General features: G+C 35.7%; 3 protein-coding genes, 1 long non-coding RNA gene and 1 pseudogene across 4 annotated transcripts; all 5 read left to right on the forward strand.

Moving 5' to 3' along the window:
* Positions 1-18425: 18425 nt before the first annotated feature.
* LOC121416800 lies at positions 18426-23204 on the forward strand. The gene is made up of 3 exons (XM_041610299.1): positions 18426-18906; positions 19058-19570; positions 23182-23204. Exons 1-3 carry the CDS (start codon positions 18540-18542, stop codon positions 23202-23204), a joined length of 903 nt encoding a protein of 300 aa, XP_041466233.1. The 5' UTR covers positions 18426-18539.
* A 3209-nt stretch (positions 23205-26413) lies between these two features.
* Positions 26414-28113, forward strand: LOC121416498 (tripartite motif-containing protein 5-like). The gene is given in 4 exon segments (XM_041609990.1): positions 26414-26648; positions 26651-27718; positions 27721-27915; positions 27918-28113. Coding segments are annotated over 4 exon segments (1638 nt in total). The 3' UTR covers positions 28058-28113.
* A 13554-nt stretch (positions 28114-41667) lies between these two features.
* LOC121416500 lies at positions 41668-46102 on the forward strand. Its single transcript, XM_041609991.1, has 2 exons — positions 41668-41854; positions 43252-46102. The coding sequence occupies exon 2, from the start codon at positions 43282-43284 to the stop codon at positions 44953-44955; it is 1674 nt and encodes a 557-aa protein (XP_041465925.1). The 5' UTR covers positions 41668-41854; positions 43252-43281; the 3' UTR covers positions 44956-46102.
* A 15599-nt stretch (positions 46103-61701) lies between these two features.
* On the forward strand, positions 61702-72653 carry LOC121416802 (annotated as a pseudogene).
* An 18128-nt stretch (positions 72654-90781) lies between these two features.
* Positions 90782-91955, forward strand: LOC121416501. The gene is made up of 2 exons (XR_005970188.1): positions 90782-91149; positions 91578-91955. It is a non-coding gene; the product is annotated as an uncharacterized LOC121416501 (long non-coding RNA).
* The last annotated feature ends 52224 nt before the right edge of the window (positions 91956-144179 follow it).

Consider the following 144179-nt stretch of genomic DNA (forward strand, 5'->3'; position numbering starts at 1 on the left):
TTGGAGCGGATTTCTTTCTTCTTTTTTCTCGATAAGAAGAAAATGTTTTGCCTTGGAGCGGCTTTATTTGTTCTTTTTCTCAATGAGACAAAGATGCTATGCCTTGGAACGGAAATTTGAGTGTAAAAATGGGGGTCCCCTCCGCTGCACATTATTATATACTTAGTGCCCCCCCCCCGGGCGTGAACCATTATAATGGTCTGGGTCGGTGGCACAGGTTTTCAATATATTTTCTACTTTATCTTATGTTAATAACTTTCTCTCTTATATCGCTCTTTCTCCCTTTTTCTCTCTCCCTCTCTCTCATTTTCTTCTTTTTCATTTTTCTTCCTTTTCCGCCTTTTTTCTTTTTTTTTGTTTAGCAATGCCTTCGGCATCATGAAAAATGGGGGTGGGGGCTTGCGCTATATAGCTACGCATATGCACATCGGAAAACTGTGTAAACTGGCCCACATACTAAGTTTTCATAGAACAATTGAACATTCATGAAAAGACACGATTAGACATAATAATCACAAATGCCTAATATCTCTGATTCCAGTTGATCTGATTTTTTCTTGATTCATTTGGGCTTTAATTTCAGGAAAATAGATAAAACATTAAAAAGACACCTTCACAGGTAGAAATATTGAAAGTCGGTAACGCAAACCATCAACACTACTATTGACAAGAAGAACCTATAAACCTGTTATTTTAAAACAATTCATCTAACAAGAAGCTAAGAATTATGAAACAATTGGTGCACATTCCAGATTAAGATGTTTTAATACAGTAAGCAAAAAAAAATATGCAAAGATAATATACACAAGAACGCCTTGTAATTTTACTATTTAGGCCCTAACTCTGTGCACTCCCTTTGTCTAGGGGGTTATTGTCCCCGGGGCAGGGTAATTGTTCCCGTTGGTAATTGTCCTCTGGGGTAATTATCCGGGGGTAATTGTCCTCGGGGGGGGGTAATTTTCCTAAGGGGTAATATTATTGTCCGGGGTAGTTGTCCGGGGGTTATTGTCATCGGGGGGTAGTTGTCCGGGAGTAATTGTCATCGGGGGGTAGTTGTTCAGGGGGTAATTGTCCAGGGGGTAATTGTCCGGGGGGAAATTGCCCTAGGGGGTAGTTGTCCGGGGGGGGGGTAATTGTCCTCAGGTGGTAATCGTCCTCGGGGGTAGTTTTACAGGGGGTAGTTGTCCGGGAGTTATTGTCTAGGGGGGTAATTGTCCTCAGGGGGTAATTGTCCTCGGGGGGTAATTGTCCTCAGGAGTTAATTGTCCAGGGGGTAATTGTCCTCGGGTGGGTTTATTGTCAGGGATTAGTTGTCCGGAAGGGTTATTGTCCGTGGGGAGATTGTCCAAGAACCAATGATTGGACCTATTGGTGATTGGACCCGTGGCAACGATACCAAATGAGTATTAGCCGAAATGGATTTAGACAAAGTGATAGCGAACCATCTGAAGTTAGACCAAATGGAACATGGACGAAAATGAGGGTACACCAAGTGGTTATTAGACCAATTGGCTTTTAGACAAAAAGGTAATAGACGTAATGACATTGGACAAAATGGATATTGGACCAACTGAAAAAAATACAATTAGACTAAATGATAATAAACACAACGGTTATTAGACCAACTGGCTATTAGACAAGAAGGTAATTAGACGAAATGGTTATTGGACTATGTTGATAGTTGACTAACTAATGGTAGACGAAATGATATCAGACCATGCGATAGTGGGGAAAAGGCAGTAGACGAAATGGTAATAAAGCGACAAATATCCATACAAAGAGTAATCCTGATTTCAAAATAATTTCATTCTCTTTTCGTGTCTAAAAATACTAAGTAACAGCATGTTTTATATCTTATCTGTAGCTCGAGTCCTGAAGAAAATACCGCTGTGACATTATGCGTTGCGACATGTGACATTATGCGTTAACGATTTGCTGCGACATTATGCGTTGCGACATGTGACATTATGCGTTAGAAAAACTACGACATTATGCGTTGACTGCGACATTATGCGTCGGACGCTCTTGGCATAATGTCGCAGATTGCGACATTATGCGTTGCTGCGACATTATGCGTTGGTGCGACATTATCGGTTGTAACAGGGCTTGTTACAACCGATAATGTCGCACCAACGCATAATGTCGCAATCTGCGACATTATGCCAAGAGCGTCCGACGCATAATGTCGCAGTCAACGCATAATGTCGTAGCTTTTCTAACGCATAATGTCACATGTCGCAACGCATAATGTCGCAGCAAATCGTTAACGCATAATGTCACATGTCGCAACGCATAATGTCACAGCGGTATTTTCTTCAGGACTTGACCTACAGATAAGATATAAAACATGCTTTTACTTAGTATTTTGAGACACGAAAAAGAGAATGAAATTATTTTGAAATCAGGATTACTCTTTGTATGGATATTTGTCGCTTTATTGCCATTTCGTCTACTGCCTTTTCCCCACTATCGCATGGTCTGATATCATTTCGTCTACCATTAGTTAGTCAACTATCAACATAGTCCAATAACCATTTCTTCTAATTACCAACTCGTCTAATAGCCAGTTGGTCTAATAGCCGTTGTGTTTATTATCATTTAGTCTAATTGTATTTTTTTCAGTTGGTCCAATATCCATTTTGTCCAATATCATTACGTCTATTACCTTTTGGTCTAATAGCCGATTGGTCTAATAACCACTTGGTATACTCTCATTTTCGTCCATGTTCAATTTGGTCTAACTTCAGTTGGTTCGCTATCACTTTGTCTAAACCCATTTCGGCTAACAATCATTTGGGTATCGTTGCCATGGGTCCAATCACCATTAGGCCCTATCACCGGATCTAGGAAAATTACCCCCCAGAAAATCACCTTCCGGACAACCACCTCTTAACATTTAGCCTCCGAGGACAATAACCCCCCGGACAATAACCCCCGGACAATCATCCCCTGGACAATTATTTCACAGACAATTACCCCCCCCCCCAGCAAATGTCCCCGAGGACAATGATTCCCCAGACTGTTACCGCCAAACAATTACCCCCGGAAAATCCCCCCCCCCCCGCCTTCTCTCTGGCATCGAATCAAGCGTGACCCCCAGGGGGAAGGGGGCACTCGACCAAAAAAGTGGTAGGGGTGTGCCGCGGGCGAGACAAAAAACGGGGTCCTTGGAACGGATCGCGAGCGTGTCAGTGCTGATGCATCCCTGTGGAACGGAAATTTGAGAGTAAAATTGGGGTCCCCTCCGCTGCACATTATTATATACTGAGTGCCCCCCCCCCCCGGGCGTGAACCATTATAATGGTCTGGGTCGGTGGCACAGGTTTTCAATATATTTTCTACTTTATCTTATGTTAATAACTTTCTCTCTTATATCGCTCTTTCTCCCTTTTTCTCGCTCCCTCTCTCTCATTTTCTTCTTTTTCATTTTTTCTTCCTTTTCCGCCTTTTTTCTTTTTTTTTTGTTTGTTTAGCAATGCCTTCTGCATCATGAAAAATGGGGGTGGGGGCTTGCGCTATATAGGTACGCATAATTTATGTACATCAAAAAAATGTGTAAACTGGCCCACATACTAAATTTTCATAGAACAATTGAACATTCATGAAAAGACACGATTAGACATAATAATAACAAATGCCTATAATTTCTCTGATTCCAACTGATCTGATTTTTTCTTGATTCTTTTGGGTTTTAATTTCAGGAAAAAATCAGGAAAATAGATAAAACATTAAAAAGACACCTTCACAGGTAGAAATATTGAAAGTCGGTAACGCAAACCATCAACACTACTATTGACAAGAAGAACATATAAACCTGTTATTTTAAAACAATTCATCTAACAAGAAGCTAAGAATTATGAAACAATTGGTGCACATTCCAGATTAAGATGTGGCTTTAGTTTTAATACAGTAAGCAAAAAAAAATATATGCAAAGATAATATACACAAGAACGCCTTGTAATTTTACTATTTAGGCCCTAACTCTGTGCACTCCCTTTGTCTAGGGGGTTATTGTCCCCGGGGCAGGGTAATTGTTCCCGTTGGTAGTTGTCCTCTGGGGTAATTATCCGGGGGTAATTGTCCTCGGGGGAGGGTAATTTTCCTAAGGGGTAATTGTCCGGGGGTAGTTGTCCGGGGGTAGTTGTCATCGGGTGGTAGTTGTTCAGGGGGTAATTGTCCGGGGGTAATTGTCCAGGGGGTAATTGTCCGGAGGGAAATTGCCCTAGGGGGTAGTTGTCCGGGGGGGGGTAATTTCCTCAGGGGGTAATCGTCTTCTGGGTAGTTTTACAGGGGTAGTTGTCCCGGAGTAATTGTCTAGGGGGGTAATTGTCCGGGGTGTAATTGTCCTCAGGGGGTAATTGTCCTCAGGGGGTAATTGTCCAGGGGTAATTGTCCTCGGGTGGGTAAAATTGTCAGGGATTAGTTGTCCGGAAGGGTGATTGTCCGTGGGGTAATTGTCCTAGAGCCAATGATTGGACCTATTGGTGATTGGACCCATGGCAACGATACCAAATGATTGTTAGCCGAAATGGATTTAGACAAAGTGATAGCGAACCAACTGAAGTTAGACCGAATGGAACATGGACGAAAATGAGAGTACACCAAGTGGTTATTAGACCAATTGGCTATTAGACCAAAAGGTAATAGACGTAATGATATTGGACAAAATGGATATTGGACCAACTGAAAAAAATACAATTAGACTAAATGATAATAAACACAACGGCTATTAGACCAACTGGCTATTAGACGAGATGGTAATTAGACGAAATGGTTATTGGACTATGTTGATAGTTGACTAACTAATGGTAGACGAAATGATATCAGACCATGCGATAGTGGGAAAAAGGCAGTAGACCAAATGGCAATAAAGCGACAAATATCCATACAAAGAGTAATCCTGATTTCAAAATAATTTCATGTTTTATATCTTATCTGTAGCTCAAGTCCTGAATAAAATAACGCTGTGACATTATGCGTTGCGACATGTGACATTATGCGATAGAAAAACTACGACATTATGCGTTGACTGCGACATTATGCGTCGGACGCTCTTGGCATAATGTCGCAGATTGCGACATTATGCGTTGCTGCGACATTATCGGTTGTAACAGGGCTGAGCTATGGTTTATCTCAACCCAGACAAAATACACGAGAGGCGAGTAAATGCAGTTTCCGTGGAGTTTAATAAATTGTTTCTGAAAAGCATCTTCCAAATGATGTATACCGAAATGTAAAATGATGTGGCATTAAATAAAGCCAAAATAGTATAATGCAAGAATTAAAACATAATAATACATGTATAAACGTAAAGCCTCCTGAGATGTGTCATATGCGAAAAAATATAAGTTATTAAACCAATCTCCTCAATTGAAAATTAAAACAGTCCATCCACATTCATGACAAAGACACCAGTTTGTCATGTTGGCCAAATGTGGGAAACGTAAAAATCCATCTGCAAAGCTACGAAGCAAAGATTCCCGTTTGCAACACGAGCTTATGCAGGAAAACTTTTAAAACAGAAACTAGTGCTCAGAAGCCCCACCAACGTCCCCGAACTAGAATGTGAACGAGGCAACGTTAATGTTCGGTCCTAAATGGAATTCGCTGGTGGCCTCATCCAAATCGGGTGACGAATCACGCCCCGTTCACATTATAACCTGAGGAGTGGAATATACGAAATTGGTCTAAATAACTGAAAATTATTATCTCAGGAAGCCCATAATAAGTGAAGAATCATAATGTGTTGGGAAAAGGCCGAGCTCCAGCAAGGGCGAAAACACCCCCCTGAACACCTGATGATAAATGAACTAAACTAACTGGTAGACCAAAGTAAAAATCCAAAGTTATCTAAAAGTAGGTGAACAGGTTGGATGGAATTACCTTGCGGCCCACTTTGGGTGTGCGACCAGGCTTAAGGCCCGAAGCTCACATGCAGGTTAGAATGAATAACATGAAACAAAACATCTTGATGTTGAAAAATTAGTGGGGGTGACAAGGGGGTGGAGGAGGGAAAAATACAGGAAGTATGTGGCACAAAACAGGTGAATTGAGATAAAAGATGCTTTCCACTCGACTCCACGAAGAAGAATGCTAACTTGTTAGAAATTGGATTTTGCCCCCTCCCGAAATTACCACGTCAGCTAACGCGACGTAGAATCTTTAGCCACGCCTCCTTGTGATGTCCAAACTACCAAAATTCGCAATGCAATATTTTTTGGGCCACGCCTCCTCGTGAAGTCCGAACAATACCATATTTGGCATCGCAACATATCTCCACCCAGGCCAAAGGAATTCGCCTGACCAGCCCCTTCCTTGTAAACACCTGTTACGTACCGCTGGCGAGATATGTTGTTGTCCAGCTAGTCTGACCTGAGATAACCTCTCATTAACTCGCTTTGCGCGTTAAGAGGTATTATCTCAACCCAGACAAAATACACGAGAGGCGAGTAAATGCAGTTTCCGTGGAGTTTGATAAATTGTTTCTGAAAAGCATCTTCCAAATGATGTATACCGAAATGTAAAATGATGTGGCATTAAATAAAGCCAAAATAATATAATGCAAGAATTAAAACATAATAATACATGTATAAACGTAAAGCCTCCTGAGATGTGTCATATGCGAAAAAATATAAGTTATTAAACCAATCTCCTCAATTGAAAATTAAAACAGTCCATCCACATTCATGACAAAGACACCAGTTTGTCATGTTGGCCAAATGTGGGAAACGTAAAAATCCATCTGCAAAGCTACGAAGCAAAGATTCCCGTTTGCAACACGAGCTTATGCAGGAAAACTTTTAAAACAGAAACTAGTGCTCAGAAGCCCCACCAACGGCCCCGAACTAGAATGTGAACGAGGCAACGTTAATGTTCGGTCCTAAATGGAATTTGCTGGTGGCCTCATCCAAATCGGGTGACGAACCACGCCCCGTTCACATTATAACCTGAGGAGTGGAATATACGAAATTGGTCTAAATAACTGAAAATTATTATCTCAGGAAGCCCATAATAAGTGAAAAATCATAATGTGTTGTGGCAAAAAATGGAATGCCGCCAAACGGGATGACTCATCGTCAGCCCGCCGCCACAACACAATATGATGCAATAGTTCCAACCATGCTGTATGTACAAGGTCCACGCTAAGAAGCTGGGAAAGAGGGGGGGGGGGGGGGGGTGCATTAAACGAACGGGGACGCATTATACCATTATACCATCTAGCAGGAATATTGCTCATTCAGTTCACTGGCGAAGAGTCTAATGTTCTATGAAAGGGGGGGTGGGGCTTATCAACTAAATAGTGAAGTTGCGGTAACTTGAAATCTCATGAGTCCACGTGTGAGTTCTGGATAATGTATTCAGGTTCTGCCCATAAAAAAGGTCCAATCGTTCGCGACGTCCGAGCCAGCGATTGCTTGACGGAGGTAAAACAGCTGTTTGTCCAGTGATATCGCTCCGCGACAAAGAAATCAAGGGTCGATCCTCATGTTCGCGGATGTATTGAGCTTTAGGACTCGGGCACGCGCCGAGTTGTGAGGGCCCGCCCCCATTTAGAGCGGGTCTGACCACGTCAGCGAAAAGTGATTCGCCCCCTTCCTCTCGTACGATTCCATGGAAGGCTGACACGGCCCACGTTGAAACTCCAAATAACTGCACATGGAAGAGAGAAAAGGAAAGAAACAGCGGCACCAATTGTGCATTCTAAGGGGGGGGGGGGTTACATAATTACCATAAACATGATAAGAGTAGCAAAGCCCACAGTCTAATAAGAGAGGGCGAGCAAGTCTGTCTGCGCCCATGGAGCTATTATTGGGTAAAGTAACCATCGCCGTCACCATGGCAACAAGCGAGAGAGAGAGAGAGAGAGTAAAGATAATATATACTGCTTGTTAGAGGGTGTCAAAACAAATTCATAAAACATTAGGTCGATATTAAATTTTGCACGAACTGGTATTTAAAACAGAAAGGCGATAAACATACTGGCAAAAATTGCTTAAATTAAGGGGGGGGGGACAGGTTGTCGAATATACAATCTGTGTGTGTTGGAAGCCCAGCGCCCCATATTCTGAATGCAAACATCGGGAACACCCGCCATGGCTGCAGAAGTTGCAGCCCCAATACGGAAAGAATGGGAAGAGAAGTGAGCAACGGGTAAACCGCAAAAAGTAATGGCACGTCTTAAAACTTTGCCAAAATTGTGCCTCGTTAGGGGTGACGAGTCAAAATGACGGAAAAAGGCAGAGCCGCACGAGCTCCGTAGAGCGAGGTAATCATTTACAGCGCGAAGTGGGCATAAATACGAAACAACATTCTGTGGAATTAAAATCGAGCATCCACGTCTAGTTTGATCTGTTTTAGACTTCGCAATCATAATGCGCAATTTTGCTTGATTACCCATTCCTTGAATAATAACATCTTTTTCTGATAAAGGAACGGGTTCATGTCTAGATCGAGACGTGAACTCCCCTACTCGAAGAAAACCAAAGAAAGCGATTAAAAAGGCAGCCCGAAACAATGCCAAATCATACGTATTAACACATACGTGAGTCAATGAATTTAGGATGGATTTGAGAATAGGTAGAGTAATGGGACACCGGGTATCGCGGCGAGCGTTTTTCCGTCGGCACCCGTCTACCAGCCGCCGGATTACAAAAGCGTCAGTCACGTCAGGCCAACCCAATGTTTGCATCGTAAAAGCCAGGCCTGAAATATAAGTACTTATTGTTGCCCCCGCATACCCATTCCAAGAGACATAAGCAATAAATTGAGCAACCTGCTCAACGTCAGGAGCTATACTTATATCATAATGATATTGCAGCCGAAACTGCTTAAACACAGACCAAGCGTTCCTATAAGTATGATGAGTGCTGTGCGCCCGCGAAGAAAGCAACAGATGCTCTCTCTCTATACGAAGCTGCTCCAAAGATGGGCGGGAAGCTTGCTGCCAGCCAGATCTGCGCCTGGAGCTAACCTGCGAAACCTGTCCATCTGAAAACGAGAGAGGGCATCAGCCTTTTCATTGCGAGAGCCTGACGGTAACGTGCTTTGAACATAATATTATGTTCCAAACAGAGAACTACAAGCAAACGAACCAGTTTCATTACACTAGGACATTTCGAAGTTAAGGAATTAACAACATGAACAACTGTTTGATTATCTGACCAAAATAAGACCTTAGAATTAGCTAGCAGAGCCCCCCACATACGTATACCGACTACTATTGGGAAAAGCTCTAGAAAAGCAATGGAATAATTTTTCTCCAGTATTTCAGCTGGCCATCTCCCTTGAGCCCACTTATCCTGGAAGGACATACCAAAGCCAATGCTACCCGCAGCGTCAGTAAAGAACTGAAAATGAGCATTAGTTACCCATGTTGAGTGTGAAAACATAACCGTGCCATTGAAATCGGACAGAAACGTAAGCCAGGCCTGCATGTCCTCTTTCGCGCCGCGTGAAAGCCTTATCCGGAGGTTGGAGGTGCGGACCCCTTTAGTAAGATCGATAAGTCTCCTGAGGAAGCTACGTCGCGTTAGCTGACGTGGTAATTTCGGGAGGGGGCAAAATCACCCCCAACCTCCGGATAAGGCTTTTGGACCCCTAGTAAGATCGATAAGTCTCCTGAGGAAGGCTCTTCAAAATACAGGAAGTATGTGGCACAAAACAGGTGAATTGAGATAAAAGATGCTTTCCACTCGACTCCACGAAGAAGAATGCTAACTTGTTAGAAATTGGATTTTGCCCCCTCCCGAAATTACCACGTCAGCTAACGCGACGTAGCATCTTTAGCCACGCCTCCTTGTGATGTCCGAACTACCAAAATTCGCAATGCAATATTTTTTGGGCCACGCCTCCTCGTGAAGTCCGAACAATACCATATTTGGCATCGCAACATATCTCCACCAGGCCAAAGGAATTCGCCTGACCAGGCCCCTTCCTTGTAAACACCTGTTACGTACCGCTGGCGAGATATGTTGTTGTCCAGCTAGTCTGACCTGAGATAACCTCTCATTAACTCGCTTTGCGCGTTAAGAGGTATTATGTTTTATTTGAACTATCAATTCAATTGCTCGTTCTTGTCTAGGTTATTCAAAATTCGTTCCTAAAAACATAAAAAATGGAATGGAAGAGAGTGCTATATATCAATATTTTCTTCCAATATGTCGGATCTAACACACCTCAAAATATCTAAGACTTTAAATTGATCGGAATCTTTGCAGGGTGTATTTTGAGGTCATCATTATGGTGATGAGGAATGTGTTTTAATGCACAGATAATCATGTGCTTTTATAATCAAGTAATTTTGTCAGCATACACGAAATTGAATGTAAAACAAAAAAGACTTTACACGCAGTTCATATTTTAATATACAAATTAATGTATTGGACATGTAGGAATGGTTGAAAATAAAATATAAAACGTTGTTGACAGACGAAGGGGGGACGGGGGGGGGGGTAAAATGAAAAGAGGGAGGGGATGGGGAAAGTGATATATTTCATAATAAAATATATTTTCATTATGTTTTGTTGCGAAATACTAACACTAGCTGTTAAATAGAAAACAAATGTTTTGGGGTGTAAAGACTGTATTCAAGAGGAAATAATTCTAATATACTTGAGAGCAGAAAATAGTCATGTGAAAATAGAAAGTAAATATTTTTACTATGGGTTAAGGTATTTTGTACATATCGAGAAATGTTTGTCAATACACTGTCAGTTGTATACGAATTACTGAACTTAGCACCAATTATCAACATATCTGAATAAAATGTTTGATTTTTCAAATTATTCAGAATCTTTGCATGGTGCGAGGTCTTAATTTTGACGAGGGTGTTTCTATATATATGCACAATAACCATGCGATTTTATAATCAAGTAATTTTGTGAACATACATGGATTAAATGTGAAAAAAAATTATACAGTACATCTCATGTTTTAATGTACAAATGACTCTTATAAGACTGGTTCGAAATAAAAAAAAATGATGTTGAGAGACAAATGAGGGAAATAAGTAGGGAGAGAGAGAGAGGGAGAGAGACGAAGAGACTATGAATTAAGAGGGAGATTAATATAATAATACAGATAAAGAGAATAGGAGAAGAGGAGGGGGTGAGAGGGATGTGAGAGAAAGATAGAGAGAGACAGAAAAAGAAAGACATATGGGACATATAAAGGGAGATAAAGATTATAGTATAAAACGGAAAAAAAAGGAGTGAAAGGAAAAGGGAAAAGAAAGAGGGTGTGTTTTGTGTGTGTGTGAGAAAGAGAGAGGGAGGGGATATGAAGTATTACAGTAATATAGAGAGAAAAAAAAGAATGATATAATAGAAGAGTAGCAGTATTTTCTGTTCTCATAAACAGAGTAACCTAATCATTGTAAAGAGAAATATATCACAAAGCATGTCAATCATAGCAATTCATAACAAAATTAAAGAAAAATTGAATTTGAACTCCGTATATTGAAAATTAAGTAAAAGAAGACATAACTAGGAGGCTTGGAAAGATTAGGTTAAAGAGATAGAAGCATGGGGATAAGAGAGAAAGAGGATAGAGATAGCAAGCAAGAGTAAAAGAAGTAGAAAGGGAGGGAGAGAGAGGGGGGGTAGATCTAAACGCCCTTATGCTTTGTGTATAACCAGGGAATATCAGCACAGCTACATGCTCGTTGGACGGCATAAACTATTTAATTTCTCTCTTTTGGGAAACTCCTTTGTTATTCTTACCCATTCTACGTCGAAAGATGGCGCTCCATCAATCCTGTATTACACTCACATTGAAGCACTTCATGAAGAGATGGTTTCAGACATTAAATCATTTGAAATTAGCTGGTGAGTTTGTCAGCAACAAAATCAGAAGTGATAAGGATATAAAGGGAATTTGTGTTGGAGAAAAATCTAAAGAAATAAAGTTATGTCAGCTAGCTGACGACCTGACACTTTTTATGCAAAATAAAGCCATAGAGCATATAATAGATTTTGGAAAACTTTCAGGTGTTATCTTAAACAAGAAAAAAAAACACAAGTTATGTGGTTGGGGAAAGACAAACCTTTAGAAATGATAAGTAATATTCCATGGGCTGAGAATTATGTTAAAGCCCTTGGTATATTTTTTACCAGACATGAATCTATGAGCTGCGAACTTAATCAAAGGACAAAATTGATAAAATAGAAAGATTGCTTTTAACATTTGCAAACAACGAAATCTAACATATAAAGGTAAGAAAATTGTCTTAAAAACATTAATATTGTCTAAATTTTGATACACTGCTCAAATTATTTTTTGTCCTAACGACCTAGTTAGAAAATAGACAAATTAATGATGAACTTTATTTGGGGATCCAAAATTCACAAAGTAAAAAGAACTATGGTGATTAGTGATTTGTCAAATGGTGGATTAAATATGTTAGATCTAGGTATACATTGAAACAGTTTTAAGTTAAGATGGCTTTTCAAATATTTCGATGTTACTAAATCAAAATGGAAATGGATGTTCGATTATTGGTTTGATAAATTAGGTAGAAGCCTTATTTTGAGAAATTGTATGTAAGATCCACAATATATCCTGTCATTGAAAACGATTCCAAGGTTTTATCGTGAAATATTATATGTCTATTTTACTTTAAAAAAGAATATTGCTTAAGGATAAGAAAAAAATAATCTCAAGCGCAGAGATTTGCAAAAAATTGTTATGGTGTAACAACAATATCAGACATAATGGAAGGATGTTATTATTTAGGAACTGGATACGGTCAAATATTTTGTTCATTTGTGATCTGGTATTCTTAATGTAAATAAGGTAAAAGAAAAGTTAGTCAATCTTGATGGACAATGGTTGTCAGGATATGCAATTTGTAAAATGTCAATACCGAAAATTTGGAGAGAACAACTAAAAGAAAATAACTTTGCTTTTTTACAAAATTTAAAAATTCAATCTTGAATGACGAGTCACCTAAGGCCTCTGTAAATACATTACTTAATTGTAACTCTAGAGTAAAACAAATTGAAAGATCAAGGGCCTAATTATTTGAAGATACATTTTAGATGAAGAAAATAAGAATTCTTGGTTGTTTACATGGACACTGAAACTCAAAAGTATTCAAGATAATGCCATAGCCAATTCAATTTCAATTGTATGTATAATTTATTATCAACTCTCTGTAACTTAAAAAAATGGAATTTCAGAAACACTGATATTTGTAGTGAGTGCAATAAGTTGAGTGATTTATTTTATTTGTTTTGGTTGTGTATAGAGGTTGATACGTTTTGGAAATACGTTGAAGCACTCACAAGAAAATGTTTGATTCAAAATTTTCGTTTGAAGCCTCAACATATTATTAACGGTCTAAGAAAGGAAAAAGGAAAAGAACTTAATTCAATTTTGAATTATGCATTATATTATATTCACAAATGTTACAAGATAACATTCGTTACAATGAAAAATATGAAGTTTTATGATTTGAAAATTATGTTCATATGTGTTGTGGAAAAAAAGATATAGTGAGAAAGGTAAACCAAAGGAAAATTCGTATATGAATATGATCATATGGAATCTAATACTAAATAACTTGTAAAACTTTTGTTTGTGTACGTATATTTTTATTCAAATAAGAAGACCAGGGGGCGTTTCATTAATATTTTCGTCCGACAAGTTGTCAGGTCTGACAACTTTCCTGGATTCTGATTGGATGAGTAGCACAATTGCTATAGTAACTGTCGGATAACACAGGACTTGTCGGATAAAACGTCCGACAAGTCCTATCGTAAAATAATACAAAAGAAATGCCATAATTCACCTGTTATATTGAAAAATATGTCATTGCGTGTCAACCCACACCGTTCTATTATGTTGAATATATTTTATTGTGTGTCAACACAGACTGTTCTATTATGTTGATACTAAATGTACCGGCACCAGCTCGTACAGTAACTGACAAGCGAAAATACTAATAACAAAAAAGAGACATGCTTGATTTGGCAGGTTTTTTCATGAAGTTGTTCCCAAGTTACGAATGGCTTTACTCAAGACTGGTACATGTTCTAATCTGATAAAGTCAGCTGCATAGTGACCCGTTAACCAAAGAAAGGTTCACCAGTCTGTGTAAAGGCATTCGTCGTAACTCAAAAACAGTTTTATGATACACACAATAGATCGAGTTTCACATTGACTGATAACAAAAGATTACCAAAACCTTTGACCTCAATTATTGAAAGCAGTTTGGTTTATAGTTCGTATATGTACTGTTTGAATGTATGACGGAATAACTGTAAGCATAATATTCTATTCTCCGTGGATGAGACCCGCTATAGGAAATTTAGTATCTGAAATCAGTGGCGGACCGTGACCCGGAGGAGACAAAGCATTTGGGGGGCGGGCACTGCATTGTTTGTGAACAATGCTGTACCCCCATGCTTTGTCTCCTCCGGGTCACGGTCCGCCACTGATCTGAATATAAAAACGGTCCAATTGAGTTAGATATAGCAAATTGTCCTTATACAGTGACTCTTCTTGTGTATAAATGAAATTCTGAAATCATCTAAAAATGCCTTAAATAAAGGGGGAAAACCTCGTATGAATGTACGAAAAGTCCAGGTCCAGGGGGCCGTTTTACAAAGCTTTTCGTAAGTTAAGAGCGACTTTGAGAACGACTGGTGATCCTTTCTTTATACGCGCTAAACCATCGCCAATGAACGTGTTGGTATATACAATTTACCACAGGAATTGATCACCAGTCGTCCTTAAAGTCACTCCTAACTTGCGAACAGCTTTATGAAACACCACTTTTCATACCTTCATATCATTGCGCCCCCTATCACACTAACTGCATTATATTAGTTTTTGGTTGTTTGACAGAGATTTGGTTCAATGGTTGTGACGGAATAAAAGAGAAGTATTCACCTGAATCTTTAACTTTATTCAGTCGTAGATTATTATTATAAGATCTTTTTTACAAGAGGAGAGAGGTATTTTCAATATTGATCAGATGTGAAGTGGAATCTTGTTTTGTTTTGGACCTGGTCTAAAATGCTTAAAAAGTAATAGGTAATTGTAGATCACTTGCATATGTCTGTGATTCCGTGTTATTGGGGTATAATAATAATACCCTGCGTGTGTGTCAGAGGGTGTGTGAGGGGTGTTTGCGTGGGTGTGAGTAAAAATAAACAGCTCCTCAAAAAATAAACAAATAATAATTCACATGCTAATGAGCGGTTGTGGAAGTGGGGCATGCAGGACAGATTAAGGATTGATGTTTTCTTACAAAATTTGCCCACAACACAAACACAGTTTTATTTTTTGGAACATCCCCCAACCCCTCCCCGTTCAATGGCAAGCACTAAGATGGAAAATTCTGTCCATTTACAAAAGCATTTTACAATAAAATCTCTGGCAAGCATGAAATAAATGTCCTTGTCAAGGAAAAGTTCTCACTCTATTTACACTCCCTACCTGAACTTAAGTGGGGACGCCCTCTGTATTTCTTGTTTTTCTAAAAATAAACGGAAGAGCCATAACCATCCCCTCCTCCCTGTTGTTTGTGTACTTCATGATAATAATATTAATAATAATAATCAAATCTTAGATTAATAATGAATCAAATAGTAAATGGTTATAAAATGATTGTATTAAAATGATGATTGACTTGGCAATAACGTATGTATGTATTTACCTCAGGCATGTGATTTTTCTTTCACGTATTTTTGATTGTTTCTAATTCCCATTTTTCAATGTTGTAATTTTTATGTATATTTTTGTATTTGTCTGAAAATCTGTAATTCGGCCTTCGGGCCGCGAATGATTTCTTTTGTTCCAATAAACCATTTCTATTCTATTCTATTCATGGAAGGTGGAAGAGGGAACAGTAAAACATGTATGATTCGTCATTTTGCAAAGTCTTTATTTGTTTTCTTTGTTTTAGTATTTGCAACGCATACACATGTCCACACATTTAACACTCACACCCACACACCTACACCCACTCGCTCATACCAGAACACATCAGCTATGAAAACGTACTTTAATTTCCCTAATAAAAAATATATCCAGTTTTGCTTGATTTTCCTGAAATAACCTCCTGTGGACTTGTGTTTTTTATATTTATATATTCAATTATATCACGGTAATTACATGTATACAGTGCAAATATACAACATGTGGGTAATTTTTTCACATATAATTATGGGTTTGGGTCTCATCTATCCAATGACAGTAAAAAAATTGACAGAATGTTACACTTGAGTGAGCACTGTCCATTTTTGTAAAGATGGCAGAAATCTGTTTGCGCAGAAATGTTTGTTTTCACGCTGTGTCAAGGGGAAAGGGCGAAATCAAACTTACCCTGCGAAGCATTTCTCATAAATTTCCCTAGCACTTTTAGCCAATTGACATAAAACGGATACATTCAAGCATTTTGTAACAATTTTGCCGCCCAAATTTGAAATTTCAACACTTAGTAAGCACAACCTTTACCCTTTTTGTGCCAGCTGGATCTGAGGACATAACTAAATCTGAACAAAAGTTTATATCAGACATCTCCAGCATGTTTCACTAAGTTTTTATCATTTAAAGTTGGTTTACATTTGATTTTTCATATAATACTTGTTTCTCCACACTTTTCCCAAGCTTGGCAATGATTAACAAAATGAAAATCAAGCCTAAGCCATTTCATGTAAATCACAGCTCAGTGTAAAGCAAATATCGTCACGATGGACTCGGTGTGTGGGGGAGTGGGGTGGGGCGCAATGCACTCTTCGAAGTGATTGGGCAAGGAAACAAGTTTGAAAAGGTAAAAGATATCTTCAAATCAATTTTACTAACTAATTTCCACGTGTTCTTCATGATTAAGGTCTAATTTTATTCGCATAACTATTCCAAAGTTCTGCGCAAATCATTTTTCACCAACTTTTCAAAAGTAAGTGGTGTTCACTCAAGCGGAAATATTTTCTCGACAGTTATATCGCCATTTGCTTAAATGGATCTGTACCAATGCTAAAATATGGAAAAATCGTCAGGATATTACAAAGATATAATTTTACAGGATATTTTCTAAGTGTAAACTTTTTTTATACGCACTGTAGACCATAATATAAATGAAGATGAATGTTAAATAATAATGACAATGAATGTGCTTATTTAACCTGGAGATTTATATGTAACATCAGATATGAGTATCATTATTATTATTGTCATTATTATTATCATCATGTAAATAAACGTTGGGAAAAATGTTAATGTTCTAGCCCACCTCACATGAATGTTGATTTGAATTTATAACAAAAAATCAGACAAGCACAATACTGAGAATTTCATCAAAATTGGATGTAAAATAAGAAAGTTATGACATTTTAAAGTTTCGCTTATTTCTAACAAAATAGTTATATGAACGAGCCAGTTATATCCAACATGTCAAAATGAGAGAGTCAATAATGTCACTCACTCACTATTTCTTTTGTTTTTTTTATTGTTTGAATTTATACAAATCAACTTTTTGTTGGGGTGGACTAGTCCATTAAGTTTTCAAATTTTCTTAAGTGTATGATTAAATAATAAATACATCATAAGACCTTTTTGATATGAGAGATAATGGGTAGTTTATTTATTACAAAATATACGATTAAGATAAGACTTTCTTTACATTCATTTAGCTGACTCAATCAATCATTTTCAAGCAAACTATTATTCTTTTATTGTTGCCTGTTAATAAATATATTTTCTTTTCTTAGCAGAAGTATCCGATTTGCATAACAATGCTTGCGTGAGGAGTGTCTGAATTCCTAAACCATTCGGAATTCACTGACCGACTTCGACACAGCGCAGTACGGACGTCTTACTATCTACGTGTTAAGTCTATAGGCCTTGTCGCTTTACTCTACGAATGGATTCGATGTTATATTTTTAAAATAATGTCGAATCAAGAGGCAGGTTCCGAAAATTCTGCTCAACAATCTGGAGTTCTTTCGCCTTCTTTTGTAAGCAATGCAATAAAGGAGGCATTTGGCTCGTTTAAAGAATATTTTGACTCTTCCATTGCCCAGGTCAAGGAAGAGAATGAGAAAAAGCTTTCAGCTGCTTCTACGGAGCTTCAACAACTTAAAAGGGCTTCTGAGTTGTCTTTCAGATTTAAAGGTAATAAAGTCCAATACGAATTCAATTCGAACCTTCAGGAGAAGTTGGAGAAGGGAGTTGCCCTACTAGAGGAAGGCAAGCAAGTTACAGCCCTTGCTTTGCTGAAGGAAGGTATCGCAGATATTACAAAAAGGAAGAAGCATATCAGAATAGCTGATAAGTCTGAAGCAGGTTAGTGGGATAAATATAAATGAATGCCAGCCTTCTAAGCTGGGCCTATTGCTCGTGTGAATTTTATGAACGGTTGTGCGTATGTTTTCTTTCTTAATTGAAGCTATGCGTTTTTCTGTTGGAATTACTTCATTACTTCATTATAGGACATTAATCAAGTTAATAATAAAGATGTAGTAATCACATTCATCTTTTAGGTTGGTCTGCAGTAGATGAGTACTTGAGTGACGAACTAGCAAGCGACTCCGAAGATGAAAAGAGAATTAGGCAAGCTCAGGCTCGTGCAGCCAGAAAACGTAAGGCATCCCGTTCAACGAACAAGGGTAAATCAGCCAAGAATGTTGGAAGTTCTCAATGTCCTTCTACATCTACTACTTCTGACAACTTTTTTCGTGGCTTTGGGTCAAGAAATCGATTTCCGCTTGGGAGTGGCACCAACCCATCTACAAGCAGTTGGCGTGGGTATGCAAGTGGCCCCAGACCCACCGATTACTGTTTTGCCTGTGGTAAACAAGGGCATTGGAGGAGAGGTTGCCCAGGTGGCAGGAACCAAGGTTCATCCTTCAGAGATGGCCAACAGAGTTAAGGGATCCCTTGATCATAATCAAACTGAACAAGGTAAATCTCAGTTTTTGTTGTATACTCGATGAAGTATGGTGCATGAAAATGATCAAACAGTGTATCAAGGGATGTATATTTCAAGTAAAATTCTATGTTGAGGAAGAAGTATTTATGTAAAGAAAATATATGTTCTTTTGGTTAATTCCAGCTTTAATAACGAATGAACCTCAACAGGGAGATGTAACAGCCCAATCAAACCGGAATATATTGAATACTCCTGGTCCGTCTACTGCGGGTCCTCAATTAATTCACACAGAAACAGAGTCTCGTTGGGGTTGCGGCGAAACCGTGACATCTAGTAACGTCAGTGCTACTTCGACAGGATATTCCGGGTATGAGGAAGATTTTTATTTGAGAAATTATTATGAGTATGAACAAGGAAATTCAGAACCTTTGGTTAAAGGTAGATTGAAGGCATCCGTAAAATTTTGGAAATCAATTGATGCACCTCAATTTGTTATAGATGTCATTGAGCAAGGTTACAAGTTACCTTTTTTACATACACCCCCTAAAACAAAAATGAAAAATAATAAGTCGGCATTGAATTATCCAGAATTCGTTTCTGAAGCCATTAACGATTTACTTAAAAAGGGTTTGATTGTTGAATTCGCTAGTGCACCTTTTGTCGTTAATCCCCTTTCAGTTTCAATTCAGAGCTCAGGTAAAAAGAGGCTTATTCTTGATTTACGTTATGTCAACGAACACTTGTGGAAGGACAAAATTAAGTTTGAAGATTGGAATGTAGCATTGTCTTATTTCAAAAAAGGAGATTTTATGTTTTCCTTTGACCTGAAGTCAGGTTATCATCACTATGAGATCTTTCAAGAACATAAAAAATTCTTAGGCTTTAGTTGGGATTTCGGAAGTGGCACTAGGTTTTTCTCATTTCAGGTTTTGCCATTTGGATTGGCAACTGCTCCTTATGTTTTCACTAAATGCCTCAAGCCTATTGTTAATCATTGGCGTAGAAATGGTATTTTCATTGTTTTGTATTTAGATGATGGATGGGGTCGTGCACCTTCATTTGATTCATGTGATACTATGGCCAAGACAGTGAAAAATGACTTACTTGAAGCAGGTTTGGTACCAAACATTGAAAAATCTCAATGGACTCCTGTCCAGTCCTTGGATTGGTTAGGATTAACATGGGACAGTAGAGTAGCTTGTATAAAGATTACTGAAAGAAGGATGGAGGATCTTGAGTTATGTTTAAATTCATTTCAAGCAGAATTGCCTGAGGTTTCAGCGCGAAAGATCGCAGTTATAGCTGGAAAGATCAATTCACTATATCCAGTGTTTGGCACAGTTACTCAATTGAAAACCAGATTCTTGCATCACGAAATAATCCAGAGGGCACATTGGGATAAGGTATACATGATCAGTAGTGATAATGATCTTATATCCGAGTTGTTCTTCTGGAAGAAGAATTTAAATATTCTTAACATTAAAATCATTTCTACATATTCTGTTCCACAGACAATCATCTATTCTGATGCGAGTCAATCAGGCTGCGGGGCCTGGGTTTCTGAATGCGCAGGCATGAAAATGGTAAGAAATTGGACTGAGTTTGAAATGGTTAAAAGCTTCACTTGGAGAGAATTAAAGTCAGTAAGTATGGCACTTCAAACATTTGTGTCTCACTTGAGACATAAAACTGTCAAGGTCCTCTGTGACAATAAAGGAGTAGAATCGATCGTAAATAAAGGAAGTATGATTGTAGAATTACACGATATGAGTTTACACATCTTTGAGTTGTGTAAAAGAAATCATATTAATCTTCAAGTTCATTGGGTTCCCAGAGAGGAGAATCGTCTTGCAGATACACTGAGTCGCATCATAGATTTTGATGATTGGGGTGTGTCGGATGAATTTTTCGAATTTTTGGACAAAATCTGGGGCCCTCACACTGTCGACAGATTCGCGGACGATCATAATTTCAAAATTAAGAATTTCAATTCTAAATATTGGTGTCCCCTAACAAATCATGTTGATTCTTTCTCATGCGATTGGTCGGGCGAGAATAATTGGTTGGTTCCACCTATCGAATGTATAGGACAAGTACTTAAACATCTGAAGGTTTGTTCTGCTAGGGGGACTTTGGTTGTTCCCTTCTGGCCGTCAGCACCATTCTGGCCGATTCTTTTCTCTGAACAAAGTGAATTTCGTTCCTTAATCTCTGAATACTTTAAAATTGATAATCCCCAAGGAATTTTCGTTCAAGGCAGAAATAGAAAATCAATTTTTGGGACAAAGAAATTCCAAAGCCCAGTCTTATGTCTACGACTCAATGTTTTGTGAGAGATGGTTGACATTAATGTTGGTATGTAATAATTACCCCCTTGGGGGAGGTTGATTCAAAATTATACTGCTGGAATGCAACATGTAATTATTACATGGCCGCATGGCAGATAGCTGCATAGCTAGGATCCACTTATGCTGCAGAGCAAAGAAGTGGTGATGGAAATTGGAGAAAGTTTTGATTATGGAAAAGGATAATCATAGTAAAGGTTGATAAGGATTTGTTATGAGATTCATTCTCAAATCAGTTATTATTTATTGGCTGCGGAGCCCAGAATAAAGGAATTGAAGATGATAGAAAGCATTCAAAATTTTTCGAAAATGCAGAATTCTTGAGAATAAATTGTCTCATCAAGTTTTTCTGTTTCTACGACAGAAATAAATATTGTCGCAAAGGAAATGGATTCCAAAGCTGATTGCTGTGTTAAGCCTTCAGGACGATTGGAACGTATTCTGATATGGAACCGTGATACAGAACTTTCATATTAAAATTTAAGTTTACATATCAAAACACCTGGTTTGATTATAGCTGCATAGCTTTATTTGTGCTGTCATGGCTGTAAAACATATTGGAAGTGATGAAATTTTGAGAAGTTGATAAAGTGACTGAAATTGAGAATTTATCACAAATTAAATATGAAAATTTGTATTGAGATTAATATGTACATGCTTAATTTTTGTCAAATTTTTCTTAAATCCAGACATTCTCTACATGAAGGATATGATATAACTTTGAACAAGGTCTTGACAGCTTCGAGAGCTGATAACACTATGAGTAAATACAACAGAGCGTTGATTGCCTGGAATGATTGGTGTAAGCAAAATAAGGTAAATTCTGATACAGCAGAACCAGAGGACATTAGTCGCTATCTCATTCATTTGTATCAAAAAGAAGCTCCTTATTCTCGGATAGAGTCGGCTTTTTACGCCATTAAGTGGCATTTTGACTGCAAGCCAAGGATGAATGTTAATCCATGTGATCGCAAGTTCATACATATTGTTTTACAAGGTTTAAAGAAATTACTAAACAAACCGATCGTTAAGAAAGAAATTATAACTCCAGATATTTTGAAAGCAGTTGTTGAGAAATATGGGTCTTCAAACAGTCTGTTAGATATTCGATTATGTGCTATGATTTTGATTTCCTATGCAGGCTTTTTACGTTTTGATGAAATGATACATATTCGAAGATGTGATTTAGACTTGTATTTGTCTCATGTGAATATTTTCATCATGAAAAGTAAAACCGATATTTACAGGCAAGGAGCATGGGTTCTGATAGGTGCTACAAATTCCCCCACCTGCCCAGTATTAGCTTTGAGGAAATATTTGATTGCAGCGGGGCTTAACGATACCTCTGATGAACAATTTCTTTTTAGGCCCCTAAATTACTGTAAATCCAGTAATACTTACAAGTTAAGAGGTGGACAGTTGTCTTATACTAGATGTTTAGAATTATTGAGAGAGGCGTTGGCGAAAGTAGGGTTGAATCCCAAGAGTTTTGGCATGCATAGCCTCAGAAGTGGCGGAGCCACAGCAGCAGCGAACTTTGGTGTTCCGGACAGGTTGTTTAAGAAACACGGTAGATGGAGGTCGGAGACCGCTAAAGATGGATATATTAAGGACAATATGAAGGATCGTCTTTCAGTTTCTCTGAATTTGGGGCTTTAGAATTATTTCTTTGTAAATATACTGGGAAAATTAGCCTCAGTATGATTATACGTATAACTTTGTTAAAGATAGATTGTAGGTGTTCGATGAGATTATTGAACAAGACATGTTGTATTATCATTATACATTAAAAGTTGGTTAAATTGAAATAATTGCCTTGTTTAATGCATTTTCTTGTTTACCCGTTCTTTGATTGACTGAGAGGGGGAGCTGTATATTTAGCTTGTCTTGCCGTCGAAGCTTGGTGCTCCCCTCGAAACAGGTATGTTTTTGTGTAAAGTATATAAATGTTTTCAATTTCAGGTGAACTGGCCGGATATGCTTAAGGATAGTGAGGCGTGACTGAAAATAATGTATTCACGATTGAGGGTCGAATTAGGGAATAAATATATTTTCTTTTCTTAGCAGAAGTATCCGATTTGCATAACAATGCTTGCGTGAGGAGTGTCTGAATTCCTAAACCATTCGGAATTCACTGACCGAGTTCGACACAGCGCAGTACGGACGTCTTATTCGGGATCGATGTCGACGATAGACTGGATGGAAGTAGATAGAGCAAAGAGAATTCCGATGGATGGATAGGCCTTTTTGAGGAGTTCTTAGAGATCTGAACACAGAGGGAGGCTTTAGAGTGAGTGAATACGCACTTTCGTCAGTAAGTATCGTTCGTGCTGTCTTGCCGTCGAAGCTTGGTGCTCCCCTCGAAACAGGTATGTTTTTGTAAAGTATATAAATGTTTTCAATTTCAGGTGAACTGGCCGGATGTGCTTAAGGATAGTGAGGCGTGACTGAAAATAATTTATTCACGATTGAGGGTCGAATTAGGGAATAAGGTGACTGGAATTCTTCGGGGTATGGTCAAATTGTTCATTTTGGAAGAAGAGGCAGTTTACTTTAAACAACATCTGTATAGACAGAGACATGGCGTTTGATTGTTGGTTAAAATGGTTAATGTTCAAATTTAGCCACGAGGACAGACTTACACGTAATTGAAATAAATGTTGGATTCCTAGCACAATCTGCTAATTGTTATTTATATTTTGAGTGTAATTATCCTTAATACACTGTTAGAACTTAGAAACATTATTTAAAATCAGAGAAATTCCAGCAGCAGAGTCTAGAGAAGTCTTGCCGGATTGCGTAATCTTACGGGAAATTGGTATTGGTGTATGGAACCCAACAATTTTTTAAAGTAAAACATCCCTTTTCCCTTTTTAAACAGATCTGTTCTGTTAAATTGTAGAATAATTCAAGTTTTATGAATATACATAGTGATTCTGTTATTGCTTTCTGCAAAATATTCTTCTTTTTATCTGTGAATTAAGGGGGTGGGGGTTACAGTGCACAGAGACTTTGTACTTATTTTCTTGTTGGAAAATAGAGTTAAATACCCAGACCAGACCCGAAAATGAAAACTCAACATGACTTGATGAAATCTTCAGCTTTTGACTAGTTTCTTGTGATATCTAATTACACCTATTTAAAGCAGATTTCGAATGCTGCATTAAGATTATGTGTGTCAAACTCTCCTACCACAGCAATTTAGGTCCAATAAGAGTCAAATTAGACATTAACAAAAATCATTGTTTCACTATTAGTTTCATGTCTGGGTCTTTAAACTTGAATGTGAATTTGAATAATGTCTCGAGCATGGGTGCTGATCACCGTCTATGTTTAATGAGTGTGGGTAAGTGATTGTGTGTGTGTGTGAGGGTGTGTGAGAGAGAGAGAGAGTAGGCGTGTATGGGGTGTGTGTGAGGGGGTGATGGAAAATTGAAAAAAAAAAAATGCTAGATATCGTGTGTTTCCACAATGGGAAAGTGTTTCAGTTGCGAAGAGTTACTACGTTTGTACTGCTCAAACCATTTGCACATTTGCTAAACTGGAAACCACATTAGACTAGTTGTGAATAGATGTGAAATGTAATATGTATTATCCAACACTTAATATTCTATTTCATTTGTGCACTATGCCATGATGTGGAAAATCCCTAATGTTTCACAATACACACTGAATGTCTACTTAGTTGTACATTGTATACATTCATTCACACAGTGTATAGAGATTGTATGTTGTTAGATGGTGTGTAATTGAACTTATAGGTAAGTACGTAGCTTAAAGAATTGTGTTTTATTTGTGGGGATAGGAAAAAACATGATTTGATAACTTATTCTATGAATACATTTGATCCACGCCACTTTAACTTGGCTGTTGTTATGAACATGAGCTTCGAAAATAATTCTCTGCTGAATCTTTCTAATAAATTTCCTGACGCCATCCCTACAGCATGTATAATGTATGTTCTTGCTTTAAACACTTTTTGCTTATAAAGTTTGCCTCTCTATTTTCCCCATTAATATGTGCGTTTACATTGTATCTATGTCTTACACTAGCTGTTATAATAAGATTGTCTGTTGGTTATATGTCATTTAGGCCAGAGTACCTTTTTATGCATCCCGTGATTGGAGAAAATAGTACCATTACACAAAAAATACGTGTAAAGATGATATGTACATCATAACCTTGAAACGTCGGTCTTTTATTAATTTCAGGCTTTAACTGTAGTTGATTATGTTATGTTTTACCCGGTTGGTGTTGTATAGAATCTTTTTTATTTTATTGGCTCCTTTTGGGGTGGCAGCACTAAAGGTGCTTTTCTGCCTTCAGCTGTCCTGCTCATTTGTGAATTCTGTCTAGGTTTTGAGAGTGGCTGTATATAAAAATTGCCACGCATACATTTTAATCCATGAATGAAATAAATTCATATACATGAATGGGATTTCTTACTTTGTTTATGCAAGTATTGGTAGGGACTTATCTGTACTCTATACATAAGGAATTTTCATATGATATTTTTTATTATACATCATCAAACGAGCCTTTAGAATTTCTTCTCTTCAAACATTTAAATTTCGCTTTGAAACGCACTCATTGCAAATACGAAACGTAGGCCCTATATAGATTTGCTAGACATCATTTCGAAGTTCTTTGCAGTTTGTATCTGCGCACTATCATAATTTTATTCTTACATTCTTTGCAATTTGAGCATTGATCCATGGTTATCATGAACTAAAAATAAACACCATTCCTCCTAATAAATGTATACACTGCATGTATTTCTTTATCTTTTTATAATAATACATTATTCTACGATCTTATATAATTCAGCTAAAGAGAAAATTCGTAATAAATTAAGTGTTGTTTTATCGGTTCACAAAACAACGCAAGAAAAATTAAGATTAAGTCTGAGAAGACTTTCACTGTGAAGGTTTTTGAGAAAGCGAGAGACTTATAAAATGATATATACAGTTTGATCAGAGCTTATCAGTCAAGGGCGTTAATTAAGTGTGGATGTGTTTCTGTTTGTGCGTGAGGATGTCTATCTGTGTTTAGGTGTGTTTGTGGGAATTACCTGTATCGCTATATTAAAGGTGTTAAATAATGTTTATTATTTATGATAAGTTTCAATTGTTTCTTATTTCACTTTTACGTTTTTTTTTTCCAGGTACGCCACTGTCCCTACATTTTCTTCGTCATGGCGTCTAAGTTCCCAACAAAGAAGAGTCGAGAAGACGAGCTTCGTACAAGGAAAGGTCATGACATAACATGGTCATGTGACAAGCATGGTGAGCCAATCAAATTGTACTGTGTACAACATAACATTTCTATTTGTCATGTATGTGCTACTAAAAATCATCAGAAACCATGTAAGCTAGACGACATTGAGGATGTCATCTTTCAAAGGAGGGAGAATTTGGATGATAAAAACCAAAGATAGAAGAAACGAAGGAACATCTGAAAACTCTGGCCTCCAAAATAGAAACCGTTAAAACTGCTGCTAATAGGAGCATTGATGCAGTCGAGAACCAAGTGAAGAAGACATTTGAAGACAAGTTAAAGAATGTAAGAGACAAGAAATTGAGAATGCTTCGAGATATTAACGAGGAGGCAGATGAAGAAATTAGAATGATTAATGAAAAAAGGGACAAACGGATCAGGGATTGCAACACTGAGATAGAAAAGGAAGAAAATATCATCAAAGATAACGAAGCTAAATTGTTATCAGATACAAAGACAATCAGTGAGGTAGTTACTAAGAAGACACATAATCTCTTTTGTAAAAATAATCATGTAATAAACACTTTAATGAACATTGAATCAACCATCAAACGTATAAACCAACATGATGAAACATTGGTGAATGAAGCTCCTCAAGTACTTGCATCTATTGATGAAAATCTAAGTTTGAATATTCATCAAGATGTTAGCGACTCTCTTGACCGAATACAGAGTGAAGTTGAGAGAGTGAAGTTTGTAGAGGGGGAAGTAGGTGGAAAATACTATCGTAGAATTGATGGGTATATCGGTAAATGGGAACTTGTCAAGTCAATCCACATTCCATCAGTTGTTAATTACCCGTGGGTGCGTGGTTTGGTCAGTGAGAATGAGATATGTGTGAAAGACGGCAATAACAAAAACATGTATGTTACAAACATCAACACGCGACACACAGAGAAAGTCATCGATGGAGGTGCGTGGATTACATCATGCGCGCCCATAGACAGTAACGTAATAATATGTAATAAGATGGGATGGGATTTCACGGTCGACAGGTTGGATGGATGCATTACTCTCTATGACAGACAATGGAATGTGATTAGAGACATCAACATACCACGGAATGGAGGCAGTAATAGTGTGTATGTTGATGTTGCCAGGGATGGGATGATCATCGCTTCTCAGTACAATCAGTCTAATATCTACGACGTCATCAATCCTACTGATGGTAAGATAGTAAACACTATTACGATGCAGGTTAAGAATTTGTTCGGTGGGATACAAGCCTTTCATCAAGTAGTATCGTTGTGAAGACAGGTAATCAATACACTATCATCTCACGATCAGGAGAAGAGAAGGCTGTCATACACTGTGATGAGAGGGACGACTGGCGGTCAGAGTGTCGCGTTGACAAACTGACAGACACACTCTACATCGCGTACTGTGATGGAGATCTTAATACCTACGCAGTTGATCAGGTGTCCAGGCAAGGAGGATCGTGGAATACGTAAAATCAGATCGCCTTTACCTCATGAGCCCTTGTCTCGTTACTCCTTCTGGTAACCTTGTAGGATGTGATGGAGACAAACTTCTTATCTACAAGAAGACATTCATCTTGTAAATCATCTAGACTATCAAAGGGATGATATCGGATTTGTAAGAGAAATATAGACCAGAGATTTGTTTTCACTTTTACTTCCATTTCAATTAACGTCATTCTAGCTTGATATGTACGTGACTACATATTCATATACACATGATCATGGTGTGTATAATCCATATCAAATAGAAAACTGTCGCTCATATCCACTTCGTCTAGATTTAGGTCTGTAATGAATGCACTAAGATCCAAATGAATAGTTAACTCGTAACCTTAACAAAATAAATGCAAAATGTGTTAACGAATTGCCTACTTGAACCAGATGGTTATTGTAGAAAGTCTTTAAGAATGGCTGAATTCAGTATTGAACGTGTTAATAACTGACTTGTGTGAACTAAACCCGATCATTTACCAAACGACATTTCATTCAATTTCATTCGATGTTATTCACCTAATAGTGATCGGGTTATTACTCGATTGAAATTGCTCTCAACTTTTTTTGTGGTAAAAAAAAGAACGAGGAAGGGGATAAATGGTATGAAATGAAAGTTTCGTATTGTATACACCCCCCATGAATGTTAGAGAAACAAAAAAAAAAAACAGATGAAATCTCGTATAAATAGCGGTGACCAATAGGGTTCTTGCGTAGTCTGCATTCATATGACGGTATATATGATGAAAATACAGAGAAAGGGATAATTTTTCCTTTTTATTTTTTTCGCCGATCAAAATCTAGTGATGTTTGAAAATAGGTGAGATTTATCTCAATGTTATTTAGCACACGGCCATATTCACGAAAGTATTACATCATACACCTATTTCAATCAGTTAATTTTTCTTCGTTTGAACAGATTGTACAGCAATCACGCCTCTCGTACAGACAGTGACGTCATCAATTTCGAGTTAATTCAGAGACCGATGCGAGGCATATTTCGGAGAGGCATTTTAGCGTTTTTTAATCGGCGATTTTCACCTTTTGTATTATTTTTGGTATTTTTGAATGACCCACTGATAATCCCCACATCATTACCTTTCCATTGATATATAATAAGACCACATTCATAATCAATACTTTCTCCTTTAATTAATTTGTCAAATAACTGCACATAATGTAATTTTTGCTCATGGTTTCATGTTAATATGATATTTAATTCAATTCAGTTCATTTGTTTGTATTCTAAATTGTGTTTAGTGTGTAAACAGGAAGTCTATTCCAGAGGCATTAGCTAAAGTGAATATTCTAAAGATGAATATGATTGCATTCTTCTGATCATAATTGATCCGCATTGAAGTTATCCATATACATTTACCCCCCCCCCCCCCTTCTATCTCTCCGCTTAACCCCTACATTACCACTGTACTGTATAATACGACACGCGTATCAATGTTGTTACAATAAGTTGTATATACATCGTTATTGTCTATATTATAGGAGTATATTATTTATCGAAAATATTACTATCGAATTTCTTACAATAATCAACTTTGTACAGGTTGAGTTTAGCTAAGGTTATGCTTTATTTCAACTATCGATTCGATTGCTCGTTATTGTCAATATAGTATAGGTTATTAAAAGTCTGTTCCTAAAATGGAATGGGAGAAAGTGCAATAATTATATCAATATTTTCTTCCAGCAATATATCAGATTTAACGAATTTTCTTCATTTTGATTGTCTGAGCGCTATTACAATAATTACTATGGGAACTAGTATCGAATGAAACGCTCGACAATGCCAGCATGCTGTTGGATCTTAAACAGCTATAACAATTCGCTTTATACAATTTGAAAAAGGTACATAAAGAACTGTTCTATTATGATATAAAAAATATGATGATTTATAGTCAAGATCTACCGTTTTCAAGTGTATAGTGCGAGATAAATAGTAAGTATACGTTTCGTTTTTAGTACAATATATTTTCATTATGCTTTGTTTTGATTTACTAACACTGTTGAATAGAAAAAATGCCAATGTTTGTTGATGTATAGACTTTAATCAAGATGAAATATAGCATATAGAGGGAAAGGTTTGTCAATCCACTATCAGTTGTATACGAATTATTGACCTTAACGCTAATTATCAACAAATCTGAATCAATTTTTCATATTTCAAATTAATCAGAATCTTTGCATGGTGAGAGGTCATAATGGTCACGGCAAGAGTGTTTTTATATTTGTTTTTTTTATGAACAGAAATAATCATGTAATTGTATAATCAAGTAATGTGGTCAACATACATGTATTACATGTGAAAACAACTTTATATGCAGCTCATCTTTTAATGATACCATATAAGACTGGCTTTAGAAATGATAAAATGATGTTGAGAGACAAATGGGGGAAGAGATTATAAAAAGAAATAAAGAAGAATTGGAAGTAGGAAGAGAGAGAGAGAGAGAGAGAAACGAAGAGAAAAGGTATTAAGAGGGAGATTAATATATTTATAGAGATAAAGAGAATTATCGGAAAAGAAGAGGGGATGCGAGGGGAAGATAGGGAGAGAGAAAAAGACACAAGGGGAATATGGACAGAGAAAGAAAATAAAGATTAGTATAAAGCAGAAAATACAGTGAAACTGAGGAAACGGAAAAATTAAGAGTGAGTGTGTGTGAGAGGGAGAAAGAGAGAGAGGCGATATAAATATGGGAGAGACAAAAGACGAGACACAAGCTATAGTCCCCAACTAGACAAAAACGTTAAAATAACTATATGATCATGATTGCGATTTTGTGCATGGTCAGCCGAGCCCCCCCCCCCCCTCCTCTTTGAAAACCGTTCCGCGGCCCCTGGTTTGTGTGTGGTTGTGTGAGGGGGAAGAAGTATTGAAGAGATATTGAGAGGGTGATAAAGAATGATAATTATAGAAGTGTAGCAATGTTTTTTGTTCTCATGAACTAAGTAATATCATGATCATTGTCAAGTGAATCATAGCACAAGTTATGTCAATAATAGGAATTCTTAGCAAAACTGAAAAAAATGATGAATTTGAACTTCGTAGAATAATATTGTTTCGTGAAAATAAAGTAAAGGAAAACATATTTAGGAGGCTTGCCAGAAAAGTTTACGTATAGGAGATAGAAAATTCCCGGGGGCAATCAAAAATATTGCTGTACACACGCGGGACCAAACAAAAAAAACGCCTTAAAAGGAAGTGTTTTTCAGTTTAGGACGCGGTCCTCGCGTGGACTTGCTAAGTCTATAAAAAAACACCGATTTTCAAGAAAAAGGGTGGTTTGGAAAGATTGGTCAATGGTCAATCGCGGGGTCAAACGTATTTAGGGTATGGTTTTTCCCCATGCTTTTTTGTGTAAGACCAGCCAAACGTGTGTAGGGTATGTTTTTCCCAAGCATTTTCCCCCGAGGTCATATTTTGGTGACAACTTGTTTAACCCTTTGCGTGCGGGCCCGCAAAACCGGATACCTCTCCCCGCGGAGGAGCCGTTTTTGTACATTGCTGAGATTTGGATCTGTGGCGGTGTTTTCCTAATCTATTGCTAATTGCGCCAAACTGAAGTATCTTCAGGATTTTTAGTATATGTAAGGATGAAAGATCAGACATTTTTCTTTCTAGAATTAAAGGTCTCGCTTCTCAAATCAACAGAATACATAAGAAATTAACGAGGAAAAGTACTGGGGCCAATTGCACAAAAGGGTCTTTCCAAGGACCGTCTTTCGTGTCGCCCATCTTTTATGATACGCTATAAGCGGGGGTGTTTCTGAAATTTATGATAAAAAATAAGATTTGTTAGCTTGCTTTTAAATCAAATTTTATACAATTTTATGATATATCATATAATTTTATAAACAGATATATATTTTTTTTTAACGGACGAATGACATATGTTTGCAGACGATTTATTTAAAATGCGTTTTCCATGGCGCATCATAAAAGATGGGCGACACGAAAGATGGTCCTCACATAGACTCTTTCGTGCAATCGGCCCCTGTTATTTTGTCAAATCTTCCCTTTTTCCCAAGTCAATAGGCATCGTGTACAAAAATGCGTAAGGGCAATCAGCACGCGCGGACAAGTTGGGTTCGATCGATACCGTTTTGTTGTCTGCTCTGGTGCTTTTTTCATTGCCTATTGTCACGCTACTCATGAATGGTATCTTTACCCCCTTGTATACAATCATTTGCAAAGTATATAATTACGACGATAATCCGTTTTGGGTGAAATCGCAGTATACCAAATACCTTCATTTTCCAGAATGAATAAAAGGGGTGAATATTCCCTTGCAAGTACGATGACGATGCTGCGCAACGAAATTTGAAAAATGATGTTGAGAGACAAATGAGGGAAATAAGTAGGGAGAGGAGAGGGAGAGAGAGAGAGAGAGAGAGAGAGAGAGATGAAGAGACAATGAATTTAGAGGGAGGTTAATATAATAAAGATAAAGAGAATTATAGGAGAAGATGCGAGAGAAAGGTGTGGAAAGAGAAAAAAGAAAGGCACATGGAACATAGAAAGAGAGATAAAGATTAGCATAAAACGGAAAAAAGAGTGAAAGGAAAAGGGGAAAAGAAAGAGGGTGTGTTTGTTTGTGTGTGAGAAATAGAGAGGGAGGGGAGAGGAAGTATTACAATAATATAGAGAGAAAAGAAAGAATGATATAATAGAAGGTTAGCAATGTTTTTGTTCTCATAAACAAAGTAATATAAAGTAATGTAAAGAGAAATAAATCACAGGGCATGTCAATCATAGGAATTCATAACAAAATTAAAGAAAAGATGAATTGGAACTCAGTAGATAGATCTGGTTTCGTGATAATTCAGTAAAAGAAAAGTAAACTATAGGAGGCTTGCCAGGAAAGATTAAGTTTAGGAGATAGAAAAATGGGGATAAGAGAGAAAGAGAATAAAGAGGAGGGAGATATCAAGCAAGAGTAGAAATAAGCAGAAAGAGGGATAGAGAGAAGAGGGAGGGGGCATAGATCTCAACGCCCCTAAACTATGTGAATGTCAGCGCAATTGAAAGCTGGTTGGGCGGCATGAAATGATGCCATTTTTCTTCGACGGTCCATATTGGGGAAACCCCTTTCTTATTCCAATCCATTCTACTTCGAAGGATGGCGCTCACTCAAGCCTGAATACACTCACATTGAACAATGTTGAAGCACTTGTTAAACATGTGGTTTCAGACATAAAATCATTTAAAATCAGAAGCCATGGGAAGTCTACTTTACCTTCATTTAATAACTTCAATAAGCTAAATACAGACCCCCTTTATACAAAACACTAAAACGACATTATATTCGGATTCAGTTCAGTTCAGTTTGGTTTATTTCATTTCAACTCAAATCAATTTTAACAGCAAAATAAATCATTACAAAGATATAAATGAATATGCAAGTATATACAGTATGACAATGTGGCATATATAAGTAAATATATACAATAGACACGGAACAATATAATCATTATATAATCTTTACTATTTAAATAAATGTTGAGGAAATGGAGGGATCCACTAAAAAGCAGGGCTTGTTGAGTGTGGATTCCTCAAAGAATAAGTTAAAAGACAGGTTTGTAGGTATAAGTATAAATGCAAGAACGAGAAAAAAAATCGTAAGAAAGCTATTGTGATGGAATACAGAAATGATGGATGAAAGTGAAAAGATAGATAACCGAGAAGAAAGACTGGTGCACCTGTGTGGATGAAAGAGAATGAAGGGGGGGGGGGAATAAGGGTGATGGCAGATGAAAGATAAGGACATAGAGGAAAGAAGAGAGAGAGAAAGAGAGAAGTTGGGTCCTGAGCGCTCAATTTGGACTTACTCTATAAGATTCGAGAATGTGCTTTTTTAGCTTGATTTTAAAACAGTTCAGACTAACGGAGTTAATGATGTCGTGACTGAGTGTATTCCAGTATTTAGGACCGTAAAAGGAAATTGTTTTTTGTGCGAGTTGAGTGCGGGTACGGGGAAGGTGAAAACGGAGTGATTGTCTTGTTGGGTAATTGTGAATGGCGTTTTTTTTTTGAAAACATGTTAATTAATATGTTTGGGAGTTCGTTTGAATTCAATTTGTACATAAATTGCCCTGTTTGAAAAAGAAATAGATCTGGAAGTTTTAAAATATTGGACTTGTAAAATAAATTGTTAGTATGAAAACGAGGAGGAGCATTATGTATAATTCTTATAATGTTCTTTTGTAAGATGAGAATTTTGTCTGTAAGATATTTGTTGGCGTTACCCCATGTCATTATTCCATAATTCAGATAGGGAAGTATTAGGGAGGAATATAGTGTAAAAAGTGTTGATTTTGGAAAAAAGTGTCTTATTTTATTCATTATACCAATGTTCCTTGATATAGTTTTGGATATATTTTGAATATGAATGTTCCATTTCAATTTATCGTCAATCATGAGACCTAAAAATTTAGGTGAAGAGACCCTATTTAGAGCAGTATCGTCCAAAAGGATGTCTCCAAGTAGATTTTGTAAAGTGTTACTAAATAACATAAAGTTTGTCTTCAGGATGTTAAGGGATAATTTGTTTGCTTTAACCCATTCAACTACATGTCTCAGTTCACGATTTATAGTAGACAATAGTGTGTTTTGGTTCGCATGGGAATAAAATAAGGTCGAATCGTCTGCAAATAAAATGAAAGATAGAACATCTGAAGATTTATAGAAGTCATTTATGTATATTATAAATAACAAGGGACCTAGTATACTACCCTGTGGAACTCCACAATTTATTGGTCGCAATGCAGAACTGTGATTATCTATTTGTACAAATTGTTTTCTATTCGATAAATAATTCCTGAACCATTCCAAGGCTTTCCCTCTAACACCATAGTGTGACAACTTTACTAATAGGATATCATGGTTAATTGTATCGAAAGCCTTGGAAAAGTCCAGGAATATTGCAATTGTATGTAAATGTTGATCAACGGCATGTGATAATGTATCGATGCATTTCAATACCGCTTGAGTTGTATTGTGATTTGCTCGAAAGCCAAACTGTGATTCGCAAAAAACATTATGTTTGTTTAAGAAGTCTGTTACTCTAATAAATACGATCCTTTCCAAAACTTTGGATAAGGATGGTAACAGTGATATTGGTCTGTAGTTTTTTGTTTCAGATGTGTCTCCTTTTTTGAATATCGGGATTACTTTCGCAATTTTAATGTTATTTGGTACAATGCCACTAGTGAGTGATAGGTTAAAAATGTGGGCCAGCGGAGTCGCTATTGTTAAGATTATGGATTTGAGGATACAGTTATCAATTTCGTCGTGTCCTGAGCTTTTCTTTCCTTCTAACCTATTCACTATACCGATAATTTCCTCACGGTCAGTAGGGACAAAAAACAAAGAAGATTGGTTATTATTCCCCAGATAATTATCAAATTTACTGCCAGTTGTCGGAATATTTTCAGCAAGTTTTTCTCCAATTTGAGAGAAGTACGAGTTAAAAATCTCAGCTATCGCTTGAGGTTCTTCAATAAGATCGTTAGTCTCTGATTTAATTTTGATAATATTTTGCGTTTTACTGTTTCTGTTTAATGTTCTGTTAATTATTTTCCATGTGTTTCTCATGTTATTTTTATTAAGCTCAAATTGCATTGCATAATAATGTTTTTTCGCTTGTCGTAGTAAATTGGTCAAAATATTTTTATATCGAGTGTATTTTTCACGAGTCTTATTATTTGGATTAGTTTTGTATTTATAAGACAGATTATTTTTCCGGTTTATAGATCTTAAGATAGATTTAGTCACCCATGGAGATCTAGGGTATTTTTTATAGTTATTCACTCGTTCTCTAAATGGTATACAAATATCAAATTTATCCTTTAAGATATCAATAAAATTATTGTAAGCCTCATTCACGTCTTCAGAATCATAAATTTGTTGCCAGTTAACTGTACTTAAATTTTCATTCAGGCGCTCTAAATTTCTGGCATTTAAACATCGAGTTTTTATTTTAGAATTACGACTTTCATCTCGTGTGTTTAAAAGAGTAGTTCTACAGAAAATAGGGTAATGGTCAGATATATCAGAAATAACGATTTCTGAAATTCAGAAATAACGATTTCTGAAATTCAGAAATTCAGAAATAACGAAGTCCAAGATTTCTAGTCGAACAGACCGAAACCCATGTCGTCATCAGACTCCTCAGACTCTTCCTTCAAGATATGATCCTGAAATTTTGCATCTTTGCATAGAACAAACATGAATTCGAATGATTCCTCTTTCAAAAAAAGACATATCTGCCATATGCATGCTACTAACCTTCACGCTTCACGTTCACAATGTGTCCAAATATTCTGAAAGAAGATCAAATTAGATATTTCAAAAAATAATTTCGAGGCATCATGGCGATTGTGTGCCTGTGTATAAAAGCACTTCATTTCAATTACCCCGTCTCTCAGATATGACGCAAACTTAATGTCTCGTGTTGACTTAAAAAAACAAAGTACTTCACTAGAGAGGACTTCTGACACCATCAATAACTTTACAAATTGTTTATTATTGCAGAACGAAAATGATAAAAAAAAATAAAGGAAATAAATTTCGCGAACATTTTTTTTTTGGCTTCTTTCAGGGTTATTTATATATAAATGATTTTATGGAAATAGGAAGGATGAACATCATCTCTACTTTGGAGTTTTAAAGATGAAAGTATTTTAGTTAACTATAAACTTTTTTGCATATTTCTAGGGAGTATTTACCCTGTAACAATATATCTATCGTAGATGGTTGTTATATGTTTTGTATAATGAGGTATGTACGCCTTGCAATGAAGTGAAACCTTTTTATAGAAAGTTTAATGAGGTATATTGAACGCCTGATTTGCTAGGATACCATGTAATGCTTCAGATCTAATTTTAATGTAAATCACATCTTTAATGTACATTATGGTGCATCTGTAATGTACATTATGTTACAGCTTTAATGTACATTATGTTACATTTTTAATGTACATTATGTTACATCTTTAATGTATATCAATTTCCATTTTAATGTACATTAAGTTACATATTTAATTTGCATCAATTTACAATTTTAATGTACATCGATTAACAGAAATAACATTATTTACATCTTCAATGTACGTTAATTTACATTCTTAATGTATATCAATTACCATATTCAATATATATCAATATACACCTTTATGGCACATCAGTTAACATAACTAATGCACATCAATTTACATCGTTAATGTGCATCAGTTAACATCTTTAATTTATATCAATTTAGATCTTTAATGTATCAATCTACATATTGAATGAACATTTTTTTTTTTACATCTTTAATTGATTTACATCATTTGAAACTAGATTGCCTACCTTATTTATTTAACCATCTTCTTTTATTTTCCATTTTCATCACTAAACACCCCCAATTTCAAGTGTTTCAACCAAAATATCTTAATTTAGGAGTCAATAATGAACTTCGTTCAATTGACTTTTCCAATAAATGTATGCACTTGGTGAGTGCTTCTTTTTCTTCTATCTCAAGACATTCAGTTAATTTATCCGAAATATTTTCATTCATCTTTACTGCACAATGATAGCAAACGAACTTTATCTAAAGATCTCCAAACTCTGTTTTTTTTTTGTTGGATTAATCTGAGTATATTAGTTTTCTCATTAAGACATCCAAACTTGTCATTCAATCACCCCCCTTCCTTTACTCATCAATGCAAACCAAGGAGAGTCACTAAACTTCATTTTGATAACCCTATTGATTAGTAGAATTAGTTATTGTTTGAGATTCTGTTTTAAATTACATTATCTTTCCCTCCAACTTACCACAGTGTTGAATTGTTCCTCTATATATTCCATCAGAGTGTCCTTTACCTTTGATTACCTACTATACAAAGTTTACGCGTTCTTTACTCGGTATATTGTTATCAGCTTCTCTAATGATTTGTAATCTTGTACCTCTTAATTTTCGTTTAACTACTTGTAATTTGTTTTTCGTTATTTCACTGATTTAGTTCAAAATAAATACAACAAGTTTTTCTCTTATTGTCAGCTACTGATGGTTTGAAATATAAAGGTCGAAAATTTGAACCTCACGAATCATGATAATGTTTTCATAAATCTATAATAAATTCACCCCCGTTGAATACAAAAAAATGCCATAATTCACCTATTATATTGAAAATATGCCATTGCGTGTCAACCCACACCGTTCTATTATGTTGAAGATATTTAATTGCGTGTCAACACAGACTGTTCTATTATGTTGATACTAATATACCGGCACCCGCTGGAACGGTAACTAACATGCGAAAATAATAATAACAAAAAAGAGACATGCGTAATTTGGCAGGCTTTTTTTCATAAAGTTGTTCCCAAGTTACGAAAGGCTCTACTCAAGACTGGCGCATGTTCTAATCTGACAAAGTCAGCTACATAGGGATCCGTTTAATAACCAAAGAAATGTTCACCAGTCTGTGTGAAGGCATTCGTCATAACTGACAAACAGTTATATGATACACACAGCAGATAGATTTTCACATTCACATTGACTGATAACAAAAGATTACCAAAACGTTTGACTTCAATTATTGAAAGCATCTTGGTTTATCATGTTTATAGTTCGTGCATGTACGGTTTGAAGTTATGACAGAATGACTGTTGGCATGGAAAGCGGAGATAATATTTTAACCTCCGTGGAAGAGACCCGCTATAGAAAATTGAGTGTCTGAATATAAAAACGGTCAAGTCCAATTGAGTTAGATATGGGACATTGCTCATTATACAATGACTCTTCGTGTGTATAAATCATAGATCTTTGTGGAGGTATTCGTCATAACTCACAAACAGCGATATGATACACACAACAGATAGATTTTCACATTCACATTGACTGATAACAAAATATTACCAAAACGTTTAACCTCAATTATTGAAAGCATCTTCGTTTATCATGTTTATAGTTCGTGTATGTACGGTTTGAAGGTATGACAGAATAATTGTTAGCATGAAAAGCGGATATAATATTCTAACCTCCGTGGATGAGACCCGCTATAGAAAAATGACTATCTGAATATAAAAACGGCCAAATCAATTTGAGTTAGAAAGGAACACTGTTCCTTATACAATGACTTTTCCTCTGTATAAATGATGAATCTGAAATCATTAAAAATTGCCTTAAATAAAGGGTAAAGAACCTAATATACCTTCATATCATTGCGCCCTCTCTCATTACATTCAACTCTGTACATACACTAAATGCATTTTATCAGTTTTTTAAATTATTATTTGACAGAGATGTGGTTCAATGGTTGTGACGAAATAAATACATTCATCTGAATTTCTAATTTTATGCAGTTCTAGATTAATATTATGATTTTTTATTTTACAAGATGAGAGGGGTATTTTCATTATTGATCAGATGTAAAGTGAAATCTTGTTTTGTTTTGGACCTGGTCTAAAATGTTTAAAAAGTAATAGGTAATTGAAGACCACTTGCAGATGTCTGTGATTGTGTGTTACTTGGGTATAATAATACCCTTTGTGTGTGTGTGTGTCAGAGGATTGTGAGGGTGTTTGGGTGGGCGTGAGTAAATAAAAAAGTAGCTCCTCAAAAAAATAAGAATTGTTACACTAATGTGCGTGTGTGGAAGTGGGGCATGCAGGGACGGATTAAGTATTAATATTTTCATACAAAATTTGCTCACAACACAAATAAAGGTTTTTTTTGGAAGAATCACCCCCTCCCCCTTCACTCACTAGCAAGCAATAAAAAAGAAATTCTGCAAATTTACAAAGGCAGTTAGAAAAAAAAATATCTGGCAAGCATGAAATAAAGGCCTTTGCCAAGGAAAAATTCTCACTACTATATTTTCACCCCCAACCTGAACTTAAATGGGGACACCATCTGTATTTCTTGTTTTTTCTATTTAATTTAAAACATAAAAGGGGAATATCATACCCACCCCCCCCCTGATTCTTGAACTGTTGTTTGTGTGCTTAAGACTTCTTGGTGTCATGGATAGAGGAAGATAGAACTGTAAATTATGAATGATACGTCATTTTCCAGATTCTTTATTTTATTTTATGTTTTTATTTTGCAACACATACGATAGGCATGTCCTCACATTTAACACTCACACCAACGCACAAACACCCACTTGCTCATCTCAAACACATCAGGTATGAAAAAACCTAAAATACAAAAGGACAAGTGGCACTATTTCTATGATACATAAAACAAATCTCTTGGGTATCTTTTTTTAACATTCAGTAGTACAAAAATCTTGCATGCAAATGAATGTAAGAATGACCAAAGACCATATGATTCTAGAAACGATCCAAATCCACCAGACAAAAGGCCCCGCCCATAAGCAACGATAATATTAATATTCATAAAAATACAATTTGTTTACTGATGTTCTTTGATTTTGGCGAAATATACTTCAATTGCCTAAATAAAAAAAAATACCTTTTTTTCTTTTTTGTCGAAATACTTTCAGCACGCTTTGGTTTTTTTATATTCATATACTCAATTATATCATGGCAATTACATGTATAGACCATGGTAAAAATGAGATGAATGTTCAAATAATAGTGACAATGATTATGTCCCTCAAGCAAGTTTGGAGCTCCATATGTAACATCACATATGAGTATCCTTAATATTATCATCATGTAAATATAAGTTGGGGAAAATGTTAAGTTTTCAAATTTTCAAATGTTCTTAAGTGTAGGATGAAATAGTTAATACATCGTAAGAAGTTTTTGATGTGAGAGATAATGGGTAGTTTATTCAATAAAAAAAAATATACGATTAAGACAAGACTTTCTTTACATTTATTTAGCCGACTCCATTAGGGATTATCAATCAATTTCAAGCAAATTATTATTCTTTTATTGTTGCCTGTATATAACGTGATTGAAATTCTTCACGGCATGGTCAAATTGTTCATTTTGGAAGAAAAGGCAGTTCAATTTACCCAACAGTTGCATAGAAAGAGACAGGGTGTTTGATTGTTGGTTCATGTTCAAATTTAGCCACGTGGCCAGGTGTAGTTATAATAAATGTTGGATTCTTAGCACAACTTGCTAATTGTTATTCATATTTTTAGTGTAATTATCTATAATAGAGACTTCGTACTGAATTTTATGTTGGAAATAGAGTTAAATATCTTGACCGGACCGCAAAATGGAAACATGTCATAACATTTCTTACAAACATGACTTGATGAAATCTTCAGCTTTTGACGAAATCTTCAGTTTTGTGATATCTAATTACGCCTATCTGGCGCAGTTTTCCAATTCTGCATTAAAATCATATGTGTTAACTTCTTCTGACAAAACAATTTAGGTCAAATAAGAGCCAAATATTAAACACATCACAAAATACATCGTTTCACTATTAGTTCCTGTTTGGGTCTTTAAACTTGAATTTGAATATGAATAATGTCTCGAGCATGGGTACTAATCAGTGTATATGGTTGATAAGTGTCGATAAGTGTTGATAAAGGTGAGTGTGTGTATGTTTAGGGGGTGGGTGTGACGGAAAATTTAAAAGACGTCAGATATTGCATTTTTGGCAAGAAGACAGAGTTTCAGTTGCGAAGAGTTACTACGTTTCTACTTCGCAAACCATTGACAAATTTGCTAAACTGGAAACTACATTAGATATGTAGTGGTATAGTTGTGAAGAGATGTGAAATGTGATATATAATATCCAACATTGAGCATTTTATTTGATTTGTGCACTAATCCATGATGTGGAAAATCCCAAATGTTTCACAATACACACTGCACGTCTGCTCAGTTGTACATTGTATACATTCATTCACACAGTGTATAGAGATTGTAAGCTGATAGAGGGTGTACACTTGAATTTATAGGTAAGTGCAAAGCTTAAGAATTATATTTCATTTGTAAGGATAGGAAAAACATGATTTTGATAACTTATCATATGAACATATTTGATCCATGTTACTTTAACTTGGCTGTTTGTTACGAACATGAGCTTCGAAAAAAATGCCCTATTGAAACTTTCCAAAAATTTCCCTTTTAATGACGCCATGCCTACAGTACGTGTAATCTACAGTAACTCGTCTCATTTCCATGTTTTTGTTTCAAACATTTTTGCTTATATAGTTTGCCTCTGCATTTTCCCCATTAATTTGTGTGTTTACATTGTATTTATCTCTTACACTATTTTTTATCAAAAAAATGTAAGCTGGTTATATGTCATTTAAGCCAGATTATGTTTTATGCATCCCATGATTGGAAACAAAATAGAACCATTTCACGAAAAATATCATTTCACTTTTCAAATAAAGATGATATGTACATCATAACCATAAGTACTTATTTTATGTTTTTATGTTTTACCTTTAGGTGTTGTATAAAATCACCTTTTTATTAGTATTTGCTCCTTCTCGGATGGCAGCACTAATTATGCTTTTCTGACTTCAAGCTGTCTTGTTCATTTTTGAATTCTGTCTGGGTTTTGAGAGTGGGTTTATATAAACATTGTCACAAATGTATTTTAATCCATGAATGAAATATATACATATAAATGAATGATAATTCTTATTTGGTCTATGGAAGTATTAGAAGGGACTTATTCTTATTTTATAAAAGGAATTTTCATACAATATTTTATTTTCTTCCACCATGAAAAAGCTTTAGACTTTTTACTCTTCGAACATCTAAATATCGCTCATTGCATAAACGCAGGCCCTAGACTGTCTTGCTAAAATTGTTTGAAGTTGTTTGCGTTGCTATTTCGCACTATCGTATTTCATTCCCACATTCTTTGCAATTTGAGCACTGATCCATGTTTATCATGAACGAAAAATAAAATTTATACCTCCTAATATATTTATACTCTGCACCTCTTTGTTTATCTGTGTTACGAGGATCTTAATTCAGCTAAAGAGAAAAAATAGTATCAAATTAAGTGATGTTTAATTGGTTCGAAAAACAAGGTAAGAAAATTTAAGATTAAGTTTGATAACACTTTCCCTGTGAAGGTTTCTGAGAAAGCGAGAGACTTACGAAACGGCTTAAAACGTTTGATCAGAGGACGTTAATATACACGTTAATTTAGTATGACTGTGTTGATGTTTGTGCGTGGGTGTGTCTACTTGCGTTTACGTCTGTTTGTGAGAATTTTGTGAGAATTCTGTATTTAACGTTATTAAAGTTGTTAAATAATCTTTAATTTACCCTGGTAATATTTTTTTTTCAATTGTTTCTTGAGCTCATTTTAACTTTTTTTGCATTTTTTTAGGTAGGCTACTGCCCCTGTATTTTCTTCGTCATGGCGTCTAAGTTCCCAACAAAGAAGAGTGGAGAGGTCGATCTTCGTACAAGGAAAGGTCATGACATGACATGGTCTTGTGACAAGCATGGTGAGCCAATCAAATTTTTCTGTAAAAAACACAAAATTCCCATATGTCATCCATGCGCTACCAAAGATCACAGTCAGAAACCATGTGAGCTAGACGACATCGAGGATGTCATCTTCGAAAGGAGGAGACAGCTAGATGAAAAACGGCCAAAAGTTCAAGAACTTCACAAACAATTGGAAGTCCTCAGCACGAAAATAAAGACTGTATCAACGTCTGGAAGTACTCATCTTCGGACAATTAACAACAACATTCAAGCATCATATCACGACAAGATCAAATCTGTTGGAGAAAAGGAGAACAGGATAATTAGGGTTATTAACGAGGAGGCAGATGAGGAAATAAGACTAGTAAATGAGAAGAGAGAAAAACGGATAAAGGATTGCAACACCGAGAGAGAAAAGGAGCGACAAATAATCAAAGACAAAGAAGCGAACCTTTTATCAGATACGAAGACAATCAGTGGGGTACTTACTAAGAAGACAAATAATCTCTCTTGTAAAAATCAGCATGCAATAAAGACTTTGATGAGCATTGAATCAACCATCAAACGTATAAACCAACATGATGAAACATTGGTGAATGAAGCTCCTCAAGTACTTGCATCTATTGATGAAAATTTAAGTTTGAATGTTCATCAAGATGTTAGCGACTGTCTTGACCGAATACAGAGTGAAGTTGAGAGAGTGAAGTTTGTAGAGGGGGAAGTAGGTGGAGAATACTATGGTAGAATTGATGGGTATATCGGTAAATGGGAACTTGTCAAGTCAATCCACATTCCATGGGCTGTTGAAAAGCCGTGGGTGCGTGGTTTAGTCAGTGATGATGAGATATGTGTGCAAGACGTAGGTAACAATGACATGTATGTTACAAACATCAACACTCAACACACAGAGAGAGTCATTGATGAAGGTGTGTTGATTACATCATGTGCGCCCATAGACAGTAACGTAATAGTATGTGGTAAGATGAGATATGATTGCACGGGTGACAGGATGGATGGATGCATCATTCTCTATGACAGACAATGGAAGGTGATAAGAGACATCAGCATACCAATGTATGGAGACTCCAGCTATTGTAGTATGTATGTTGATGTTGACAGGGATGGGATGATCATCGCTGCTCAGTCCAATCAGTCTATTATCTACGTCATCAATCCTACTAATGATAAGATAGTAAACACTATTACGATGCAGGGTAAGAAGGTGATGTGTAGGATACAAGCCTTGTCATCAGGTGATATCGTTGTGGAGACAGATCATGATAAATTCACTGTCATCTCACGATCAGGAGAAGAGAAGGCTGTCATACACTGTGATGAGTGGGTCTGGCCACAGTGTCGCGTTGACAAACTGACAGACACACTCTACATTGCGTATTGGGATAGAGCGCGTAATATCTACGCAGTTGATCAGGTGTCACGTGATGGTATCATCCAGGCAAGGAGGATCGTGGAATCCGAGGGTTCATTTTCCACTCTCTTCACCATGTACATCAGCCCTTGTCTTTTTACTCCTTCTGGTAACCTCGTAGGATGTGACAGAAGCAAACTTCTTCTTTACAAGAAGGCTTTTATCTTGTGAATCATCCAGGCTATCTACTTTATTTTGTGAAAAGATATTAGATTACTCGTTGCATTGTTTGTGCTGGATATCGTTGTGTTTCCAATCCAATCATCGTGTAGATTTAATCTTGAGAAAAAAAGAAATGATTTTGTAATTAAATGGGAAACGGAACGTGATGGATAGTATGAATGTTAAAACCAAGAATAAAACCCTCATAAATATTGATGTTTAACATATTTAAGATAGAATGATTGTTATTAATTCATATAACGATATATAGACTTGAGGAAAATGGACAGAATTGATACCCTAAAGATCATCTCTACTAATCGATTCAGTATGCTTCCTAATCGTTTAAATTAAATTCATGTATTCTACTCAGTTATTAAACCGCCCTTACTTCTTTCATTTGTATATGTCACACTTTCATACCTGATCCAGAACACAGGTTACTAGTTTATATCAGTAAATGAAGTTATATTCATTCTATCATCATGCCACATTGTCTACATGATGATATCTAAAAGAGTCGATTGATTTGATAACAATCGATAGAAATGATAACAATTGGTAGAAATGATAACATTTGGTCGAACTGATATTATATTCTGTACAAAAATGATTACATTCAGCATGTTCAGTAAATACGATACCATTCTGTAGAAGTGATGACATTGTGTAAAAATGTGTTAAAATTCAAAGAACTGACAGCAGTCAGTAGAAATGATATCATGTGGTAGAAATGATAGCATTCGGTAGAACTGATAACATTTCGTATAAATGAAAACAATCATTATATATGATAACGTTCTGCTAAAATGATAAAATTGCGTAGAAATGTTTTAATATTCCCTACAAATGACATCATTCAGTACAGGCTCCCCTCTGAAAAACATCGTTGATATGTTATCAACACTAAGTAGGGCAATCCCTCCGTCCTTTTAATGATCATTTCTTTGTTATTGTGAATATATCTAGTGTTGTTGTAACTTTTTAATTGACGGAAAATAGATACAATACAATACAACATCCTGTACAAGTGATAACATTCGCTACACATTATTTATTTTCGATTTATTTGTTAGAACATATTTATTCAGGTACAAAAGATAAGCATAAAACTGTTTTTCATCAATGAATGAATGACCTGATGAAAATATAAAGAACAACATAAATCATCATATCATACATGAAAATAAAGTCAAAATCTAAGTCAAAGATATCAATACTTAGTAACATAAATAAACGATTGTTACTTAAATGATAATATGAATCAAACTAAAATATATTAAGTTATCAAAAGGGAACAGTTACTAATTATAAAACTACTCATTGTATAATTCATTCATTGATAAAACACTGAACAATGAAATATTTATGGCATTATAGAAAAATCAACATTCTATTAACATTCGGTAGCTCATTGGCGTCCTCTACATTAATTAATGTTTACATACATCATTAGTGAGGTCAATTTGATTACATCATCTTATCATTTTTCCCTGTCGGTCAATGGTATCTCAATTTAAGAACCTGCCTTGAAGGATATTAAAACCCTTAATATTCAATAACATACAAGATGTATGTTAATAAGACATGTTCATATTGTCGTGTTAGATAGAATTAGACATGACAAATATTTTGCGTTTGTGATTTAATAAGGTTTTATTATAATGTGTATCGTAAGTGATGATGATATCAGATAATACATTTTGTGTGTGTGCATTCTAAACTTGTGGATAAGCGAATGACACATGTTATGCTGTTGATAGTTATAAAAGCTTTTTTTCTATAAGACTGATACCAGATATAATTCTGTGAAGTATTTCATACTCCTCCCCCCCTCCTCCTCATATGTTTATACACACTCTCTATTATTTTCATATTTCCCCTTTTCTTTCTCTTCAACGTATATATATTTTGTACGATCACCATATTTTTTTCTCTATATATATATATTTTTTTTGTTTATAAAGTTTGGAGTTATATCTAAATTTCTGATAATGATTATCAAGTTCTCTAGATTCCAATCAGATTTATTGTAACAATCATCAATATTCTTTAGCTGTATTATTAATAATATGTAGATTGTTCTTTCAACTATCGCTCATTATATAGTGTACTCAAGAACCTTTGCTGAAAACAGCTTTGTATATGTGTCGTATTAATTCAGTGTTTCATATCCAGATAATCAAAATTTGCTTCATGAAATGTGCGCAACACAAATCCAATGAATTTATATTTGAGTTTGAGTTTGATGTTTTATTGTCCAAACAAAGTATACATGTATGCAATAAAACATTGCGAAATTTTAAGTTTTACAAAGGCATTAAAAGGATAAATGGGACCAGAAAATAGCATGAAATGCTAATCGTGTCTGAGAGCATTAATACATATAAGTAGGACAACAATGGGAATACAATATGATAGGACCTATATACATATGAATAAATGTTGAATATATACTTATGCTGCTAACTATACTATACCTTGCGTAGTATATATTTGGTGATTAAATGAAAAGTTTTGGTATCTTAACTAAATCAAATGATAAAGGATTATCAAACATAATGTTCACAAAAAAGGCAAGATCATTGGTTAACATTTCAAAACAATTATTTTCACTATTGTTTGAGATATCAAGAGTTTTACGAAACTAATGATAATACAATATAATGATTAAATATGAATAAACGTTGAATATATGCTTAATCTAATAAACAAGCTATTTTACATCTAGTACAAAATATATTTTGTGATTAAATGTAAATATAAATGCGTTACAGCTCAGAATCATTTTATAGTGCATACAGTGATGTATTTTAGAAGCGCTTTTAGATTTAGATATAAGTAGGAAATGTATATAATTTATTTCTAAAACTCTGTTTCCATATCTGTTTTATAATCTCTGATTTTATAATATGTGATACAAAAAATGCACTTGCTTGCTGGTAAATATGCACATATAACGGAGACCTTGTTGATGAAAAAAAGAAGAATATAGGTCAAAACTTCACCATGTTCATTCTCATGAAATAGATGCTTATTAGAATGCCTCCATGTAAAGTATTTGGAACTTTAGTGGATATTTTCAGTGAAGAAAAAAGGGGACTGTTATTTCACTGTTTAGGATTGTAAATACAGCTTTTGCCAACGTTGGCAGCGGCAGTGGCACCCAATGGCATGATGTGATGAACGTAGGGGCAATTTCAGTATATGTGCGCAAAACAATGAACATGTTGATATTACTTTGATTAGAAGAATAGATCGTACATTAAATATGTCTTGCTTCTAATGAAGTATATTATCATTACATTTTGTGTGAATTATACTAACACTTCTTGAATAGAAAAATCCCAATGTTTGTGGATGTATCATGGTCTTTAATCCAGACGAAATAATTCTAACCTACTTGGGAGCAGAAAATAGTCACGTGGAAATACAGAGGAAGTATTTTTTATTTCAAGAAAAGTTTGTCAATGCATTATATAGTTGTATACAAATTACTTTCAACCGTTCTGAATAAATATCTACGATTTTGAATTGGTTGAAATCTTTGCAGGGTGTATTTTGACGTCATCATCATGGTGATGAGGAGGGTGTTTTTAATGCACAAATAATCATGTACTTTTATAATCAAGTAATTTTGTCAGCATAAACGAAATTAAATGTAAAAAAAAAGAATCTATATGCAGTTCACATTTCTAATTTACAAATGAGTATATTGGATATGTAAGACTGGTAAAATAATAGGTAGAATGATGGTGACAGACGAAGGGGAAAAAGATAAAATAAAGAGAAGATAAAGAGAGAGGGGGAGAGAGGGCAGGGGTGGCAAAGTGGAGGGAAGTGAGAGAAAAAATGGAGAGACGATGAAAGTAAAGACAGAGAAAGAGATCGAGGAGAAAAATAACTATAAAAGGATAAATAGACGGAAAGGAGAGGGATAGAAAAGATGACCAATAGAGAGAGAGAGAGAGAGAAGAAAATAAAGATAGAATAGGAGGAGAGGGAAAATAGAGAGACACTAAGAATAGAGAAGAGAGAGAGAGGGAGAAGTGGAGGAGTGAGAGGGATAAATAGAGAGACAAGGGGAATAAGAGAGGGGGAGGCGGAGGAGAAAATTTAAAGGAAACCAAAACCCAAGACGAGAAGCAATATTATTGGAAAGGGTAAAATGAGAGGAACAATTTAAAAAAAAGTTTCATCAAAATTGGTTATGACACAAGCAAGTTATGCGAGTTTGAAAACTCTTGTTTTACTTTCTATGGGGACCCTCAAATTGGCAAACGTGCTTCAAAATGGCTGATTTTGTGGACAACGCTCCATTTGTTTTGTACGCAAATTTTTAGATTTTCCTCATTATCTTTCAAATTGCATCTTGCCTCCTTCTGAGCACAACATATGTCGTGGGGACATATAATTCACACCACATTATGTCAAGGTCAGGAGGACATAACGTGAAATATGTGAAATAATGGGGAAATATGTGTACAAATCAAATGGAGAGTTGTCCACAAAATCAGTCATTTTGAAGCACATTTGCCAATTTCAGGATCCCCATAGAAAGTACAACAAGACTTTTTAAGCGTCAATAACTTGCCTATTTCATAACCGATTTTGATGATTTTTTTTTAATTGTTCCTCTCATTTTACTCTTTCCAATATGATTGCTTCTTTTCATGGGTTTTGGTTTCCTTTTTTGAAGAACTACCGAGATGCAAGGAATGATAAAGAAGATAGGGTAGGGGTGAATAGAAGGGGAGAGGGAAAAAGAGAGACAGTGAGAATAGAGACTGGAAAAGAGGGTTAGAGGGAGAAATGGAGAGACAGGGTAATAAAGAAAGAATAAGGGAGAGAAAGAGAGAGAGAGAATATTTAAAGAATTACCGAGAATGATAGAGAGAGAGAGAGATGGGGGGGGGGGACGGGGTGAATTTGTAAATTGAGTTTGTATTTTCCTTTCTCGGGAAACAAAGTAACATTACATTACAAAGTTAAATATATCACAAAGCATGTCATTCATGTTAATTCATAACACAATTGAAGAGAGTGTGAATTTGAACTAGGTAGATAAAACTGGCTTCATCGAAATTAAGTGAAAGGAAACATAATGGAGGGACTTGCCAAGAAAGATTGAATTTTAAAGATATAAAAAAGGAAAGGAAGAGGAAAAAAGAGAGGAAAAGGAAAAGAATGATCCAAATGCTTTTTACTTTTGTATAAGTAGGAAATGTGGTACGATTACACAATAATACATTATAGTAAATGTGACCATCATGCTACTTCAATGTATTGAAATAAAAACGCCACTGTCATATTGAATTTATGTTCAATGCTTCAACAAAATATAATTTTGATTCATAATATCGCAATACAAAAAATACATTTGATTATATACAGAACATGCAGTATACAGAAGATTATGACATTGATAATTAATGAAAGTGAAATACATAAAATAACCTGCATAAAAAGCTAAGTTTGTAATGTATGGATACTGTCTCTGTTTTTATGGTACTTTCTCACGGGGGAAGGGGGCTTCAAGTATGTCTAACAAAATATAATATATGCATAGACATACTGAGCAACTCACCTGGCGTATTAAAATCCCATTGAAAGTGATTTTCTTCTTCATTAGAAGCCCCATTATTTTGGCCTCCATAAAGTGGCAGTGATCTATTGTCATCTATTGGTTACAAGGGCCTAATCACTAGTGGCAGGCCATAGATATTCATTCGAGCCAACCCATTGCTATTTTTTTATTTTGATATGGCTGATTGACAAAGTGTATGCATAGGATTGTCCATCTAACACTGATTCTATTTTTGGTAAGTACTGAACTTCCTTTTCCAACATTGGGAAGAAATATCACCAATTTTGGACTATATTTTCACTGCCGGAAGGATTAGGGCTATTTTGCTGTTTGAGGTGATGAATCTGCTCCTCCGAAGGTGTCTTCAAACACGCCAATTTGTTTTTAAAATGAGCCGGTCGAGGGACCCTTTTCTGATCAGATATGGATTGCCAGATATATATATCCTATCCTCTGGTAGTAAACATTCGACCCCCGAATTTCATCCTTATTTTTTATTAATTTTTTTAAAGTGCCAATTTAACACATGAGTCTATGGGGAATGAATTAGGCCTGTGATACCTGTAGGGGAAATTCCCTTTGTATGCTCCTTCCATTCTACGTCAAAAGATGTCGCTCTTTTAAGCCTACATTACACTCACATTGAAGCACTTGATGAAGTTGTGGTTTTGGACACTAAATCAGTTAAAATTAGAAGCTATATGCAGTCTACATTTAAATTGACATGAAACGATTAATTTCAAAGCTAGAGACAGAGAGGGTGAGAGGTTGCGATGTATTTCTTTTAAATTGTAAAATTACTGATCGAATAGGATATTCATTGATCATTGTAAGTGAATACAAGTGTAAATTACACAGGAATCTGATTTTATTCAGTCAAAATTAATGACATAAGTTTGCATTTAGAAATTATGACGTTCATAATTAAAGTGAAAACCCGATGATATCGTAATAGGTGACATCATTTTGTATGCAAATCAGTCCTGGAAATTATGATTAAGATACATGTAAGACGAGCTACAATACAATTTTTATCTTTCCCATTCCATGCCAACAAGGCTTATAATAATAGTGTCGTGTATATTGTTTTCAGTTTTGACAAAATGAATACTAAGATGTTTAAAGAAAATCAAGCCACTGAGGCTGGCCTTGACTTTTTTTTTTTCATTTTTACAACATTGTTTGCTATATGAACTTTAACGGATTCTGGAAAGTTGTTTAACAGATAAAACAAGTTTATAAATCTAAAATAAATTTGATATGCAATATAGGCGCATTGTGGTCTAGTGGTTCTGACTCTAGGGGTTCGAACCCCTAGCCATGGCGTGTTTTCTTTCAGAGAGGTAAATGGGTAACCGGCAGGATTGATTCCTTTAATGCACTGAACCCTGAACGTTCCTCGAGCTAAAGCGAGAGTAACAATAATAACAATGCGCCTCGAAATAGATTGTTTCTAGATAGATGGCGCTATATAATGGAATGTCTATCTTATTATTAGTAGTATTATTATCATTATTGTTATTATTATTATTATTGTTGTTATTAATATTATTAATTTTTCGTTATTATTATTATCACCATTGCTATTAATATTATTGTCATTACTATAGTTGTTATCATTTTAATTATTATTCAATAAATTAAAAATGGTTGTTTAAAATGTACTGTAAAGACAGATAAATAGAGTACAGTAAATATCGTTGTCTAAAAACTAAACAGCAATTTATTATGGCTATCTAATGCTTTTCTTGAACAAGAAATATTAGTTAGATCTGGGATATTAATTGTTTAATTATGAGCGAGAGTTACATATATAAATCAAACAAATGATTACCGAAAGAACCGAAAGAGTTCAATAAATATCCTAAGAAGCTATAAAATGAGGAGAGGGGTTGGAGGGAAAAGTTCCACCCCTCAGTTTTCTCAAATTTTGATGTGCAAGAATGTTTAACTGCATGTACGTTTTCTGCACTAGACAAAAACATCAGATTATCATTAGCGAAACATCATAAATTATCTTCTTTATTATTATTGGATATTTTTGGGGGGAGTTCACACCGAATGAAAAATGAAATCTAAACACAATCCGCCGGTATATCATGTTAATGATATTCCATTGCGTGTCAACAAACACTATCTTATTACGTTGATAATATTTACTGCGTGTCAAGAGAGACGGTACCATTATGTCGATAATAATGTACTGGCATTCACTGGAACGGTAACCAAAACACGAAACAATAATAAAATAGGACAATTTGATTTGTTGGGTGTTTTATAAAGCTGTTCGTGAGGTACGAATGACTTCACGCAAGACTGGTTCATGTTCTCAGGTGATAAAGTCAACTACAGAGGGATTCGTTAACCAAATAAATGTTCACCAGTCGTGTTACGTCATTCGTCATAACTCATGGGCAGCTTTATGAAAAACCCAGCAGAGATTTCCACATTGTCTGCTAACAAAGCATTGCCAAAACATTTGACTTCCATTATTGAAAGCAGCTCTATACGTTTACATGTATGGTTTGAAGGTATGAAGAAATGATTATTTACGCGAAAAGAAGGAGATAATATTTTAACTTCCGTTAATGAGAGCCGCTATAGAAAATTATATCACGGCAATTATAGACGATAGTAGATATAAATAAGTGACACTGATCATGCGTTTTGAGCACTCCAGAGGTGGATTTGGTGTTTTTTAAAACATTGATTTTATTAATATTATCATCATCTATTTAGTATGATATACGTTGAGAAAATATTAATTTTCAAATTATTCTTAATTGTATAATTAAAGTAAACTAGAGCAGAGAGGGTTTGTATGTGAATGATAATGGTAATTTATTTATTACAAAACTACACGACTAAGACCGGGCTTTCTTCAAATCTTAATTAGCCGAGTCCGTTAGGTATTATTGATCATTTTCAAGCAAACCATTTTTTTAAATTGGTGTTATTATAGATATTTCAATTTTTCGCTTGCATGGTCGTAGGCCTAGTAGTCATTTTTGAAGAAAAGGCACTTCACTTTAAACAGCAATTGTAGAGAAAGTGATAGGAATATAGGATTCTTGACCAAACTTCTAAAGTGTTTTATACTTAAGTCAACTTCTTTTATTTGACAATTTTTATTTATATTTATTGTGTACTGTGAAAGGCAACAAAAAAATCTACCTGCTATATTTTATTAGGAATCGAACCTTTGACACAATAAACACCATCATGGAGCGACTAATAAAGATTTCAACAATTTTATACTCATTGTTAGGAATCAAGAACTATTACTTTACATGTATTTGAAAGTCTACAGTAATTTTCTACAGCCTCTGCTAGTACATGTAAGTCAGGTTCCCAAACGTTTGTTACACTCTAGTGTACCCTATAACATGTAGAGTAAATATTTAATTTGATCTTAGAATGCTATGTTTATCAGAACATATTTCTGATATACCCATTGGCCATATCTTATTTATTGTAAAAGTGTAACAAATGAATTCTGACAACCTCTAGTATTTCTTCTGTTTCAGTAATTATTACACCAACTATTACTGTATGCCATGCTACACTGAAAGCTGCATTAAACTTGTATTAAATGGGATCGTAATGATATCTAACATTGGGTATATTATTTTATTTGTGCACTGATCCAGGATGTGGAAAATCCCACAATGCACGTCTACTTAGTTGTAAATTGAATTCGCATTCATTCACACAGTGTGCAGAAATTGACTGGTGAAAGAGCGTGTATACTTGAACTTATCGGTGAGTATGTAGCTTAATACTTTATTTGTGAGGATAAGAAAGAAAAAAGAAAGATATTTAAAAACTCCCCCGATTTACTGGGAAGTAATGGAATAAATATGAGAAACGCAAACGTAACAGTGTATGACACAAACCCTTTTCTTTCCACTCGGAAAGAAAATAGCCTACGTCTAGTGATTAGAGATGTCCCTCTATCTGCACATGACACTTTGATATAGCTGATGAACTTGATAAATTGAACTGTAAGATACTTGGACCTATAATTTACCAAAGGCTAAGGGTGGGTGGTCAATTGACGGACTGCTTCACTGGTGACAGGGTTGTGTATATACAGCCACCCCCAAACCCTTGCCAGGATTCATGACGTTTGGCCCCTTCAAAGGGAAGATATTTCACTTTGGCCAGATCCCATCTACCCATAGATCTACTGTGGTGTATTCAAGATGTCTGAGCGAAGGTCATCACCGATCATTGTGTAGCAATCATGTCGTTTGTCGTCGATGTAAACAACAAGGCCATCTTCAAATGCAGTGCCCGTTTGATGCCACGCCCACCTCGCAGAGCAGTTCCTTTGATAGCCACGCCGAAGATCGTACAGCAGCCACAGCCAGCCCAGCGGAACAAGCCATAGACCGGCTTCTAGCTTCGAAACGTCAAGCGAGTTCGCTGCACCATGACAACCAGACGCCATCCCAAGCGAAGATCACACAATACCTCACAGGAGATCGCGATCGCAGTACAGCAGTGAGAGACCCAGCCACTACAGTGACGCTGACTACACACGGATCGAATGCCACAGTTCTTTCAGCCGATGTTTCTGATGCACCTGATCACGAGACACGTGGAGTCTTCCGTTCACATTTGAGACCTTTCGTTTTCTGAGACGAGCCACGTGGAAGTACGAGAATAAGGGATTTTGGGAGCACTGCGCATGCGCGAAGTATTCTGCAACGAGCCTTCACGTTCACTGCCCAAATCTGTGACTCGTATTTGAAGGTTTTGACGTTCGTTGTCATAGTGCTCGAACGAGCGCTTGTTCGTGCATGATGACGTCATCCAAGCTTAGCAAAAATGAATGAAGCCGCATGAACACTTGAGTTTCGTTGATTCAGCAGGGCTGGTAAACTGCAAATTACCGCTTGTTACCGGCTTTTCCATTACATTTAGTGTGTCCTGTTTTCAGACACTACATATCCGATAGGTAATTGATGTTCTATTTCCAAACAACTGTGTTTTTGCTTTTTGCGCAAGAGCTAGTGCAAGTGTTTTACCCTCTGTCGCTCCACTGGTTCGTAGGGTGATGCTGCGCCTGACTCTCCGGCCGAGCATCGGCCCACGGCCCGCTCGCTATCACGCTGGTATATGCTGTGGTCTGGTACGGTACGTCGATTAAGTCGAAACTGGGGGAAATAATAAAAGGGGTGAAAGGAGGGAAAGGCAAGGGGAAGAGGACTGCTACGTCGTTCACGTTCACTGCTCCTAAAACTGTTTTCATCAATGTACGAACGTGATACTGAACGAGTGGTGTCACCACTTCCGGTGAACTAGGAATACGTTCCAGTCGCAGACAATCGAAATCTCTCTATTCTACCATAGCAACGGACGATAGTTCCAGTGATGTTACGCTGAGCGAGGATGACGTCACTGTTCATGAGTTGTCAGAGTTATCTGCCGAATCTCCCGAATTACCGAAGAATACAACGAAGACAAAGAGAGCAATCGTGAAGCAGAAGAGAAAACAAAAATCTTTACAGAAACTTCCAAAGAAGAAATAAGGCGAAGAACAATAAACACTTTTTTTCTTTTTTGTTGTTATTAAACTACTTTTTTCCCCAATCAATTCAACTTCATGTCAAATTGTCACATTCTAAGTTTAAATGTGAGAGGATTACCAAATAAGAAAAAAATCAAATCTTTCAGTGGGTCAAGAACCAAAAAGTGGATGTTTTATTTTTACAAGAAACATATTGGTCATCAGACATTGAAAATATCATAAGAAGCGAATGGCGTGGGCCATGTTTTTTCGATCATGCATGCAATCACTCTCGAGGTGTTTCTTTTTTCTTTAATGACAGACTAAATGTACAAAATATTGTTACTAAAACTCGAATGAATGGGCAATTGTTAATATTGCACGCAAAAGTAAATGATATTGATGTAATGTTAGTAAATGCATATGCTCCAACTCAAAGACAGCAGAGAGAAGTGGTTTCTGGTAAATTAGATTGTCAATTGAATAAAAAGTATTCGACACTTAAAGAATGTGATTTAATTCGAGGAGGTGACTGGAATTGTGTATTAGACATGAATAAAAATGTACAAGGTATGAAAACTCTATATTATAAGAAATCTACGAACCTTAAAAAAAATCATTAAGAAACACTCTCTCTTTGTTATGTGGAGAGTAATGCATCCAAATACCATACAGTTTACTTGGAGAAACAGACATCTAAAAAGAGCTTAAAGGTTAGATTTTTGGCTCGTTACAAAAATATTGAAAACAAAACTTTATATTCTGATATTCGTCCTGCAATACGAGCGGATCATGACGCAATTTCAATTAAAATATGTACCGCTAAAAATAAGAGAGGTCCAGGATATTGGAAAATTAACACTGTTGTCTTAAAAGATCATGATTATTAAAACAAATAATTGATATTTTCAGTCGTTCTCTCAAAAGAGTTTACCAGCAGCTGTAAAATGGGAACTTTTAAAATTAGAGTAAAGGAATTCACACAAAAATATTGTCGAGAAAAATCATTTCAGAGAAAAAATATGAAGCTATCATTAAAAAATGACCTGTGTGCGTTAAGTAAACAAATGGATGTTAATTTTGATGATGAAAACGTGCATAAAAACTATATTGATGTAAAAGATAAATTAGATAAAATGTATAAACATGATTGTAAAGGAGCTGGTATTAGGGCTCGAGTAAGATGGATGGAAGAAGGAGAAAGAAGTAACAAATACTTTCTTGGGTTAGAAAGAAATAATGCTAAGAAAAAAGAAATTTCACAAATGAAACGTGAAAAGGACCAGAAAGTTAAAAAAATGAAGATATTTTAGAAGAGGTTGTAAACTTTTATTCAGAATTATATAGAAAAGAAACGTATGAAGAAAATGACATTATTTTTATGAAAAATTACGTATCATCTAAAACTGTCCATCATTTAACAACTGAAATTATACAGATGTGTGAAGGATTGTTAACACATTAAAAATGTAAGCGTGCTATATTTGCAATGCAAAAAATAAGGCCCCTGGATCAGACGGACTTTCGATTGAATTTTATCAAATTTCGGGGCCTTTGTTGAAAGACCTCCTCGCAGAAAGTCTGAATGAATGTTACATGTCAGGAATTATGACAGATACTCAGCGAAAAGGTCTTATCACTTTATTATAAAAAAAAGTGACTGCAAAGAACTTAAGAATTTGAGACCTATTGCATTGCTGAACTGTGATTACAAAATAATAGCAGCTGTCCTAGCTGCCAGAGTCCATAAGATTGTTGACGAAATTATTCATGAAAACCAAACTGGGTATATAAAGGGACGTCTCTCAGCTTGTAATGTAAGGTTAACAAAAGATGTTATCGGTTTTTTCAATAAGCATTGTAAAACAGGTGCTATTATGTTAGCAGACTTCACGAATTAAAGCTTTCGATGCTTTGAAGATAGAATTCTTAAAGACCCTGACCGGTGTAAAAACAATCATATATTAAAAGAAAGGCAATGATTCATACAATACAAATATACCAAAAATATTATATACATCTCCTTCCATTTTTTTTAGAAATATTAGATAAAAATCAAAGAAACTGCTCCTCCAAAGTACGCTTCGATTGAGCACCCCACGTCGCCTGGAAAGGATGACGTCATGTTGTGTCTGGAGGGTTGCGATTCCATAGGTTTGTGTACAAAAGCATTGGGTATTTTCTTCCATTTCTATATTATGAATCCAATTTTTTTTTTTCGTTTTCAGATGAAAATGGCACTCACAATTATTCACTGTTGAAATTGATGGAAACCTACAACTATTCACTGCCTTTTTTGTGACTTCTTTGTTTGGCTCTTATTGGGCCTAAATTGCTATGTCAGGAAAAGTTGTGATACATAATCTGAATGCAGATAGATTTGAAATCTACGCCAAATAAGCAGGAAATAAAATATGGCAAAAACTAGTTCAAAAATGTAGATTTCGTAATTTAAGTATGTAGGAAAAAATATATGTGATATCACTCTGTGATGGAAGTGAAGAAAATGAAATGCGTAATCTGGAAAGCAAAAAAATAACCCAGTTTTTCTGTGTACAAACCTATGGAATCGCGATGCTTCTTACACAACGTGACGTCACGGTCTCGAGGCATTTGAAAAGCACAATAAAGCCTATTTTCTAAGCCGGGTTCGAAGCCCGATAATTGGAATATTCTTAAGCAAAATACTCAGCTGGGAATGGTGAAAATGAATAAAGCTCACAATGCTGTATTTAGTAGCTTATAAGCTTTCGATTGGTATATAATTTGTCAATTTCATTTTTGGGTCCGGTCTGGGTCTTTAAACGTGTGTTTGGAAAAATTCAATTTTGGTGAATCATTGCGTAAATGGATTTCAGTTCTTTATAAAGACATTTCAAGCTCTGTTTTGGTAAACGGTTGGATCTCAACAAGTTTTAATATTGGAAGAGGTATAAGACAGGGATGTCCATTATCAGCTCTTTTGTTTATCATCGCTGCCGAATTTTTAGCAATTAGTATAAGAGAAAACAAAAAGATTAAACCTATTGAAATTACAGAACATGACGTTCAACTTAAACTCTTACAATATGCTGACGATACTCTATTTTTTGTTCAAGATGAAAAATGGTTAAGAAAAATATTAAATTAATTAAAAACCTTTGGTAGCATAGCAGGACCAAAGATTAATACAAAAAACAGCATTGATATGGTTAGGAGATACAAGCAATAAATATATTAAAAAATACAATTTATCTTGGACTGTAAACCTGTAAAATACATAGGTCATTATATTCATTCTGATAATGACAAATCGCTAAACTTAGAGTGGGAAGAAAAATTAACTAAATTGAAAAAGACTCTTGGCAGCTGGTCAAAACGAAACTTAACTATTTCTTTGTCGGGTAATTATTCTTAAATGTATAGCACTTAGTCAAATAATACATTTAAGCATTGTTGATTCCATTCCGATGAAATTCCTGAAAATTTTAAATACTATAGTGTATAGATTCATTTGGAACAGAAAAGTAGAAAAAATTAAAAGATGTACTTTAACAGAAAATTATATTAATGGTGGAATAAAAATGACTGATGTTCACCATCAAATGTTAAGCTTTCGGTTAAAATGGTTAGGAAGGTCTTGGAATGACAAAAAAGCAATATGGAAAAAAATGTGTTCATATTGGTTTGACCTCCTAGGAGGTATCTCGTTCCTTTTAAATTGTAATTTCAGTATTAAAACACTGAAAATTATAAACGAAAGGAAAATACCAACTTTTTACAAAGAAATATTGGAGGCCTGGGAAATTTTTAGAACTGTTACCACATTGAAAGATGTGTTTTTGTCTAACCCTAACTTTAAAGAGAAATTCCAGTTGTTGCAGTGAACACTGATTTCATGAGAAAGTCTGTAAAACAATGCTTAATTGTCAGTATATCATCGAGGATCTAGATCCCCAGGTAATGATTGGAAAAAAGTTGGAAATGCATCAGTGATCTGAGTAGTAATACTATATATAACCTGTTTCCCTCAAAAAATACTCTCACCAATAAATGCTGTTTACATTGGGAGAACAAACTTGATATTAATGTAAATTGGGCTAATGTATTTAAAAATAATCTAATTCACGTTAGAGAAAAGAAATTACGAGAGTTCATGTAACGTTCAAATAAATTCTCGACGCCTTGCGATGGGAACAATAAACACTTGATCTCAGCATGTTCTTCTGTACATTTGTTTTTTTGCCGTACATGTAAGTACACAATGAAGTCTGAATTGATCATAGATGTATACTATATCGTATAAATCTGTATGGAAAGATGAAAAGCATAATGTCAATGTTAGGTGTTTTAATTAAACAGATAAACATTACAAAGCAAAATCAGCCCTACAAAAACACTGAGAATCTCATCGAAATCGGATAAGGAATAACGAAGTTTTAAAGCTTTGGATAATATCGAAGAAAAAGTTCTATACCGCGCTATGCATATCATTTTTTATCACTTTGTTTACCAAGTAAATTATGAATATAACATAAACAAGAAATCTGTAATTAAACAGATACTTACTAATGATGCATAAAGATACTAATTAATTGGAACTTGCTAATTAAATGCAATGAAATGTTGCCAATTTTCATCTATCGCATTGCCAATGAAGAGTGCGTAATGAATCGATTCAGCTTTTGGGAAAACCATTATAGATTAATGGTTCCAGAACTTCAGAGAGTAACTAGGAAGGGGTCATGATGAACGGGGTATATATGAATTTGTGAGGGTGTGTGTGTGTGTGTGTGTGTTGTGAGAGATGGGGAGGAGGTGGTCGAGAAGTAAGAAAGAGAGCAGGAGTGTATGTGAGAACAGGCTTGGTTTGGGGGACAAAGGGGGCCTTGCCCCAGCTAAAAAAATAATAAAAAAGAGAGAAGATGAGTAAAGAAGGAAAATAAAAATAATAAGCGTGATAAAGGAAGTGGGGAAAGGAAGAGATTTTGAAAATATTTCATCCACTTTTTTAGCTCCGGACAGTAGTAGTCACTTACAAATTATTTAGGTCATTATATGACAATTAAAGTGTTATAGCTCACGCTCGCCTCTTAATGATCTCCCAGCTAGCAAAGCTACATTAGGCAAACGTTTCAAGAATGTCGACTATGAGCAATGTCGAACGGTGCATTGGCCCAACAACATTTATTGACGTGGGGGTAATGTTAAAATGTCCTCCGAGCCAACATCAATTTAGATCAGTGGACCAACATCAAAATGAGGGCACTCCTTAATATATTACCATACGTAATCATAGATCTAGATGTGTGTACATAAAACTCTATATTATGATGTATTTTTATATATATATTTTTAAATTTAAGGCACCATGGATCATTCTGGAGAGCCCCACGGAAAGTGCGGAAAAACGAGCGGTGCTGACCATTCAACGAGCTCACAATTTTACGACATTTATCTCTGGGCATCTTCTAAAGACACAGACAATTTTCGTAAAATGAAACATTGTATTGATTCAAATGGATGGAAAATGACATCTTGTTTTGATCATAAACTTGGGGAATTCGTATCAAAAGGCATCGAAAATGCTCTCTTGAAATGCTCCCACATGATATGTTTGATCACGAAAGATGACTGTAAAACAAACAACATTGAACAGCTTATGACGATAGAGATGGCGATTCAGTCGCTTCCAAGTACGACAGAAAAAGGCTTAGAAGAGCGGGTTATTCCTATTCGATGTGACGTTCCAGAATCTTCTCTTCCTCCTCAACTGAGAGCCTTGACAGGAGCGAGTATTGAAGATCGCGACCTTGAAGAAAGACTACGGAAAAGCATTAATACGAACAGTCGGATGGAGAGAGAAGAAAAGGTTCAGAATATCTCAGGTAATTTAATAGACTTATTTTCCCTATAATTGTGTGTAACATCAATGTCAGTACTCTAAATATTTTACATCCATAGACTTCACGCCGTCATCCGCATCATAATAATCAACAACTTAAGAAAAAAAAAACAGGTTGCAATCCTCAAAATCATCTGCATCGTCATTATTATCGAATAAACCAACTTTTAGCACTCAAGATATTGTTAGTAATTGGAGTTCCATGTGGGGTGGCTTTTGTATTTTTAGTCACGGTAAAATCCACGGTAAAGGCGTTATGATTTTAATAGATAAAGGGTTTGATATCTCAATAAAACATACAATCATAGATACAGGAGGTAATTACATTTGTATTATTGGATCTTTGCCAAACCAAGAAGTAATACGGGGAATGTTTTATTTTCCTGTTAGTAGTAAAGAACACGAGCAACTTGAGTTTTTGGATTCCATTATTAAGATTTTAGGAAGAAAGGAGTTCCAAAATAAACCTTTTATTATATGAAGAGACTTCAATATGGTTAGGGATATCTATTTAGATTATGATGGAAAAAATGTCAACAAGAAACATTCTAAACTTAGTTTAATGTTCGAAAATGTTCTTATTGATTATAAGGCCTTAGATATATGGCGTGTTAAAAATGATGCCAAGAAACAATATACCTATCATCAAGGAAATCCGTATATGCAAAGTCGATTGGATTACTGGGTGGTTTCAGACATTTTAGAAGAAAAAGTGTTGAATAATACCTTCATTATTACTTGATCACTCAGCAATAAACCAACGATTAAGACTGGTTATTTGATATTCAATAACAGTTTATGCAATGACAAAGAATATGTTAAAAGTATGAAGGAGGAAATTATTCGTTTGAAACAGATGTTATCAACATAAATTATATACAGCAGAATTTTATGGGATTATGTTAAAATGGAAATCCGAAGTTTTACTAGGAAGTACTCAAAGAAAAAGGCAAAAGAAAGAAGAGAAAAGATTACAAAGTTGGAAAAGGAAATTGTCAAATTAGAAGAAGAACTGTAACAAAGGCCAGTAATAAAAATAAGGATTCAGTTGACATTTTAACCAGGAAAAGAAATGAATTAAAAGCAATGTACACTTATGTTAATGAAGGTATAAAAATCAGATCTCGAGTGCCGTGGTTTGAAAGTGGGGAAAGAGAAACCGCATATTTTAAACAGTTGACAGATTCTAATGGGAAAAAATGTGTAATAAAAAACTTAAGGTGAATGAAAATATAATTAGTGATGAAATTAATATTTTGAATGAAATTCGATAGGTTTATTCATCATTATACGCTAAATCTGAGGCAGGATTATGCGACGATAATACGTTTTTTTTCCCAATAACCTACCAAAACTAACAAAAATCAGAGTAATCACTGTGAAGGGAAAAATAAACCATGGTGATTGTATTGAAATCTTAAAAGAAATGCAACTTAATAAATCTCCGGGGATTGATGGACTGAGCGTCGAGTTTTATATTACATTTTGGCATGTTGCAGGTGATTCGGTTATTAACGGGCTTAATGATAGTTTTGATATATACCAAATTGTCGCCCTCTCAGAGGCAAGCAGTAATTACACTAATACACAAGGGGAATAAAGACCCTACAGTCATCAGCAATTACAGACCCATTTCACTTCTCATTGTAGATTATAAAATTCTCACTGAGATACTTTCTAAAAGAATAAAAGCGATTCTGAGCAACTTTATTTCAGTGGACCAGGTAGGGTATTTAAATGATAGAAGTATTGGTGAAGCAGTAAGATTAACTAATGACATGATATTTCATACCTCACATTTTAATAAATCGGGTTAGTTATTAGCAATCAATTTCACACGCTTTTCTTCAAAAGGCACTTTGTTCATTAGGTTTTTGAACGATGTTTAGGGATAATTTACACTAACACATTATGCTGCGTTTTCAATGGAGGGAGATCAACTGGCCATTTCGATGTTGAGAGGGGGCTACGGCAGGGGGACCCCCTGTCACCATATCTTTTTATATTTTGTATAGAATGTCTAACTCATGCTATTCGAAACGATAATTCAGTAAGGGGGATTTTCTTTGGCGATACAGAACTTAAGCAGGTTCTTTATGCTGATGACATGACAATATTTGTGCAAGATTTAGACTCTATAGATAGATTAGACATAATCCTTGAGAAGTTCAAGAAAATATCCGGACTGAAAATTAATAAAAATAAAACTTTCATTTTGCCTCTATACTAGGGCCTCCTGTTCCATCGGGGGACAGCTTCCATTCGGTAAAAGAGTTGATATTGTGAAAATACTGGGTATTTACTTTTCACTAAATCCTGATGTGGCTGAAGAAATGAATTTCAAAGAAATTTTGAGTAAAATAAAAAAAAGTTATTAGATTTGGTGGAAACAACGGGTTACACTTCGTAATTCCGAAGGTTCTTTATTCCGAAGGTTCGTAATTCCGAAATACGTAAATTGCCTATACCTCGATGTTCGATAATCCGAAAACGAAAAAGGGGTCGTTAATCCGAACATTTGTGGCGTTATTCCGACGGTTCGTTATTCCGAAGATTCGATAATCCGAAAACGAAATAAGGTTGGTTGTTCCGAAGGTTGGTTAATCCGAAAACGAAATAAGGTTGGTTGTTCCGAAGGTTGGTTAATCCGAAAACGAAATAAGGTTCGTTGTTACGAAGGTTCGTCAATCCGAAAACGAAATAAGGTTCGTTTTTTCCGAAGGTTCGTTAATCCGAAAACGAAATAAGGTTCGTTTTTCGAAGGTTCGTTAATCCGAAAACAAAATAAGGTTTGTTAATCCGAAAAAATGAAAACCGGGAAAGCAGAGGCAGAGGCAAGGGGGAGAGGGAAACTGTTGCCGTTCAATTTTATGAGGATGGGAAGGCAAGGGCGGCCGAACGAATTTTCGTTTGGGGGGTAAAGCCACGAAATGAAACTCATACGTCAAAATGGACACTTTGGTGATATTTTCATCTTAAGATTATCATCTGCTTGAAGTCATTGTGTGTTTGATAGTGATTAAGTAGAGAAAACCTTTCTTTGAAGTGATTTCTTATTATGGCAAAACGTATATTTAGGCTTTATTTTTGGGGGAGAGTATAATGAGCGAGCGGCTTGGTAAAACAAATTCAAAGGTGAAGTTGTAAACGTTTTTTGGGGGGTCAATTATTCTTAAAGGGGAATCCAGCCTTGGCCATAAAATGTTGTGTTGGGAAGAAGAAAAATAAATTAAACAGAATGGCGAAAGTTTGAAAGAAATCTGACAAGCGATAAGGAAGTTATAGCTGCTTTAAAATTGAGATCACTAATAGTATGTAGATTTCAAATTGGCAACTGGGTAAGTAAATTACGACAAGGGGCAAGGACAACTTTCCCATAGGCCATGTACTTTATTATCAGGAATTTGTGGTTTTCTCCTAAGTACCTATTCCCCTGGGGCAGTAATCTAAATATAATCCTGGTAGTATATTGTTTTATGTCCTTATGAAAGAACAATATAATTTGAAATAAAACTTTTGGGAAAATGACATTTTTATCCATAATATGTATTGGAGTACATGGAAGAGTAGTCCTTGCCTTACGTCACTATGACATCCCATATGCGGCCATTTGAAGTCTCCATGGGTACAGTGATTACCAATATTTACAACTTTTAAAAATTCATAACTTTCTTGTTGTTTGTCCAATATTGTTCAAACTTTCACCTATTAACTTGTCTGATTTTTCTTTTTCTTATAAAAACAAGTCCTTATTTGGGTTGGATTCCCCTTTAAATGGCATTATTGTGAGGTGTTGCGAGCGTGAATCACAAGCAAAACCTTTAGGGTACTAATAAAAAATGAAAATAAGTTTTTAAAAATCCAAGCAGATTTCTGTTGTCATTAAAAAGATGTGCATCTAACTAAAAAAAAATTAACACGAGCGCAAAACGCGAGCTTAAACATACTGATCGACCAGAAAAGGAACCTGTTAAAGAAAGCATTTAGTGACCTCTTTAGGATGCATATTTCACCAATGAGAGTGCGAAGCGCAAGCTGAAAATTCGCAATATTCCAGCCTGAAAACTGAACTTAACTTGTAGACTTTAAAAAGAGTATTTTATTTCGAAAAACACGAAAAACGGCATATTTGTTTTTGAAAAAGGAACTTTCCCATTTTGGAAAATATCAATTTCCCTGTTTTTTTAATTCCATTTTGGGGTGCAAGTGCCCCGTGCCTCCCTCCTGGCGGATCCAACTTTCGTAAAATAGGGGGGGGGGAGCAATTTTTTCAGCCATGTTTTCCTCGATCGACAGCTTAAAGTTGATTTTTGTTTGTTTCTTTGAAAGGGTCCTAACAGTCAATAATTAGCTTTGTACTTGTAAAAAAGTAAATATGTAATAACATGATAAACCCTTTTTTGAATAATGCGAGCGCGAGCTATACATATTTTTTTAATATGATGGGCAATATGTTTGTGATCTTCAAAACGAGATGCCTATGTAACTAAATTTAGATAATAACTGCGAACAGAAATGTTAAATATATAAGCTCTGACCTGATCTAAAGGGGACATTTTAAGAACTTTGGCAGTTAGCCATGAAGACGATGCGTGTTTCAAGCAGTGGCGGCGGAACATATTTTCGGGGGGGGGGGGGCAAAGCCAAAAAAGGGGCCAATAGGGACAATTTGGTGCAAACGTATATTTTCAGCATGAGATTACACTGTGAAAAAAAAAGTAAATTTACGTTGGGCATTTTTTTGTTGGGTAATATATACGTTGGTTATTGTTTTGTTGGGCATTATGTGCCCAATACTTAGGCAAAATTTTACTCTGCCGCTGCCAAAATACAGATGTCCAATTGTTGGGCTAGTAATTGCCCTGCTGAGTGGTAAATGTTGCGAAACTTTACGATCACGAGTTGCGCTTGCAGCATGCTACCAAGGAGCTTCTTGATGCTACACACGGTCGATAAGATATGGAGGAGCTTCTAGATGACTGGGGGCTGGGGAGCCTCGCTGAATCTTTCATAGATGAGTTGCTTAAACGTTTTTTTATTTTTTTTATTTTGGACTTTACGTTAAGCATAATTTGTAAGGAATTTGTCAGAATAGGCCTACATACATGACATATATCTGACGCTGTTTTGTTTTTGCTTCACTCACTTGAGATATGCACTTGCACTTGTATGCAGCGTTATTGTGCATGCAAAGCACTTTCGGATAAGGTCTCCGGATCGACACGGACCAGGTACACGAAGTGAGTGTGGGCCTTGCCCATATGTTGGGTTAATAACTTTATTAAAAAGTTGGGCAAATTAATGTCCCCCAAAATGTAGTTCAAAATATTACCCAACAGTTGGGCACATTAATGCCCCAACAACGTTGGGTAAAATATTGCCCAGTAGTTGGTAGGGTTGACTATCGGCCCAACGTTGGGCAAAATATTGGGTAAAATATTGCCCAATTTTTTCACAGTGTATCATCTGTGTAAAGAGGTTGTGTGTTTTGTAGTAATTGAATTGAGCAAAAAAAATAAGTGATCACTGATTGATAAATACTATATTTACGTTTCATTTCTGCGAGCGTGGCGAGCAAGCGTTTTTTTTTTGGGGGGGGGAAGAAATCAAATCTGAAGATGTATAATTCGCTTTTTTGGTCAACTACTGTTAAAAGGGCATCTTTGTGAGATGTTGCGAGCGAATCACGTGCTCAAACTTTTGGAAATTTCATGTAGGCCTAGAATGATAATGATAATAATGATATAGATATTATTTACCCTGGGAAGCCACTTCAGTTCTGAAAACTGTTCTCCCAGCTATTATTTCTTTTTACAAGAATGCTTAAGAATGTCCAGTTTTCAGGTTGGAAAATCGGAATAATTTGGCTGACGTTTCTCGCTCGCATCAAGTATTGTTCATTGAGGAACTCATTCTATTCCTGGTTACAAAAAAATATAAAATGTAGTTTTCAGGTGGAATATCACAAATTTTAAGATTGCGGTTCGCGCTCTCATTATTTAGTTCGTGAGATATATATTCTATTCATGAGTCACTTAATGCAGTCCTTAAAAAGATTACTTAGAAGCCTGTTGCATAAAACATTTTACCTGAGAAAACTCTGGTAAAAACTGAAAACCAAGGTTATTCTGATTTTCGCCATTATGCCTTCAGCAGAGGGCAAAAACTCCAGTGAAAACAACATAAGTTTTCTTAGGTAAAAAGTTTTATGCAACGGGGCCCAGGTCAGTATATAAACAAATTACAGCTCGCCCTCGTGTTAATTCTTTAGAAAGATACACGTTTTTCTCACGTTTACAAAAAAATGCTCAGAATGTTTAATTTTACGTCTTGTTACATGAAATGTCTACTATAGTTTGAGCTTGCGATTCGCGTTTTCAACATCTCACAAGGATCATTATTAGTACTATTTTTATTTTTATTATACCAGCAGAAACTGTTATTTAAAATGACATCCCCTCCAATACAAATCCTATTATCTAGAGGTTACTCGCACGCGACCAACACATGATCCCCGCAGCTTTAAACCATTTGCTTAGGCAGCAATTGCTCAGATTGCTCAAAATCGAAATTAGCCTATGCTTGATCAGGGCGCCTATTCTTAATGAAATACATGCTTTTGGCCACTACACACGCATGTATCATCGATCGTTACTACTATCATTGCATAATATCGTGTAATCTTGTCATGACAACACCGTTTTTGTTACCAAAATGAATAATTTTCATTTTCGGAAATACGAACCTTATTTCGTTTTCGGATTAACGAACCTTTAGAATTACGAACCTTATTTCGTTTTCGGATTAATGAACCTTATTTCGTTTTCGGATTAACGAACCTTATTTCGTTTTCGAATTAACGAACCTTCGGAATTACGAACCTCATTTTCTTTTCGGATCAACGAACCTTCGGAATTACGAACCTCATTTCGTTTTCGAATTAACGAACCTCATTTCGTTTTCGAATTAACGAACCTTCGGAATTACGAACCTTCCGAAAATACAAAGCTTCGGAATTACGAATGTATGCGCAAAGAGTGATGTAAATTAAAAGGTTAGTTACTGGTGACCAGAGAGCAAAATGGAAAAGATATTTTAAATTTCTCATGAGAACATTCGGTGGTATGTTGGTCTTTTACTGTAATTTTTCCCCTGATATGGTCGATGTTAAATTACCAAAATATTACCGAGAAATGTTACGTATTTGGTCTGATACAATATTTTTTATCAAAAAATACAAATAGTAAAATAAATGAAATTTTCTTTAATGATTAGTGTATTTTGAAGAAAGGAAAAACTTTTTTCATGAAAATCTGTTTCTCAAAATATTTTTTTAATTTCATCACATAACAGATGATAAGGGGGCTCATAAGCCGGATAATTATTTCAGATGTATGGGATTGGAAGAGGAGGAAGTATCAGTTATCAGTTATTCAAGAAATCTTTGCACATGCCCCCAGAGAATGGAAAGACAGTTTAAGAAGGAATACTTCAGTGGACGGCTTGAATATTGAATTTGTCCTTTATGAGAAAAAAATTCAATTCGACTCGGTAACTTCCAAATATCTATATAAAGGGTGTATAAAACAAATTGCTGAACAAATAATTAGTTTTCATTACTTAGCATTATTATATAATCTGTCAAATAAAGAAATTGAGAAAACGTTTTACCGCCCCTAGATTTTTTAGTACGTTGGATAACAAATTGAGAAAATTTCAATTTAAAATGTTATACAATGTCATCTTTCTGAATCATCAGTTATACAGGTTTCATTTTATAGCAAGTGATAAATGTTCTTTCTGTATATAAAATACGAAGAAACATATAAGCATCTATTTTTTTAATGTGAAAAAGTAGATTTCTGGGAACGGAGTAGTATTTTGTTTAGCTTTCCAATTCTCAAAAAACTGGATTGAAATCCATATTGGTCTCGAGGAAATAACCAAAAACATTTACTTTACAATTACATGTAATTAATCATATCATTTTACTAATCAAATATTTAATATATCAAGGGAGAGGGAAGGTAAACCACCGACTCCTGAAAAGATAAAGGAAAAATTACTTATTAGCAAAGAAGAAGAAGAAAAGAAAATTGTAATAACGCGACACGATAAGAAAGGGAATATTTAAAGGTTTTTAACATTAAAGAAAATAAAAAGGATGGGGAAGGTTAGGGAAGGGTGCCCTCGTCTGCCCGTGCATGGAATCGATCGATCACTGTCACCGTAAACTTGCATGTTATTCTTACTTTGCATGATACTTCTTTCATTTCTTTCTTTCTCTTTATTCTTTTTTTCTCTCTCTCTCTTTCTTTCCTTTGTTCTGCTGTTGTTATTTTTTTTTCGTCCTGTTTAATGGTTTGTGTCTTGTCTGTGTGTGGGGGGGGGGGGGGGTGGGCATAGGCGGCGGAAGCGGGGGGGACGTGTCCCCCCCTAAATTTTAGGTGGGGGGGACGGTCCCCCAAAAATTCTTTTTTGGATAACCTTTTTTTTTTTTTTTTTTTGCTTGTCAATTTTTTTTCCTGCGTCCCCCCCTATATTCACGTGGCCCCACCTGAAACGTGTGTTGTCCCCCCTAAAATTTATGTTGATGACCTTTTTTTTTTTTTGCTCGTCAAAAATTTTTTGGCCGCTTGTCCTATTTTTTACATGTGTCCATCCCAAAATTTCAGGTGGACACCCCCTAAATTTATTGGCTTCCGCCGCCAGTGGGGTTGGGGGGGGGGTGAGCTCTCGAACCCTTTCCGCTTTTTTATTAATTTCATTCAGTTTAATCAATGTTGAACAATAAATTTTCTGCATGATTATTGCATGATTTTGTGAATTTATATATCAGTTATAAATGGTTATTTTTGGTTACTGAATATGTTAAACATGACATTTTTTAAGATTATTTGTATTTAAAAAATTGATAATTATTTGACTTTTAAGAACAGTGTTTTGTTAATATTGAATTGTTATATTTTACAAAGTATCGTACACACTTTGATTTTGACATGAATGATTAATACATATTATTACAAAAAAAACAGTCTTACGAGATTAAAGCAGTCAGAATTGAAGTGTTTTTTAATTATTATCTACGATATAGGTTGCTCCTTGTCTCAACCTGAAAGAGATGTAATAGGAGAGCAACGCAATGTCAAAATGTCTTCTAGTCGCCCGAACATTTCTTTTGTTCGAATAAACCATTTCTATTCTGTTCTATTTTCACGACCAAAGGCTACGAAGAGAAACAACGTGATCTAGGTGAGATGAGGAAGAAGCTGAAGGAGAAACGGGCCATGTTAGAGGAAACAAAACAAAGACACAAGACAGTTGGATCGAAACTAAATGATGTTTCAAATTCATCAAGTAAGCATCTTCAAACGATCAACGATAGTATAAAATTGACATTGGAAGATACACGTTTAAAGTTAGGTGTTAAAAAATTTGAACATATGAAATTGATTAGTGAGATAAACAAGGAGGCCGATAAGAAAATACAAGTCATAAATGAAAGGCGACAAAAAGATATTGGATATCATGAAGTCGAGATAGAACGGGAACAGAAAATAAGCAAAGACAAAAAAGCCAAACTGTCATCGTGCTTATCGGAAACAGATGAAATCAGCAAAATAGTTTCAGAGAATATAAGCAATCTTACTAGTAAGATTCAGCATGCAATAAAGGATATTGAATTAACCATCACACGTACAAACCAACATGATGAAACATTGGTGAATGAAGCTCCTCAAGTACTTGCATCTATTGATGAAAACTTAAGTTTGAATGTTCATCAAGATGTTAGCGACTGTCTTGACCGAATACAGGGTGAAGTTGAGAGAGTGAAGTTTGTAGAGGGGGAAGTAGGTGGAGAATACTATGGTAGAATTGATGGGTATGTCGGTAAATGGGAACTTGTCAAGTCAATCCACATTTCATCGGCTGCTAATAAACCATATGTGCGTGGTTTTGTCAGTGATGATGAGATATGTGTGAAAGACGGCAGTAACAAAGACATGTATGTTACAAACATCAACACTCAACACACAGAGAAAGTCATTGATGAAGGTGTGCTGATTACATCATGTGCGGCCATAGACAGTAACGTAATAGTATGTGGTAACAGGAGGAGGGATCGCACGGGTGACAGGTTGGATAGATTCATCACTCTCTATGACAGACAATGGAAGGTGATTAGAGACATCAACATACCAAGGAATGGAGACGGTAATACTGTGTATGTTGATGTTGACAGGAATGGGATGATAATCGCTGCGGAGTCGTATCAGTCTAATATCTACGTCATCAATCCTGCTGATGGTAAGATAGTAAACACTATAACGATTCAGGGTAAGACGGTGTGTGGTGATATACAAGCCTTGTCATCAGGTGATATCGTTGTGAAGACAGGTATTAAATACACTGTCATCTCACGATCAGGAGAAGAAAAGGCTGTCATACACTGTGATGAGTGGGACTGTTCAGATTGTCGCGTTGACAAACTGACAGACACACTCTACATCGCGTATTGGGATAGAGCGCGTAAGACCTACGCAGTTGATCAGGTGTCACGTGATGGTATCATCCAGGCAAGGAGGATCGTGGAATACGTGAAATCAGATCGCTCTCGCTCTTTCAGCCCTTGTCTCGTTACTCCTTCTGGTAACCTTTTAGGATGTGATGGAGACAAACTTCTTCTCTACAAGAAAACATTCACTTTGCAAATCATCTAGACTATCAAAGGAATGAAATCGGATTTTTGAGAGAAATATAGACCAGAGTTTTGTTTTCACTTTTACTTCCATTTCAATATTCATCCTTCAAGCTCTATATGTACACGACTACATTCATATACGCATGGTCACAGTGTGTAATATTATATCATTCCATATCGAATAGAAAGCTGTCGCCAATATCCATTTCGTCTAGATTTAGGTCTGTAATGAATGCCCTCAGATCCAAAATGAATGGTTTACTCGTAACCTTAACAAAATAAATGCAAAATGTGTTAGCGAATTGCCTACTTGGACCAGATGGTTATTTTAGAAAGTCTTTTAGAATGGCTGAATTCAGTATTGAACGTGTTAATAACTGATTTCTGTGAACTGAACCCGATCATTTACCAAACGACATGTCGTTCAATTACATTCGATTTTATTCTCCTAATAGTGATCGGGTTATTCCTCGATTAAAATTGCTCTCAGCTTTTAAGGTATTTGATTCGAATTAATCAATCAGGACCCCATTTTATAAAAACGTTGACTATGATAGCACCTTTTGCTAGAAAGTCAACTACCATGACGACAATAACGATTCTGCTTTCTGATTGGCTTATCCTATGAAATTTGATATTCAAACTGGAGTTGTTATCATGGCCAGGTTTTAAGAAATTGTACCCTGGTTGATTTCCTTTTTTTATTCTATGGTAAAAAAAAAGCGGGAAGGGGTCAAAATGGTATGAAACTGAAGTTTCGTATTGTACACAATCCCCCCTCATGAAGTTAGATTAAAATAAGATAAAATATCGTAAATATTGGTGTTCAATAAGGTCATTGCTTAGTCTGCATTAATATGACAATATAAAGGGAAATGGATAATGTTTCCTCGTATAATTGTTTTTTCGTCAATTAAATATTCTCTAGTCATGTATAACAAAATATGTGAGATTTTTCTCAAAAATATTTAGCACACGGTATATTCATCAGATTCCTGAAAGTATTGCATCATATTACTTATTTTAATCAGTTCATTTTTCTTCGCTTGTACAACTATTACTTATCCTCATATCGCTTATTATTTTCAACATAGGTTACTGATATATTTTATTCCCCACACGAATGATATCTTAAACATTGGCTACCTGACTAGGAAATCTATAGTAACAATCATATGGAAGTGAAACATTTTTTTTAAATAGTTATTTGTGTCGACGTTCTTTAATGATGTGTTCGCACCTACTACGTTCAGTTATGTTTATCAACATCATGAAATTATGTCAAATTAATTTCAATATAAATATCATATGTCAATAGAAAAACCACATGATAGGCTAGCGTACCATGCTGTAAATAAAAAAAAATGTTTAACAGACAGAATTAGATAATTTGTCAAATATCTGCCCATAATGTAGCTTTTGTTCGTGGTTTCATGTTTATATAATATTGAACTCGATTCAATCCATTTGATTATTTCGTTTCCATTTCAAATTGTGTTCAGTGTGTAAACTGGAAGTCTATTCCAGAGGCATTAGCTAAAGTGATATTCTTGAGATGAAAATGGTTGTATTCTTCTGATCATTATTGATTCACATCGTAGTTATCCTTATACATCTACCCCCCCTCCCCCGTCTATCTCTCTTTTAACCCCTAAATTAGCGCTGTACTGTATGATACGACATAATACGACAATGTTGCTACAATAAGGTGTATATACATCGTTATTTGTTTTAATGTATAATATAGGACTATATCAGTATCGAATTTATTCTTACAATAATAAACTTTGTACAGGTTGAGTTTAGCTAGGGTTATGCTTCATTTCAACTATCAATTCAATTGCTCGTTATTGTCAATATAGAATAGGTTATTAAAAGTTCGTTCCTGAAATGGAATGGGAGAGGGCGCTATAATTATTTCAACATTTTCTTCAAGCGGTATATCAGATCTAACGACTTTTCTTGATTTTGATTGCCTGAGCGCTATTACTATGGGAACTGTCGAATGAAACGCTCGACAATGCCAGCATGCTGTTTGATCTTATACAATTTGCTTTATACAATTTGAAAAACGTACATAATGAACTGTTCTATTATGATATAAAAATATGATGATTTATTATGATGTCAAGATCTACCGTTTTGAAGTGTATAGTGCGAGATGAGTAGTAAGTATACGTTTCGATTTTAGTACAATATATTTCCATTATGCTTTGTTTTGAACTACTAACACTGTTGAATAGAAAAAATGCCAATGTTTGTTGATGTATAGACTTTGATCAAGATGGAATATAGCATTTATAGGGAAAGGTTTGTCAATCCAATATCAGTTGTATACGAATTACTGAACTTAACGCTAATTATCAACAAATCTGAATAAATGTTTGATATTTCAAATTAATCAGAATATTTGCATGGTGCGAGGTCATACTGGTGACGGCGAGAATGCTTTTTGTATACACAAATATTCATGTAATATTATTTTATCAACATACGTGAATTAAATGTGAAACCACTACTTAATATACAGCTCATATTTCAATGTAGAAATGAGCATATAAGACAGGTTTAGAGATAAAAAAAAATGTTGAGAGACGTATGAGGAAGAGAAAATAAGGAGAGAGAAAGAGGAATAGGAAGATAAGTAGGGAGAGAGAGAAATGAAGAGACAAGGATTTAATAGGGAGATTAGTTCATTTATTAGGATAAAGAGAATTATAGGAGAAGAGGGGGGTGAGAGGAATGCGAGAGAAAGATGGGAAGAGAGAAAATAGAACAGAAAAAGAGAGATATAAAATAAAATATAGAAGAAAATAGATTGAAATGAGACGGAAAGAAAGGAAAAGGGAGTGTGTGTGTGTGTATGTGTGAGAGAGAGGGGGGTGGGGTATTAACGAGATACCAAGAGAAAAGGGTGATGAAGAATGATAATTATACAAGGGTATAGCATTGTTTTCTGTTCTCATATAAGAAAATCTAATCATTGTAAAGTGAAATATATCACAAGGCATATCAATCATAGGAATTCATAACAAAATTGAAGAAAAGATAAACCTGATCTCCGTAGATTGATATGGTTTCGTGAACATGAAGTAAAATAAAACATAACTAGGAGGCTTGCCAGGGAAGGATAAGTTAGGACATGGTTTAGGAGATAGAAAAATGGGGATAAGAGAGAAAGAGAGGAGAGAGATAGCAAGCAAAGAATCAGAAAGAGAGAGAGAGAGGAGAGAAGGGGGGGGGGGCGATAGATCACATTGCCCATGAGCTTTGTGCATATCAACACGATTAAAAGCTGGTTGGGCGGCATGAAATGATGTCATTTGTCTACGACGGTCTATCATGCAAGACCATGGGCCAATATTGAGGAAACCTCGTTATTATTCTTATCCATTCCACGTCGAAAGATGGCGCTCTCTCAAGCCTGTATTACACTCACATTGAAGCAATTGATGAAGATGTGGTTTCAGACATTAAATTATTTAAAATCAGAAGCCATGGGAAGTCTACATTACCTTCATTTGATAACTTTAGTAAGCTAAATACAGACTACCTTTGAACGAAGCTCTAAAATCGCATTATATTCGGATTCAAAATTAGTATGATATTGAAAGTAAGCATGGTTGCTTTAATAAAACAAACATGGATTCGGAGGATTCCTCTTTCAAACATTAAAAAATCTTCCATTTGCATGCTACCGGACATGGTGGCTCAGTGGTAGAGTGCCCGCCTCATGGACGGGAGGTCGTGGGTTCGATCCCCGGCAGAGTCATACCAAAGACTTATAAAAATGGGACCTTCTGCCTTCTTGCTTGGCGCTCGGCATTTAGAATGGAGAAGGGTATTAATAACATAATATGCAATGCAGGGCTTGCTGGAAGAACAGCTTACAGCTGAGACTGGCTGCCCTGGGTAAATAAGAGTTATTATTGTTATTATTATTATTATCACAATGTGTTCTTACCTTTTTTGGCCAAAACGATGTGCATAAAATTGTGGTTTCATAGAAGATGTTTAAATTTTGTCTTGTCATCTCTTAAGGCTAATAACTTTACCGTATCATATATAACAAAAATGAGTCAGTTTGGTTCATTCTCTGTGCTTGGGGGGAATATCAAATACTTGAATATTAAATATATGATGGACCCTAGACAGGTGAATAGGCAGTGGAATAAGGTTCAGTGCAACTTAGCTAATGTGGATCGCATGGTTGAGCAAATTAGGGAACTCATTACAATGAGGGATGAAAAGGATGTATCCTATTTAACTGAAAGTGAATTGAAGGAACTTATTGACTTTCTGTGCCTACAGGCATATTGATTCATGGTCCCACCTCGGTTTTGTTTTGTTTGTTGTTGAATGGATGTTTTAAAGTGCATTTTTTAATATACTGAATATGTTTGTTTTGTAAATTGGAAAACACGTTTTTATGTATATGTGCATTTTTATGCGAATAAAGAAGACTTTGAATTGAATTGAATTACTAACCAACTAAACGTGCATAATGTGTCAAAACATTGTAAAAGAAGATCAAATGAAATATTTCCAAAATTAATTTCATCTTTTGGAGGCATCATCATGGCGGTTATATCCCTGTGTAAGGCACTTTATTATCATTACCCCGTCCCTCAGATATGACGCAAACTGTAGGTCTTGCTAAGTTTGAAACACCACATCCATCTAGTCTACAAATATAAACCCACATCTGCAGTGTATATACCACAGCTGATTCAACGTGTCTGCATAGAAGACTAGGTCTATTAGCTGCATATGTGAAATGGATCGATTCGCTCGCCCTTTCAAGCTGGTTTGCTTCACTGAGAACCCACCATACGAGCCATTCAGAGTCTGCATAGCAGACTTACATCTATCAACCCACGTAATTCATCAAAGAGGAATTTTGACACCAAGAATACTAAAATAGTTTGTTATTGTAAAAAAAGGACCAAAGATAATTTTCATGAACATTTTTTGCTTCTTTGAGGGTATAGTGTATAATGACAAATTAATTCTACGGACATAAGAAAAAAGTGAGCATTATCTCTGCTTGGGAATTTTAAAAACGAAAGTATTTCATGTAAATATCGATTAAATGCACATTTCTCAACAATATTTACCTCCTAACAATAAATCCACTGTACATGGCCGTCATATATTTTGCAATGGTGTGAAATCTTTTTTTTTAGAAAGTTTAATGCAGTATATATTAATCGAATGTTGTCTTGGGATACTCTGCATTGCTTCAATTAACCTCTAATTTATATTCAATTTACATCCATTTACATTTTGAATGTTCGTCAATTTACATTGTTTGATTTCCAGCATGTTCCATGTTTAATGCACATTAATTCACATCTTCAATGTACTTCAATTCATATATTTATTGTACATTAATTTACATATTCAATGTGCATCAATTAACATCCTTAATGCACATCAATTACGTATTGAGTGCACATTAATTCACATATTGGATGAACATCTTTATTGCACAATGACAGCAAACGAACTGTTATGTCAAGCTATCCAAACACTGTCTTCTTTTTGTAGAATTTATCTGAGTTTAATTTTTTTTTCTTTAAGGCATCGAAACTTGTCTTTCAATCACCCCCCCCCCCTGTACTCATCAATGTCAATCAAGAACAATCAAGAAGTTGTTGTCTGAGCTTCGCTTTTAAATTATCCCTCCCATTTACCACACTTTTTAATTGTTCCTCTGATTAAATTGTATTTCATCTGAGTTTTCTTTACCTTTGATTACCTACTATTAAAACTTACATGTAACCCGTTTTTTACTCGGTATAGTGTTAATAGCTTCTTTAGTGTTTTTTTTAAACCTGAAGCCTCTTGATTATGTATTAACTAGTTGTAATTTACTTAAAGGACAAGTCCACCCCAACATAAACTTAATTTGAATAAAAAGAAAAAAATCAATAAGCATAGCCTAACACTGAAAATGTCATCAAAGTCGGATGTAAAATAAAAAAGTTATGGCATTTTAAAGTTTCGCTTATTTTCAACAAAATAGTTATATGAACGGGCCAGTTACATCCAAATGAGAGAGTTGATGACATCACTCACTATTTCTTTTGTATTTTATTATATGAAATATGAAATATTCTAAATTTTTCCTCATTGTCCAGTGAAACAAAGTTTTATTTTGCCCTGAACACGTGGAATTCCATTAGTTTAACATTTTGTGTTTCAGGCAAGGAGGTACTAATCGTCAAATTCGGAAAAAAAGGAAAAAAGGAAAACAAGAAGAAGAAGAAGAAGACTGAAAAGAAGAGAATAATAATAATAATAATGAGAAGAAGAACAGAAGAATGACAAAAATTAGAAGAAGAAGATTGAGAAGAAGAATAATGAGAAGAAGAGGAAGAATGAGAAGAATGAGACGAAGAATGAGAAGAAGAAGAAGAAGACAGAAGAATGAGACGAAGACTGAGAAGAACTAAGAAGAATGAAAAAAGAATGAGAAGAGCCAGAAGAATGAGAAGAGGAAGAAGACTGAGAAGAAGAATGAGAAGAAGAAGAAAAAAAGAATAATGAGAAGAAGATGAAGTCTGAGAAGAAGAGCGGAGGAGAAGAAGCTAGATCAAGAACAAGACGAACGGTAATACTTAAATAATTAATAACAGTATAACTACTAGTACTGTTCATAACAATGACGCTAACAATAATAACAATAATAATGATAATAATAATAATAGTGATAATAATGATGATAATATTGGCAACAAACTATGCAATTTATAATAACAGTTTCAAAATGATGCTAATGAAAATAAAGTATACTAGTTCTACTACTACTACTAAGCATGATAAAAATATGCTAATAATATAACAATAAATGTATAACTACATTAACTACTTACTACTACGACGACGATGCGGCGACTACTAATATTACTACTACAACTAATTATAGTTACACATTGAAAACAAAGTAAAACTACTTGTAGCAATTTATAATCAACAAAGTATAATTTGTCTAGTTAGTTTCCCCTTTAAGGGATCGTCCAGGCTGAAAATATTTCTTAATAAATCTTCTTCCAGTCTGCATGGTCTGGTACAGTCCGCGACTGGCGTATTTTTTTATAGAGTAAAATTCACAGAGCAAAATGCTGACAATAAATTTTATCAGAATCGGACAAGTTTTAAAAGTTTATTAATATTTGGGGAAAAAAGTTATATGCACATCATCAAGGTGGGCTGATGATGTCACATCCCCACTTTTCCCTTTTCTTATGTTATTATACATGGAATTATATATTTTTTATTTTTTCGTAAATCTTTGAATGATTTGTCTCCCTTATGATGAAATAAGTTGCAGCACTAAATAAATAATGCACTTAGTTGTCAATCCAATTGTTTAAGTTCTTGGTAAAAAAAAAACAATTGAATAAACCCAAGTTCATGAAATGAAATACAAAATATGACATCACCCTTGTAATGAATATCCATTAAGAATTGTTTCACCGGAATGATGCAAATCTTTAGAATACAATAACTTCGTTATTTGTTATCCGATCTTGATCAATTTTCCAGCATTTTGCTTTTCGAATTTTACTCTAAAAATATTGAGTTTTTATATGTCTTTTATCACTAATACACGGCCCCAAATACCATCGTCAAATTAAGGTACAAAGTATACAGTACTTTACATCAAACAAAGTTTTAAAAAAATAACATAAAAATTTCTTGCCAACAAGTGAATAGATAAATTGTTTGAACACATACTGTATTCATCAAGCTTGTATGAATCTTAATCTTACATTAATAATGCAGTGATCAACAAACATTGTCTTACGTATACCCTATAGGATATAATGATTGTTTTTCTTTCATCAAAAATAAACTTTAATAGGTCTAATTTTATACTCATAGAATGCAGTGTCATACAACGGCGAATATCATCTTCTTCCATGATAGTGAGGGGGCAAATTACCACTGAACTATATCACTACGTTGTAATAGGTCCATGGTGCAAACCCGGGGGTGCAAATTACCTGCAATTCGACAGCGGCAAATGATCAAGGCAAATTGGTGTTGAACCTGAATACAGCTGCTGTTATCTTCGGTGGGTGCTGCCGGACTTTTGCATCGCGCGGCCAGCTGATAATGTAAACAAACGTAGACTCTTCACTAGTCGCTTTTTAGCTATTTTTGCGGAAAATGCCTTCGCAAGGGTATAAAACGGAAACTCGCCGGCGCCAACACGGAATACCCGGATGGTCACGGATATTACTGGGTCTTTACACGGACCTTCACGGTTGCTCACATTCTGTACTGGGATATATCTTGCTAGAATGAAGTTTCGTCCCGTTTTGCAGCATCTGGAGCATGCTCGTGCTTGGTTATGAATACGGACTATTGTTCATGTACGCACACAATACAAACATTTGACCCCGGATAAAGCCGGTATCAACAAGGATCACCCGGTTCTCACAAGGAGCCTCCCGGATGCATTCAGTAACTACACGGATGTACAAGGAGGCTACAAGGATGAACACGGATGATTATCAGTCCGTGTACTCCGGGATGAAAAATTGAACATGTTCAATTTTTTTCTCGCGGACATGCCGGTACATCAAGGATGGCGCCGGACGAGTAGCCGGAGTGTACACGGTGGTCCCGGACTGTACACGGATGACCCCCGATTGACAATCCGGGATGATCCGTGTTGCTTCCGTGAAGGTGTAAAAGGGGCTTTAGTATGATTCGACCGGGGCTGTACTCAAGACTTGAATATGTTCTCAGGTGATAAAGTCAGCTACAAGTCATAAGGATCTGTTAACCAAATAAATGTTCACCAGTCTGCGTAAAGGCATTAGTCATAACTCACGAACAGCGTTGTGATACACACAATAGACAGATTTTCACATTGAATATTGACTGATAACGAAAGATTACCAAAACATTTGACCTCCTTTATTGAAAGCATCTTGGTTTATTATGCTTATAGTTCGTGTATGTACGGTTTTAAGGTATGACAGAATGATTGTTAGTATGAATAGCGGAAATAATATTCTAACCTCCGTGGATGAGACCCGCTATAGAAAATTGAGTATCTGAATATAAAAACGGTCAAGTCCAATTGAGTTAGATATGGGACATTGCTCATTATACAATGACTCTTCGTGTGTATAAAAGATAAATCTGAAATCATCTAAAAAATTGCCATAAATAAAGAGGGGGGGGGGACCTTGCCCAAGCCAGGACTTGAGCTTTTCTTACCTTCATATTATTAGTACGGGAGCCTGGAGGGGTCAGCATAGCTGAAAAGGTAGACAATTTTCATGTTAATGAAGCTATTTCCCATATCACACAATGCAATGAATTGGGCGTCTGCCGTGTCCTAAGTGGTGGGTGTGGCCGTGGGGGCCCTTAAAAAGGGCCAAAAACTGAGCTAGCTCAGCTGGAAAGGTAACCACCTGAAACCAACAGGAAAATATTCGGCATAGTTCACTTGTACATGTATGACACTTAACTGACACTTTAAGTGGTGGGGCACCCCCGGCAGACGCCCCCAATTATCTTTCAAATAACCAGAACTTTGCTATTTCTTGACCATTTTCTGTAATTGAGGTATCAAAGTAAAGAGCAGATATCAAACTTTTTATAAATGTGGTTTTCTTTTTAACACCGAGATACGGCCCGCCAAGTGACTTTTTGGTATCCCCTTTAAAATTGTTTTGCTCACTCATGCGTGAATATAAAATAACCTAAGTAATTTGAGATGAAAGAGGAGATTCTAAGCTTTAAAATGATAGGTCATTTGTCTCTTGTATTTGTGAGTAAGTTATGATAAATCATCTCTAAATCTCGGTTTCGTTTTTTGTGGGACACACTGTATACTAAAAGGATATGGTAAACATTGGGAAAAACCATTTACGGTCAGTCACAGATGGCAGTCTTTCAATCCTCCATTTATACACGCACATTGAAGCACTTGATGAAGATGTGGTTTCGGATTTTTAGTTAAAGTCAGAAGCCATGGGCAGTCTTTTTTTACCTAAAAGGAATCGTTTACCTAAAACTTAATTTCAAATAATGTAAAAAAAAAAACATACTTTGTATTTGTATTAAAATTCTATTGGAATAAAGCTAAGTGTTAAAACAATTGAATGTGAAAAGCTGAAAAAAAAAACTTATTAATTAAGGGTTATGCCCACTACTAATCAAATGAATCTCTTTACGGTCTGATAACATATGATGGATACATTAAAATAATGAAAAAAGGGAAACGAATCGGGAATCACATTTAAACAAGTTTCAAGGGTTAGCAGATGATTGGAGGATAATGATAACATGATATACTCTCAGTAAACCCCATTGCGCGCGCTCTGTCATTCCTCCAAAGAAAGTGGGGGGGGGGGGTCAAATGTATGGCTGTACATGCGTGACCACATTATTTCCAACCCCCCCCCCCCCCCCAAATGAGTTTTTCTCTGTACGCAAAATAACCCCCTAAAAAGGTTTTCGCGGGCTTCATGTACACGCCCCTAAACACATTGTCGCCAGAAAAAGCCTCGGGGAAACGCTGGGGGGGGGGGGGCGGAACCTTAAATACTTTTTACCCCGCGATTAGCCATTGACCAGTCTTTCAAAACCTTTTTTTCTGAATTCGGTGCGTTTAATTCCCTAAACGAGTACACACAGCCCACGTCCAAAAGTGAAAAAACCCACCCCTTTAACCCGTTAAATTAAGCTACTTGTACATTTCTATAGAATACAAGAAACTGTTGTTTCACAATATAACGGAGAGGGTATTACAAAAGAAGGGGAAGGGAAAGCAAGAGAAAATAAAGGGGAGAAACAAATCAAGGAGTGAAAGGGGCACAGAAAAGAAAGAGGGGAAAAGGTAAGAGAAGGGATAAAGGAAAGGGAAAAAAGAAGAGAAGGGAAAAAAAATATATAGAGGGACAGCAGAAGGAGGGAAAGAGAGAAAAGGTGAAGTGGAGATAGAAGGAAAAGAGTGAATAAATGGGGGGGGGGGGGTAAAAAGGAGGGGAAAGGGAGAGAAAGAGAAAATAAAGCGGGGGATATCGAGCGTGATGATTAAAGGGATTTTCGACTATATAATATAGAGGTGAACCGGGACGGGTTTTTATTCTTCAACTTGGCTCGACTAACTCCTTTGTTCCCCGAAAAGAATAGTTAGGTTTGATAGTTAGCGTTTGCGTGAGCACCCGCTAAAATTCTTAATAAAAGAAAAGAATGGTTTGTATAGCTCCATTTTTGCTTTGTCTTCAAGTGATAATTAACTCGTTAAGTACCCATTCCATACGACACGTCATAGTAGCTTTTGAAAACATACTTTTGCTTGGGTTTCAGCATTTAAGCTAAACGCGTTAGGAAAGTTTTTAATAGTTACATATATGCAAATAGGTTTTGTTGTTCTGCTGTGAAGCGCATTGAGCATCTAATCAAGATGGAAAGTGCGCTTTACAAATCTCATGTATTATTATTTTTATCTTCCATATAACACTGAATTATGTATTGTACCAAGCTGTGGTTTGGTTTTGTGATTTGGTTTTATCATTTCCAATTCATATAACAAAATATATTCGAAGGAAAATCTTGTTTTACTGAAATGAAGTAATTGAAAAATGTCTAGACCCTCAATGATATCCAACTAATCTATCAATATAAAACCGCAGTTCATAAAAATGATAGGTTAATCTTTACTTCGACGATCATCATATAAGTGTATCAATGATATTAATATTCGTTTTTTAAACCCATCTATAATTTTGTATAAAATTGCGCGTAACAAATGCGTTGGACAAGTAATCTTTACTTTGATTATGTTAATTATTATTATCTTCCCAATCCGAATATCTACCGATGTAACTAACACTGCAATCTAGAGCAGATAATGTAATCAGAATAGCAAAAAGACAAACTTGTTAAATCTGCAGCATTGGGGTAAATTTAAACTTTTTACAGGGGTTTTAGAGACCCGATTTGAACCGAATTGAAAAGAATATCCTTATTCGTTGTTGTTGACTCATCAGATAATTACTACCCCCTGTTGCACCCACTGATCTCTCCCCTAACTGGATATGCGGGGAGGGTCCTTTGTTTGAAGCCAGCGAGTTCTATTGTCCGCCATACCAGTTCCCCCAAAAAGAACGCGATCGCTCCATTAGCATGTGCATTGTGAGCGATACGCTAGCTGTTTGCACACTGAAGCTCTTGCTTTTTAAACAAAATTTCATATATATTTAAGGTGCCAGAATTCGCAATTTTCTTGAAACCATGGTACTTTCCCAGTACATTTCGGAAACATAATTTTGAAGGGTTGGTGTTTTTCTCACCTAAGGAAGAATGGATGAAATCTTTGACTTGTCTAGCTAGGGGTATTTTGGAGGTTTGCCAAATAACCTCTTAGGATCGATAGGGCGACGATTTTGGCGATTTTCTAGGTTATGCAGGCTTATAACACTGGGCTTGAAACCCCCTTTAATTTAAGTCCACCCCCCCAAAAAAAAATCAAACAAGTGTAACACCGAAAATCTCATCGCTTAAATAAAACTTTTAAAATATAACTTTCATATTTTACTTCTGATTTTGATTAAATTTTGAGCATTATTGTGTGGTTTTTCTCTCTATTCAAATAATCGTTTCCGTGAGGTGGACTCGCCCTTTAAAGGACAAGTCCACCCCAACAAAAACTTGATTTGAATAAAAGAGAAAAATTCAACAAGCATAACACTGAAAATTTCATCAAAATCGGATGTAATATGAAAGTTATGGCATTTTAAAGTTTCGCTTCATTTCAGTTATATGCACATCTCGGTGGGCATTCCATTATTAACATTTTGTGCTTCAGGCAAGGAGGTCCTATAATCGTCAAATTCGTAAAATTGAAATATTGTATAGTTCAAACTATTAAAAACAAAAGAAATAGTGAGTAATATCATCGACTCTTTCAATTTGAATGTAACTGGCTTGTTCATATCACAATTTTTTTTTGAATAAGCGAAACTGTGAAATGTCATAACTTTCTTATTTTAAATCCGATTTTAATGAAATTTTCAGCATTGTGCTTGTCTGATTTTTCTCTATTGATTCAAATCAATATTTCTCTGAGTTGGACTTGACCTTCTCTCTCTCCTTCTGTCACATCGATCGACCCTCTTCAATTATCCTCTACCCAGTTTGTTCATATAGGCAGCGGAAGCGGGGGGGGGGTCCTGTCCCCTATATTTTAGGTGGGGGATAGACCCCCAAAATTTACTTTTTTGGTTCTTTTTGCTTGTCAGTTTTTTTCCTGCATCCCCTTTAAGGTGGACCCCCCTAAAATCATTGTGGTCCGCCCTAAAATTCTGGTTAATATTCTTTTTTCGATGCTTGTCAGATTATTTCTTTTGTTTTGCATCCCGCTCCCTAAATTTTGGGTTGATAACCTTTTTTTTTGCTTGTCAGATTATTTTTCTTGCGTCACCCCCTAAATTTCTGGTTGATAACCCCCCTTTTTTTGTTCCACCGAGACATTTTTTTCTTTGAAGACATTCAGCATCTCAAAATAAGTTCTGTGAAATTTCTGAAGTCTGTAAATCCGTCTCTGTAGCTTAATGTCTTTTTTTACATACTTTTGTTTAAAAAATGAGTTCTCGGAAAAAAATAATTCGATCTATTGTTGACAGAGAAATATCACAAATTCACATGCCACAAGTTACATAACCCCCTAAAGTCCTAGTCCTACCGTACATGTACCTCTAGCTTGTAGATTTTATTGTCCTTTCACAAATAAAAGACAAAATAATTTTCAGAATACCTGTAGATCCCGTCCTTGTCCAAAAAAATCAGTCTATTTCGGTCAGGATCTACGGTTCGGAATTTTTTTTAACTCCTCCGAAACGGCAGATTTTCAGTTTTTACTTAAGTCAAATTTCAGAATACAGGCTACACGGTCAGTATTTTCGTGTCTCGTGATATTCTTCTGTCCAAACATGACTGATAAACTCATAAAACTTGGTGACATTTGTGTATATCAATAAACTGAATATTTATTTGAATCATGGTTTCAATTCATCACGCTTCCAGAGAAATCACAACAATCGATTACCCCCCCCCCCCCTGGAGTTTTAAAGTTTTGGAAACATGCTCTGGTAATTTAGAATTACCACACATGTATTTCAGCACATGGGACTACATAAAGTCTACAACTATGCAGTTCACCAGCTTGTCTTATCTGTGAAAAGTAATCCCCTTTTCTCTGTTTCCACGGTCGTCACGATAAGTGCAATTATACGTGGAACAGGACGACATCTTAAACTATGTATTAGGTATAAATTCACATTGAAAGTGCTGTTATAAGAGTTGATCTGGTAAGTATAATTAAGATTGATACTATTGTCGTGAACCAGACTATGCTTCGATTTTGGTTACACTTCGTAATTCCGAAGCTTCGTAATTCCGAAGGTTCTTTATTCCGAAGGTTCGTAATTCCGAAACACGTAAATTGCCTATACCTCGATGTTCGTTAATCCGAAAACGAAAAAGGGTTCGTTAATCCGAACATTTGTGGCGTAATTCCGACGATTCGTTATTCCGAAGGTTCGATAATCCGAAAACGAAATAAGGTTCGTTGTTCCGAAGGTTCGTTAATCCGAAAACGAAATAAGGTTCGTTGTTCCGAAGGTTCGTTAATCCGAAAACGAAAAAAAGGTTCGTTATTCCGAAGGTTCGTTGATCCGAAAACGAAATAAGGTTCGTTATTCCGAAGGTTCGTTGATCCGAAAACGAAATAAGGTTCGTTTTTCCGAAGGTTCGTTAATCCGAAAACGAAATAAGGTTCGTTTTTTCCGAAGGTTCGTTAATCCGAAAACGAAATAAGGTTCGTTAATCCGAAAAAAAAATAAGGTTCGTTAATCCGAAAAATGAAAACCGGGAAAGCAGAGGCAGAGGCAAGGGGAGGGGGCGGGGGACATTGTTGCCGTTCAGTTATCATATGAGGATGGGAAGGCAAGGGCGGCCGAACGAATTTTCGTTGGGGTAAAGCCAAAAAATGAAACTCATTCGTCAAAATTGGGACTGTGGTGATATTTTCACCTGAAGATTATCATCTGCTTGAAGTACTCTAGACAATAATAATACATGAATAAAAAATAACCAAACGAAGTACAAGATGAAACTCATTCGTCAAAATTGGGACTGTGGTGATATTTTCACCTGAAGATTATCATCTGCTTGAAGTCATTGTCTGTTTGATAGTGATTAAGTAGAGAATAACTTTTTTGAAGTGACTTCTTATTATGGCAAAATGTATATTTAGGCTTTATTTTTCGGGAGAGAGTATAATGAGCGAGCGGCTTGGTAAAACAAATTCAAATGTGAAGTTGTATAACGTTTTTTTGTGGTCAGTTATTCTTAAAATGGCATTATTGCGAGGTGTTGCGAGCGTGAATCACAAGCTAAACTTTAGGTTATTTCAATAAAAATGAAAATTAGTTTTTAAAAATCCGAGCAGATTTCTGCTGTCATTAAAAAGATGTGCATCTAAATAAAGAATTAACACGAGCGCAAAACGCGAGCTTGAACATACTGACCAGAAAAGGAACCTGTTAAAGAAAGCATTTAGTGACCTCTTTAGGATGCATATTTCACCAATCGAATGAGAGTGCGAAGCGCAAGCTGAAATTTTTCAATATTCCAGCCTGAAAACTTAACTTAACTTGTATACTTTAAAAAGAGTATTTTATTTCGAAAAAACATGAAAAACGGCATATTTATTTTTGAAAAAGGAACTTTCCCATTTTGGAAAATATTAATTCCCCTGTTTTTTATTCCATTTTTGATGCCCCCTGCCTCCCTCCCGGCGGATCCAACTTTCGTCAAATAGAGGGGGGGGGGATTTTTTTAGCCATATTTTCCTTGATCGGCAGTTTAAAGTTGATTTTTGTTTGTTTCTTTGAAAGGGTAGTCCTAACAGTCAATAATTAGCTTTATCCTTATAAAATAAAGTAAATATGTAATAACATGATAAACCCTTTTTAAATAATGCGAGCGCGAGCTATATATTTTTGTTAATATGATGGGCAATATGTTTGCGATCTTCAAAGCGAGATGCCTATGTAACTAAATTTAGATAATAACTGCTAGCAAGAAGCGCGAACAGAATTTTTAAATATATAAGCTCTGACCTGATCTAAAGGGGACATTTTAAGAACTTTTTGCAGTTAGCCATGAAGATGATGCGTGTTTTAGCCAATGGCGGCGGAACGTATTTTTTCACGATTTACGATTTCTCACGATTACAAAAAATGCTCCGAATGCTCACTTCACGTCTTGTTACATGAAATGTCTACTAGTTTCAGCTTGCGATTCGCGCTTTCAACATCTCACAAGGATCATTATTAGTATTATTTTTATTTTTATTACCAGCAGAAGCCGTTATTAAAAATGATATCCCCTCCAATACAAATCCTATTATCTAGAGGTTGCTCGCACGCTTCCAACACGCTTGATCCCCTGCATCTTTAATATTAAACAATTTGCTTATAGGCAGCAATTGCTCAGATAAAATCGAAATTGGCCTATGCTTGATCAGGGCGCCATTCTTAATGAAATACATGCTTTGGCCCCAACACACATCATCGATCGTTATTACTATATCATTGCATAATATCGTGTAATCTTGTAATGACAACATCGTTTTTGTTACCAAAATGAATTATTTTCATTTTCGGAAATACGAACCTTATTTAATTTTCGGATTAACGAATCTTATTTCGTGTTCGGATTAACGAACCTTATTTCGTTTTCGGATTAACGAACCTTCGGAATTACGAACCTTATTTTGTTTTCGGATTAACGAACCTTTGGAATTACGAACCTTATTTCGTTTTCGAATAAACGAACCTTCGGAATTACGAACCTTATTTCGTTTTCGGATTAACGAACCTTCGGAAAAACTTACCTTCGGAATAACCGAACCTTCGGAATTACGAAGCTTCGGAATTACGAATGTATGCGTTCGATTTTGGCTCTTTTGGGGGAACTCGGCGTGCGGAGGTACCAACTTCCGGTGCTTCAACACGGAATAGGCCAATCAGCGTTATTGTTCCCATCCAGATAAGGGAGAGATCAGTGGTTGCACCCACAAATGTAATAACGCCCACAAATGTAATAACACTTTACCCACAAATGTAATAATTTTTGATCGCCCACAAATGTAATAATGACTTTACCCACAAATGTAATAAATTTGAAGGAATTTTTTGGCGAATCCGTTCTAAACTAAAATCCTATAGTAATGCGTTCATATAGCACAAAAGTGCAAAGTCTTTTTTTCAGACCGGGTTAATAAAACATCAAAGTACAAGTCCAAAGTCTTTCTTCAAGACCCGGGGAGTGTTTCATCAACATTTTTGTCCGACAAGTTGTCAGATCTGACATCTTTCTCTGACTCTGATTGGCTGTGAGGCACTGTTACTATGGTAACTGTCGGATAAAATGGGAGTTGTCGGATAAAACGTCCGACAAGTCCTTTCATGAAACGCTCCCCCGGTTGTTTCAAAAATTATGATATAAATCAAAGTCTTTTTTCCAGACCCGTTGTTTAAAAAAATATATAAAAGTCCAAAGTCTTTTTTTTTCCAGACCCGGTTGTTTAAAAAATTGTGATATAAGTCCAAAGTCTTTTTTTCCAGACCCGGTTGTTTCAAAAATTATAATATAAATCCAAAGTCTTTTTTTCCAGACCCGGTTGTTTCAAAAATTTTAATAAGTCCAAAGTCTTTTTCCTGACCCAGTTATTTCAAAATTTATGATATAAGTCCAAACTAAGATACGATAATGATATTCCTGTGGAAAAAATGGGAATCGAGCTTAGTCTTTTCTCCAGACCCAGTTAATTAAAACTGGTGGAATTAATGTCTTTGTTGTTGTTTCAACTTATACGGTGTATATTGTGAATATATGCACTAAGAGTAAATTGAGAATCAAGCGTAGTCTTTTCTCCAGACCCGGTTACCTGTTATTTAAACATTATGAATAACAGTTTAAAAACAGTATAAAGACCCCAAAATCTTATTAATGCTGGATATATAGCGTAGTCTTTCAGCCCGACCATTTTTTTTCTTTAAAAAACGCCAATAGTAAGAATAAAAAAAATCAAAGTTTCAGACTGTAGGATCTTATTCAAAATTAGATAACCCTTTTGTTAAAGTCCATGTTTTGTTAAACTCTTTTGTTAAACTCCATGTACAGATGTGGACTGCATACCTTAGTAACTAAACTGTAGGCATGATAGGTTGTCTGGTATTTTAACAGTCTGGGTTGTCATAATAAGTAGACTATAGTTTAACAGGCGTATAGGATTACAGACTCTTTGTGTTTCATATTTCTGTTTGGTGTGCTGGCAAGAAAAGCCAAGCCAGCTCACTCTCACTTTTGATTTTGGAGAAGAAGGTCCAATTTGGGGTGTTTCCTAACCAAGGAAAAGGGCGTGTGCCACCCTACCCAGTGCGGGGAGGTTCCTTTCTACTCGATGCCGAATTGTAAGTAATGTTTGGTTCATACGTTTTAATATTAATACAATTCTTATGCTTAATATGGCATGTCTGTTTTCAGAAAGAAAGACAGATTTACATATATTTATATTCTGCTCATTTTGTCACCAAATGACATCTTACTCCAGTCTTCAATGTGAATATAATTATCCTTACTAAAAATGAACAAAGTTGTATTTTTGAAGTCTGTTAAAGTCAATTATATAATTGATCTACGATTCAGAGAGAAATAATTATATTAGATTTCTCAACTGTTATGTATTTTCTTGACTATCAGAAAGCTCATGCTAATAGAAGCTTGTTATTCATTTACTTTGATAATAAATATGAAAGCTAATTTTGATAAGCTGATATCTTTGTGAATAGAATATTGTTAGGGCCTTTGCTGTTAAGTATTTGGTCTATTCCTATTTTAGACGGCTGTCAACCTAGGGTCAGCCCAGAGTCAATGTGGAGTCAATGTAGGTCAGGGTAGCACCTACCCTCTATGTCCAGGTCATGAGTCAAAATGTCATTCGAGGGGAATGACTCACTTCAGTCAGCCGAAGCTATTGTTCGTCGGACTCGACCGTAATTCTTCCAAGTTAGAGCTTCAACTCAACTCTTGTTCTTCGTTCTTCAAGGACACGTGTCTTCTTCGCTGATGACGTCAGTCGTGTTCTTCGTCGTCGTCGTCGATCATCGGCATACTTGTTCCTCGTCATAATCGTCCAATCTTCGTAGTCGTCGTGGTTTGTCGATCTCTTCTGTTTTCGAACTCCGCATTTACCCGATTGAAGGTTTGATCAAGCAATCGATAAACCTTCCAAGATTTTCGGTAACATAATTTAAAGGCCTATTTCCAGATCAATCTCTTCCCATAAACTTGGGACAGTCAATGATGATTATACTCCTTCTCTATATGAAATGATTTATTGAATATCTGTTTGCAATTATACTTATGTTCTCAACGATTCAATGTAAACGACTTATTATATTTTGTGACATTAAATTGATCACTTCATTTATATCTTGAATATCCTTTGGTCTTTTATTCAGGGTGGTTAAGTAGCCTGTAGATTAATAAGTTAATTAGAGCAGTTTCGCTCGTGACACAGACCAAACAAACCTTCAACCTAAGAACATGTTTTAAAAGAGATTTCGAATGTTGTCTTTATTCCAGACCTAAAACAGTTACAAAAAAATCTTCTGACATAAGACCTTATATTCTTTTTCTCGTTCAATAACACGAGTTTTAAAACGTACTCTTTCCTCCAGACCCGGCTATTAAAAAAAGTAACTGAAAAACTTCGAATCTAAGACCAAATTTCCAAAGTTTCACCCAGTAAAAATATGTCTTTTTTAAAATAATACTACTACCCCTACAAAACATTGTAATAACGTGTGGGTAAAGCAAACATCCTTTCTCCAGACTTGGTTACTATTTGAAAAATAAAATAGTTTTTACAAATATTCTAAAACGAATACCCAATAATCTAATTACTGTGGAACAACATGAAGACCGATTGTCGAAGATCGACTTTCCTCCAGACACAATTATTTCAGGAATAAAAAATCAATAAAACTCAACCCCCAACAACGAATCTAAGAACCAACAATCCTCCAAATTAAGACCATGCATGTAGAAAAGCACACGTTTAGAGCGTTGTCTTTATTCCAGACCCGGTGATTTAAAAATGATTTAAACAATCCTAAAAACAAAAGACTCATATTCTTATTCTTGTGGAATAACACGAGTATTATGCTTAGTCTTTCGTGTGGACCCGGTTATTTAAAAGATAAAGAAATATTGAAAAAAATGACAGCTGAGACCAATCTTCAAAATTAAACCCACTTAAAATGCTTGGGCTTAGAGTGTTGTCTTTACCCCTCACCGACGTATATTATAACTTTTGAAACGACTGGGTCTGAAAAAAAGACTTTGGACTTGCATTATAATTTTTGAATTAACCGGGTCTGGAAAAAAGACTTTGGACGTATATTATAATTTTGAAACAACCGGGTCTGGTAAAAAGACTTTGGACGTATATCATAATTTTGAAAAACCGGGTCTGGAAAAAGACTTGGACTTGTACTGTAATATTTCATTAACCGGGTCTGGAAAAAAAGACTTTGAACTTTTGTGCTATATGAACGCATTACTATAGGATATTAGTTTAGAACGAATTCGCCAAAAATCACTTCAAATTTATTACATTTGTAGGTAAAGTCATTATTACATTTGTGGGTAAAGTGCATTATTACATTTGTGGGTAAAGTGTTATTACATTTGTGGGCGATCAAAAATTATTACATTTGTGGGTAAAGTGTTATTACATTTGTGGGCGTTATTACATTTGTGGGCGATTATTACATTTGTGGGTGTAACAACCCCCCCCCCATTTCTAAGAACATCCTGTCATAAATTGGTAAGCGGAAGTGATCAATGGAGAGGGGTCGGTGTGGACGGGGAGCAAGACTCCCACAGACTATTGACAATAACAAAAGAACCAAATAAAAAAAATCGATGAGCACAACCTGTTTTGCTAGTGTTCGCTTTTTGCGCGTCTACTTTATATGATGTGAGAAAGAACAATTTTCCCCGATATACAAATGCATTAGCATGATTAGAGAAATGAATTACGATGATTAAAGGCAAAGAAAATGAAGGTAAAAAGGAATGAGCCAAACTCTTAATTGGAAAATAAAGAAATTAAGGGACAAGATAACACTAAACTAAAAGGGAAAACATAAATTAAAGAATGAAATAAAGGATGAAAGAAAAGAAAACAAATGACATCTTAAATCAAAGATTCAACCTACAATAGATCCCGATAACGCTAGTTTAAAAACATAATGGTCTATCACAAGATAATCGAAGTACATGCACATGTAAACATAATGCAATGTACGTACCCTAGGATTTCCTAGGGTAAGTGCGGGCACGGCCAATTTTACATAGCACGCAGGAAACCGCAAGCCCGTCTAAACGCCCTAGTCTGCTCCCCTTGAATACCCTCGGTTAGACGCGAAAGCCCCCTAGGGTGTTTGCGTGCTCGGGCGTGACGTTTCCTGCGGCCAGCACTCTAGCACAAAAGTTCAAAGTATTTTTTCCAGACCCAGTTAATGAAATATTACAGTACAAGTCCAAGTCGTTTTCCAGACCCGGTTTATCAAAATTATAATATACGTCCAAAGTCTTTTCACCAGACCCGGTTGTTTCAAAATTATAATATACGTCCAAAGTATTTTTTTCCAGACCCGGTTAATTCGAAAATTATAATGCAAGTCCAAAGTCTTTTTTCAGACCCGGTCGTTTCAAAAATTATAATATACGTCGGTGAGGGGTAAAGACAACATTCTAAGCCCAAGCATTTTAAGTGGGTTTAATTTTGAAGATTGGTCTCAGCTGTCATTTTTTCAATATTTCTTTATGTTTTAAATAACCGGGTCCAGACGAAAGACTAAGCATAATACTCGTGTTATTCCACAAGAATAAGAATATGAGTATTTTGTTTTTAGGATTGCTTAAACATGTTTAAATCACCGGGTCTGGAATAAAGACAACGCTCTAAACATGTGCTCTTCTACATGCATGGTCTTAATTTTGAGGATTGTTGGTTCTTAGATTCGTTGTTGGGGGTTGAGTTTTATTGATTTTTTATTCCTGAAATAATTGTGTCTGGAGGAAAGTCGATCTTCGACAATCGGTCTTCATGTTGTTTCACAGTAATTAGATTATTGGATATTCGTTTTAGAATATCTGTAAAAACTATTTTATTTTTCAAAGTCTGGAGAAAGGATGTCTGCTTTACCCACGCGTTATTACAATGTTTTGTAGGGGTAGTAGTATTATTTTTTTAAAAGACATATTTTTACTGGGTGAAACTTTGGAAATTTGGTCTTAGATTTGAAGTTTTTCAGTTACTTTTTTTAATAGCCGGGTCTGGAGGAAAGAGTACGTTTTAAAACTCGTGTTATTCCACGAGAATAAGAATATAAGGTCTTATGTTAGAAGATTTTTTTTCGTAACTATTTTAGGTCTGGAATAAAGACAACACTCTAAACCTCTTTTAAAACAGGTTCTTAGGTTGAAGGTTTGTTTGGTCTTAGACTTTGTTTTTTTTAAATTCTTACTATTAGCGTTTTTTTTAAAGAAAAAAATGGTCGGGCTGAAAGACTACGCTATATCCAGCATTCATAAGATTATTGGGTCTTTATAATGTTTTTAAACTGTTATTCATAATGCTTAAATAACAGGTAACCGGGTCTGGAGAAAAGACTACGCTTGATTCTCAATTTACTCTTAGTGCATATATTCACAATATACACCGTATAAGTTGAAACAACAATAAAGACATTAATTCCACCAGTTTTAATTAACTGGGTCTGGAGAAAAGACTAAGCTCGATTCCCATTTTTTCCACAGGAATATCATTATCGTATCATTTGGACTTATATTATAAATTTTGAAATAACTGGGTCTGGAAAAAGACTTCGGACTTATTAAAATTCTTGAAACAACCGGGTCTGGAAAAGACTTTGGACTTATATCACAATTTTTGAAACAACCGGGTCTGGAAAAAAGACTTTGGATTCATATTATAATTTTTTAAACAACCGGGTCTGGAAAAAAAAGACTTTGGACTTGTATTTTGATGTTTTATTAACTGGGTCTGGAGAAAAGACTAAGCTTGATTCCCATTTTTTCCACAGGAATATCATTATCGTATCCAGTTAGTCGGCAAGCCCTGAAAAAGTAGCTTCTTTTATCCAAGTGATATTCATGACTATAGGGTTTATGCATAATTAATGAGCTTGGTGCGAACCAAAACACCTCTTTTCATTCTGCCATTGCTGCTCTAAATATTAACCAAATTTCATGTTTTTGGTATCTTTGTAAAGAAGAAGAATCATTCTTTCAGGTCATGTGTTTGGAATTTTAAAAAAATGTTGTAATATAGGGAAAACTTTTGATATAAAACATGAAACAAAATTATTTTTTCATGCAAGAAATGTTGTTGTTTTCACACTTGATTTCTGCTAGAGCACAAATGATTTTTAGATCATAATAAAACTGAAGATCTACGCTTAATATGATATCATTTGTATAAGAAGATGTATCTTAGATGGGTCAGCAGCCAGCTTTTCATAGGCCAAGTACATTTAGCAGCTCAAAAACAAGAATACTGCACTCTGATTGGTCACAGAGACCACACACCCACGCAAATTCCAATGTTCCCCACACTGGGCCTCTGCAAGGTCACACTCACCATGTGGTAATCTCTTCAAATAACCTGCGCCTGTTGTTGTGAAAACATTATTCAGCCAATCAGAACTCTGGATTTTATGTTACTCAGAAATTTTAGAAATCTCGTCTTGCATCTTTATGGAAAAAGCTGGCTGCTGACCCATCTAAAAGATGTCACATATCAAGAGTGCCATTGTAAGAAAGTATAGAGTTTGAGCTTTCTGATGATATAAATAATGTTGGTACCTAAAACACAAAATGTTGCACAATTTGCAAGTGAAAACAGAGGAAGAAAATTCTGTTTGATGCATCTTTTCTGGTAAAAAATTCACTTATTTATCAAAATATTTTATTCAAAAGAAATAACCAATATGAAAGAGTAACATTTATTCTTCCCAATGGTACAAAAATAATTGATTTTACTCCAGGAAAAAGTGGTTAAATTCTTTGAGAAAAAAGTCTCACAATTCACGAGATTTTGCAGGGACATGAATTCAGCCACGAGAGGACTTGGATAAATCTTGCCCATTTGCTCATTAACACAGGGGCTTGCCGACTGACTGTATCTTAGTTTGGACTTATATTATAAATTTTGAAATAACTGGGTCTGGAAAAGACTTTGGACTTATTAAAATTCTTGAAACAACCGGGTCTGGAAAAAAGACTTTGTACTTGTATTTTGATGTTTTATTAACTGGGTCTGGAGAAAAAACTAAGCTCGATTCCCATTTTTTCCACAGGAATATCATTATCGTATGTTAGTTTGGACTTATATTATAAATTTTGAAATAACTGGGTCTGGAAAATGACTTTAGACTTATTAAAATTCTTGAAACAACCGGGTCTGGAAAAAAGACTTTGGACTTGTATTTTGATGTTTTATTAACTGGGTCTGGAGAAAAGACTAAGCTCGATTCCCATTTTTTCCACAGGAATATCATTATCGTATGTTAGTTTGGAACTATATTATAAATTTTAAAATAACTGGGTCTGGAAAAAGACTTTGGACTTATTAAAATTCTTGAAACAACCGGGTCTGGAAAAAAGACTGGACTTTTATCACAATTTTTGAAACAACCGGGTCTGGAAAAAAAGACTTTGGATTTATATTGTAATTTTTTAAACAACCGGGTCTGGAAAAAAGACTTTGGACTTGTATTTTGATGTTTTATTAACCCGGTCTGAAAAAAAGACTTTGCACTTTTGTGCTATATGAACGCATTACTAAAGGATTTTAGTTTAGAACGGATTCGCCAAAAATCCCTTCAAATTCAAATTTGTGGGTAAAGTCATTATTACATTTGTGGGCGATTGAAAAATTATTACATTTGTGGGTAAAGTGTTATTACATTTGTGGGTGCAACACCCCCCTCCCCGGGTAAAATAGTGACATGAACAAAGCGCTGCTAAGTAAATTATGGGTAAGTGATCATTACCACCACAATATGTCATTTCATCCATCTTTCTTTCCCCTGTTCTATTTGTCTCTTTCCTTTTCTTACACTCTCTCGCTATATTCCCTATCAATATGTGTTTCTCTATTCTTACAATCAAATCACATCTCCGTGAAATCGTTTCTCTCTCTCCCTCCCGCCCTGTCATCTTTTATTTTATTTTTTTTTTACTATACATTACCTTTCTCCACTCCCATGTGCATCATTTTCTTACAAAATTATATTTAACCTTCAAAACGACCTTCCAATACAGCTTATCATACATGTGGATGAAATCGTCGTTTCTTGAGTCCAAAGGCCCCCCTCTATTCGAATTCATTCTAATTTGAATAAGACAATATTGATATTGCATAGTCAGTTATTACGAATGCAAATAACGTAATACTCACTATTTCTAATTATAGAGCGTTGCTTCGCTAGTCTTCGGAAAACAAGAATTCAAAAGTGAGTTTACTTTTTCGGTTGATGTAATATGGTAATGTAATAAGGGTAATGGGTGGGGGGTGTCATCTCTGGATTATTATTAGCTATTTCTTTTTTCTCTTCGTTTAAGATCTACTGGGAACAACTACAGCATTACAAAGTAGGCCTACGGCTGTCATGTAAAAGGGGAGGGGATGCTTTATTCAATTCAATTCTTTATTCAGAAATAAAACTACGTATTTTACTCAACATTTTTCTGAAAAACAACTTTTATTCTCCTTGATATTCAATCGTCATGTTTAAATTAAAGCTGTAATCAATCCCCTAGTTATTGCACAATCAAATAGTTTCTCAGTGAAAATTATATTTTCCCTCTCTTCAGTATTCAATTCGCTACTGTATATTATCTTTCTCCACCCATTTCTACACTAATATAAAGATCATATACAACCTATCAAGCACAGCTTACTTTCCGTTGAAATCTTTGTTAATGAGTCCATAGGGTCAATCGACATCGTCATAAAATGGATTAAGTGATATTTATAATCAGTTATCACGAATGCAAATACGATAAGATTCGCCATTTTCAAAATATATAATCATGTTACCCAGTCAGTGCCGGCACTCTATTGAAACAGAATCAGAGAGTCTTTAGCTTTGCTGGTGTTCAGAGAACTATAATTCAAAAGTGAGTTGAATTTTCTCGATTTATTTTATTTGCTGACGTAGAGGTTATAAGGCTCTGGTAGAGAGTTCCACAAATCTGGACCATGGTGTCTTATGGATCTCTGCGCAATAAGCAATTTGGGGTTGATTAAATGGAAATTTGTAGAGTTACGGGTAGGGTATGAATGAATAGATGTATTCAGAGTATAAAAATTGTGGAATGAAGGTGGGAGCATGTTATTTACGTACTTAAACATAAGTAGTAAGCTTTGAAGAGTATTTATATCAAATACTGTTAGAGTCTTTAGTTTATGGAATAATGGATTTGTGTGTGATAAATATTGGGAATCAGTACAGATTCGAATTGCTTTTCTCTGTAATAAGTATATTGTATTAATTTTAGTTTTTGCACATGTTGCCCAAACTGTGTTGCAATACGATATATAAGGCAATATTAATGAATTGTATAGTATGACAAGAGTTGTATGTGGAATTATGTTCTTCATTTTGTAAAGTATACAAACGTTTTTAGAAATACTAGTGGTTATACAACGTACGTGTTCATTCCAATTTAAATTTTCATCTATTGTGACACCTAAAAACTTTGTTTCTCTTTTCCTTTTGAGAGCAATATTGTCTATGTTTATATCATAAGGAAATTCGTTACCAGGTAAGTGTGTATGCTTGAAATATATAAAATTTGTTTTATCTATATTGAGTGAAAGCCTATTACAATTAAACAACAAAGATAGTTTTGGTAATTCACGGTTAATTATATCTACTAAAGTTTCTAAGCTATTATGTGAACAAAAATGTTGGTGTCATCTGCAAATAATGCAAATGATAATAAAGGTGTTACAGAAGTCAAATAATTAATATATATTAAAAACAGCAAGGGGCCTAGGATTGATCCTTGTGGAACTCCGCATTGTATTAACTGAAAATCAGAAGGAATATTATTGTGAATTACATATTGTTTTCTATTGGACAAATAACTCTTAAACCAAGATAGTGTAATTCCGCGAATTCCATAATTTTCAAGTTTTTTAAGTAATATCTGGTGGTCAAGAGTGTCAAACGCTTTGCTTAAGTACATGAATACGCCTATTATATGTTCTTTATTTGCCATTGCATTTGTAATTTTATCGTATATTTGTATTAACGCCTGATCAGTCGAATGTCCTTTCCTGAATCCATATTGGTTAGAATTTAGAAAATTAAAAGTATCTAGAAACTTATGAAGTCTATTGTAAATAATCTTCTCTAATAGTTTGAAAATGCTGGGAAGAATAGAAATAGGCCTGTAATTTGTTATTTCATGCGGATTGTCTTTTTTAAAAACAGGATTTACCTTTGCAATTTTTAGGGAATCAGGACATATTCCAGTGCAAAGTGACAGATTAAAAATATGACAAAAAGGAGAGGCAATATAGTGTATGATCTGCTTAAGAAGGGAAGTACTAATTCTATCAATTCCCTTTGATTTACTTGATTTGAGATTTTTTGTTATTTCAATTAATTCCTGAACATTTTTTGGGTTAAAGAATAAAGAAGAGTTAATGGGTTAGTAGACTTGTTAACTGCAAAAAAGGGGTGAACGCTGCATTTTTTTAGTACAAATGTGTCACTTGGCACAAATGTTCCTTGAGTCAAAAGAAAAAGATTCAACGTCGATATAGTAAAACAAGTATTTAAGAATATATGTTTAACCAGAACTGCCCTAAAATTGGAAATAAAGACTTACAGTGCCGGCCGCGGGAAACGCCACGCCCGAGCACGCAAACAGCCTAGGGGGCTTTCGCGTCTAACCGAGGGTATTCAAGGGGAGCAGTCTAGGGCGTTCAGTCTAGGGTACGTACATTGCACTATGTTAACATGTACATGTACTTCGATTATCTTGTGATAGACCATTATGTTTTTAGACTAGCGTGATCGGGATCTATTGTACATGTAGGTTGAAGTTTTTTATTTAAGATGTTATTTGTTTTCTTTTCTTTCATCCTTTCTTTCATTCTTTAATTTCTGTTTCCCTTTTAATTCTTTTCCCTTATTATTTCTTTCCCTTCTTTCCTTCCCTGTTTCCTTTCCGTTTTTCTTCTGTCTTTGTTTCTTTCAAATAATGAAGGAATTATTTTTCTTTCGTTCTTCCCTTCTTTCTTTCTCTTTTTTCTTACTTTTCTCTTTTCTCTCAATATATTTTTTCTTTCACACATTCATTCATCTTCCCTTCCTTTATTTTAATTCTTTCTTCCTTTATTCATTTCAAGTAATGACAGAAACCGTTATCTGTCTTTTATTCTTTCTTTCAACCTTTTAATCATACTTTTTCCTTTAAATTTTACTTCATTTCTTTCTTTCCTCTCAATTCATTTCTTGCTTCCTTCTTTCTTCCACTAACCCTCCCTTCCCTTTCTTGATATATTTTGTTAACAAGTCTAACATTGTGTGGCCTTTTTTTTGTTGATTTTTTTTTGGCCTGGCTCGGTCGATCCTATGTAGTGCTTTGCCGATTGTCCCGTATTTAATTTTGTGAAATCTGGTCACCCCGGCTGGAACGTCGAAGCTATTATCGCAATGAATCTAAACTTTTCGACATATAGATACATGCATGTACTCTCGGACGAAGGCCTTCCCCGAGTCTTTACATTTTTTCAGTGCTCATTTATCTTTTCCTTTCGCTGGAATAGTCACAATGATCGTTGATTACGATACAACGTTACGACGTGTTTATGACATCGGTCATGCGCGAGGTCGACTCATGATATTTCACCGCCTCCTTTTTGTGCCACGATCTTTCTTTGATTTCTTTAAAGGGGGTTGTCGATTACGATCCGACGTTGGTGTGTTCTTTCGACATCACATCATGCACGGAAGGCAAGAGCCCCACTTATTCTCATTTCATCTTATTTCGGTATTGATAATTTATAAACCTTTAATCATAATAAACGGGGTAGGGGGCCGGGGGGGAGAGCAAAAAATCCCTCTCATATCGGGGAAAATTGTTCTTTCTCACATCATAAAAAGTAGACGCGCAAAAAGCGAACACCAGCAAAACTGGTTGTGCTCATCGATTTTTTTTATTTGGTTCTTTTGTTATTGTCAACAGTCTGGGAGAGTCTTGCTCCCCGTCCACGCCGACCCCTCTCCTTTGATCACATCCGCTTCCCAATTTATGACAGGATGTTCTTAGAAATGGGGGGGGGGCATTAATTTGTTGATGCGTCAACAACAATGAATAAGGATATTCTTTTCATTTCGGTTCAAATCGGGTCTCCCAAGCCCTCACCCTATAAAAAGTATAAATTTACTTTAATATAACATCACTTTTAGGTTTGTCTTTTAGCTAAAACATCTGATTTCTTGAGAGAGGGATTGAGAGAGAAAGACATGCAAGATGTTTTATTTTGCTGATTGATATATTTCCTGTAATAAAACATGGAAACGAAATTTAAAACTAATTTTTCATTATTATTTTTTGCGGAATCGTAACAAATTCAATTAATTTTAAAATGATAAAACCAAGTCACAACATCCTGTAATACAAAATTAAGTTTTACGTGGCAGATCAAAATAATAGTACATGAGATTTTTAAAGCGCACTTTCCATCTTGATTATATGCTCAATGCGGTTCAGAGCAGAACAACAACAAAAGGTATTTGCTTATATGTATCTATTAAAAACTTTCCTAAGGCATTTAGCTTCAATGTTTAAACACGTACCCAAGCAAAAGTATGTTTTCGAAAGCTACTATGACGTATTGTATGGAATGGGTACTTAACGAGGTAATTATCACTTGCCGACAAAGCAAGAATGGAGCTATACAAACCATTCTTTTATTTTGTTAAGAATTTTAGCGGGTGCTCACGCAAACGCTAACTATCAAACCTAACTATTCTTTTCGGGGAACAAAGGATTTAGTTAAGCCAAGTTGAAGAATAAAAGCCCGTCCCGGTTCACCTCTATATAATATAGTCGAAAATCCCTTTAATCATCACGCGTGAGCATTACCGAATAAAACAAGTTTCATAACTATATCATTTTCTATCCTTTTACTTGTTTCTTTTCCTAGGCCTTTTCTCTCTCTCTTTCTCCCCTTCATTAACTTTTATCCACTCTATTTCATCTTTCTCAATTTTCCCTTCCTTTTTGATTTCTCACCCCTTATTCTTTGTCTTATCCCAACTTTCTTTTATTTCCCTTCCACCTTCCCCCTTTTCTATCTCACCTTCGTTTTTTATCCCTTCTGTTTTCTCTCTCTCTAGCTTCTTTTTTTTTTTTTAATTTCCCCCTTCCTTATCCCTTCTCCATTTTACCTTTTCCCCCTTTCTCTTCTTCACCCCCCCCCCCCCCCCCCTATTCTCTTTCTCCCCTTTCCCATTCTCTCAGTCCGGGCTCCCAGTTTTCTATTTCTTTTATCTCTTTCCTTCAATCCATCCCTTCTTTTTAGCGTTTTTCTTTATTTTTTGCTTTCTTCTTCTCCCTTTTATCTGCACTGATCTCGTAGATCCGCGCCTGAAAGGCATATCAGGGTATATAAAAAAGGATGACCATGCTGGGGAAGAATAGAGTAAATAGTTCTAGGACGACCTCCGGAATGTAGGGTCAACATCGACAAATACCAGCTCCTTTGTCAGAAACTCATTATGTCAGTGAATGAAATAACGGACACCACGGGAAGAATATTATTAGGAAATGACCATTTACGCTGGTGTCAGTGTGTAATCCAACATAATAAGTCATTCGGTGAAAAGCCTAAAATCCCCGTTATCAACCCAAGACTTTGTAATTTTCATAACAGATTTTATCCACGATAAATGATCGAAAACTTATGGTTGATATGAGATAAATATCACATGCAGTCTTGAACGAATGTGTCAAATCAGACCTCTTCTTTCGACCAAGAATGCACGGCCGAACATCCTAGGGAAAACAGCCTAGGATAGACGCGGGCGGTTCCCTAGGGCACTCATTTTTTAGGGGAGCGGATGCGGGCGTCTTCCCGCGTCCGCTCCCCTCAAATGCCCGCTATGGGCTACCGCGTCCGCCCTAGGGGGCACTGTGACGTTTCCCGCGACCGGCACCGTAGGGTAAGAAGGGAAGGAAAGTGACATAAAATGATTGAGATATCCTTGTTTATTATTACCTAATTTACATAAATTATGCAAATTATAATTTCATTTCACCTCATTGTCATGTGAAACAAAGATTCATACTTCCCTGAACATGTGGAACTATCATTGTTTGACAATAAGGTTCAGGCAAGTTGGTCCTTAAGGTCAAATTTGTAAAAATAAAACATTCTATAATTCAAACACCTTAAAAACTATACATGTTGAAATAGTGAGTTGAGGAAATGCTCAACTCTCTCATTTGCATATCACGGAGTTGTGCATATCTGTTTTGTGAAAAATAATAGAAACCTTAAAGTGTCATAACTTATTTTACATCTGACTTTGATAAAATTGTCAGTGTTATGCTTGTTTTATTTATCCCTATTAATTCAAGATAAAACTTTCTGGGGTGGCTTTGACCTTTAAGGCATTTTAAGGTATTTTGTGTATTTTGATAGGGATATATTCAAAAAATCATAACAATATTTTCAAAAAAGCAAACAACAATGATAATGTAACTTTACTGGTGTCCAAAGTCACCCTGAATGGCAAAATGCAGCAGAAAATTCTGCCATAAATACATTAGTACTATACAAAATACGCTTGATTAGTTTGTGTTTGTTCAAATAAGTTTCTTGAATGTTTCATTGAGGTCAATGGGCTAAACTAGGACTTTTGGCCAAATTTGAAGGACATCTGTCAGGCACAATGCAGCAGAAATGTTGTCTGTCTTGGGACATTCTGTGCTATGGGGTATTTATAGATTTGATAAATATTAGCTTTAAGTTTTTATCTCCAATGCGTGATAAAGACCAAAAGTTTGGGACCTTTGGGGACGTCTGTCAGACCCAGGGCAGCAGGAAATTTGTCTGTCAGGGTGATTACTATAGTTTGCAAACTTAGTCTAACAATTTCAAATGGGTTTGAATTGGTACCTTAAATATTTCATCTAGGTCAATGGGCCAAAATGGCCTTTTGGTCACATTTCAAGGGCGTCTGTCAGGGCCAATGCAGCAGAAATTTTGTCTGTCATGGGCCATTCTGTCCGCTGAATCATTCATGTTTTTATTTAAAACTGGTTTCAAGTGGTATTTCTGATGTTTGATTGACACCCAAATTTATAGGGGCCTTTAGGGCCATCTGTTGGGCACTGGGCAGCAGAAAATTTGTCTGTCAGGGTGATTACTATAGTTTGTAAGATTGGTCTGACAACCTCAAATGGGTTTGAATTGGTACCTCGAACATTTGATCTTGGTCAATTATACAGTAATGGGCCTCTGGGCCACATTTTAACGGTGTCTGTTGGGCCCAATGCAGCAGAAAATTTGTCTGTCATGGGTCATTCTGTGCATTTTTGTATCCCATCTTTCATTTAAAACTTGTTTCAAGTGGTACCTCCTATCTTTGAATAAGACCCCAAATTATGGGCCTTTGGGGGCGTCTGTCGGGCCCTAAACAGCAGAAAATATGTCTGTCATGGGCTATTTATTAAACTGCGGGGTACACTTGTATCTTTGATAGGAATATGAAGTGGTACCTAGCATGTTTGATCAAAACCAATTTTGGGCCATTTTTAACTGGCCCCAGTGGCCACATGCAGCAGATAGGCCACGGCAGACGCCCATATTTGCAAATACTACATTCATTTCTATATGTTCCAATGGTCAGATGTTGGTACCTCGTTCGTTTGATCAAAATGCACCTGGCTCCCGGGCTAAGAGTATTTTTTCATGGTTCCTTAACTGTTTTATAAATAACAGCAATCAATACACAATGTCAACATTCTACATGAAAGAGAATAATTATATTAGTGAAAACATCGTATGCTTCATGACAGTATTAGTGTCTTAATTTGCTTAGAAAGAGGGCAAATATGTCAAAATATATGATGTGATATTGCGCGAAAACGAGACCAAAACAACCTCTATGTCACAGTCACACTCACGAATCAGACAATAAAGCGATCAATGGTATGTCATTCGAGATACACAATCGCAACACAATAGCTTCCATCGGCTTTTTTTGGTGTATCTGCCACACCGTAATCTATGGGATATACGGGCAAAATGTATTTCGGTATCGGTAAAACACTATTAATTTTGTTTTATTTGTTTCTCTTGGAAAATTTACAGGAGACATTGCTTTGCAGAGTACTGCTTTAATGAAGTTCTGACACATGAATCACGACGAATGTACCCCACCTCAATCCATATTTTAACTTTCTTAAACGAATATATATCTTTTGGAGACCCCGAGGTGGCAAAACTGCTTTCCCCGCAGCATTCCCGCTTCTTTACAAAACCTGTTTGACTTGTATTATCGACTTGGAAAAAAGAGATGTATGACACATCAGTTAATAGTACACAGCTCCTCGTCATAATATTAAAGGTTACCAAAAATTTTCTGTAGAATCTGATTTTTTGTGCTATTTCCCCTATTTTGAGGGTGCTGAATACGAATCTGCTTGTTGCCAAATTTATAAATGCCGTCTTTGACCGTTGCCATGGCAACGGATTAATTTCTGAAAAATAACATGTGTACCCCTGTAAATGGTAGATAAACATGATAAAAAGTAGCAAATAGATTAAAATCAAGGTTCCGATTAAATACAAATGAAATTCAGAAATATTTAAGATCATCAAAATAGTTTCAACTGGCCCGTTGCCATGGTTACGGCTCATTTTTCTTCCAAAAAAGTAAAAAAAATTGATTTATAGTTGTAGAATCTGTTTTTTTTTTGTTTCATTTTCCATGCGTTTACGGTGTTAAACATAGGAGTGATTTTTGCTAAATGTATAAATACACTCTCATTACATTGCCATGGCAACCAAATAATACCTTATTTGGTAAAAAAAGGAATAACATGGTAAAAAAAGATAATGGCGAGAAATACAATAAAAGCGACCTAATCTACATGCGTTGGGTTTTTTCCCAATCATTTAGAACAAAAACTACAGTAAGTATTCTGCAGGAGTTTATTGGAATGATAGGAATTGATGTTGCCTTGACAATGTTTGAATTTAAAGATAAATAGGAATATTGCAAATTGGCCGTTGCCATGGTAACAGCTTATTTTTCTCATAAAATTATCCATTTGATAGAAAATATTACAGAATATGAATTTTCTTTCATTTCCTATAATTACAAGATGCTATATCTATATATGCTTGGTGCTAAATGTATAAATACCATCTTAAGCCATTGTCATGGCAACCGAATAACATGGGGGAGATAATGATGGAAAATACCATAAAAATCACAATCTACTTGCGTAAATTTTGAACCATTTGTTTAATATTGAACAAAACATACGGTAAGTGGTCTGCATGAGTTCATTTGAAAGAAAATAATTACTGTTGCCTTGGAAAAACTTGCTTTTGATATAGATATGAATGTTGCAACCCCCCCCCCCCCCCATTGCCATGGTAACAGCTGATTTTTCTCAAAAAATTACAGTTGATAAAAACTTCTGATTTTCCTTTCATTTCCCCTAATGTATTATCATCATTGAATCTCATCAAGTTTCTGAAAAGGCAAAACTTTGAGAGTGCATATAGGTATTCAACTATCACTGATCATTGTGCAGGAGTTTCAGGTTAAAGTTCTAGTCAATGAACTTTGACTGTACTGTGGTATCAACATCAAAAACTTTACTTACTAAGTAAGTAATTAATAAACCTAATAGGTTTATTAATTTTCAAGTTAATTATATATCATGTCACAAGGAGAAGGTTAAGGGTCTATTGAGGTTAAAAAAACTCCTCAGGATTCTATTATTAGATGAATGGGTTTTTCATGAAAGTCCCACATTGAGTCTACATTAAAACATGGAAGAATTTTACCTTGTATCCTCAAAAGGTCAGTTGTATCTAATAGAAGGTCAGGATTATGTCAATTTGCCAAATAAACTTTAGAGTTATAATTATTATCTTTAACAGCTCTCTATTAAAGGTCAAGTCCAACCCCGATAAATGTTGATTTGAATAAATAAAGAAAAATCATACTAGCATAACGCTGAAAATTTCATGTGTAAAAGAAGAAAGTTGTGGCATTTTAAATTTTGCTTATTTTTCACATAACAGTGATATGCACAACTCAGTAATACGCAAATGAGACAGTCGATGGTGTCCCTCACTATTTCTTTTGTTTTTTATTGTTTGAATTATACAATATTTCATTTTATACAGATTTGACAATAAGGGCCAACTTGACTGAACCATATAGTATTAAACAATGCTAATTACATGTACATGTGTTTATGGAGAAACAAAACTTTTTATTAGACATGAGAATGAGGGGAAAATAGGAAAAATTTATATTTCACATAATAAAATGCAAAAGACATAGTGAGTAGATCTCATCATCAGTCTTCTAATTTGCATACCGACCAGAAAATGCCAGTATCTGTGAAATTAAGCGAAAATATAATATATAACTTTCATGTTTTACATCCGATTTTGATGAAATTTTCAGTGTTGTGTTTGTTGGATTTTCCTCTTTATTAAACTTAATTTTGTGTTGGGGTGGACTTGTCCTTTAAAATAAATACATACATTTTAACATTTATAGCAAGTTCTTCATGTTAACATGCTCAAAGCACTTTCCAATATAGCTTAACATTGTGGGGGCGTCGTGGTCTAGTGGTTGAGCCTCTTTCTTTCAATCTGAGGGACATTGGTTTGATTCCCAGCCGGGGTGTGTTTTCCTTTAAAAGCAAGAAAATTATCCATATTGTGTACTGCAACCCAGGTGAGGTAAATGGATACTTGAAGTTGTAAGCACCGGATGCGGTAGACTAGCTTAGCCAGGGTAATATAGGAGCACTATACAAATCCTAGGCTATATTATTTCATTTATTATTATAAAAATGAATAATTCTACTCTTCAAGTGCTTACAATATATAAAGTTGGTGTTATACATAAAATTCAAAAAATAATTGTACAGAAGGACATGAACTGATTTTGAATACTGGGACCAGTGAAACTTGTGCACCGTTTACCCAAGTTGGGGATAGAAAAGGGTATGGAAAAAACCCAGCATGAAATGTATTGTGGTGTCAAGTTATTAATCGACAAGTAAACAAAGCAATTTTTCTATGATTCTGTTTTTGACCAGTAGCAAGTGAAGTTCTTTGAACAAAGGAAACATGATCATACTTTCTGGCTGTTGTAATGGTACCGACTGCTCGATTCTGAATGTGCTGTTTTGACTATATCTAGGCGCCTGAACCCCAGTGATTGAACAGCATGATGGCAATCATCATCCGTTAATATCTTTCCGGCCATTATATTCTATCATGGTAGCTCCATGTTTGTATAAATGGGAGTTTTGGGTTTTACAAAGCGAATTTACTTGCTTACTTGTTAATGACGAATTAAGTTCAACACCTAGAATTCTAACAGATTCAGCAGGTTCAGAATTACCAATTAACAAATGAACATGGGCAGGTAAATAGTGTCTATGTCTAGGAATTTTTGTTCATTCAAGAGTAGGCTTAACTTTATTTCTTATCATTGATACATTAATTTCCTGAATACAATAGCATTGTGAAAACTAGTTGGAGATTTGGGAACTAAAGAAATCAAATGCAACATTATTCTGCCTCAAAGTGTCCCCAAGTGGTAATAAATACAGATAAAAAAGTATAGGTCCCAGTACAAAACCCTGAGGAACGCCATATTCAAACCCATCACCCATTTTTAATTACTACCGACCGCCATTCGTTTAAAGGCAAGGTCAGTGTGTCAAATGTAAATGGGCCCTGTTGTACAAAGAGTTACGATTGATCCGATCAATCGTAACTCTATGGAAATTCATCAGTGTCATAATTTTTTCTATGAAAAATTTGCACAATGTCCTTTGTAAACAAAGGAAATCACACAAAATTGTTAAGAAATTAATGACTTTACAGATATACATTCATATCTAGAAATCTTTTTAAACAAACGTGCATTTCAAATGCTGATTTTGTGGGATTTCCATAGTTGCGATTGATCTTTGTACAACAGGGCCCCAAATAAATATTTTGAACAACTCTCTATCAAAATGGAATCATTTGTGACACTTAAATTGGCAGCAACCTTGGAGTTAGAAGTTGGGGGTAATTCAATTCAGCAAATAGATGTCGCATGTCAAGTTCTTAAAAACTTTACCCCTAAATCATTATTTCTGTCAGATTTCTAGGCCAAATTGCCCAAAATATTCTCAAAATTGTCTCTAGCTGAATTCTCCCAAATTTCACAAACCCTTAGAAAAATTGGCATACTGGCTTTTTTCGTTATAAAATTTATTAGAGCACAAATGGTAAAAAAAATCTTTACACTACACATTCCTCACTTGAACCTGGGAAGCGATTCGCTAGGTCCATTGGAGAGATTGAGCGTTGGCCACAGACTGTAGGTGGTTGGACAATAGGGTGACCCTTTGGTTATGAGCAGAGCCATCAAGGGATTCAGTCAAGTGAAGGAAGCTACATCTTCATTTGAGTCTGTTTTTGGCAGGTTCATACTTAAAAGAGTGGATGAAGATGGTTATCTTCTTGCTTGTTTTTTCCACCTGTGCTGATACCTCTCTTCTGATGTGTGGATGGGCAATACCGCACTGTAGCTAGAGATCATCTGCTCTTGTTTTTGTCGCAGCCAGTAATTGCTCTGCAAGCAGCTTTCAGGGCTGTATCAATCGTGGCAGCATGTGATGACCTAAAACGGATGAGGACTGCATACTCAGCAGTCAAGTAGCAAAGAACAGGAGCTGTCGCACGGATGGTTTTGCACCTGTTCCCATTTTGTGTTGGAAAGCTTCTTCAGGATGCTGTTCCTTGCTCCAACTTTAGCCTTTGTCTTGGCAACATGTTCTTTGTAGGTAAGGGAACTGTCTACGGTGACAAGGTAGATTGGCTTACTGGTGTGTTCCAACCATTTTCTATACCATCTGACCCTTAGTTACTGGTCTGTATCTCTGTTTTTTAGGTGGAAAGCACTGAGTTGGGATTTCTCTGGATTTTCCCAGAGATGATTTGCAGCGTAGTAAGGAGTCAGGCCTACCAGAGCATCGCTGAGTGCTTTTTCATCTCTTCAAAGGACTGTTTGTGTGAAGCAATGCAAATGTCATCAGCGGACAGGTAGCTCTCATTATTTGGTGGATTGGTTGGTCATTTGTGTAGATGATAAAGAGTCGTCTGTGTCAGGCTAAGGTCCTTTGTCATCTCAAAGACTTTCCTTGTGAGTATTCAATGATTGTGTCATAAGCTTCAATGAGGTCAACAAAGGCTGCTCTTTTTATCAACCCTTCCTCGAAGCAATCTTCAATGTACTGTGTCAGATTCAGCATATAACTAGTACAAGACTTTCCAGGCCTAAATCCTGCTTGTTCTGGAATGAGGAGCTCATCCACCAAGGGAGCAATGTGATGGAGTAGGAGCCTTTCAAAGATCTTTGTATGACAAAGCAGAGATATTGGCCTGTAGCTCTTTGGGCTGGCTGGTGTTTTGCTTGGCTTGAGTAAGGCAAACTACCCTTGATTTCCTCCATAAGTTTGACATTGTGCTTTCACTCAAGACAGTAGTTTAGCATGTCAAGCCGCCGTTGGAGTGCAACAGGTCCAAGATGTTTCATCTGTTCACAGATCGAGGACATCGTCCAATCCAGCTGCCTTGCTGATCTTCATTGCTTTGATAGCATTGCACAAGTCGTTCAGGCTGAAAGTTCTTGTGAATTCAGATGACTCTTGGCAGGCTATTCCCAAACTTTGAGGTTGGAACTTCGCGGGTTACCTTGGCTGTTCACTAGAAGCTGGCTGGCCACTTGGCCGGCGGTAACTTGGGACCTACATGTAGATTGGGACTTTGTAGAGTCATTCCCAAGGATCCGAATCTGGTGTTTCTGCTGGCCCTGAGTATAGCTTAATGGCATCCCTGTGGAATATTCTTCCTTGATGATTTCTTCAGCAGCTCTAAAAATGTGTCGTAATGAGTAGGGAGTGCAGGGAGGTTCTGAAGATATGTATCCAGATCTATGGAAAACTGCTCACAGTTTACTTTCTTCAGGTTGAAAAGTCTGCAGGAGGGAACTTTGCGAGGATTGATGTTTACCACGACATCAGGCAATTTGCAACATTTATGATATTTATCACATGAAATTAAATTGACTAACCACTATCAAAGCAACAGCAACAAGCATATCAATGTCTAGCAACCTACATGTATACTTTGGCGGAAATGAAAGAATAATCGGACATATGTTTATTAAAATTTGTTATTTTCTGGTGTAAATGGAGCCGTCACCATGACAATAGGCCATTTGCATCATTGATATTTATTAATAAAATCAAGCGTTGCCAAGGAAATATCCATTTTATCATTCTAATTAATTAATGCAGAATACTTACCGGAATTTTGCTTTAAAAATTAAATTAATGGGTCAAGCCTTTCGCATGTAGATTAGTTCGTTTTTACTGTACATCCACCATTACCTTTTTCAACAAGTTATTTTTTACCAAATAAGTTGGTATTTGGTTGCCATGGCAATGGTCTAAGATGGTACTTACACAATTACCAACAAGCATATTAATTTTTAGCAACCTAAACTTAGTGGAAATGAAAGGATAAAAACGTGATTCTACATGATTTTATCAAAATTTGTACTTTTCTGAGAAAAATAAGATGTTACCATGGCAACGGGCCATTTGCAACATCGATATAAATTTTTGAATTCAAGCATTGTCAAGGCAACATCAATTTCTATCATTCCAATAATCTCATGCATAATACTTATGTAGTTTTTGTTCTAAATGAGTGGGAAAAACCCCAAACACATGTAGATTAAGTAGCTTTTATTGTCTTTCCTGCCATTATCTTTTTTTTCCATGTTATTATCTTTTTTTACCAAATTAGGTATTATTTGGTTGCCATGGCAACGGAATGAGAGTGTATTTATAAAAATACATTTAGCAAAATCACTCCCTATGTTTAACACCCTAATCGCAGGGAAAATGAAACAAAAAACAGATTATACAACTTTAAATATTTTTTTTTACTTTTCTGGAGGAAAAATGAGCCGTTACCATGGCAACGGGCTAATTGGAACTATTTTGATGATCTTAAATATTTCTGAATTTTATTTGTATTTAATCGGAACCTTGAATTCAATCTCTTGGCTAATTTATATCATGTTTATCTACCATTTACATGGGAATACATGTTATTTTTGAGAAATTAATCGGTTGCCATAGCAACGGTCGAAGACGGCATTTATAAATTTGGCAACAAGCAGATTCGTATTCAGCACCCTAAAAATAGGAGAAATAGCACAAAAAATCAGATTCTACAGAAAATTTTTGGAATTCTTACTACTTGCCGCCTACTATAACATGTTTCCTGAAGATAAGTTTTTTTTTATTTAAGCCTACATGTGCGTCCACGGGATCCCTCCTAATTTCCCCATCCCCTCTCTGTATTTCGACACTAAATAAAACAAAATATATCGTATTTTAAAGCCACCGGCAAGGCAAATTGCGTTTTTGGTATAATAAAGCAACTGTTATATCTATATTTCATATTTATCCATATTAATATTATTATTATCATTATTATTATTATTGGTATTATTATTATCATTATTATTGTTCTGCAGTTTGTAATAATACTCTAGCACAGTAAAGGCTATAACCCAACAGGAGCATGCCTAGGATACCCTTTCCCCTTTTGGTTTAATATATTAAAAATAGTTTGTCTTTAGAACTCTTGAAAGATTACTTTTTGTATTGATATCTTGGAATAGATTGTAGAGAAAATACTCTACAATTAACATGTAGAAGAGCTGTGGTATATTGAAGAAAAGCCACATGTAAGCTCTAAAGCCCCAGTCACATATAGAGCCCGGACCACCCCGGACCATCCCGGATCTGATCCGGGGTGGTCCGGGGAGAGATCCGTGTTGGCGCCTTGGGCATCCTTGGAGGTCCGGGGTGGTCCGTGTTGGTCCTTGAACGTCCGGGAGGCCAACACGGCAGTTTTTGACTGTCAAAAACATCCGGCGTCATCCGTGGACTGCCGGGTTGGCAAAGCCATCCGGGATGGTCCGTGTAGGTCCGTGTGGCTGCCGTGTAGGTCCGTGTAGCTGCCGTGTAGGTCCGTGTAGGTCCGTGTGGCTGCCTGGAGTATCCTTGGCAGTCCGTGTTCTTTTTTCCCATCAAAATCATTACAATGCTATTTACTTTATGAACTTTTCAGTTTTTCTGTTATTATTATTTCACATTTCATTTTTTTTAATATGTTATATGTATATGTTATGTACCTGTTACATCGAAATTTTACATTAAGTTTTATACTACTGCCCTTCATCGATAGTTATGTGTCAGGACCTGGGCCTATCTTAATTTTTATTATGTTTTCTATTGACTTTGTAAATTTCTTTCCTTTATTGTGATTTCAATAAAGTGATATCAAATAAAATATCAAATCAGTGGCGTACCTAGGATTTTCCACGGGGGGGGGGCAAAATCGTTCGCCAAAAAATTTGACAAGCCAAAAAAAAACCCGTTTTCAATCACAAATATGGGTGGTGGCTCGTCAGGGGGATGGGGGGGGGAACTGCCCCCTCTGCCCCCCATAGGTATGCTAGTGAATCGAATCGAAATTAAATTTGTCGTTCAAGATTTGAAGTACTTAACACTACTGTTAAAACCATAAACTGTGTTGTATAAAAAACAGCGTTTTTACTGGTTAAGAAAGTTTTGAGATTTGATATCTTTTTTAAAAACATCATAATATAATGTTGCGACAAGGATGAGAAAAAATGAATAAATAAATAAATATCAGCTCATTATCATGAACAGATTTTAATTTGCCGTGTTGGTCAATAAAGCTGCCGTGTTGATCCTTGAGCTGACGTGTTGGTCCGTGTAGCTGACGTGTTGGTCCGTGTAGCTGACGTGTTGATCCGTGTAGCTGACATGTTGATCCGTGTAGCTGACGTGTTGGTCCGTATTGCTGACGTGTAGGTCCGTGTTGCTGACGTGTTGGTTCGTGTTGGTCTGTGTTGCTGACGTGTTGGTCCGTGTAGCTGACGTGTTGGTCCGTGTTGCTGACGTGTAGGACCGTGTTACTGACGTGTTGGTCCGTGTTGACGACGTGATCTGCCGGCATGGTCCGTGTTGATCCGTGTGAAGCTGCCGTGTTGATGCCGTGTTTACAGTCATCCGGGGCAAAAACTATCCCGGACCTCCCCGGATCATGCCGGCATTGCCGTGTTGATCCGTGAGGATCCGTGTCTATATGTGACTGGGGCTTTATTGTTTACTTCTGCAATCACATCATTCGTATATAATACATTTTCCATAACATAACAAACATAGTATATTGAGAACTTTTTTGGCATAATTCATAACTAAGTGTACTAAAATTATCAACACAAACAAAACTGATCTTATACCAAATTAGCTAACATTTACAATTTGCAGAAGAAGGATTGTCATCATAAGCAGATTGCTTGAAAAAATGGCAACCCCAGGTTAAAACTCATTGATTAATATAATACATTAATACAGCATAATCGATATACATGTCGGAGGCCTGTCGAAGTTGCCCAACCCTTTATTTTGTTTTGACAATATATATTTAGAATTTCGTCTAAATGAAGCCCTCATCTGGAAAAGGGCACTTATTAAAGGCAGTATCTACATTATATAGAGGAGGCCCTGGTACTTGAAAGCAAGGGGGGGGGGGTGCTGCGTGTGCTAGTGCAATCCTTTTTGTTTATTTGCTTGTTAAATTTCTTGATGTAAATTCTTGATGGGGCGCATAATCACGCATACATTCGTAATTCCGAAGCTTCGTAATTCCGAAGGTTCGGTTATTCCGAAGGTTCGTATTTCCGAAGGTTCGTATTTCCGAAGGTTCGTAATTCCGAAGGTTCGTCAATCCGAAAACGAAATAAGGTTCGTAATTCCGAAGGTTCGTCAATCCGAAAACGAAATAAGGTTCGTAATTCCGAAGGTTCGTTAATCCGAAAACGAAATAAGGTTCGTTAATCCGAAAATTGAATAATGTTCGTATTTCCGAAAACGAAAATTATTCATTTTGGTAACAAACACGGAAAGTAATAATAATAGCTGGGAGAACAGTTTTCAGAACTGAAGTGGCTTCCCTGGGTAAATAATATAATTTTTATCATTTTAGGCCTACATGAAATTTCCAAAAGTTTGAGCACGTGATTCGCTGGCAACATCTCACAAGGATGCCCTTTTAACAGTAATTGACCAAATAGGCGAATTTTACATTTTCCCCAAAACCGCTTGCTCGCTACGCTCGCAGAAATGAAACGTAATGTATAACTTACCAATCAGAGATCACTTGCTTTTTTTGATCAACTTAATTACTACAAAACACACAACCTCTTTACACAGATGATAATCTTATGGCGAAAATATCCGTTTGCACCAAAATGCCCCTATTGGCCCCTTTTTTTGGCCCGCCCCCAGGAAAATACGTTCCGCCGCCACTGGTTGAAACACGCATCGTCTTCATGGCTAACAGCTAATTGCAAAAAGTTCTTAAAATGTCCCCTTTAGATCAGGTCAGAGCTTATATTTAACATTTCTGTTCGCGCTTCTTGCTCGCAGTTATTATCTAGTTACATAGGCATCTCGTTTTGAAGATCACAAACATATTACCCATCATATTGAAAAAAAATATAGCTCGCGCTCGCATTATTTAAAAAGGGTTTATCATAATTATTACATATTTACTTTATTTTATACAGCGCGTCCCACAAAAATGTCCCTCTGTCATAGGACTGGATTAATTCTAAAATGTGGAAGGATTCTCAAATAAATGTTCATGAGTAGAAAGCTCATTTCATGATCTAACTTCTATGAAAATTTCATTGGTCGCGCTTCAGCGGTTTTGAATATACACTCTGTTACGTAACAGTGGTGCATTTTAGCCCATTCCAAGTTTGCAGTATTGATGCATTTCTTCATTTGTCTATGGCATGTTAGCCCCCATTCTTACATCCAGGATCTTAGCAGGGATATTTCCCTAATCATATCCAGGCTCATTAAATCATAAACTTGAGCATGTTCAGAAGGACAAGAAACATGAAAATTAAGTTTGTTTGATGATTGATAAAGGGAATCAGTGCACCAATTTTAAAGAAAATGTGAATGATGGATGGGTAAAATAAGCTGAAAAAAGGGGGAATCCACAGTTAATCACCCTTTGCGTTCAGGATTTTTACCATAGAAAATTTTGATTTTTTCTTTTAAAAAGTTACATTGAATTATTAAACTTGACCTCAGTAGCTTATTAACCCCCCAAAAAAATTAAAACAAAGATGCAGTATTGTTGGAATTATGCATGAAACAGACATGACCTGTTGTCTCAATCATTGTGCATCTCCCGTTTATCAAACATGAAATGTACTGTCAAATACTGTTTTCGCCCTTCTGAACATGCTCCAGGTTGTGATTTGACGAGCTTGGTTAGATCATGGAGATTTCCCTGGTCAGATCAGGGAATTCCTTGGTCAGAACAAGGAGATAGAGTTAATATTTTGGTTACACTTCGTAATTCCGAAGCTTCGTAATTCCGAAGGTTCTTTATTCCGAAGGTTCGTAATTCCGAAACACGTAAATTGCCTATACCTCGATGTTCGTTAATCCGAAAACGAAAAAAGGTTCGTTAATCCGAACATTTGTGGCGTAATTCCGACGGTTCGTTATTCCGAAGGTTCGATAATCCGAAAACGGAATAAGGTTCGTTGTTCCGAAGGTTCGTTAATCCGAAAACGAAATAAGGTTCGTTGTTCCGAAGGTTCGTTAATCCGAAAACGAAATAAGGTTCGTTGTTCCGAAGGTTCGTTGATCCGAAAACGAAATAAGGTTCGTTTTTCCGAAGGTTCGTTAATCCGAAAACGAAATAAGGTTCGTTAATCCGAAAACGAAATAAGGTTCGTTAATCCGAAAACAAAATAAGGTTCGTTAATCCGAAAAATGAAAACCGGGAAAGCAGAGGCAGAGGCAAGGGGAGGGGGGCGGGGGACACTGTTGCCGTTCAATTATTATGAGGATGGGAAGGCAAGGGCGGCCGAACGAATTTTCGTTGGGGGGTAAAGCCAAAAATAAACTCATACGTCAAAATGGGCACTTTGGTGATATTTTCACCTTAAGATTATCATCTGCTTGAAGTCATTGTGTGTTTGATAGTGATTAAGTAGAGAAAAACTTTTTTAAAGTGACTTCTTATTATGGCAAAATGTATATTTAGGATTTATTTTTTCGGGAGAGAGTATAATGAGCGAGCGGCTTGGTAAAACAAATTCAAAGGTGAAGTTGTAAAACGTTTTTGGGGTCAATTATTCATAAAATGGCATTATTGCGAGGTGTTGCGAGCGTGAATCACAAGCTAAAACTTTAGGGTATTTCAATAAAAAATGAAAATAAGTTTTTAAAAATCCGAGCAGATTTCTGCTGTCATTAAAAAATGTGCATCTAACTAAAGAATTAACACGAGCGCAAAACGCGAGCTTAAACATACTGACCAGAAAAGGAACCTGTTGAAGAAAGTATTTAATGACCTCTTTAGGATGCATATTTCACCAATCGAATGAGAGTGCGAAGCGCAAGCTGAAAATTTGCAATATTCCAGCCTGAAAACTTAACTTGTATACTTTAAAAAGAGTATTTCATTTCGAAAAAACATGAAAAACGGCATATTTATTTTTGAAAAAGGAACTTTCCCATTTTGGAAAATATTAATTTCCCTGTTTTTTATTTCATTTTTGGGGTGCAAGTGCCCCTGACTCCCTCCCGGCGGATCCAACTTTCGTCAAATAGGGGGGGGGGGATTTTTTTTCAGTCATATTTTTCTCGATCGGCAGCTTAAAGTTTCTTTGAAAGGGTAGTCCTAACAGTCAATAATTAGCTTTATACTTATAAAATAAAGTAAATATGTAATAACATGATAAACCCTTTTTAATTAATGCGAGCGCGAGCTATATATTTTTTTAATATGATGGGCAATAAGTTTGTGATCTTCAAAACGAGATGCCTATGTAACTAAATTTAGATAATAACTGCGAGCAAGAAGCGCGAACAGAAATTTTAAATATATAAGCTCTGACCTGATCTAAAGGGGACATTTTAAGAACTTTTTGCAGTTAGCCATGAAGACGATGCGTGTTTCAAGCAATGGCGGCGGAACGTATTTTCCTTTTTTCGGGGGGGGGGGGGCAGCAAAGCAAAAAAAGGGCCAATAGGGGCAATTTGGTGCAAACGGATATTTTCACCATGAGATTATCATCTGTGTAAAGAGGTTGTGTGTTTTGTAGTAATTAAATTGAGCAATTTTTTTTAAGTGATCACTAGAGTTATATATTTACGTTTCATTTCTGCGAGCGTAGCGAGCAAGCGGTTTGGGGGAAAATCAAATCTGAAGATGTAAAATTCGCCTTTTTGGTCAATTACTGTTAAAAGGGCATCCTTGTGAGATGTTGCGAGCGAATCACGTGCTCAAACTTTTGGAAATTTCATGTAGGCCTAGAATGATAATAATGATAATATTGATATAGATATTATTTACCCAGGGAAGCCACTTCAGTTCTGAAAACTGTTCTCCCAGCTATTATTATTATTTTTTTTTACAAGAATGCTTAGAATGTCCAGTTTTCAGGTTGGAAAATCGGAAAAATTTGGCTCACGTTTCTCGCTCGCATCAAGTATTGTTTATTGGAGAACTCATTCTATTCCTGGTTACAAATAAAAAAAAGTATAAAATGTCCAGTTTTCAGGTTGGAATATCACAAATCTTAAGCTTGCGGTTCGCGCTCTCATTATTTAGTTCGTGAGATATATATTCTATTCATGAGTCAATAAATGCAGTCCTTAAAAGATTACTTTCTGAAGCCTGTTGCATAAAACTTTTTACCTGAGAAAACTCTGGTAAAAACTGAAAACTAAGGTTAGTCTGATTTCCGCCATTGACTTTAGCACAGGGCAAAAACTCCTGTAAAAACAATTTGAGTTTTCTCAGGTAAAAAGTTTTATGCAACGGGCCCCAGGTCAGTATACAGCTCGCCCTCGCATTAATTCTTTAGAAAGATACACATCTTTCTCACGATTACAAAAAATGCTCCGAATGCTCACTTCACGTCTTGTTACATGAAATGTTTACTAGTTTGAGCTTGCGATTCGCGCTTTCAACATCTCACAAGGATCATTATTAGTATTATTTTTATTTTTATTACCAGCAGAAGCTGTTATTAAAAATGACATCCCCTCCAATACAAATCCTATTATCTAGAGGTTACTCGCACGCGACCAACACACTTGATCCCCTGCATCTTTAAACCATTTGCTTAGGCAGCAATTGCTCAGATAAAATCGAAATCAGCCTATGCTTGATCAGGGCGCCTATATTCTTAATGAAATACATGCTTTTGGCCACAACACACGCATGTATCATCGATCGTTATTACTATCATTGCATAATATCGTGTAATATTGTAATGACAACATCGTTTTTGTTACCAAAATGAATTATTTTCATTTTCGGAAATACGAACCTTATTTAATTTTCGGATTAACGAACCTTATTTCGTTTTCGGATTAACGAACCTTCGGAATTACGAACCTTATTTCGTTTTCGGATTAACGAACCTTCGGAATTACGAACCTTATTTCGTTTTCGGATTAACGAACCTTCGGAATTACGAACCTTATTTCTTTTTTCGGATTAACGAACCTTCGGAATTACGAACCTTATTTCGTTTTCGGATTAACGAACCTTCGGAATTACGAACCTTATTTCGTTTTCGGATTAACGAACCTTCGGAATTACGAACCTTATTTCGTTTTCGGATTGACGAACCTTCGGAATTACGAACCTTCGGAAATACGAACCCTCGGAAATACGAACCTTCGGAATAACCGAACCTTCGGAATTACGAAGCTTCGGAATTACGAATGTATGCGGTATTTATAGGCCAACACCTCGCGCGACAGGTGGTGCGGTGTGTCGCACAATGGGTCGTAGCCTTGTACGATCGGTTGTAGTAGTCGTACAACGGGTCGCTAGGTCGCGCGACATATGGCGCTACAAAACGCATATGTCGTGCGACTTGGTCGCATCATCGTTCAACCGTTGCAGCCGTTGTACGACTGTTGCACCCGGAAACATGAAAATAATCGCACGATTACGTCTCACGACTGTTGTATCCTGGTGCAGTGGTCGTTCACCTCTCGTACGATTTTATATATTGCTTGCGACTCAAAGACAACACTTCTACAACAGGACGGAAAAAATATTTTCGAAAAAAAAAACTATCGCACGAGTGAGGCGCCAATTGTGAAAGGGGCTAAACTGAAAGGACACAAAAACTGGATCAAAGTCTCAAACTTTTATCAAAGACTCTACATCATTTATAAATATTAATTAAAGCAAAGTCAAGTTCCGTCTGTTTGTGACTGTTGGTTACTCAGCTGCAGTGGAGTATCTAAGAGTCACAAACATAACAAACAAGTGGAATGCCTCTGGCCGTCTCACCTGCATCACGCGGTTCAATATAGCAGCAGTGCTGACTTTGAATACTACTCTAACTCGCACAAGATGTTCAGTGATACATGGTTACTCTTATGTCCACTTTTTATGAACTAGACCGATAAACTTACAGAGATATGATGGTTATTCAACAAAAAACCCCAACATGGCCAAAGTTCACTGACCTTACATGACCTTTGACCTTGATCATGTGACCTGAAACTCGCACAGGATGTTCAGTGATACTTGATTACTCTTATGTACAAGTTTCATGAATCAGATCCATAAACTTTCAGTTATGATGGTAATTCAACAGATACATCCAATTCGGAGAAAGTTCATTGACCTTTGACCTTGGTCATGTGACCTGAAACGCGCACAGGATGTTCAGTGACACTTGATTACTCTAATGTCCAAGTTTAATGAACTAGACCAATAAACTTTCAAAGTTATGGTAATTCAACAGACATCCCCGATTCGGCCAAAGTTCATTGACCCTAAATGACCTTTGACCTTAATCATTAGACCTGAAACTTGAACAAAATGTTCAGTGATGCTTGATTACTATTATGTCCAAGTTTCATGAATCAGATCCATAAACTTTCAAAGTTATGATGGGAATTCAACAGATATCCCCAATTCGGCCAAAGTTCATTGACCCTAAATGACCTTTGACCTTGGTCATGTGACGTGAAACTCATGCAGGATGTTCAGTGATACTTGATTAACTTTATGGCCAAGTTTTATTAACTAGGTCCATATACTTTCTAAGTTATGACGTCATTTCAAAAACTTAACCTCAGGTTAAGATTTGATGTTGACGCCGCCGTCGGAAAAGCGGCGCCTATAGTCTCACTCTGCTTCGCAGGTGAGACAAAAACCATGCATGCTAATGAAACAGGATTATAATATTAGGGGCAGATAAGTTAAAGCAAGAAAATCAAGAATTCAGGCTCGGTAATCTTATTTCTATAGTCCTACTTGATTGAAAATATCTTATGAAATGACAAGGAAATGACCTAAAGGAAATTAAATTCTTAAACTGTTTGATTGTCTAAGCCTTTGACTCTGTGAATTTATAATTTCATTGGTCCGCCGCTCTGGAAGAAATTGTACCGGTGACAGACAGCATCGTTGTAAAATGTAAAATGACAAGACATTTGTGAAGATCAATCACTTACTTAAAACATTAAAATGTTTTCTATGGTTACGTAGATTCAAATCAAAGTCGGTGTCCTTTTCCTCCGTTTTCTGTTCGTTTGTTTTTGTTTCCACATCAAAAACTTATTTTCACGGTAGATTACCATTTGAAGAGACTGTGCTATTCTAGTACATGTAGTTTCTCTTTCAGGGAGATTCACCCTAACCCTCCGCCTTGAAATTATTGACAAGCTTGGTAATATGAGAAATTACAGAGCATCTTCCTATTTACAGTAATTGTGATATTCTGAATTCATTTGTAGTTTCACGCAGAGACAATCATTCTTGGCAAAATACACAAGAAAATGTAAAAGCTATCAAAGGGGAAGTTCACCCTGACGAATAATTGGTTGTAATAAAAAGCAAAAAAAAAGAGAAATATATCAGTGAAGGTTTGATAAATATCATTAAAGAACAGTTATGATTTTTTTTAAATATGATTTTATGATATCACAGACGATATGAATTGCCCAAAATGCCATTTTCTCAAAAATTGAAAGTGATTTTTTTTATTTTTGCGGTGGATATATCATACACATCATTTCATAGCCCCTTCTACTAGAATTTACCATAACGCAAATATGTGTGTGAGACAGTGTTATTAGTGAATGTTGATATGCCAGGGCTAGCAATGGAATTCATCCGTTTAGAGTGCCAATATCCTACAATGATATACCAAGAAAGTCAGAAAAAAACTTAAACATTTAAAAAAAAATCACCAATTTAATGAAAAAGCATGTTCGGAAGAGCATCTACTCCATCATAATATCAGATACCATTTTTATGTGGTGTATGTTTAACCTTGGATAATTAAGAGGTATTCTTTGTTGTGATGTAAAATTCTATTTGCACCAAAAGCATGAATGCAATGCTCTGGAGAAGATACTCTTTCTGGACATATGAGAATTTTGTTTTCTGGTCATGATTTTTCATTTAATTGGCCACAGAATCTTGCCGTAAATAATAAACTTTTAAACTGACCTTCATGGTTTCGCTGGTCTTCAGTCTTTTTCTTCTTTAGAAGCTCTGCCATAGCAGATCTGTCAGCTTTCCCAACCTGCAACCAAAAATGTAAATGAAATATGAACACATATGGAATATGTTTAGAATTCTAAAAATTAAAATAGCCCCCCCCCCCCTGCTCGACATTTTTCAAGACCATTCAGCTGCGATTTTTTGGGGTGACCGCGCCGCACCACTCACATTTAAGTCTCGCATATCTCCTGAGTTCAAATTTGCGACACAGGGGCGGTATTCTGAACATTGTCTTTTCTCCATATTTTAACTTATCTCAGAGATATGACAAAATCGGTATTCTGGTGGATGTCATAACTTTTGTCACAAAATTGTCATAAATTTTGTCTCATCTCTTTAGCGCGCAGCAAAAATACGCGGCTTTAAATGCGCGTAATCCTTTTATACAAGCAAATTACATTTAATATTTTAAATGTAATCATAAAATTAATTTTAATGCTAAAATTTGTATTATTTTTAATTTTTGTTTTTTTCTAAATGTACTCTAAATGAGTTTTAAATTACTTGATGAAATACTATTTAAAATTTTGTACATTTATATGATTGTTTCTCCAATACCCACTCTATGGGTGACATGGGAATAAATGTCATTGTCATTGTCAAAAAAAATATGACAAAAGTTATGACAGGGGGGTAGAAGTCATAAATTTTGTCATATCTTAATAGTACCAAATATCCCGATATCCTGCCGACTGAATGTCAAGCAAACAATTATATTATTTAGATTAGATTGTGTTATTAGTTTCACTCATCTTCCATGTCAATTTTCAAAATTATTTTTCATGCTACAATTAGTTAGGCCCTACGTATTTATTCCTCCTTTTTTCTCAGTTTTCCTTACTTTTATACTTCTCTAAAATTCTTCACAGTTCCTTGTCTCTCTTTGTAATTAAGAGCATCAATATACGCGTAGTTGCGCGATGCCAGCAACTGTTTTGGGGATACGCCCTACCTGCCACGGGGCTTTCCTATTGGCCAGAAGGGCTCCAACTTGGAACTAACGATGATTTTGATTGGCTCGATTAAAAAAAGATGGGTGGGAACTTTGAGAGAAATGATAGGGAAAAGACAATGTTCAGAATACCGATTTGTGACAATCATAGCGGCGTCATATCTCGGGGAGAAATGACAAAATTTATGACAAAAGTTATGACAGAGTTACAGAATACCACCCCTGGGTACGCGGTCATGTGCAAATCCAAGGCAATTCTGTATCTAGACTAGGAATCCAGACAAAATCATTATTTTTACTTTTTCTAATGAATTTTCTTTTATTGAAGTAGTACCACCAATACTTTCCAATTCCATCAATTTTTTTTCAAGTAGAAATTTAAGAGCAATTTTTTGAATCACCACTGGCAGCGATATCGAAGTTATGTAGAAGTATTTTCTTTGCAAATCACAGAATAAAGTCTGGCCTGCTTCAGGTAAACACTTATCACTTTGGACTAAATTTCCTGGCTAGTATGCTTCAAAATTTCCTGATCCATGCACGTCTCAAAAATTTAAGTTGAATGTAAAGTTTCAACGTACCCTCTTTCTCACATCTTTTTTGAGGTTGAAGCCTCATCATCCATGTCCTCATCTGTGGCATCAGACTCATCCATAGCCTCATCTACTCTGGTTGCGGTGTTTAGGAACTCCTTCTCTTTCTTTAGTACATCAGCTTTTTTCTGTAAGGGACAAGCACATTAAGGACAGACATAAATAATCAGAGTAATTTCAAAGAGCCATTTATGAAATGCATTGTAAAAATGGGGTTTTAGCATTATTAGAATTATTACTACAGAGTACAGACAAGTTATCAAATCAGAATGCAGAAACCAGTTTTTAAGTTATAGACGTAAATAATTTTATCTGAATTCTGTACACACAAACTATTTTGAGTTGTAGACATATTTTTCAGTAGATCTAATAAAGAAAATTATTATTTAAAAACTAGTAAGAAGCTTTCACATCATTAAATTTGCCCCCAAATTTGTTAATTAGCCGATGTAAATCATTTACTAACGTAACTTACTCTCATACGAAGCCAGGGCTTCTATTGTATACATGTGCGTGTAGGCAGCCAAAACCTGAAACTTTTGCCCCCGAGATTTCTACTTTCTCTCTAAAAGATCTAGCCCTAAATAATGTACCTGGGATACAACTTCATTTCCGACATTTCTATGCTATGGATTTTATTTTTAGACAAGAATTCATTAAAAAATGAAAAAAATATCATGAAAAGAAGAGACTTGCCCGATGTTTACACTGCCATATTGTTTTCTATTGTTCTTCACCCACGATACGGACGCTTGCATCGCGTAACGTTGGTGAGAGTAGCCAGGCGGCTTCTAGAGTGTAAAAATCATTTACTAACGTAAGGTTACTCTTATACGAAGCCAGGTCTTCCTTCTCATAGACACGTGTGTCGGGTAACGTTGGCGAAGAACAATAGGAAGCAAGATGGCGGCGTAAACATCGGGGAAGTCTCTTCCGTCTTTTCACAATATTTCTCTCACTTCTTTTTATGAATTCTTGTTCAAAAATAACGAGAGCGTAGAAATGTCAGAAATGAAGTTTTTTCCCATGTACATGATTTAGGGCTACATCTTTTCTATAAAGGAAAGTAGAAATCTTGGGGGTGAAAGTTTGAGGTGGTTTGGCTTCCGTCGTGTGGGTCAATGAGAAGGAAGACCTGGCTTCAGATAAGAGTAACCTTACGTTAGTAACTGATTTTTAGTCTCTAGAACTAGAAGCCGCCTGGCTAGGTGAGAGTAAGATACGTTAGTATAGTATTAGTAAATGATTTTTACTCTAGAAGCCTCCTGGCTACATGGGCTAGAAAAGATGGGAAGAGCTTACGACCGTGTTTATGTCGCCATCTTGATTTCTTTGTCTTTCGCTTGGCGACAGCACGCAAATCGCGCGATTCGTTTTTATGAATTCTTCTTTAAAACTGAAATCAATATCGCAGAAATGCTACACCCGGTAATCTACTTGGAAAATAAGTTGAACCCCATGACAAGTACATGTTTTAGGGCTAGATTTAGAGGGAAAGTAGAAATCTGAGGGGCGAAAGTTTCAGGTTTTGTACCAGTACGTGGGTGAATATAGCTCGGGATCCCAGGTGTCAGTGGGGAGTAACCCTACGTAGAGTACTGAGTGTAGAGCTAAATTCATAAATGACTTTCACTTCAGTTTCAGACATCTCCAGGCTAGTCGAGCACCACATATAGATCTAGGGCTATATACATACTTTTCTTGGACAATTACCCCTGGACAAAGGGAGAGCATAAATAATTACATAGTAGTGTAAGGTTGAGAAATTATAAATTTTGAGGTAGAAAATAAAGTTCTAAGTCAGCAAACTCAATTATCAAACTGAAGGGGAAATAGTGAAACTAAGACGCAAATAAATAGAACTGTAACCGAAGAAGTCTGGTAGTGCACTGTTTAATATCTTGGCTACTTTGCCTCAGTGAAACTCAAGAATCATAGTATAATTTACATAAATATTTAAATTAGAAATAACAACCAATCAAAGTAAAGAAAATGGAAGGATCGAACTAAAATGTAAGAACCCAATTCATAAGATAAACCAATAAGGAATGTCATGAGATGACAAAGATGTCTGGTGATTATGTAATAATGGAAGTAGAAACTAAGGAGTCAGGTGAGGGATGGAATGAGTGGAACACCTGAAGAGAGAATAGAGAAGGAATGAAGATGACAAAAGAGAATTGGAGGAAAGGCATTCAGAGAAGAATGAATGAATGACACTGAATATCATTAAACTCAAATAACCTAAGTTCAGACTGCAAGGGCAGTGCTGAAAAGAAATGCAAATGAACTCAAGTCTAGACGGAACAGAAATGTACAACAGCTGAAGAATAAAGGAAATAAACAAAACAGCAAAATGACAAATTAACCATCCTACATAAACTTTCTCCTTACAAAAAATTGTCCTCAATTTTTAAAAATCAAAAGTAAAATAATTATCAGTTTCGGCAAGACCAGAATAACAACTTTAACATTTAACATTATTTACATAATATTGAAACAAAAATCACACAATAATATAATTCAATATTTACAATATATAAATACAAAACCAGGAGAGAATGAGAGAATTTGAAGAAAAAAATAATCTAGTAAAATTTTGACCTTTTCATTTTTGGCATGATATGCTTAACTTCATTAAAAAAAATTACTACATGCTTCAGTAAAAAAAATAAATGAACATGCAAATAATTTCAATGTATCTTTACTTGCATGCAATGAAATGAAATACTGTTTTAAGGAAAAAAAAATAACATTTTGTTTTATTTCAGAAAAGATAAAATTTGTTATAATCAATGAATATATATATTTCAAATTTAATCTAAAATTTCCTCTTTGGTTTAAAGAAAATTATGCATGTCTTGCCAACTTGAAAAAAAAATCATGTCTCCTGGACTTAAGAAAAAAATGGGGAAAAAATATGAGAGCACTACAAGACAAATGAAATAATTGTGACAGCTCAAATGAACAATGAATATTAAAAAGTACAAGATAAAATACTACTGAAATTTTAACATATTAAAATATTGAAGTTGATCAAGTAAACTAAAATTACTGCAGAATAACAATTCATATAGATAACAGAGTGGGTGTGGCAAATATGTAATTATGTTTACTTTACCAATTTTACTTTTAAAAGACAATTGAGAATTTTGTAACTTTGAGATGTAAGCACAAAAATGTTTTCAAAACTTTTCAAAATTGAATGCTTCAATAAACTTGTTTAATGAGCTGTAATGAAGGTAAAAATAGACAATAGTAAGTTTTACAATAAAACACAATTTTTGATGTCCTTTTTTTGGGGGGGGGGATAAATTCAAAACTTTGTATATGACTATTTATGTACTTAGTACTGTATGAGAAAATTGAAATTTTCAGTAGGAAGTTTGATTTTTTTTTTAATGATGCCCTTGTAAAAGGTTTTATTGAAGCATTTTGAGAACATTAAAAAAAAATACATATCTCAAGATATTTGCTTTTATAGTAAAATACACATAAATGCACATGAAATGCTTGGCACCTTCTGAAAAGGTTCTTAAGCAATCTTTTTTTCTAGTAAAATTGCACATATATATAGAATTAGAAAATCATACCAATGATCATTAAGACATGAACTTTTAAAGAGTTTTCAAATGGCATGAGAGCACTGAGTTCAAAGAGTTACTAATCTCAAGTTCTCAAGTGGATAAAGTCAGAAAATGTTCATGAGAGGAATGATGATAGGTATGCCTGCATGGAAGATGAGTCTCCGAGTCTATCGGGTGAGTTGGTATAAGAGTTCCTCCATCTATCAGGTGAGCTGATGTTATAGTTCTCAGGATACAGTTCTCTTGAAGGTGAGTAATTTCGGTGTCTTGGTGGCGAATGATAGTGATGATGGTCCCTTGTATGAGGTGATTGCGAATGATGGTAGTCTCTTGGCGGTGAGGATGTTTCATGGTCTTGATGAGCGAAATATGAGCGCATGTGAGAGAAATCTTTCCAGGGGTTTTCTGGTGATTGTGGATGGTGATCTCTTAGAGGTGAACGTGGTGGTTGGGGATTTGCTGGTGGTTTGCGAAAGTTGTGGTTGTTGTGCTGATTCTTGCGATGTCGTTTCCGTCTCTGACTTCTAGGTGGATCTGTACGTCTGATGAAATCTTTCGTTAGTTCGGTTATGGCGCAAACTGCAGTGCGGATGGCTGATGCTGGCATCTGGTCCAGTTTGGCTGATGATTCGTGGCTTTGTGCGAGTTGACAAGAGCTGCATGTTGTGGCAAATTGAGTGGCGTCTTGCTTCATGCTAGGCCAGAAGAAGTGCTTAGAGATGGTGGAAATTGAGCATTCTAACGTTGTGTGATTATCAAGCGGATGGAAAGCGTTCAGGACATCAGGAACCATGTTTGCTGGAACGACGAGTTGGTGTTGTTCAGTCGTGCGATCAGAAGCCATACGTTTGCGGAAGAGTTTGCCGTCCTTTAGGAAGAAACGTTGGTATTGCCAGAGGAGTCGACGCATTTGGGGCTCAAAATCAGCAATCTCCTTGGTTTTAGGTTTAATGTCATGTTCTAGGAAGTATTTTAGCATTGAAATATTTCTGTCCTCATTCTGAAATTCACTTACTAGGTGGTTGAGAATGTCAAGGTCCATTGGCGCAGACACATGAGAAGGCTCCGTCTGTGTCGTCTTGTTGCACATCATTGCGGCAACATTAGTTGGATGTGATCTGGCAGATGTGGACAACAATGTCTGAAGTTGGGTAACGTTGCCTTGAAGATGTTGAAGGGCTCGTTCCAAACTATCGATACGTGATAGCAAGGCATTTGTGTCCAATGAAGAGTTGCGTGACATGTTGGTGAAATCACTGCAAGTTGTTTATGGTGGCAAAATAAAAGTTCAGTCGGAAAGGAGGGAAGAGTCTCTTAAAGGTGTGAAGAGAGCCTTCAAGCTGAAGAAAGAGGCAGTAGCAGACATATACTATTTCGGGATACAGTTCAGAGATGATTGCGGTTTCACATCGACCAGGTACTGTAGGTTTATATACTCAGGACTAAACAGGAGTCGTCACTCACCAGGTAAGTTGAGCAGAAAGACGATTGGCTGTTGGATAGCACCGGGTAGACCAAAAAGACAGACGAGGTACGCAAAAGTTGAATCCCAAAGCAGATGATAAAGGATGAGCATGCAGACAAAACTGAATTGTGGAACCGAGGAAAGTTGAAAAATGGCGTGAAGATGTCGAACCGACGCTGCCACCAGTTGTAAGGTTGAGAAATTATAAATTTGGAGGTAGAAAATAAAGTTCTAAGTCAGCAAACTCAATTATCAAACTGAAGGGGAAATAGTGAAACTAAGACGCAAATAAATAGAACTGTAACCGAAGAAGTCTGGTAGTGCACTGTTTAATATCTGGGCTGCTTTGCCTCAGTGAAACTCAAATCATTCTATAATTTACATAAATATTTAAATCAGAAATAACAACCAATCAAAGTAAAGAAAATGGAAGGATCGAACTAAAATGTAAGAACCCAATTCATAAGATAAACCAATAAGGAATGAGATGAGATGACAAAGATGTCTGGTGATTATGTAATAATGGAAGTAGAAACTAAGGAGTCAGGTGAGGGATGGAATGAGTGGAACACCTGAAGAGAGAATAGAGAAGGAATGAAGATGACAAAAGAGAATTGGAGGAAAGGCATTCAGAGAAGAATGAATGAATGACAACTGAATATCATTAAACTCAAATAACCTAAGTTCAGACTGCAAGGGCAGTGCTGAAAAGAAATGCAAATGAACTCAAGTCTAGACGGAACAGAAATGTACAACAGCTGAAGAATAAAGGAAATAAACAAAATAGCAAAATGACAAAATAACCATCCTACAGTAGGTACAAATCAGGATATAATAATGTATATTTACCACTGGCCACTAACACCTTGGCCTTCCACATCCCAGCCAATGTTTCGGCCGTTTCTCTGCGGGGTTCCGGACTCCACCAGGCCCTCAACTCAAGTTCGGGTCCACCAAGTTGACAAACATCTTTTTGTTTGTTACAAAATCGCTTGAAGTATCAGTTACCTCGTTCGTTCCCACCTAGTGTACTAAAACCCACATGGTTGATATCCTTATCAATTCAAGAAGATTAAGACAAAGTGCAGTAAGATCAGATTCTAACAGACGTAAATATTGGATGAAGCGATAAACTGTTACGGGCGTCGGTAAGCTTTCGCGAGTGAATTTGAAACGCACTAGCGCCGAAAATAGATTTCCGAAGTCGAGATTTACCGAAGAGTTCCGGATATCTAGCATAGATCTATAACTCTAACGTTAGCCTTTACTGATAGTTTATCCATTGCGATGATGATCTTAAAAGAAAAAAAAAAAAATAATCAGTGTAATATATAAAAAATATTGTACAGAAATGTAAATTATTTTTATCTAAAAATCGAACATTTCCGAAGCAAGCAGTGAATCCGAACCCGACTGAACCCCGAGCTCACGCTCGACGCACGTGCAGGGTACATGCAGAAGCGAACATAGATAGGTCGAAAGACGTGGAAACTCGTGTAAATTATTCAAACGCATACTGTACATGTGAGTTCTAAAGCTTAACAAAGGGATGTGTAACATTCCAGTAGCTTTGAAGTTCCATTATGCTTCGAGCCGCTGTTACACTGTGGGGAATTTCGGAGGCCAGGCACCAGTTACACATACAAAATATCAAATTACCGGCAAAATTTCAGTGTAAATTATAAACTAAATGGAGATTGTATTGGAAATAGTGCATCAAACAATTATTCAAGTTTAGTACTCCTCCCTGTTCCCCCCTTCTGACGAGCTTGAAGACCCCTTTTTTTTTTTTGCTTGTTAAATTTTTTCGGGTACGATTGAAGAACTTACTGTGGTAACACTGTGTTTGTTACCCAACTATGTGGGCAATTATGTGATTAACAATGTGATCTGAAGTCTAACACTGTGACCACATAGTTTACACATAGTCAACTATGTGAACACACTGTGGTAACACTGTGTTTGTTACCCAACTATGTGGGCAATTATGTGATTAACTATGTGATCTGAAGTCTCACACTGTGACAACACTGTGACCACATAGTTTACACATAGTCAACTATGTGAACACACTGTGGTAACACTGTGTTTGTTACCCAACTATGTGGGCAATTATGTGATTAACTATGTGATCTGAAGTCTCACACTGTGACAACACTGTGACCACATAGTTAACACATAGTTTACACATAGTCAACTACGTGAACACACTGTGGTAACACTGTTCCATAAGGGTTGGTTCGATGCACTAGCACGCGCACTGGTATTGGTATTGCGTTGATGTTGACCGGGTCTGGATTTACTTCTCAGATCGTATCCTTTGTTCATGAGGAGAAAATCCCCCAAAATACGTCAGATGATACAACGAATGTTATTTTGATATAATAAACCGGTCTTTACCTCAAATAATGGTTCCCGACGATAAAAGTCATATTATGAAAATTTCATGACTAGAACTCAAAAATGGCGCTCCTTCTCCATTCCGCTGCGCATGCGTGTAAGGGAGAGAGATAGGGTTCCCATGCACCCTATTCATACATTTTTTAACCTACATTTTTGTTATCCTTAATATGTCTAGTGAATGAATTTTGATGTACCCAAAACGAAATATTGTCCTAAATGGGCACCATATTCATGGGATTTGTATTTTCGTACATATTCTGACACAAACATTCATTTGCCACAAAATTAGTGTCATATAAAGCATAAATACATTTTCTACGAGTTGATACTATTCATGGGTGATGAAAAAGGTAATTCAGCAGAGATTTTATTAAGAAAAGTGTCATTTTTTTGGGGGGGGGTTCCCAAAAAAAATAAAAATTTGCGAAATACATGATTTACCATAAATTTAAAGAAATAAGGGGATTGTTTCGAAAATTTCTAAAAAAATTCCTAATATGCAACTATTAAGTGGACGAAATTTCAAATGGATTTCACTTTTACTAGTCACAAACGTATGTCTCAAAAATTCAATTTTCAGAAATTTAGCAAAGTAAAGCTTTGGTTTTGGCGAACGTAAAATAGAGGAGAGGGACGTACAGCCATGTTTGTCTCTGGTTGGTCTGGATTGGTATTGATTTGTTTCATTCTACAGGTAACCCAGATTAAGAGGAAGAAATGAAAGATTTTGAGGATCTCGTGATCATAGTTGCCAAACGAGTCCAACAAAATTCGGACATCGACACATTAGGAAAACAACTTGAGTTTACCCCAGAAGATGTTCAACGTTACATAGAAACTAATCGCAAAACACACATCATTACTTGGGATGGAACTCTTCAAATGCTCAGGGATTGGCGTAAAGGTCAAGAAATTGCTAATGAGAGAGATAATTTGAAGATTGCTCTGAAGAAAGCAGGTCAACTTCGCCTTGCTGATGAACTCTTTCCTTCAAGTAAGAATAAAAAAAAGAATGGAAACTAAAAAAATATCATTTATTACAAATAAAAAGAAGCATCAATTTTTTTTTCTTGCAATGTATTCCATGGTATGTTCCAAAGGTTTTCCGTCAAAATTCGTCAAAATTTCTACCGATTTGATAATTTAATAATTTAATTTGCCTTTAATTGGAATGACCTATGAGATCAGCAACCAAATAGTCAACTACTAAATTCAATTTAATTCTATTGGCACGCGATTTCAAGCTTCTCTTTTAAAACATGTATAAAGAATGATCAAATTAAAATAGCTGAATGAGTGTTTTTTTTATTTGCACCGGTACCCTCCTGGCGAACTTTTAGGAATTCAAAATCATAAATTTGCAATCACTTATAGGATATTGACACTGTTTTTCGTTGTTGTTTTTTCTTCTTTTGAATAATTACGGAAAAGTGTTTTATTTTTAAATTGGATGTTTACAATTTTGCTGAAGTTTATCATCCATCTGACAAACCATTATCGGAGCAACTTGTTTTTGTTTCATTGTCATAACTATACACTGTGGTCAATAACATGCTTCTTATCCCTTCTCCAAAACGAAATAAAAAAGAACAAGATAATGAATAAAAATACCCAATCACTGGCAGATCCAAAACGGGGCAAAGCGGCTCGTGCCCCCCCCCCCCCCCCATTTGTGAGGCACATTTTTTTTTCGTGGACGAAATACCCTTATTCTTAGGTTAAAATTCTTTCCTTTTTTTCTTGCTCGACAAAAACTTTTCGGGGAAAATGTGCCCCACTCCTAGCTGGGATTCGCCCCTGCACTCAATAAAAGAATAACCGTTTACCATGTTTACAACCATATACTATAGGTTTTACATGAATTGCGTCTTTTTCTAACACAATGGAATAAAATGATTCTAACTGAAAAGTTCAGAAAAAATATAAACTGCAGTCTATATTGTTTTTTTCTGAACACCATCGTCTTGTCCTTTTTTATGGTATGGTCAGTACCATAAAAAAGGACAAGACGATGAAGAAAAAATACCTACCATAGGCAACGGTCATCTGCCCACTCACTGGCGAATCCCCCCCCCCCTTGAGAGACACACAATTAAAAATAATTCATTGACGAAATACTCTTATTCTTTGGTTAAAAAAAAAAAATCGTGCTCGTAAAATTTCTCGGGAAAATGTGCCCCCCCTAAAGTTTAAAAACAGATATTGAATAACGTATTTAGACAAAAAATGAAGACAGAATCACGTTATCTAAATTTGGACTGTTAAAGTGCAATTATGTGTGCCGATAATTGTAATTGAAAATGGTATCTTAGGCGAAATTAAACGATCAGTTCGTCGTCGCGAAATTAAATGACACCATTGGGCCATTAATTTGAACGATTTTTTTCTCTAAATGGAAATTCTACAAAATTCAAAGGAATAATATAGAACGGAATTGATTGCTGAATTAATGAAAATGAACTATGTGTGCAGAGGGTGAACATACTATTTCGAATTTGAACGTCCTTTCATTAAATTAAATGCATGCGGTGGTATTGACCACAGTCTATTGTTATGAAAGTGGAACAAAAACGAATTGCTCCAATGATGGTTTGTCAGATGGATGATACATTTCAGTAAAATTTCAATTTAGAGTAAAACTCATTTCCATAATCATTCAAAAGATTTAAAAAAAAATGAAAAACACTGTCTATATCCCTTAAGTGATTGAATATTAATGAATTTAGAGACCTTCAAATCCTAACTGAAGTCTTATCTTTTTTAACAGTATTATAGTTATTGTCCCTTTGACACTCATTCAAACTTTCTTTTTTTTTAGATCTAATATTTCTAGATAGATGGCGCTATATAAATGCCTAGTATTATTATTTTGAATTCCTAATCGTTCCCAAGGAGGGTACCGGTGCTAATTTGAAAACACTCCTTCAGCTATTTTAATTTGATCGTTCTTTTTACTTGTTTAAATGGGAGAAGCGTGAAATCGCGTGTCAATGGAATCAAATCGGATTAGGCATTTGGCTATTTAAATGTTGATCACGTAGGTCATTCAAATTAGAGGCAAACTGAATTATGTCACCATTAAATCGGTTGATATTTTTTTACAAAAACCGGGAAAACCTATAATATAATTTTTTTAATAATGAAATGCATTATGAATACAATTTGTTTTCTAAAAGCAGTGTCCCTCATTACTTTTTGAACGAATAGAATAAAATTACCGAACATACGGTCGGAAATTTCATTCAAGTCTGATATAAAATAGTGACATTATTGCATTTTGAAATTCGACATTTTTTTTTTTGGGGGGGGACAGTTTTATGCACTTGTAAATGAAGATTATTTTTCACCTTCAATTTGTTTTAATTTGGTGCATAATGAAATTATTATTATGGCTTATGAAAAACTAAATAAAATAAGTGGGATATACAAATTCTGATTATTCCCATGACTCATAAAGACATGCCGATATAACTGTTTCACCGAAATTATGTAGATTTCTAAATTGTCATAACTCTAATGATTTTTTGTTGATGTTACTGCATATGTTTTATTTTTAGCCTGGGACACCCTTCAGGAAAATAAAAAAAGCACCAAAACTGACATTTTCTAATTTATGTCGTTAGTACCTGTCAACCTGTTTCCCATTAAAAAGAAAATGCGAATACATCTTTCCTGAATCCGGGGAATTTACATTGACATGAATTCTACAGTGAATGTTAATCACAATAAATTATTTAGAGTACAAATTTTTGGAACATACAACTCCATTATTCCTAGCGTATAGCAGTAAAATAAAAGGAAGTCATCCAACGTTTCTTCTCATTCACGATGCAGGTTGCTCTTTGCCGGCTTCCCAATCCGACAGAGTTGAACAGACAGACCAACTCGAGGTCAAAGGTAATAGCGTGAATTTATCATGTGATCAGGACAATGAGCGGATAGAATTCTTCTGCAATACACATCACATTCCTATTTGTCGTCAATGCAATGCCAAAGATCACCTGAAAGCGTGTCAGATCGAAAGCATCAATATTGTCATTCATGAGAGAAGAACAAAAGTTGATGAGAAAATGCAAAAAATACAAGAACTTCGGAATCAATGGGAAACACTCGACGCGAAAATAAAAACCGCCATGACGTCAGAAAATACAAATTTTCAGACAATTTACGACAACATTGAAGCATCATATCGCGACAAGATCGAATCTGTTGGAGAAAAGGAGAAAAGGATGATTAGGGTTATTAACGAGGAGGCAGATGAGGAAATAAGACTAGTAAATGAGAAGAGAGGAAAACGGATCAAGGATTGCAACATCGAGAGAGAAAATGAGCGACAAATCATCAAAGGCAGAGAAGCAAAAGTTTTATCATATGCAAAAAACATCAACGAAATCGTTTCTAAGAAGATCAGAGATCTTAACGATGAGACTAAGCATGCAACTAACACTATTAAGATTATCGAATCAACCATCACACGTATAAACCAACATGATAAATCATTGGTGAATGAAGCTCCTCAAGTACTTGCATCTATTGATGAAAATTTAAGTTTGAATGTTCATCAAGATGTTAGCGACTGTCTTGACCGAATACAGAGTGAAGTTGAGAGAGTGAAGTTTGTAGAGGGGGAAGTAGGTGGAGAATACTATGGTAGAATTGATGGGTATATCGGTAAATGGGAACTTGTCAAGTCAATCCACATTCCATCGGTTGTTAATAACCCGTGTGTGCGTGGTTTAGTCAGTGATGATGAGATATGTGTGCAAGACAGCAATAACGAAGACATTTATATTACAAACATCAACACTCAACACACAGAGAAAGTCATTGATGGAGGTGTGTGGATTACATCATGTGCACCCATAGACAGTAACGTAATAGTATGTGGTAAGGGGAGAGATTGCACGGGTGACAGGTTGGATGGATGCATCACTCTCTATGACAGACAATGGAAGGTGATTAGAGACATCAGCATACCAAGGAATGGAAACGGCGATCGTGCATATGTTGATGTTGACAGGGATGGGATGATCATCGCTGCTCAGTACAGTCAGTCTAATATCTATGTCATCAATCCTGCTGATGATAAGATAGTAAACACTATCACGATGCAGGGTAAGGTGGTGAGGGGTGACATACAAGCCTTGTCATCAGGTGATATCGTTGTGAAGACGGGTGATAATAAATTCACTGTCATCTCACCATCAGGAGAAGAGAAGGTTGTCATTCACTGTGATGAGTGGGACTGGCCACAGTGTCGCGTTGACAAACTGACAGACACACTCTACATCGTGTACAATAATGAAGCGCGTAATACATACGCAATTGACCAGGTGTCACGTGATGGTATCATCCAGGCGGAGGGGATCGTGGAATACGAGGATTCAGATCGCTCTAACTGGATCAGCCCTTGTCTTGTTACTCCTTTTGGTAACCTTGTAGTTTGTGATGGACGCAAGCTTCTTATTTACAAGAACACATTCATATTGTAAATCATTAAGTATTTCTATGAATGATTTGTAAAAGAAATATAGACGAGATACTTTTTTCATGTTCCTTTTAATTCACACGCCCCAGCATGACTACATTCATAATGCGCGTGGTGACGGTGAGAACGCAAATATTATCTTGCAACACCCCCTATGTCTTACAAAATGCAGTGTCTAATATTCACCCGTCTAAATTTATACTTTGATTGAAATGTAAAGTGTACTCTTAAACTAAATAAAACAAATACAAATCGGTTAACCAATTGCCTACTTTAACCACGTGATCCATGTACAACGTCTATAAGACCTAGCATATATGGCATGTGACGAATTGATTACTAACTTGTGCATGTTAGCTGAACCCGATCATTTACCAAACGCTATTTCGTTCAATGTTATTTGGTATTATTCTCCTAACAGTGATCATTTTACCCTGGATTAGATTCGCTCTTAACTTTATGGGGTCTTTAAATCCAATCTATTCATCAGGTTGATTTCATTTTTATTCCGTTGAAAAAAGGTGAAGTAAAATAAAATTGTATTAAAATGAGAGGGAAAAAGGGTGATGTGAAGTACAAGTGTAGGAACCGTGGTTTAGTTTGTCTGATTATCGCCTTGTAAACAAAGGGTCGTGTGATCTAATCCCAACGAGGCCTGGCGTCATTTAGCAAGATATTAATCCACACTTTGCCACTCTCGATCCAGGTGATAAATGGGTACCAGGTAGAATATGAAAGTCATTAAAGCTTGTCCAGAACTCGACGGCGACTGACTCAAATACTCCCCAGGGAGTGGAGGATGTGCATACATTGTGTGCGGGAATGACTGATTGAATCCGATGACCGGGGTAGTAGTATATCTGTAAATTACTCAGACACACTGTCCCAATGTATTAAGCGTTATACATGTATATATATATAAAATGGGATTATTACCATTATTATTATTAAATGAAATATTCAGTTATGAATCATATTTCAGCTCGCACTGAGCACTCGATTTATTTCATTTATTAAGTATTTCTCCACTCGTAGTGAATGGAGGATGCGTACATTATATGCGAGAATGACTGATTGAATCCGGTGACCTGGAGACCGTTTCTTGAAAGTTGTCAGCATTGCCAAGTTGTCTTTATTCGACAATTACCATAGCAACAGTCAGAGCCAATCAAAACGAATGATCTCAGTGAAATTGTCAGTGCCTACAAATAAGTCCGTGCTGAAACTTTCATGAAACACCTATCAGGTTAATGATATATCTGCAAAACGCTTTGACTAGTCGTTCGGATGTATTAAGAGCTATATAAACCGGACTATTATCATTGTTATTATAGTTTCTTAGTGTACGTAATCCCCTTCATAAATGTTAAAAAAAAACTCATATTGTGTAATAGAATCCTTGCACAGTTAGCATGCATGCATATCACAATGGCTATGATGTAGATGACAGAAATTACTGTTTCCGCCAAAATTTTCTATACACCAATTAAATATTCTCATTCTGTATAAACCGGTGACGTCCATCTCAAAATGACTCAGCACGCTCCATATTTTTTATATTCATAAAAGTATTACATCATATCGCTAACTTCAATCAGTTAATTACTACCTTGGTCACATTTGCTCTATGGCGGCCATACGGCGAGTCCAAAACAGAAGGTTTAACATTTTTTGTCCAACTACATATAAGTGGTTTGAATTAGAATTAGTCAAACGGCTGTTTTCGTACGGCCGCCGTAGAGCAAATGTGACCAAGGTATTACTTTCGTTTTTTACTTTATCCTCATATCGGCTTTATATTTTCAGCAAAGAATAAACATGATTTCTTTCCCCACATGTTTCATCTATTATATCATATTACACTTACTACCTTACTAGGGAATCTCAAGTAGGAGCCTATGAATTATTCAAATATTTTCAGTTATGTTTCCTTTTTTCGGTAACGACTGTAATGATGTGTTGACGCCTACTACGTTCAGTAATGTTTATCGATGTCGTTTAATGATGTCAAATTAATTTCATCATAACGTTCCCATGGACATATATACATCTGGTAGTCAAACGTCTCATGCTGTAAATAAATAAAAATAGGGACATATTTGTTGTGTAAAACACAGAGTCAGATGATTTGACAAATATCTGTATATATTATAGCTTATGTTCGTGGTTTCATATTCAGTAGGCTGTATATTATTCAATTTATTTAAATTATTTCATTTTCATTCAATAATGCGTTTCGTTTGTAAACAGTTTGTAATGTATATGGTATGTGTTGCTCCAATACGTTGTTTATAAATCGGTATTGTCTAAGGTGAGTTGTGTGAATGCAGAAATATTTATACAAAAAATATCCTTCTGAATCTATTCTTACAATACTTTGTACAGATTGAGTTTAGCTATATAGGGTCTACGTTTTATTTAAAGTATCAACTAAATTGCTCGTTGTATATAACATTGCTTATTCAAAATGCGTTCTCAAAGAAAGAGTGGGGAGAGTTTTATAAAAAAAAAATATCCTGACAATATCTTTAGGTCTAACGACTTTTCTTGAATTTGATTGACTGAGAAGCGTTATTACTATGTTAACTGTCCGATGAAACGATTGACAATCCTAGCTTTCTCTGATTCGCTCAATACGTGATAATTTATAATAATGTCATTATTAATACGAAAAATATCCTACTGAATATATTTTTACAATACCTTGTACAGATTGATTTTAGCTATTGTATTTGTCTACATGATAGTTTTCCCATTTCATCATTTAAAAAAATGAATACAGAATCAGTCACCATTCTTTAAATCACTATTGCCTGTTTCGGCCGGATTCTAATGTTCTCTGGCTGAGGCAGGTAGTGGTGAGTCTTGGAATTATGACTGGTAGTGTATTTTATTTTTGAACTATTTTGTATTATTGATAATTCTGCTTTTAAATGTTATTGAATTCACTCATTACTGTACAGAACCCTAGTTACTATTATGTATATAGGCCTATTGTTATTTTATGTAAACAGGACCAGGCTGAAAAACAGTCAATCTGAACCTGTTATCCTGTAGGAAGATATTTTAATAAATAAATAAAATAAATAAATAAATTATTATTTCCAAGTGTATATTGCAAGATGAGTAGAAAGTATAACTTTTGTTTTTAATATAACATATTTTCTTAATGCTTTGGTGTGGAGTATGTACGAGCACTGTTGAATAGAAAAAACAAATTATTTTATTATAGCCTTTAATCAAGGCGAAATAATTCTAACCTACTTGAGGGCAGCAAAATAGTCATGTGAAAATCGAAAGGAATTATCTTTACCATGGGGTATGGTATTTAGTACATCGAGAGAGGATTCTCAATCATCTACCAGTTGTATACACATTACTGGTCTTAACACCAATTGTCGACTAATCTGAAAAAAAAAAATTGTTAAACGGATTGTCCGGGCTGAAAATATTTATATCCTAATACTGTGCATTAAGTAGAATTCACTGAGGAAATATCGAAAGTTTCATCAAATCGGATAACAAATAACAAAGTTATTGAAGTTTAAAGTTCAGCAATATTTTGTGAAAATAGCCGTCATAAATATCCATTAGGTGGCCTGATTACATCACACCTCCCTTTTCCGTTTATATGTTGTTACATAAAATTGTGTGAATAATATGTCTCCCTAATAATGAAATAAGTTGCAGCAATAAACATTCAATGTACTAGATCAGTTGTAAATCCAATCTCTCTTGTTCTTTGGGGTAAACATTTGAATAACCAATTTTCATATAACAAAATACAAAAGAACAAGTGGGGATGTGACATCATCAGCCCACCTAATGAATATTCATGACGAATGTATTTACAAAATATTGCTAAATTTAAACTTCAATAGTTTTGTTATTTGTAATCCGATTTTGATGAAATTTTCGGCATTTTGCTCAGTGAATTCTACTGTATTTATCAAATCATAAATACTTTCAACCCGGACCCTCCCTTTAATATTTGAATTGATCGGAATCTTTGAATGGTGTATTTTGAGGTCATCATCATGGTGTTGAGGGGGTGTCTTTTATTGCACAAATACTCATGCAATTCCATATTAAAGTAATTTTGTCAGCATAAACGAAAGTAAATGTCAAATAAAAAAATCGACTCTAAATGCAGTTCATATTTCTAATTTACAAATGAGTGTATGGGACATGTAGACTGATTGAAAATACATGTTTGTGTTTGTTTGCATTTATTTCTGCGTTCAAAAACACAATACAAAATTATTTATAATTACAAAATACAAAATAATTCATAATATAAACAATGTGGTCATATTACATAATAAATACAAATAAGGATGTGAGTATAAATTAATCTTTTATAAATGTAAACATATGCATATAATGTAATAAATGAACGCAGGAGACCGCCATCGTGAGCGGTTAGGCTTGAATTGATGGCGGCCTCATAAAAGATTCGTGACTAAGATTGATATTTACTGACCAAGTGGGTGCATTGCAAGTGCAGGTGCTGGTGCTGTGTATAGCAGTTGAGTAAAATCAGAATGTTAAATAGCGAATGTGAATATTTGAGTGAATGTTTTAATTTGGAGGTGGGGTTGATAAGATTGAATGATTTTTCTTTAGAGTTGCTTTTAATGAGTATATGGTTGAACACGTTTTAATATTGTTTGGAAGACCATTCCAAATGTCAGGACCATGGTGTCGTATTGATTTAGAGGCAATTAACAGTCTGGGGTTAGAGAGATGAAAGTTTCCGGATATGCGCGTTGGGTAAGTATGGACAGAACTATTAAATTTGAACATGTTATCAAAGGACGAAGGGAGCAGATTGTTAATATATTAAAACATAATTATAGTTATTTGAATAGTATATAAGTCAGCAATTTTTAATGTTTTCTGTTTAAAAAATAAAGGATCAGTGTGAGCCAAATAATGTGATCCTGTTAAAATGCGAATTGCTTTTTTTGTAATTTAGAAATAGAAGTAAGTTTTGTAGAACCACAATTAGCCCAAACATGTTACAATATGTTATATACGGGAGTATTAACGAATTATACAATAGAAATAAAGTTGTGTGTGGTAAAATAAATTTCAATTTGGAAATTATTCCAATATTTCTCGAGATACATATAATGATATGGTGCAGATGTTCATTCCAAGACAAAGACGCCTAAGAATCTAGATTGAGTCTTCCGCTCTAATGGTGTGCCGTCAATCTGTAAGTGAATTGGAGAATCTGTAATATGAGAATGTTTAAAATGGATGAAGTGGGTCTTTTTTGAGTTCAAGGATAGTTCATTAGCTTTAAACCACTGTGAGACTAATTAATTAAATATTTAAGATGTTGTTTAAGGAAGTTATATTTTTATGAGAAAAAAATATATTTGTGTCGTCAGCAAATAATACAAATGATAAAATGGAAGATGTATTAATAATATCATTGACATATAATAAAAGCGGGCCTAGAATGGAACCTTCAGGGACACCACATTGAACTGGAAGTAAACTAGAATCGTTGCCATTAAATGTGACATATTGTTTTCGGTTTATTAAATAATTTTCAAACCAAAGGAGTGATTGACCGCGAATACCATAATAATTAAGTTTTGAAAATAACATATTATGATTAAGTGTATCGAACGCCTTACTGAGATCACAAAATATACCAATGACATGCTCTTTGTTGGATATGGCGTTTGTTATTTTATCGTAAATTTGGATTAAAGCCAAGTGTCACGTGGGAAGTGACTTTTTTTAATTATTTAACTACTGCTGCTTGACACCAAATAAGGAATACGTAAAAACTGAGGATTACAGTTATGAAAGATTTAATCAAAGCTCTTAAATCATTCTGTGGTCTCCTTTGATTTCTT

Source organism: Lytechinus variegatus, chromosome 6 (genome assembly GCF_018143015.1).
Source record: "Lytechinus variegatus isolate NC3 chromosome 6, Lvar_3.0, whole genome shotgun sequence".
NCBI classification, from domain to species: domain Eukaryota; kingdom Metazoa; phylum Echinodermata; class Echinoidea; order Temnopleuroida; family Toxopneustidae; genus Lytechinus; species Lytechinus variegatus.

Coding starts and splice junctions, on each gene's coding strand:
- LOC121416800 (XM_041610299.1), top strand. CDS start 18,540: ATGAAAAGAGAATTAGGCAAGCTCAGGCTCGTGCAGCCAGAAAACGTA. Junction 18,907..19,057: donor TCATAATCAAACTGAACAAG/GTAAATCTCAGT, acceptor GGTTAATTCCAG/CTTTAATAACGAATGAACCT. Junction 19,571..23,181: donor AGTTTCAATTCAGAGCTCAG/GTAAAAAGAGGC, acceptor TTTCAATTTCAG/GTGAACTGGCCGGATATGCT.
- LOC121416500 (XM_041609991.1), top strand. CDS start 43,282: ATGGCGTCTAAGTTCCCAACAAAGAAGAGTGGAGAGGTCGATCTTCGT.